The sequence below is a fragment of the Elgaria multicarinata genome, chromosome 18 (genome assembly GCF_023053635.1).
Source record: "Elgaria multicarinata webbii isolate HBS135686 ecotype San Diego chromosome 18, rElgMul1.1.pri, whole genome shotgun sequence".
NCBI classification, from domain to species: Eukaryota; Metazoa; Chordata; class Lepidosauria; order Squamata; family Anguidae; genus Elgaria; species Elgaria multicarinata.
The window spans coordinates 18799060-18920955 of NC_086188.1; the positions used below are offsets into that span (position 1 = coordinate 18799060).

The 121896-nt window shown below is 48.7% G+C and overlaps 2 protein-coding genes and 1 non-coding gene across 3 annotated transcripts in view; 2 read left to right on the top strand and 1 right to left on the bottom strand.

Annotated features, from left to right (window-relative positions):
• Positions 1-6092, bottom strand: part of NEFH (neurofilament heavy chain) — a 17215-nt gene extending 11123 nt beyond the window's left edge. Inside the window, exon 1 of the mRNA XM_063143929.1 lies at positions 5153-6092. Within this exon, the coding sequence (XP_062999999.1) occupies positions 5153-6092 (940 nt within the window). The remainder of the gene's footprint in view (positions 1-5152) is intronic.
• Positions 6093-49099: 43007 nt separating this feature from the next.
• AP1B1 (adaptor related protein complex 1 subunit beta 1) lies at positions 49100-119528 on the top strand. The gene is made up of 21 exons (XM_063143975.1): positions 49100-49238; positions 64432-64493; positions 66893-66998; positions 72031-72166; positions 77053-77298; positions 80799-80989; positions 83958-84179; positions 84998-85118; positions 87166-87261; positions 89695-89810; positions 90626-90791; positions 91381-91479; positions 93258-93517; positions 96550-96751; positions 100318-100458; positions 102827-102972; positions 106518-106647; positions 108216-108300; positions 109970-110056; positions 113942-114096; positions 118943-119528. The coding sequence occupies exons 2-21, from the start codon at positions 64457-64459 to the stop codon at positions 119015-119017; spliced, it is 2817 nt and encodes a 938-aa protein (XP_063000045.1). The 5' UTR covers positions 49100-49238; positions 64432-64456; the 3' UTR covers positions 119018-119528.
• On the top strand, positions 103090-103189 carry LOC134410918 (small nucleolar RNA SNORD125). The gene has a single exon (XR_010026305.1). It is a non-coding gene; the product is annotated as a small nucleolar RNA SNORD125 (small nucleolar RNA).
• Positions 119529-121896: the final 2368 nt, after the last annotated feature.

Consider the following 121896-nt stretch of genomic DNA (forward strand, 5'->3'; position numbering starts at 1 on the left):
GAGATGCTTGTAGGAGTCAATCGGCTCTCCCTTTTCCAGGTACCAGGCAGACTTCGCTGCCCCGTCCCTGGCAGAAGCTATGTTGCGGCCTGACTCAGCAACTGCAAGCAGAAAGTGAGTGGCGGGTGATATCCTTTTCTGTCCCTGCAGAACAGCCATCCACAGAGATGACTTTCCTCCTCTCCCCCACCTCCGTCTGGCCGAGTCTGCTGTCCCGGGTGCAGCACTAGATGCTGAAGTGCTCCCTCCAGCCAAGGTCAACACAGGATATTTGATCATTCAAAGATAGGTAGAGGCAAGCGGAAAGAAGTCCTCAACCCCTAACAGGAGTGTTCCTGTTCAGGGTTACAGCCAGCCAGCCAGCCAGCTACGCCCTCCTCTAGGGTGTGCTAAAGTGTCAGGGGTTCAGAAAGGCCGTTCCACTCTCCCACCCCCTCCCTGGTTTTTGCATGCTCACCATAACTGACGCTGAAATGTTCTGTGATTCCTGGAGGCCATACATTTGGGCTGGTTTGGAGGGTGTGTGTGGAAAGTTTCCCTCTTTTGGATTGCCTTAAACTGTTTTGTACTCCTGCATCCTTCAAGAGTCCCCCGGGCAGGTTGATTCTTTTTCGCTGGCCCTGTTTGCTCTCCAATGCTGTCAGCACTCAACTACCTGAGTTCACTATTAGAGGGAACAGGTGGAACCCTGCAACAAAACGCTGGTTTTGTGAGTGCATGTGCGGAGTCTTCGAAGCTTCCTGTCCTCAGGTGGGAAAGCAGCCCGGAGTGGGAAAGACCCCCTGTCTGAGAAAGGGGGACTTCTAAAAGAGCAGTTCAGGTCAACCAGCCTGATCCATCCTTCAAAGTTCCCATTTCTCAGGTGTAGAGAAGGGGGAACTCTGAAGGTGTAAAATTGAGCTGGATAACAAATGACCTGATCTGTGCCTTCAAAGATGACCCTCCTCCGACAGAAGGCTGCTCCAGCTCTGGACACCTGCGACTTTTGAGACCAAGTTTCTAATCTCAGCTGAAGCCATGTCTGAATATAGCTTTCTCATCTTCAGCATGGGTGGGAACTACAGTGATTTGCCTTGCAGGGCAACAGAGGCGGTCGACCGCATCTCAGCACCCCATGCCCTATTTACCTGTGCAGTTTGCAAAACATAACTTGAGAGCAGAGCTAACAAAAAAGCAGGCATAAAAGAGCTTGCAGAGGAGATAATTCCAGAAGTTGGGTGTGTGTGTTTTTGTATGCACAAGCGAGCTAAAGATGTATGCTAACCTGCACATTTTAAAATGCTATATAAAACTGTAATGTGTATTATTATTAGTAGTAGTATGATTAGGATAATGATACTATTTATTTATTTATTGCATTTTTATACCGCCCAACAGCTGAAGCTCCCTGGGCAGTTCACAAAAACTAAAACCATTCAAAGTATAAAACACAGTATAAAAACATGATATAAAATACACATTAAAAACTGATTAAAAACAAACCATACATGATTAAAACATCTTTAAAACATCCTGAAAACATCCTAAAATTTCAACGGCTAGGCCTGCCGAAACTGCTAATAGTCTGGTGTTCGTACATAGCTACATTTTAAGTTTTATTCAGATTACGTCCTCAGCAACTGGGCAGCCCCAGACTCCAGAACTCTGCCAACCATTATGAAAGATGCAGGGGGGGGGGGGAGAGAGATAGGGGGAGGAGTAGCATTTGTAGGCACCAAACAGGAATAAAACAAGGGAACTCATGGCCCAGTGTGGCACTTGATTGATTTTGGCCTGCAGTGATAACTGTGATTTTCCATCTGTGAGAGGGAAAGAAATGCTCCTTCCACTGACTTCTGCTAACATAAGTATGGTGCACATTGAGAGAAAGACCCTGCCCATCCCAGAAACAAATGGTGCTGGTGTGCTCAAGGACTCCAGATACCCTTGTAATGCTCCACACCAGTCATGAGGAGCAAGGCAAGAATACTCCGACACAGCCAAAAGCAGGGGGAGGCAAAAGACAGATTGGGATTCGCTGATAGATCTGTGTGTGATTTGCAGCAGGTCAGCGAGGGTTGCTGACTCAGAATTGTTTAACAATAGCAACAAATTCCTATGCATCTGACGAAGCAGACAGTGTCCATAAAAAATTATGCCGGAATCAATTTCTTTGTCTTTCAAGTGCCATAGACTCTTTGTTGTTCTGGCTGCAACAGACTAAACACGCCTTTCCCTCTGGGAATGAATGCCTGGTCTCAGAAAGCGCTCAGAGGTGTCCTGCTCTTTAATTCTAAGAGTAGATCTTTTGCACCTGGCTCTGGCTGGCGGATTGAGCCAGCCTGAAGCCGGACTAATTTGAGATCAGCACCCTGGACAGCATCACAGCGCCTCCTTGCCAGAGTTTTTATTTATTTTCAGCCAGCCCTGGGAAAAGCAGAGGGGACACTTGCAGCATTTACTTTGTGTTTTTCTTGAAACCCCAAGACCCACCAGTTCAGGGCCGGTGAAAATGACAGAACTGAAGAACTCTAAAAACAAAAGCCTAGGATTTTGTTTCTAGAACCAGAACTGAGCTGAGCTCACAGTCCCTTCTCACATATATGCCCACACCAGGTTACCCAAGCAGTTTCGGCAGTAAAATTTAGGCTGGAGGGTCATTTTATTGCTGCTATTGTTAAATAATTGGGAGTCAGGAATCCTTGCCGATCTACTGCAAATCACCCAGAGATCTCGGAGTAGATCTTGATCTATCTTCTGACCAGTCCTGTTCTACACCTGGGGTATGTGTGTGAATGCAGGCCAGGAGTCACACGGTTGGGGAGAAAGAAAGGGGGAAAATGGAAAGGGAAGAAGGGCCCTACCCCCTTGATCTGTGTGGATGTCAGGTTGATTCCGGGATGTGCTTTATTGCTGCAGTCCCTGGCAGTCGCCCATGATGGTGGCCGGGTGGGGCTCTAGGAAGCCCTTTCCGTTCAGTGGTCCTCTTACTTTCCAAAGTTGGGTCCTTACTTGATTCCGCTGGGGATTCAAGGCATCCCTCTGAGGACCCTCCCCCTTTTTGAGAGAACATGTCCCTCCCCTCCCAGTCACTCTCAGCTGTCTTCGGAAGCCCTCCACCCCACCCCACCCCTCACTTTTCTTTAACTGCTGGACGTCTGGCAGCTCAGCTCAGCCTCGGGTATCCAGGAGAGAGAATTGCTGCAGGGGCGATGGAGAAGGGGGAGTTTTGAGTGGCAGCTTCCTCCTGGCTTATGGGGAAGGGGCTACAAAAGGTGCCCTCCCCCAAGTCCCCAGGAAGGCAGGATGAGCACGACTCCCCTTCCTTCCCTGCGTGCACCCACCCACTGCAACGCTAGAGCCTGCATCATGGGTGGACGAATGGATCCTAAGGGGGGGGGCATTACTGAGAAGGTTGCCTGGGAGGATCGCAGCCTGGGGGTCGAGGGGAGGGAAGCCAGTCTCACTGCGCCAGCCTGGCACTTCTTTAATCCCCGCCCTCTCCGTCTCCAGACTGCCTGCAGCCGCTGACTTTGGCCGCGAGTTGCTGCAGGATGCAATCCCTGACTCAGCAGAGACTGCGGAGCGGCACCACGTGCTCCTCTGCCGGCGCCTAGACAGACACCCCCACCCCCACTCACACGCTTCCCATCAGCAACCTCACCCCCCTTTGGGGGCATTTCTGCAGCACGGAGGGATCAGGCGACTTCTTTCGCCTCCCCTCCCTCACTTTGCCCCATATCCCCTTCCAGAAACCCAAGAATTCCGACTTCCCCACCCCCACCCCCCACCCCCTTTTGGCCTCCTTTCACATTATTGGGGAAATCTGTGATTTCGTCTTTTCTCCCCTCCTTGTGGAAATCCCTCCCCAACAAAGGACACAAGAAGTGGCCCTGCTGGATCCGACCAAGGGTCCATCTAGCCAGGCCCTCTGTTCACACAGGAGGGGAGATGCCCTCATTCTTCCCCAGCCCCAGGAAAGACACTGCAGGGCCGGCCTGCCCACAACCCTGGAGCAGAGACCCTCCCCTATCTCTTTTATGGGGCAACCCCCCCTCCCCAATCATGTCCTGAAGTGCAGTCATTTACTCTCCGGTCTCCCCAGGTGCATCATTGTCACCCCCCTCATTTTGATCACCCTCCCCAGCTAATCAAAAGCAGGCGCCTTCCTGGCCACACCCCCTTTGTGGTTTTCTTCCTTTCCTTGCTTTGCTATTGGAAAAAAGACCCTCAGCCCTACAGCCTTCCTTAAAGACAGAGGGGGGTCTTCCTCAATATCTCCCCAATTTTGACAACTCATTAGGGAGGTGGCCCAGATACCCCCCCACACACCTCTGCTGAAGAATCAAATACTCACACACCTGGGGGCGCCACCTCCTCTGTATTCTCCATTGGCTCCTATCCCATTTATCTGCTCCACTTACCTATACTTTCTTGGGGCTGTGGGGTTTTTTGCCTTACCCCTAAGTGGTGGTGGGAGATTATTTAGAGCAGCCTTCCTCAACCTGGGGCACTCCAGATGTGTTGGACTGCATATCCCAGAATGCCCCAGCCAGCTGGGGGCATTATGGGTGTTGTAGTCCAACACATCTGGAGCACCCCAGGTTGAGAAAGGCTGATTTAGAGGGATGAGGAAGATGTAATGATAGTTCACACACACACACACACCATGAAAAGTCCTTCTTTCGTGGGGAGCTCCCCTCATAGCAAACTCCCCATCTCCAGTTTACAAGCGTGCTAGTTATTTTGTATGTGTCCAAAAAAGCAACTAATTCTTTCCTAGCATAGGCACTATCAGGTGCCCAAGGGCACAATCCTAGGGAAAGGTCCTACAACTCCCAGCATGATTGGCTTGGGGAATGCTGGGAGCTGTAAGACTTTTTTTCCATAGGCTTGCGGCCGAAAGGCAGCGGAGGCTGGTGGCTCCGGTTTTGGCGGGGCTGTAAATCCATTCTGGGTCCCCGGCTAGAACCAGCGAGGATTCCAGAGGGTGCTGTCCAGGGTGCGGGACCCATCTGGGGGGGGGGGGCTAGGGCGCCGCCCCTTGGCGAGCTGCTTCCGAGTCCTGCCTGAGCCCCAGAGTGGATCCCCCCACCCGCCGGACGCGGAGCCGCCAGCCTCCCGCCGTGGGCGCGCCGAGCGCGCAGGTCCCCGCCCCGCGCCGCCCTCTCACCTCGGAACCACTCCTCGGACTGGACGGCGCTCTTGACGGCGTGGCCCTCGAGCTGGGCGCGGATCTCCTTGAGCGCCGCGGTGACGTCGGCGCGCTGGGCGGCGTCGCGGGCCTCGAAGGCGCCCTGGGCGGCGTCGCGCGCGGCCTGCCCGCTGCCCTGCACGCGCTGCAGCAGCTCGGCCACCTCGTCGGCGTGGCTGCGGCGCAGGCAGAGGCCCTCGTCGGCCAGCGCCTGCAGCTTCCTCTCCAGCTCGCCCTTGGCCAGCTGCGCGTCGTCGGCGAAGCGGGCCAGCGCGCGGGCGGCGGCCTGGGCCTCGTCGCGCTGCCGGGCCTCGTCGTCCAGGCGCTGCTGCAGGCGGCCCAGGTCCTCCTCCAGGCGCTCGTGCTCCAGCTGCAGCTGCCCCTTCTCGGCGCCCAGCTGCACCAGCGCGCCGCGCATGTCGCGGATCTCGCGCTCGTACAGCTCGCCGATGGCCGAGCGGCCCGCCTGCTGCTGGCGCAGCGCCGCCGCCTCGGCCTCCAGCTGCCGGTTCTGCACCTCCAGCTGGCGCACCTTGTCGATGTAGCCCGCGAAGCGGTCGTTGAGCGCCTGCAGCACCTCCTTCTCGTTGCGGCCGCGCGGCTCCCCGCCGGCGCCCCCGCCCCCGCCGTTGAACGACGACTCCAGGCTCTCGCTCGACGCGCCCAGCTGGCTCAGCGCGCTCGCCTGCAGCAGCGACGCCGACGACGACGACGCCACGCGCCGGTAGCCCGACGACGACGCCGTCGAGCCCCGCGACCACGGCTGCGAGTGGAAGCCGCTCGACGCCAGCGAGGAGCCGCCGCCGCCGCTGCCCGCGCGGGACGCCGAGTAATAGCGCCCGCCGCCGCCGCCGCCGCCGGGCTCCTTGCGGAACGCGGGGCCGCTGCCCAAGAGCGCGTCCAGGCCGTAGCTCATCATGGTGCCGCCGGAGAGGAAGGGCACTGCGGCACGCGCGGCCGCCTCTTATATACCCGGCGGCCGGCAAACGTCCCAGCAGGGCCGCCCCTTCTGCGAGCGGGGGGAGGGAGGAGGAGATGGAGATGGAGACTCCCCCCCCCACACAGCCACACCCCTTTCCTTTCCCCACCTCGCCACCCCACCCACCCCAGCCTAGCAGCCGGCCCAAGACAGCTTCCGTGTCGTTTCGTCCCAAGTGTCCCGGGGTTCGTGTGTGTCGCTTCTTCCCACACCCCTGCCGCTGAAATACGCGGAAGTTTCAATGGTTTAAACGATGCCGGAGTTTTAAATGCTCCCCCCACCCACCCGCACATCCAACATGTTATGGGTTCGAGTGGTTAACACATTACCTGGGGGGCGCATCTGAAACCCCTCTGGAGGTTCAGCTTTTTTTCAGGGGAGGCAGGCGGCTCCGATTTCGGTGGGTCTGTGAATCCATTCAGGGTTTCAGACAGAACTCTGAAGGAGCTATCCGAGGGGCGGACGCCAGCCCCCAAACGGGGTTCAGCACCTCGGATAGCTCCTTCTGCGCTCTGGCTGCCGCTGGCTGAAACCCTGGATGGCATCACAGCCCCACCAATATCAGAGCCACCAGCCTCCACTGGTTGTTTTAAAAGGTACTGGGGCTCATGCACACACAGCCGACTGGGAAATGGGCAGGCTCCTGTGGCAGAACCCGTGATATTCACAGCAGGTTCTTGGTCCGACTGAGCTCAAATTCACACCCACACACACACATCCCACCCTATGCTGGGAAGCAGTTGCAGCCAGTTGGCATCACCCGAATAAGCAGCAAGGGCAACCTTCCCCAAGCTTATGGGTGCTGACTGGGGGATTATGGGAGTTGTAGTCAAACATATCTGGAGGGGGGAGGCTGCTATAGAGTACCATCAAGGTACACTTTAAGGGCTCAGGTATTCGAGGCAGTAAGCCTATATGCACCAGATGCTGGGGAACATGGGTGGGAGGGTTGAAGGGCTTTTTCCTCTCTAAACATGAATAGGATTACACCCTAAATTATCCTTTGATAAAGCCAGAGACCATATTTAGTCAACTACCTTTAATAGGACCTACCAAAAATATCACAAAGTTATGAACAAACTTTTGAATTCTACAGCATTGTTCGTCTGGATGGATGATAAACAAAATAGCTGGGGGGGGAGATGGAGGGGAGGAAAACTAGGCATGGGATGGCATCATGCTCACTTCCCCCTCTGTCTCTCTTCCCCCCTCCCATCATTTTATTGGTAACCTCCCTAGTGTCAAGATGGCAGTGACACCGAATAAGTCACAGATTGTAACCCCTCTTGCAAAATCCTGATTCAATGGCAATAAGAAAGCAGTTTTTTACCTGCGTTTCCCTTCCCAGAGGGCGTAGCCATCATGTTAGCCTACTCTGCTGGAGTAAAACCCTTGTGGAACCTTAAATCTAAATCAATGTGTTGTGGTGTAAGCTTGCATGGACTGCAGTCCACTTCTTCTGATGCGTGGCGTGTTAGGATAACAGCCTGGCAACTTCGGATGGTATATGAGACAACTATGTGAGTTATATACCCCCGCCTGCTAACTTAGGACAACTCTTCACATGGTTGATGAAATAGACTCTAGCTCACGAGAGCTTATTATGCCGTAATACATTGGTCGAACTTTAAGGTGCCTCCAGACTCCGGTGTTTTTATTTCAATTTTATCTCTTGTGTGTGAATGAGTTACAAGCGGCCTGGCATTGCAGCAAGCCAGGAACTGCTCCATTTAAATTTCACCTGGTCCACCAACTCCCTAGATGTCTTTAACTGATTTTCTCTCATCCCTAGCCCTCAATACTGTTGTGACGACTGCTCACAAAATATACCTGAAGTGCTTTAAACAGGAAGCACGCTTGATACGAATGTGAAGTGTGATTCTTGGGCATTTATAGAAATAACATCAATATGGTCCAGCTAAGACTTTGCAGAAATAGTGGGGAGTGGGGGGACGTTGAGCACTCATCTGCAGAAGTTCAGTTTGGTGGAAGACACACACCCCCTCCCCGATATGATGGGAGGGGCTGTAACTCACTAGTAGAACTTCTGCTTCATATTCATCCAAGGTCTCGAGTTCAGTCCCCGGGTTCTCCGGGTATGGCTAAGAAAGAATTCTGCCTGAAATCCTGGAGAACTATTGCTGCCAGTCCGTGTCGACCATACAGGGTTAGATGGACCAAAGGCCTGATTCGGTGTACAGCTTCCTATGTCTTTCCACCCCTTCCTCCCTGTTGGAGGCTGGTGTTTCCACTTTCCATGGAGCTGTGAATCCATTCTGGGTTTTCATCAGAACCAGCCTGCATAGCTCCATCCAAGGTGCTGGCCCTAGCCTCGAACCTTGGGTTCAGCACCTTGGACAGCTCCATTAGAGTTTGGGCTGGTTCGCACTGAAACCCTGAATGGATTCACAGCCCCACTGAAATGGGGGCAAACCGTCTCCACGGCTTCTTCACCTCCCCCTAATTCGTTTAATAGATGAGACAGTTAACAGATGAGACAGTGCACAGTCCTGCACTGTGGCTACCAGGAAACTCCCTTTAAAAAAAAATAGAAAAAGTGTCATTTTAAAGTAGAGAAAGCCTATGTGTGTTTGTTTAAAATGATATATTTGTCCACTAAAGTCGATTTAAAAATGGAGACCTGTTCAGTTTTTAAAAAGGGAGTCTTTAGAAATACAACCCGCTTTGGAATCGGGGTGTGCGTGTGTCTTTATCAAGCGAAAATATACCTAGTTAGAACGCCACGTTTGGAAGACATCTCTCTCGTGCGCGCGCGCGCACAGACGCGCTCTGGAACGCCCTGCGTATTCTTGGGGAATGACTTGCAGGAAGAGAACAGTCCCTTCTCCTGGGGAGAGCCAAGATGCAGTGGAGGCTGGTGGCTCCGATTTCAGTGGGGCTGGGATTCCATTCTGGGTTTGAGTCAGAACCAGACAGAATAGGTTCAAGGTGCTGAACCTATTTTGGGGCTAGGGTTCAGCACCTTAGACAGCGCCTTTAGAGTTCTGGGTGGTACCGACTAAAACTCAGAACAGAATCACAGTCCCACCGAAATCGGAGCCACCAGCCTCCACTGGTAAAATACTTGGTTTCCCCCCGCCCCGCGGCCCCAATTCCAGTCGGATTCCCACCCCACCCCACCCCAGCTGTCGATCACCTCCCCCAGGATCCGTGCATCGCCTGGTTTTGCAAAGCGAGACACGCGACACACGTGGCTGGGACGCCCCCCACCCCCCGAGCTGTGGAGCAGAGGGGCGGGCGGCGCACCTGGCTGGGCTGGTGATGCAGCGAGCCCCTCCCCAGCCACGGAGCGCCTGCCTGCCTGCCGCAATCCTGCAAGGGAGGGGGCGGCGCCGGCGGGTTGCTGCTGCAGAGGGTCAGGTCACGCCAGTCCGGGCCTATTTCTGGCTCGATTCATACGTGCGGCTGGGCAGATCCGCATGTCACGCAAGGGAAGCAGGAAAGGTTGCGGGGGGGGGGGGGTGAGGGGAGCTGCAGTCACCCAGGTCGGGAGAAAGGCGGCTCTGACTCAAAAGGAGGCGGAAGGAGACAGGACAAGGCTGCAATCCCGTCTATTTCCCTGAACGATGGGAGTTGTAGTCCGCACGTCGGGGGGGGGGGACCAGCTTGGGGAAGGCTGGTCTATCCAAAGCGTCCATATGCTTTCCCGCCTTCCCCATCCTGTGTTGGACTACAATTCCCAGAATCCCCAGCCAGCATAGGTGGAGGGGTCCTGGAGTAATGGGAATTGTAGGCCAACACACCTGGAGGGCGCTGGGTTGACTGATCTATCCAAAGTGTCCTTGTACTTTAGCACATTCCTCATCCTGGTGCCCTCTATTTATTATTTATTCATTTATTTATTGCACTTATATACCGCCCCCATAGCCAGAGCTCTCTGGGCGTTTTACAGAAATTCTAAAATTGAGATAAAAACAAGTATACAAAATTTAAAATTCTAAAACACAGAACATACACACATAAAGTGTTAAAAACCGTTAAAAAAAACTAAACATGTGGGTGATTAAGATGTGCTGCCATATGCCTGGGCAAAGAGGAAAGTCTTTGCTGGAAAGATAGCAGCGTTGGCGCCAGGCGAGCCTCGTCAGGGAGATCGTTCCACAGTCTGGGGGCCACCACCAAAAAGGCCCTGTCCCTCGTTGTCACACTCCGAGCCTCTTGGAGTAGGCACCCGGAGAAGGGCCTTAGATGCTAGGACTACAATTCCTAGCATCCCCAATCATGAGGGTTATAGGAGTTGTAGTCCATCAAAAATGATGAGCACCAGGTTGGGGAAGGTTGTCTTAAAGAGCAACACACTGAAGCAAAAGCTTTCATGTCTGCTTCTCCATCCTGACAGCCATTGCCATGCTGGCTGGGGATACTGGCCGTTGTAGTACCACACACACCTGGATAGCACCAGTTTGACTCTGCGGCTACCCCTATATCTAACTATCTTACCTATCTATCTGCCCATCTTCTTTTTAAAACTTTCTATGTCGCAGTTTGCCAAGGTAATAAATATTGTATATCTGACAACATTTTAAAAATGGAGACAGTTTCAGGTCAGAAAAGAGGTAATTTAGAAGCAAACCATTCACAGCTGCAGAGAAAATTCAGAATTAAAACCCAGATATGGAATACCAACCCTCCACCCAAACACAAGTGAAAGTACCAGGATAAAAGATATACCGGAAAATAAATCATGTTAGTAATAATCTATTACTAATAGGTACTACTATTGTATATATTTATTATTATTATTATTATTATTATTATTATTATTATTATTATATTTGCATTTATATCGTGCCTTTTTTCTTCCAATGAACCCAAACTGGCATACATAATCCTCCTCCGCTCCATTCGATCCTCACAACAACAACCCTGTGAGGTAGGCTGGGCTGAGAGTTTGTGACTGACCCAAGGACCCAGTGGGTTTCCATGGCTGAGTGGGGACTCGAAACAGTCTCTCCCGGCTCCCAGTCCAACACTTTAGCCACTACACCACACTATGTCATCCTATTGAAGTCTATTCAGTCCTCCTTGCTTATGTGGCACACACGCAGAAGAAAGAGGCATCAGCAGGTGTGATGGACACCCCCCCCCCCAAGATCAGCAGAAGTACAAAAAATATGTAAAATTACTGCTTTGTTTGCATGTTTGGGTTTTTATAATACACATATATAAATTTGTATAATTCCATAGTAATGAATACATACAAAACACACACACACACACACACACGAAAGTAGAACTTTCTAGCACGTATACATAGGTTTCAGCAAAAGCAGACCACATATCCCAATAAACATCCATTTGATGATGGCATCTCTGTGCCACCTGTTCAAGGTGGGCGGGGCTAAATAGGCTACTGAATACTGAACATGCTCAGTGGCAATGGAATGCTGACTGACAAATGGAGGGAATGGAATAGAGTCATTTGGGAAAGGGATATGGTTGAAACCCAAAATGGAAACACTCTCCACTGCAACATTTTATTGCAGGTCTAGCTTCTTCTAATGCTCATATGCATTTATTTAGACTGGGAACTATACGGATTCTCTGCCCTGCTCTGCAACAGCGATGCTCCTGTCCAGGGCTCCAGCTAGTCAGCCTGGCCCTCCTTGAGGATAATAAGTGTTGGACTACAATTCCCATCATCCTCAGCCAGGGGGATGGTGGGAAATGCAGTTCCATGAAGTCTGGAGGGCACCAGATGGGAGAAGGCTGGAATATATCCATTCTAAAAGGACGCTGAAGGGACCCTCAGTAATTTGCTCGGTCATCGTAGGACATTTCTAAAAGGCAAAGGCTCTCTGACCCTCAGAATGATTGGAGAAACCTACTTCTCAGGGCATCAGGAAAGCATGGGAGACTGAACATGATGGAGCATTTTTCCCCCTCTTAAAGGCACAGTCATTTATTGGTTAGACCTGGCTGGGAGGCTGCTGTTTGCAGAGAGATAGATATACAAGAGAGATAAATATACACACATTCACAAGTGCTGAGCACTCCATCTTTTAGTGGAAGCCAATGAGAGCTAACCTGCCTCAGCACATCTGGGAATCTGCCCCCTCCACCTCCACCCCAATACGAGAAGACAAAATGCTGGTGTGTGCTTTGACCTCATCAACAATCGTGGGGAAATGCTGACGTCTTGGCAGGAAGCCGGGGTAGGGAAGAGAGAGCAGTGTGACATTGAAAGATGTGGCGTTAGGGGGGCGGATGGTCTCTTAGAGCCCTGTGTAGGCACTGGGACCTGGTGTAAATAGATAGGGGATACCAATCAGTTGGAAACTATGGACCATTTTCAAACTGGATGATGATGATGATGATGATGATGATGATGATGATGATGATGATGATGATGATAATGATTTTGTAACGAAAATGCTGCTCTGTAATGTCAAGCGAAAAGATAAAGCTCTCTAGGCAACATCGCTCTCACTAAAAGTAAACCCAGGTGGTGAGTGTGGGCAGAAATTGAGCCAAATAGGGAGCACTGAAAAACACAAGGGTGTGTGTGTGTGTGTGTGTATAAAAAGAGAGGGGGGGGGCAATTTCTGCTCTTTGCTTTTGGGGGAGAGAAAGCTGCCTTAAAGGCTACCACACTCCAATTCTATATTTGTTCCCTGCGCTCTGTGTATATATTCATAAATCAATACATATTGCAAATATAATGGAAACCTAACCACTGCTCTCGCCTTGCAAGGAAACGGAGTCTGTGCAAACTTGGGCTCCTGGACCTTCTTACTGCTGAGTGGATGTCTTCTCCCACAGATGAGCACATGGGAGACAGTGGAAGGGATTTTTTTTTTTTTAAAAAAAGGAAAAATATTAAGGCAGCAACCTTTAACTGGAAGATTAAAATCACATCCACTGCAATTCTATACATGTCTACTCGGAAGTCAGCCCCATTGAGTTCCATGGGATGTACTTGGTATGTGAGCCTTTCCCAATTGGTGCCCTCTCCGTATGTTTTGGATTACAAGTCCTATCAGCCACAGCCAACAATGCCAATTCTTAGATTACGGGAGTTGCCGTCCAAAACCTCTGGAGGGCACAAGGTTGGGGAAGGCTGAGGTAAGTGAATAAAGGATTGCAACTTTAAGCTACGAATCTTCCTAGGTGTTTGAGCTTAACTAGGGTGACCATATGAAAAGGAGGACTGGGCTCCTGTATCTTTAACAGTTGTATTGAAAAGGGAATTTCAGCAGGTGTCCTTTGTGTGCATGCAGCACCTGGTGAAATTCCCTCTTCGTCACCACAGTTAAAGCTGCAGGAGTACTGCTCCCTTGACCAGATACAAAAGAGGGCAGGGCTCCTGCAGCTTTAACTGTTATGATAAAGAGGGAATTTCACCAGGTGCTGCATTCATACAAATGACACCTGCTGAAATTCCCTTTTCTATGCAACTGTTAAAGATTCAGGAGCCCAGTCCTCCTTTTCCACAAAGTCACTCTACCTTAACTTCACCCCTCAGGGACTAGCACCTTAATATCTTTGTTTGTTTGCTACAGATGGCCAAGTGCAGAGAGTATCAAGCAGACCTGGGCCCAGAAAAGCGCCTCTCTGAATACACATGCGCAGCGATTTGGAGTGATGAGATGATCTTTCTGTGGTGCAGAAAGTATTATGGAAAGGATAAATAAGAGCTAATCAAATTATGCATCTATTAGCATTAGCAATTTAATGGGCCCTGCCAATTTCTTTTGTGCCGTGCAGATGCCGGCTGTCCTTCGCAGTGCCGGCTGGATGCTTCTAAAAGGCAGTTGGCTGCATTTCATTAGCCTCTGGTCCTCATTCATTAGCCCACGTTGTAACTGCTCCTCCTAAGTGAGGCAGTAATGGGCATGATGAAATTAATAGGCAGGCAGTTTAAATCAAAACCCTTCTCTGTGCTGCATGTAGCTGCATAAAGGGATCTGCTCTGGAGGCAGGAATATACAGTAAAGGGAAGCAGCAGCATTGTTTATTAGCATAACAATCTGCAGCAAGTTCTTCATATTTAAAGCCTATTGAAATGCAGCTAATATGGGAGCCCAGATAAGAACGTAAAAGGGCCATGCTGGATCACACCAAAGGCCCGTTTAGTCATGCAGCAGCCTCTGAGAAGGCTACAAGAACCCTTCCTCCTTGTGCTCCCCAGCAACTGGTATTCAGAGGCATTCTGCCTAATGCCAGGAGGGGTCCCCAAACTTTTCAGGTCGGTGGTCACATTTGGAATTTTGAGAGCATGTTGTGGGCGCTCTCACAAAATGGCTGCCATGGGTGGGCTTGCTCATTCATAAAATGGCTGCCATGGAGGGCACGGCTGGCCGCAAAACACTCATTTCCCAGAAACCAAATTGGCGAGGCTACAAGAAAAGCCACTCGCCCAATTACTGAAGGAGAAAGCAGAGCTGGGGTCGGAGCTGCAAAACCCAAAGCCCCTCTCTTTTGAACCCAAACAAAGATGGCGCTGGAGGAGGGCACTTTGCTTCGCAGTACGCTGGCCTCCCAGTTAATAAGTAAGTGGGCACATAAGAACACAAGACGTGCCCTGCTGGATCAGACCAAGAGTCCATCTAGGCCAGCACTCTGTTCCCACAGTGGCCAACCAGCTGTCGGCCAGGGATCAACAAAGCAGGACACGGTGCAACAGCACCCTCCCACCCATGTTCCCCAGCAACTGGTGTATAGAGGCTTACTGCCTCTGATACTGGAGGTTGCGCTTAGCCATCAGGGCTAGTAGCCATTGATAGCCTTCTCCTCCAGGAATTGATCCAACCCCCTTTTAGAGCCATCCAAATTGGTGGCCATCGCCACGTCTTGTGGCAGTGAATTCCATAGTTTAACTCTGCACTGTGTGAAGAAATCCTTCCTTTTATCCTTCATGAATCTCCCACCCATTCAGCTTCAAGGGATGACCCCATTGGGTTCTAGTATTATGGGAGAGGAAGAAAAATGTCTCCCTGTCCACATTCTCCACACCAGGCATAATTTTGTACACTTCTAACTTGCCGGGGTGGAATTGTCCGACATGGGAGATGCCAGCCTTTTTCACACCCCTGTCGGACAATTTCACCCTGGCAAATTAGGCCTGAGCAGATAAGAAAGGCAGGAAAACAAAACTACTTTTGACGTGGCAAGAGGAAGAACTTGCAAATATGACTCATTGGCATGGTTGATGATGTTTAAAAACTTTGGGGGAACATAGATCAAGCGAGGGCCAAATGCAAGATGGTTGAGCAGATGTGTGGCATGCAAAAGGGCTCAGGTTCTGTCCTTGCTATCTTCCATGTAAGAGCATCAGGTAGCAGCTGGTGGTAGCAGAGAATGACCCTTCTTTGCCTGAGAGGCTGGAAAGGCCGTGGCTGGGTTCACACAACACGCTAACCCACACTCAATGGTGAAGTGTGGGTTGTTGATGAACCATGGTTTGCTTGTTGAACCATGGGTTAGTGTGTTGTCTGAACCCAGGACATTTTCAACCATGTGGCATGGCTCGTTAAGCACCCGGAACAACCCAACAGCGGGTTCTCAGGGTTGCTTGTTTGAGAAAAATAAGCCACACTGCATGTTTAAGCAGCGTGGTGCAGTGGCTAGAGTGCAGTGTGGCGTAACGGCTACAGTGTTGGACTGGGAGTCAGGAGATCTGGGTTCTAATCTCCATTCGGCCATGGAAGCTCACTGGGTGACTTTGAGCCGGTCTCAGCCCAACCTACCTCACAGGGTGGTTGTTGTGAGGATAAAATGGAGAGGAGGAGTTTATGTATGCCGCTTTGACTTCCTCGGATTAAAAGAGGTGGGATATAAACGTAACAAATAAATAAACAAGCCACCTTGCAGAAAATGTCCTGGGTTCGGGCAACACACTAACCCACAGTTCAACAATAACTCACACTCAACCACTGAGTGTGGGTTAGCATGTTGTGTGAACCCAGCCTCTGCAGAATAGGCAATACCGGGCTGGATGGATGAAACTCCCTATAAATCAGCTTAAGGCGCAATCCCATGCATGCTTAAAAGGAAAGAAGTCCTACAACTCCCAGCATAGCCCAACCAGCATGCATAGGATGGCACCCTGAATATGATAACCCAGCGCAGCCTGACTCAGGGCCCTCCAGATGTGTTGTATTACAAGTCCCATCATCCCCAACCAGCATAGTTCCTGACTATTTTATTCTGCTTCACCTGTTTTCATTCTCTTGCTTAAATTTGTTGTCCTCTCATGTGTTTTCCAGTTTCTCACTGAATTGTATTTTTCACATCTGACATTAAGCTGCTTGAAAGACAGCCTTGTCAGAAGACAGGGTAGAAATATTCTAAACAGCCGAGTGAATAAATACATAAAATAAGCATATATTTCACAGGGCCTGAGCTGTGGCACATCCCTACCAACAACGTGAGCCGCTTTTATTAGGCTGGAGCATCTCTTCGATGAGGAAAGGTTACAACAGCTGGGATTGTTTGGCTTAGAGAAAAGGAGGATAAGGGGAGACGTGAGAGAGGTGTACAAAATTATGCCCGGTATGGAGAATGTGGATAGGGAGACATTTTTCTCCCTCTCCCATAATACTAGAACCCAATGGAGTCGTCCCATGAAGCTGATGGGTGGGAGATTCAGGACAGATCAAAGGAAGGACTTCTTCACACAGTGCAGAGTTAAACTGTGGAACTCACTGCCACAAGATGTAGTGATGGCCACCCATTTGGATGGCTTTAAAAGTGAGTTGGATAAATTCCTGGAGGGGAAGGCTATATCAATGGCTCCTTGTCGTGATGGCTATGCGCTACCTCCAGTATCAGAGGCAGTATGCCTATGTACACCTGGGGAACATGGGCGGGAGGGTGCAGTTGCATCCCTGTCCTTCTCGTGAGTTTCCCATTGATGAACAGAATGCTGGACTGGGTGGACCCCTGGCCATTAACAATGAGCCTCTGGCCCCACCCAGCACATGAAGATGATGAAATATGATGTTCAGGAAAACTTTAGGCCAGGTGTCCTCCGGAGGTGTTGGACTCCAGCTCTCATCCCCAATGGTGGTGCTGTCTGGGCAGGATGGGTGTTGTAGTACAGCACATCTGGAGGGTGCCAGGTTGGGAAAGGGGGCAGTAGACGATAAATCACCTATGCGATTAACGGCCACCCCATGGAGATGTTATAGGTTTTCCGGCTGGAGAGAAATTGGGCTCGGGTTGGCGTTGGGAGGCACATGGCAAGTGCTACCTTTCTAATGCCTCAGCAAGGCCTTCTTGGACTCCCAGTGCAACGCATTCCTGACTAGCGCCCAAGTGCCAATTACTGGCACCTCTTTTCTCTCCACGCTGCCTATTGGCAGAGGTGTCCCCCCCCCCCCCGCCGCCGCCGCCACCGCCGCCTTTCCTGCCTGACTACGGCAAACTGGGCTGGAAACTGCAGGAAAGAGAGAACCTTTTCTTTTGGCTGCATCAGCAGCAATGAACCGCAGCGCTGAGCGTTAGGAGAGGCACAATTGCCGCCTGCCCTGAGATGATCTGGAAAAATGGAACAGCAGCAGCTTTGCTCAGAAAAGAGGGGAAGGAGGCGAATCTCTCGGGGGGGGGGGGGGGAGGTGGCAACGAGGCCCTCGGGCGGGAGGGGAAGTTGTGATCTTCTTAGGAGAAAGGGGCGCTGGGCATGTGGGATGGGTTCCTGCGACCGGCCTGCCATGCCTTTGCTGCACAGGAGGAGAGCGGGCTTGCCTCTTAAGGAAGAACCAGTTTTCTGAACGTCTGTTACATATCGTCCCGGGGGGCACATAAACACTCTGAGCTGTAGGATGGATCCTCCATGAACATCAGCCTCGGGCGTGCACAGCACATTTCATTAGGGTGTGCACCCAGGAAATGTTATTTATTTAGTTATCTATTAAAGATGAACAGTTATTGAATACTCGGATCGTAAAGGACGTTATTTTTATTCATTTATTTATTGAACACTGTAGACACCGATTCTCTACTCCGCGTTCAGCTTGCCTGACCACGGGAGGGCTGTTGCAGGTGAGTGGGGGAGATGTTTCTCAAACCCCAGCACTGGTGGGCCTTTGTGGTGACACTGGATGGAGGAGGGTCTTATGAGGCAATGTTAGCCTTTGGGGGCCCTTCTCCTGGCCTCTTTGGAACACAGCTTCCGGCAGAGCAATTCCTTTTCACTCCTGCTGCCAGGAGCAATAGTGTACTTTCAGAGGCAAAGATTCTTCAGCATGGCAGCGGAGCAGCCAGAGAACAATGTGTCTGGATCTCCCTATGGTCCCTACTCAATGCCCTCCTCAATTCAGTGCTTATTGCTTGAGACATTAGGGTGTGCCTGGGCACACCCGGCACACCCCTTGCGCACACCTAAGTCAGAAACTGGTTTATACAGAGTGAGACCTTCAGTCCACTTACCACATCAGCCTTCCCCAGAGACCTCCAACTCCTCAACTTCTAGAAGTTCTGGCCAGCATGTCCAATGGTCAGAAATGTTGGGAGTTGTCATCCAAATCTAGGGCCGGGAACCCTTTGTTTTCAGAGGGCATCAGGTTGTCCTACACTGACTGGCAGCTGATCTCTGTAGTTTCACAGCTTTTCTAGACAAGGCTTTTATTGTGCACTTGTCATTCCTTATTCATGGTTGTTTACGGGTGCTTTAAATGGTAATAATGGCCGGGGAAGGCAATGGCAAACCACCCCACTATAAGGCCTGCCAAGAAAACGTCAGCGAAAGCTGGCGTCCCTCCAAGAGTCAGTAATGACTCAGTGCTTGCACGAGAGGTTCCTTTCCTTTTTCCCATTCCTTATTCATGGTTGTTTACGGGTGCTTTAAATGTCATTGCCACCGTCTATTTTCACTTCCACTTTTTAAAAGCAATTTTGCAGGGGGTGGTTTGGAGCTGGGGAAAATCCTTTTTTTCCCCTGTGAAAGCGAAACAAAGTGCTAGTCCCCACTAATGTGGCTGCATTGTTCCACAGCACCACCTAGAGGTAATGTAACATAAAGGCAGGGAAAGAAAACAATCCCTATAGAGCTCCAATCTTAATTCTGCAATGAGACCCGAAGTAGAAACAGTGGGAAAGCTCTCCAACAGTAGTCTCAAGGAAGGAGTCAGCCAGGAGATTCCCCGTCTCACATCCACACTGATCTGAATTCGCTCCCACAGCAAACATTAAACACATGCAGTATGGTCATTTTCAGTGTCATGCAGTGCTGAGTAGTTGAAAATAAAAATTGCATCCAGGTATTGATTGGACATGTGAACTGAAATTGCTACACACTCCCCAAGCTGGCTCTGAATGATGGGAGTTGCAGTCAAAAACATGTGGAGACTTGGGAAAAGCTGCTCTGAACCAACGGGACAGCCTACAGGTGAAGGGAGGGTGGGTTTAAAGTTTGTTGCTCCACAGCACCACCCTGAGAGTGGCAGGAAGAGAGATTGCAGCTGGTCAGCTCAGATTAATCAGGTGATCCAAGGAACCAATAGGAGTCCTGAACTAGGTTTGCCTGAAGAGTCACACAGGCTTCTGTGCTGAACTTGACCACCTGTTTGTCTTGGACCACATGACTGGTCTCTGGTTCTTGTGGGTTGCCACTTTTGGACTTGACTCATGCCTGCCCTTGACTGCTCTAGTTGGCCTACCGGGACATCATTTCCCAGGATTTCCTGGGAGGCAGTGAAGGTTAAATCTGCACTTCGTAGTGTAGCTATATCTCTACACGTTGATGTGACCCTTCCAAACTCTAGGAAGCTACCCTGTCAGTGACGGGGTGTTCTCTTTTTTTGTAGTGCTGAGCCAGCTCCACCCCGAAAACAAAGGGTTCCTAGCCCCCATGTTATCTTCAAAATGTAAATGGGGCAGGGTGTGCATGTATGCATGCGTGCTTAACTAGGCTGACCCTATGGAAAGGAGGACCGGGCTCCTGTATCTTTCACAGTTGTAGAGAAAAGGGGATTTTATTTATTTATTATTTATTTATTTATTTATTACATTTTTATACCACCCAATAGCCGAAGCTCTCTGGGCGGTTCACAAAAATTAAAACCATAATAAAACAACCAACAGGTTAAAAGCACAAATACAAAATACAGTATAAAACGCACAACCAGGATAAAACCACGCAGCAAAATTGATGTAAGATTAAAATACAGAGTTAGAACAGTAAAATTTAAATTTAAGTTAAAATTGTTAAAATACTGAGAGAATAAAAAGGTCTTCAGCTGGCTTTCAGTTCTTTCAGTCTCTCTTCATAAGGCTTTGTTTCCAGACCCCTGATATTGTTGTATTTGCAAATTTAAAAATAAAAATAAATGAATATCATTTTAAAATTTGGAAACAAAAATTTGACAGCAATCCTATATGCTCTTACCTGGGAGTAGACCCCATTGAGCTCAATGGTCCTGTTCAGACGACACACTAACCCTTTTGCAGCAAATGGTTAGTGAGCATGTTTAAACTATGGTTATGTAGCCAGCATGGTTCACACGACACACTAAGTCATGGTTCAGATGACACGCTAAGCCATAATGTTTAGTTCAAAATGCTTAATCACCGCGGTTTAGCGTGTCATCTGAACAGGGTCTATGGGCCTTACTTCTCTGCAGCCATAACCAGGGGACGTCTTTCGCCCCAGGGTGTCTTGGAATCTGTACGGCGTCAGATGACGCAGCTGCAGATTCAAAGCCTTCCGGGGGCAAAGAGCCGAAGATGCGCGGCTTAAAAGTTGGGGACTTAACCCGACTTTTTCAGCCAGAGCGAGGGCAGCGCGGCTCTTCTGCTGGTCTGTCCTCACTCCGGATCCGCTCCAGGGGTGTTCCTGGTGGATAGCGACCCCTAATTGGTTGCTGTCAGCCCAGGCAGAGGGCAGGGGGTAGGCCAGTGAGTGGAATGGATGCCAGAATGCCCTTCTCTACCTTGCCATGGGGAGAAGAGTTTACCTTCTTCCCCTGAGCTGCTGCCACCTCTTCCTCCTAAAATATTTTCCCCCAAGCTTCTGCTGCCCCTGCCTCCTCCTCCTCCTCCTCCCCCCCCTAGTCTCAGGGAAGTAGGGGGGAGGGGCAGATGACCACCATAACCAGGGCCGGTGCTACCATAGAGGCCACTCAGGCGGCCGCCTAGAGCGCCAAGCTAAGAGGGGCGCCGATCACAGCGCAGCACTCAGGCGCGTTGGCTGTGAACCGGCCCGGCCCGAGGATTCAGCTGGGCCTGGGCGGGCGAGATGGCGCTCTGCACCCGCCCAGCTGAAGCGAAGCCAGGGACGCTGGGGTGGGGGTGGGGCGGCTCCACGTTCGGACTTCCGGAACACGCCCGGAAGAGAGAGAGAGACAGAGAATGTCTGGGTGAATGGGGTGCATGGGGTCTTTGAGTGAATGCATGTGTTCATGCGTGTGCTTTTTTTGGAGTGAGTGATGCTGAGTGTGTGTGTGTGCACGTGTGTGAGTTGGGGGGGGATGATTTGGAGGTGATATTCTTATTAAATAATGCATTTTAGACCCATAGACGTTCCTCTCCAATTTGTTTGCTATAATTGGCACAACGTATTTCTTGCACTTTAAAATACATTTAGCAGTTTCAAGTTTTGTGCTTCTTATTTATTCCAGGAAACATATGTTCTTAAAAATCAAAGTTGGCATTTTGGGTGTGTGTGTGTGTGTGTGTGTGTGTGTGTGTGTGTGTGTGTGTGAAAGTAGCTCACCTTGCCTAGGGCGCAAAATAGCCTGGCACCGGCCCCTGACCCTAACCCCTGCACTTGCTCCTTGCCATGGGGATTATCTGGCGCAACCCTGCAGAAGTGAAACAGTGGGGGTTTGTGGGGAATGCGGCACCAACTCAGCGCTGTGTAGATGGGCCCCAGGATTGTGCCGTTTTTGATCACCAGACCATCCAAGAAAGAGGAGAGTTGGCCACGGGTTCAAAGAGGCTCAAAGGACATGGGGCCAACTGGAGACCCTCAAAGGGGGCCCTGGGATCCCAGGTGGGACCAATTTGGCCCTTTGGCTTGAGAGCTGGATGTTATTTAGGCCTTGTTTTAATAATTGTCCTGGGGTTAATTATTGCTCTTCTCCTGAATCGTCGTCACAGCGTTATTTTTGGATTATGGAAATTATAGTTCCTGCCTGCCGAAAAGTGAAGGGCATCCAGAAAAAGCCTGCCATTTAAATAAAATCCGTACTGTTGCTCCCCTTTGAAAAGATTCTTCTGCCCCCATTGATTTTGCAGGATGAGATTAGCTTATCTGGACATGAAACAATTATACAGTGGCTGGGGCCGATTCCCCAACGCCAATCAGCCTCCGCTCGGAGAACAATAAGCAGAAATGTACCATTCTCGCCCTCTCCACGAAACTCAGCCCTGGCGTTTCAGGGCACGGAGGGTCAGGTTCTGAGAGTGTGATTCAATTTGCACCCATTCCCAAACACGCCACGCTTTCACACTGGAGCTTCTCAGCTATTTTGTGCTGCAGAGGAGGAAAAGAAGGAAAATACAGGAGCAATATGTTTTACACTTGGCAGTGAAGAGGCCTTATGACCTTCAAAGAGGTGAGGGAGAGAGGAGGAGGGAGCAAAAGATGCAGCGTGGAGATGGTGCCAGACAGAGGCGAGGGATGGCATGGAATCCCTTTCTTTGCACCAGAAGGTTTTGCTGGAGCAAGGACTGCATCCGTTCTGTTCTGCTAGAACCCCAGAGTTAGGGATATATGAGAAATTTGTTTTTTTAGGTTAGGATTTACCCACTTTGTACCTTCTGGATGCAATCTGTGGTTGAAGTTTGTAGTTTTCAAGTTTGCACTGTGATTTGCAACCCCCCCCACACACACACCCAAGCACGTTAAGCAGCATGTGTAAATGCACAGAAACACGCTTTAATCCATGGGAGAAGAAGGCGTACATTTCAAAGATGTGTGCACATGGCCGGTGCACTCAGGTCACTCAGGCGGCCGCCCAGGGCGCCAAGCTAAGAGGGACGCCGGCCGCAGTACAGCACTCACGTGCATTGGCTGTGAGCCGGCCCGGCCCAAGGATTCAGCTGGGCCTGGGCGGGCAAGATGGCACCCCACGCCCACCCAGCCAAAGCGAAGTCAGGGACGCTGGGGTGGGCGTGGGGCGGCTCCACGTTCAGACTTCCATAACGCGCCCGGAAGAAAGAGAGAATGTATGGGTAAATGGGGCGCATGGGGTCTTTGAGTGAATGCATGTGTTCATGCGTGTGTTTGTTTGGAGTGAGTGATGCTGAGTGTGTGTGCGTGTGCGTGTGAGTTGGGGGGGGTGATTTGGAGGTGATATTTCTATTAAATAATGCATTTTAGACCCATAGACGTTCCTTTCCAATTTGTTTGCTATAATTGGCATGATGTATTTCTTGCACTTTAAAATAAATTTAGCAGTTTCAAGTTTTGTGCTTCTTATTTTTTCCAGGAAACATATGTTCTTAAAAATCAGAGTTGGCATTTTTTGGGTGTGTGTGTGTGTGAAAGTAGCTCACCTTGCCTAGGGCGCAAAATAGTCTGGCACCGGCCCTGTGTGTGCAATTGATGCTTAGATTTGGGGATCAGCGCATGAAAATCCACACGGATTTTCATGCAAAATGGAAAACAAAATACAAAGCTCAAAATCTGATACGGACTTGAGTCCGAAGGGATGGAATTCAGGGAATTTCCACAGGCTTGTCAAGTTTCCGGGTCCCTCGGGCAATCACGCATTCTGGCAAACTGACCCCCAAATCAGAGAGACTTCTTTACTGCAGGAAATCCCATAGCAAAAGCTTCATGATTACATGCTTCAGAAATCATGTAGCTGATGGCCAGTAGCTCTAGGCTCCAAGAAATTCCAGAACAGTCAACAGCTAATCACTACTACTGTGAAGAGATCCCCATCAACGTGGCTTCGCTGTTGATATCTCCTTGGTTCCGAACACAGGAGAAGGGTAAACTCATACATGGGTTCTAAACCCGGGCAAGAAAGTGGAATGATTCCTGGCATGGCTCTGCTGATTCGCACATGCCTACTCAGAGTAGACAGTGGAATCAGGAACGGATCCCACAGAGATGTCACAGCGTTGCAGGGAGAACCAGCCAGGGTGTAAATGGTTCAGCTAGGGTGACCCTATGGAAAGGAGGACCGGGCTCCTGTATCTTAAACAGTTGTAGAGAAAAGGGAATTACAGCAGGTGTCCTTTTGTATGCATGCAGCACCTGGTGCAATTCCCTCTTCATCACTACAGTTAAAGTTGCAGGAGCCCTGCCCTCTTTTGTATCTGGTCAAGAGGACAGGGCTCCTGCAGATTTAACCGTTGTGATGAAGAGGGAATTTCACCAGGTGCTGCATGTATACAAAGGACACCACCTGAAATCCTGGTGTTGACATTTAAATCCTGGTATTGAAATCCTGGTATTGATATTTAAAGCCCTAAACGGTTTGGGGCCAGGTTATTTGAAGGAACGCCTTCTCCCATATGTACCTGCCCAGACCTTAAGATCGTCTACAGGGGCCCTTCTCCGTGAGCCCCTGCCAAAGGAAGTGAGGCAAGTGGCTGCTAGAAGGAGGGCTTTCTCCGCTGTGGCACCCCGGCTGTGGAACGAGCTCCCCAGAGAGGTCCGCCTGGCGCCTACACTGTACTCCTTCAGCTTTAACTGTTGTGACAAAGAGGGAATGTCACCAGGTGCTGCATGCATGCAAATGACCCCTGCTGAAATTCCCTTTTCTATACAACTGTTAAAGATACAGGAGCCCCGTCCTCCTTTCCATAGGGTCACCCTACCTCATCGAGGTATCATACGCTCATATGGATTTTGGAATTGCTCTTACGGCCTTTGTTTTTGGTTTGTCGCTCCAGACAGCAGCCACATGGGTCAAATGCATTCAGCAGAAGCAACTGACGCTGCAGCATTGCAGCAAACAACTTGCACGCACGTAGGCTGTCATCTGCACCCTGGGGACAAGCCCATCTGCAGCCAGCGACTTTTCTACAAAGCGCAGATGCGCCGTAGCGTGGCATTTCTTCCCGGCTGCCCCTCCCATGCTCTGGCCACCCGACGTGCTGGTCGGGACCCGTCCTCGTTGCTTCCGTCCCGCCGGTCATTAGCCATGCGAGGCCCCCTTGGCTTTTAACAGCATCGGTGTGGCGGAGGTGACCTCAAAGATTGATTGTCCCGGGGTGTGGGTCGCCTTCTCTGCATTCAGATGGCTCGGGTGTCATGCCAGGGTGTGCGTGAGCGTGTGTGTGTGTGTTTGTAGGGCCCTGCATTGTTCTCTACGTCTCCTTCAGACGCCGGAGTGCTGAATCATGAGCTATTAAAAATAAATATATTGTATATCCTGGCTTGGAGAGGCAGGCCCATTTGCCTGGGCAGGCTGAGCTCAGACAGGGAAGCTGAGTTGGGCCACAGGGCTGGCAACTTCACCGTTAGAGCCAAGTGGCTAACTACATCAGGACCAATTTTAGGGTGACCACATGGAAAGGAGGGCGGGGCTCCTGTATCTTCAACAGTTGCATAGAAAAGGGCATTTCAGCAGGTGTCCTTCGTAGGCCTGCAGCACCTGGTGAAACCCCCTCTCCATCACTACAGTCAAAGTTGCAGGAGCCCTGCCCTCTTTATACCAATTTTCTGGTCTTTTCAACCTTTTAGAATGGGGAGGAAGTGTTGAGAAACATGTCTGTGAGGATAAAAGAAAATTATTATAAGATTATATGGAAGTGTTATCTGACCCCGGTGAGATTAAATAAAATAAATAAGCTGAACTCAGCAAATTGTTGGAGAGGTTGTCAAAAAAAAGAAAGAAACGTATTTACATATGTGGTGGGAATGTGAATTTGTACAAAAATGGTGGAAAATGGTGTTTAATGAGATAAAAGAAATTTGAGGAATGGAGATTGGAGAGACACCTATAGTGGCATTGTTCTCATTATATGGAGAATTAAATTGTAATAAAGAGACAAAAGAATTGATAACGAATTTGCTAACAGCAGCAAGGTATATCTAGGAACTGGAAGGTTCAAGGGGATTACCATATAGAAGATTGGTATAAAGAGATTTGGGATATTGCTATTAATGATAAATTAACATGTAATATAAAAGTGAGACGAGGAATAACAAAAACGAATGATTTTGAGGGAATATGGAAACAGTTCCTAGAATTTGTTTTATCTAAGGCAGCCGTCCTCAACCTGGGGCACTCCAGATGTGTTGGACTACAACTCCCAGAATGCCCCAGCCAGCTCGCTGGCTGGGGCATTCTGGGAGATGCGGTCCAACACATCTGGAGCGCCCCAGGTTGAGGAAGGCTGAATTCTAAGGGGAGTGGGAAACCACCTCTAGAAGAAACAATGAGATTTTGGAAAGAGGAATAAGATCCCGTAGTGGGGGGTGCACTTTTATGTTAAGTATGATTATGTTAACAGATTAAGCTAGAATATATGTTATTAAGGTTATCTAACATTTATGTATTATGCTGTTTTCTTTTATTGTATGAGTATGTTTAAGTATTGGAAAATAAAAATTAAAAAAAAAAGAATGGGGAGGAGGAGGGAAGCGCACAAAAGCAGGTTGGGGAAAAGGAGGTGGAGCCAGGGAAAGAGGCGGAGTCAGGGAAAGGAGGTGGGGCCTTCTGGGAATCCGAGAGGGCCACACTTGAACCCCAGGAGGGCCGGATTGGGACCCTGGGCTTGAGGTCCGCCTGTCCCCACACCTCACCCAAGCATTTGAGATAGGAGCACAGCTATGCAGATTTGCAGCTTTTGTGTGGGGAAGAAGGTCTCTATTCTATTCCTTCACCTGCTGTCTTTCCCTCCTTATTATTATTATTTATTTATATAGCACCATCAATGTACATGGTGCTGTACAGAGTAAAACAGTAAATAGCAAGACCCTGCCGCATAGGCTTACATTCTAATATCCTGCCGACTGTCCTGGGCTGCTTGTTATGGAGGGAACCAGAGTGCCATCTCCTGGTCTAGACAGGAAGCATCACTTTGTATACTTTTCTCCTCTGGCTTCCCCACTTCATTCGGTTTTTTGGTTTTAAGTTCACAGCAATCAGGAGGGACAAAGCCATTGATTTCCATGTTTTGGAAGGAGGAAATGGGCTGTATCGCTAGCAAAAATTGCATAAGAACATCAGAAGAGCCCTGCTGGATCAGACCAAGGGTCCATCTAGTCCAGCACTCTGTTCACACCGTGGCCAGCCAGCTGTCAAGCAGGAATTCACAAGCAAGACAATCCTCCTACCCATGTTCCCCTGCAACTGGTGAACACAGGCTTGCTGCTTCTGATTACTGGAGGGAGCTTACAGCCATCAGGACTAGTAGCCATGGATAGTCTTCTCCTCCAGGAATTTATCCAGCCCCCTTTTAAAGCCATCCAAATTAGTGGCCATCACTACTTTTGTGGAAGTGAATTCCATAGGCTAACTGCACACAGTGTGAAGAAGACCTTCCTTGGATCTGTCCTGAGTCTCCCACCAATCAGCTTCATGGAATCACCCCTGAAAGTCTATGGGGGAGGGAGGTGCAGAGGAAGAAAACCACTGATTGACTGCTTGATTTTGCTGCCTGTTTAAAGTACCGCTGGCCTCAATGGGATGCACTCCCAGGTAAATGTGCACAGCTTTCTCCCTGAATGCTCGTGATTCCGCCTTTAAACCCTTCTTCTCAACCAGAGGGAGCAACATCTGTTGGATGAGCAGCCTGGGGGTGTTCCTGAACATTCACCTTGCTGGCTGGAGCTGAACAGATAAAGTCCAAAACATCTGAAGGTCACCGTGTTGGGGAATTCTGCTCTAAAAGCTCATAGAAGAGCCCAGTATGCAGTGGGTGCAAATCCTGGTTGATCCTGAGAAACCACTGGAAATGCATAAAGGAGTCCCCGTCATAGCTGAATTCTCTGAATACTAGAACCCAATAGCGTCACCCCCATGAAGCTGATTCTGGGGAGATTCAGGACTGATCAAAGGAAGGACTTCTTCACACAGCGCAGAAGTTAAACTATGGAATTCACTTCCACAAGATGTAGTGGCGGCCACCCATTTGGATGGCTTTAAAAGGGGGTTGGATAAATTCCTGAAGAAGGCTCTCAGCGGCTACTAGTCTTGATGTGCTATGTGCTACCTCCAGCATCAGAGGCAGTAAGCCTGTATACACCAGTTGCCGGGGAACATGGGCAGGAGAGTGCTATTGTACCTGTGTCCTGCTTATGGGCCCATGGTCTACAGTAGGTGTGAACAGAGTGCTGGATTATATGGACCCTTGGTCTGATCCAGCAGGGCTCTTCTGATGTTCTAAATTAGCCCTGCCCAGAGGAAATGCTAGGCTTGGCTATACGCTTTGGGGCCACTGGCCTTTGGAAGAGAACGCAGCCTTCCTCTTTCTGTAGCTAGCCTCCCGGAACCGGTGCCGGATTGGGAGCTATGCCTGCCATCTCTCTCCCAAACCGAGACAATGGAGGGGTCAGCTCAGCTGTTTTATGGCCTCATAAAATCCACCTCTGCAGCGTTCCGGGGGCGGCTGGATTGAATCTCCGGGAAACGCTACACTTTCTTGTAGGCCGATCTATATAACTGGTGTAACATCGCCCTCATATGCAGAACGGCCCCATCCTGGTGCTATGTGCATTCTTCCCATGAATTGAGAAGGGCAAAGGGATCTTTCCCCCCCACACCCGTTCCCCTTGCTAAGGGCTTTGCGGCAGTGGGGGAAACACTCCCGCACGCTTGCGCTGTCACCAGAAAACGTCTGCAGCTTCCAGTCTCTGCAGGGGAGTGAACTCAGGGCGGGCAGGCAGGCAGGGGGGTGGCCCAGATTGCTTTTGGGGTACATTTTACGCAGCACCTGCCTGGTGGCAGCACTTTCCTATAAACCAAGCCAAGGGGGGGGGGGAGGGGGAGAAAAAAAAAACCCAAACCAGCCAGTCGAAAATCCACATTCTGCCAGTGCAGAAAAAAGTGGCTGATGAAATTAACGCGCTGTTCTTCTGTAGAACCCATTCCACGTAAAGAGAAGCCGTGGATAAAGTGGTAAGCTGCTTTGAGTGCAATCCTATGCACGTTTCGGCAGGAAAAAAGTCCTTTTCTGCATGCTGAGGGGGGGGAGGGGGATATATTTATTTATTGCATTTATATCCCGCCCTTTTTCCTCCTTATGGATCTCAAGGCGGCGTGCGTAATCCTCCTCTGCTCCTTTTTATCCTCACAACAACCCTGTGAGGTAGGTTGGGCTGAGAGTCGGTGACCGGCCCAAAATCACTCAATGAGCTTCATGTGGAATGAGCTCCCTAGAGAGGTTCGCCTGGCACCTACCTACGTTATACTCTTTTCGATGCCGAGTGAAGACCTTTTCATTTTCTCAGTATTTTAACAGTTTGTCATCTTTGTTTTTTAACTTTGCTGTTTTAAATTTGTATTTTAAATCTGCATCAATCTCTGCATTGCTGCTTGTTTTTATCCTGATTGTGCTTTTATATTGTACTTTTATACTGTGTTTTTATACTGCTGTTTGTTTTATATTTATTTCATTTATATCCCACCTTTTTTCCTCCAAGGAACCCAAGGCGGCGTACATAATCCCCCTACTCTCCATTTTATCCTCACAGCAACAACCCTGTGAGGTAGGTTGAGCTGAGAGTCTGTGACTGGCCCAAAGTCACCCAGTGGGTTTCCATGGCCAAGTGGGGACTAGAACCCAGATCTCCCGACTCCCAGTCCGACACTCTAACCACTACACACGCTGGCTTTTTGTAGGCCTTTTTTTCTGTCTAAACATGCATAGGATTGGATCCTTGACTTCCGAGGGGTGTATGTTGATTCCAAGGCCCAAACATCTTTTTGTAAAACCGCCCAGAGAGCTTCGGCTATTGGGCGGTATAAAAATGCAATAAATAAATAAATCTTTTTTATAATCCCCTTACAAACTTCTAATACACATACCTCGGTTCTATTACATAACTACAATCTCAATCTTTTCTATTTAAATTCTAAAGATACCTCCTTTAAATTCTGAAGATACCACCCTAAACCATCTGTCAGGGATGCTTTAGGGTGGATTCCTGCATTGAGCAGGGGGTTGGACTTGATGGCTTTGTAGTTCCCTTGCAACTCTGCTATTCTATGATTCTATTTCATTTTATGAACATATGACTATATGGCCTTTAAATCAATACACTCTCAAGGGTGGTGTGCAAGACATTAAAAAACACATACACTAAAGACAATTGAAAACAACATCTGAAACCAGAAAAAATTAAAATAAAACTTAAAACAGAGCAAAGCAAATACAAGGCAGCAGGGCTTTTATTGCCAACGTAGGAATTGTAGGCATGTTTTTTGTCTAAGCGTGTGTTGGATCGCGCCTTGAGTTTACAATGCAAAAGGGCCCGGGCCACGTATTTTAATTTTCAAATCAGGGTTAGCAAAGAGCTTTGTTGTTGTTTGTGTATATTAATTTTTCATTTAACATAACATCCGACTTGGTAGGTCTTGAGCATCCCTATGTCTCATAGCGCAGCAAAACAAACACACAAACCAACGCTTACATGTTGAAAAGGACGGGGCCTTTTCGGTGGTGGCCCCAGACTATGGAATGATCTCCCTGACGAGGCTCGCCTGGCGCCAACGCTGCTATCTTTCCGGCGCCAGGTTAAGACTTTACTCTTTGCCCAGGCATATGGCGGCACATCTTAATCACCCACATGTTTAGTTTTTTTAACGGTTTTTAATGCTTTATGTGTGTATGTTCTGTGTTTTAAAATTTAAAATTTTGTATACTTGTTTTTATCTCAATTTTAGAATTTCTGTAAACCGCCCAGAGAGTTTATGGCTATGGGGGTGGTATATAAGTGTAATAAATAAAATAAGAATGTCCTCCTCTAACTGCACGAGCAAACCATTTAAATTCAAAATATTGCTTGCAATATTCTAACCGCTGCTCCTCTCTTTGCTTCCTGCAAATCTCACAAGATCTGGGCAATAGGTGCATAAATCCAGGAAAGGGAGTTCCCATAAATCAAACATCATCCACTGGAATTTTAGGATGTTTTCACAATGTATATGATGTTTTAATTCAGTTTTATGTATTTCATTTTTTTTTATTTATTTATTTATTACATTTTAATATCGCGCAATAGCCGAAGCTCTCTGGGCGGTTCACATATTTGCTGTTGTTCCCCGCCTCGATCAGAATGGAGAGGCGGGTAAGAAATAAATTATTATCTGCAGTTTAGCCTCCATGTTTATCCCCATGCAGTCTGGGCCAGAGCAACTCTCCCCAGTAAAAGTAAAATGCGACCCCGCCCCATGCTTGGACTCCTGGGCCCCGGACATCATCTGCAAAGCAAACATACACAATAACCGCCTCTCTCGGGATGCCAAGGATAAAATCCAACACAAGTCCTACCTAGATCCATTGAAAGGCGTGGGATTTGAATTAGCCATGACTAACTGAGGTCCCCATTCATCGCAAAGGGGTTCCTCTAAGCAGGATTTCTGTTGGAGTTTACCCCGAGTCTGTGCAATCCTCTACCATCAGCCGGGGACTTATTCATTGCTGAGGAAGGACAGGATCGCCCTGTCTGCACGAGTTGCTAAATGCACATCAGCATCGCAGCGTTGGAAGGGGCCTACAAGGCCATCGAGTCCAACCCCCCTGCTCAGAATGCCTGGCCTGCAAGTAGAATCCCCGGGGAGGAGGGTATTCATCCTCCCGAGAGCCAGACCCCTTGCAAACAGAAGTTTGACCTCAAGGGGTCTTCTCTAAGGAGGGCTAAATCCGGATCCACCACTCCCATTCCTTTCCTTGCTCGATGCAAAGGTCTCCCGCGCGCAGGGTGGGTGGACCGGTGAGCGGGTGGGTGGGCGATCCTGCACGGGGCGAGGGTGGGTGGGGCTGAAGGGGGGTACTTAAGGCCAGGATCCGGCCCCGCCCTCCTCTGTCGGCGGCTCCAGCAAGGGAGTAGGTGCTGCTGCTTCGTTGAAGAAGCGGAGGGAGGCGCCGCCACGTGCGCGGACCGGCGGCGGAGAAGTCCAGCTCCGGCCGGCCCCGATCCAGGGGCTTCGAAGGCAGCAGTTGGTGCAACCGCGGCGGCAGCCCCGGAGCCGGCAACGGACGCCGGGTTTGGAAGTGGGATCGCGCAGCCGTGTGAAAGTAATAAAGCGGCGTCAAACCGCCGCGCGGCGTCCACACGCGGCTGCAGCAGGACGCGGTCGTGCGTGGGACCCGGACTGACCCGCACCCCAGGCAGGCAGAGGCGCAATCGCGCGCGAGGAGCTGAAGGTCGCTCGTGGGAGAGCGCAGGGCTATCCCATGGGGCCCAAGAAAGCCACCCAAAAGAAAGGTGGGGCGGTAAAGCGGCCGCCCCCCAAGCGGGCCGACCCGTCCTCGTCGGAGGAGGACGAGGGCTGGGACTTGGTGCTGGCCCGGCTGGAGTCTTTGGAGGAGGCGCTGTGCCCCGCGCGTGCCAAAAAGGCGCCCCTGGAGGCGGCTACGGGCATGGCGTGTGTCACCAGGGCTGCCCAAAGGGCCCAAATGTCTGATATTTCAGCACGGATCCAAGCCCTGGAGGAGAAGAATGACGGGGAGCTGCCAGGAACCTCCGGAACTGCGCGGACCCAGGTGCCAGCCGCCGTGGCGGAGCGCAGCCCTGTCCTGGCAAAGCCCAGCCATGGGTCGGATGCGGGTGCTGCGGGTGAGGGACCGGGGCAGAGCGCAAACCCAGGCGCCCCCAGAAACCAACCCAGTGGCGGGGGGATTTTGCAGCCCCTCAATATAGGGTGTGGGCCCTGGGGAGCGATGCGTCAGAGCATGGGCCCTTTCTTGGGAGAGTCTCAGCCCCCACCCCAATATCCTTTGCAACAAGCCTTGGGGTGGGGAAACCAAGGCACGTCCGCCACCCTTGGAAACCACCCCGCGGGCCCGGTTCAGGACGCTGGCTCTGTCCCCCGTGGGGAACCTGGCCTCCCGTTGGGGTTCTATTTGCTCCCGGCCACAAAAGAGAAAATCTGGCGGGGAGAATTTATCGATCTGTTTTCCCTCCTCTTCCGAGATCCAGAGGACAGCGACAGAGTGGATCGGAACTGGGAAAACTGGCTGGCGGGCTATATTATTTACATGGGGGTGCTTTTACAAGCCCAGCCCTGGAAGGCCACGGCCCTGCTGAAATACTTAGATATCATCTACCGCGCTTCTTTGAACTACCTGGAGGCTGCGTGGCTCAGCTATGACGAGAGTTTTAGAATGCAGGCAGCCTTGGATCCCGCGTTGGCATGGGATGCCCTGCACCAGGATTTGTGGCTACAGTACTTCACAGCAGCCACGGGAGCGACAGGCGATCATGCAAACAGCGGCCACCTACTTAAGTGTAACGCGACAGGCCTGGACAGGCCTGAGCCGACGGGGGGGACGTGGGTTCAATCCCCCCTGCTGTGCTGGTTCTTCAATTCCCCCGGTGGCTGCACCAGAATGCCGTGCCGATTTTTGCACAATTGCTCCGTGTGTGGAGGGAAGCACCCCTCGGTCAGCTGCCCTGGGCACACAGTGAAGAGGCAGGGCGGTAGACGAAACCGTGGCAAGAAGTGGCGGGCAGGGTCCCCCCCCAATTAAGCAGCCCAATTAAAGTGGATAAATAAACTGGCCTCTTGTGGGACTGTCCCAACCGGAAGCTGCAGTACACCTGCAGTATAGTTTTTAATGTTTTTAAAGACGGTCTCCCGGAGCGTGGGATGTCCCAACAAACTTACATTAGAGCCAAATTTCCTGTTATGCTAACCAGTATAGTGTGTAGCTCATCTTTTCTTTTAACTTTAATGTAAGCATGCATGGCCCTGATCTAGATCAAGACCACTGCACTCCAGGAGGGGAGAATTAAACTTCCTACCCCCATTTTCCCCTCCTCAAATCTGCCCCCCCCCTCACATGCCATCAATGGAAGTGTTTGTTTTTTAAAATCTTAACAAAACAGGGTGCCAATGGATGTTTTTGTCCCTTTTTCGTTAACCGCCCTGGGAAAAGTTTGATCTTCCCCTCCTGGGCTGTAGTGGTCCTGATCTGAATTGGGCCTGCGCGTGCTTACACTGGAGTAAAAAGAAAGCAAAAAGAGATGAGCCTCAGTTATTCGGTTAGCGTAACGAGAAGTTTGGTTCTCAGTTATGGGCCTTAAGGTGATGGAGAAGACGGGAGAGTTGGCTGTTCAAAGCCGCGTTTCATCTCCCGTTTTTCAGCAACCAGCCTCTTGCCCTTGGTACAGTGTGGGATGTTTCTGGTCGCCCAATATTTTGGGGCCGCGTAGGAATTTTTCCCCTCATGGCCCATATTGGCCTGGGGCCTGAGAGGGTTTTTTCGGCTACGTCACACTGGCCGGGGTGGGAGGAATTAGGTAGGTAGGTTTTAATGAATAGGGAGAGGCAGGTTCGGGGTGGGAAGAAAAAACTGGAGAGCATTTTGAGCCATCCTTAGGAGAGGAGGGTAGTTCCCTAGACCTATCTGCCACGGCAGTGGGGCTTGGGGAAGGAAAGGAGTCCTCTTGAGGCCTGTCTGGCTCCCCCACTCAAAACTGCGAGGCTAGAGAGGTGATGAGCCAGGCAGAAACCCCTTGGCAAGAAAGGCTGGAAGCTGGGCTAGGGAACTAGCCCCAAAGGCTTTAGATACAGGAGCATTTCGGATAATTTCAGACCTGCACTGGTGGGAGGCAAGGAGTTGAGAAGTTAGCGTTTTTAGCCTGTTGCTGACCTTTAAAATGAATAAAAGTTACTCTTTATTTGAAACTCGATCAATGCTTCTTTTCATTGCTGCGGTCTGTGTGCAAACTTTTCTGGTCAACCGGTGCATCGGAGACGTCTGTGCAGGGCAAACCTTTGCAGACCAAATGTGAGCGCAGCACAGAGCAGGTGGGGAGAGATGTTCTAGCAATGTGTGACCCTAGACGTAAAAAAAGGATAGAGTGAAGCATCTCATTGTCTAGACCACGGGTAGGCAGGTGGCGCTCCCAATCTTTTGGACCACAACTCCCATCAGCCTGGGGTGATAGGGGTTGTAGTCCAAAACATCTAGATGGCAATTTGGGGAAGGCTGATGTACATAGGTAATTTCCTGGCTCACATCGAGAAGCCCATTTTTAATGTCCTCGCAAGGCGAAAACAAGAGCATTCTATAGAAGGCAGGGTCTTGCTATTTACTGTGTTATCTGTACAGTACCATGTACATTGATGGTGCTATATAAATAAATAATAATAAGAAGAATAAGAATAATAATAAGAAGAAGTTGATGGAGAAATCTCAGATTTTATCATGGCCTTAGTTGGTCACGAGCATATAAATAAATTATAATAATAACAAGAGGCGTTCCTGCTCTTTCTAACTTAGGTCTGATTTTGTGTGGGGACATAACTTCTGATCATGTTTAGGGGTGCAGGTCACCCCATCCGAAAGGTGGATTTAATTATATTTATTTGTTACATTTATATCCACTTCCTTGAAGGAACCCAAGGCGGCTCACATGATCTCACATGTCGCCCCAGATTGTGCAACAGCCTGCCGGAGGAGATTCGTAAAATTAACTCTCTGTGATTTTAAGGCAGCTTTGAAGACTAGCCTTTTCCGGCAGGCCTATCCAGATCAATGTTAAATCAAGACTTTTTAAGATGTATTGATTCCTGTTCTAATGCTGTTCCCCGCCTCGATCCAAAGAGAGAGGCGGGTAAGAAATTATTATTATTATTATTATTATTATTATTATTATTATTATTATTATTATTATTATTATTCTCTCCATTTTAACCTCACAACATCCCTGTGAGGTGGTTTGGGCTGAGAGTCAGTGACTGGCCCAAAGTCACCCAGTGAGCATCACGGCTAAGTGGAGACTAGAACCTTGATCTCTGCATCCCAGATTTAACACTCTACTGCAGCATGCTGGATAATTTTCACACCCACTTTTTTTTAAAATTCCAATCTCAAGGTGACATGTGGCAGGGTGATCTATAGTAAGTCAGCGAGGGTTTCTAACTCCCAGGGCATGTCTACACCAGCCCTATATTCCAGGATCGTTCCTGTGCATCCAAATGCCACACACGGTATCCCGGGAGCAGGCAGTGAAAATTATCCATTTTCCTGGGATAATCCTTAGGTGTAGAAAGGGCCCCAGTTTAACAATGGCAGCAACAGAATGACACCATTGTCAGTGATATTGCTGAAATGAAGAATGTTTGGGGCAAAAGCAAGAGTAGGTTTTTGTGTGAAAGGACGGTGAATGCCTTTAAGTTCTGGTTCTCAAAACAATTTTTCTTGGCTCACAATTCTTTCATTCTAAGTATATGGCCCGGTTCAGACAACACGCTAAACCATGCTGCTTAACCACAAAATGGTTAACGGAATGCATTATGCATTCCATTAACCATTTTGTGGTTAAGCAACATGTGGTGAACATATGGCCATAGCTAGACCTAAGGTTTATCCCTGGATCATCCAGGGGTCAAACCTGTCCGTCTAGGTGACACACATGGGATCCAGTGCTCAGGCGGGGGCGAACCTTGGATGATCCCAGGATAAACCTTAGGTCTAGCTGTGGCCTATGTCTATCCAGGCTCTGGTTGACAAATCTCTAAATTCTAGTAAAAACTGAAATAGATCCCACATGCCCACCCCAGTTTACATATAATAAGATACGTTTCTATTCAGGCAGCCCTTTGGCATGTAAACTGTCCCTGTTGCCGATGGGGGAGTGGGTGGGGGGGCTTAATTTGAAACAAAACAGGGATGTTGTGTTTTAATTTGCGTTTTAATTCTGTATTTTAATACGTTAATTTGGATTTTACTGTTGGCTGCCTGGAGTGCAGGATCGAAATGAAATACTGAATTAAGGGCACAATCCTATGCATTTTTAGATGCAAGAAAACTCCTACTACGTTAAATGCAAAAAAAAAAAAAAGTCCCACTTTTTTAGATGCAAAGTCCTACAACCCAGCTTTTCCCAGCTATGCTGGCTGGGGAAAGGTGGAAGTTGTAGGACTTTTTTTCACTGTAAAGATTGATAGGATTGTGCCCTAAATGAATCAAATGTAAGAAGGTGAGAAACACCCCCTGCCTGTGACTGGCCACAGGGGGGAGATAAATACACAGAACAACAGAGGCTGGTTCTTCAATTCCACTTTCATCGGTCTCCAACTTAGTTACCATTATTCACATTGATCTTGGGCCAGGGTCCCCAAAAATGAGACTGCAGGCAATTGTGCCCCCACTCTGTTGTCCTAGAAGAAATGTTTCTTTCCATTTGAAAAAGCATAAGAAAATCCCTGCTGGATCAGACCGAGGGTCCATCTAGTCCAGCATTCTGTTCACACCACCAGCTGTTGACCAGGGACCAACAAAGCAGGACATGGTGCAATAGCACCCTCCCACCCATGTTCCCCAGCAACTGGTGCACCCAGGCTTTCTGCCTCTGATACTGGAGGTAGCACAGAACCATCAGGGCTAGTAGCCGTGGTTAGCCTCCAGGAATTTATCCACCCCCCTTTTAAAGCCCTCCAGATTGGTGGCCATCGCTACAGCTTTTGGAAGACCCATCTTCATCCCATCCCTTTGCCTTAAGTGAAAAAGGAGTTCACAAAATGACCCTTTTCCACAGGGTCCTTTACTGACTAGTGTTTGAAATGTTTATACATTGTCCCGTAAAACTAATTTTGGACATGATTTTTGGAATCCTACAAGGAACGCGTCTCACCCACACCCCATGTACACAGGCAATGTACTTTAGTCTCCCAGATACCGTGGCCAAACAAAATGATTTCTGCTCTGCTTGTTAGTTTCCAAAGGCACCTGGTTGTTTTAACCCTGAGTTGCTCTACAAGCAGTATGAGGACACAAACTTGCGCACATTTAGACAGAAAAAGTGTCCTACAACTCCCAGCATTCCCCAGGAATTGTAGGACAGTTTTTTTGTCTAAACGTGCACAAGGTTAGGTTCCAACATGGAAGGGCCTAGGAAGCCATTTTACCCCACACTCCAGGGGAAAGACTGGTTTCGGCATTTGATGTCTTCATTGCTTCCATGGGGATGAAGCCGCAAATGTCATTACACTGGAATTGGCTTAGGGAACGCCTGAAATCTGTTCCCAGCTGAATTGCTAGCACAGCTGTTTGAAGAATTCTCCCGTGTGTCGATTGACCATATGGAAAGGAGGACAGGGCTCCTGTATCTTCAAAAGTTGTATTAAAAAGGGAATTTCAGGTGTCATTTGTATGCATGCAGCACCCTCTTCCACACGACAGTGGCAGGAGCCATGCCCTCTTTTGTATCTGGTCACACTAGGCAGAGCTCCTGCAGCTTTCACTGTGGTGATGAAGACACCAAAATTCCCCTTTCAATACAATTGTTAAAGATACAGCAGCCCTGTCCTCATTTTCATATGGTCACCCTACCCACGTGCATGGAGCCAAGGTCATCTGGAGATTGCAAGGCTGTTTGCATTCTCATATGTATGTGTGTGCAAATACAAGAATGTGGGGTGAAGAAAGGGGCTGGCTGGGTACTTTTGTCCTCGCTTTTGGGGAGGTCCTGGTTTGATGGCCACCAATTTGGATGGCTTTAAAAGGGGGGTGGATAAATTCCTGGAGGAGAAGGCTATCAAGGGCTACTAGTCCAGATGGCTATGTCTACTGTCTCGGAATTTTAGCTGGTTCTTTTACTATGCCCATAGGTATAAGAAAATGGCCTATCATCCTTAGCTATAGTTCATAAAGTTCATGGCTTCCTGTTCCTTTAAACCTTGTTTTTAATGCTGCAATTGCTTTTGCTTTTAGATTTAAGTTGATGCTGAAACTATGTGACAACATCGGCGTTGTCCACCCCGGCAGTCAGAGGGTGGAGGATGTCTGCAAGGAAAGATAACCAAGAAAATAACAGATAGAGATGTTTTGCTGTTTTTCTGTAACTGATATCTTCTAGTCAGAGAAGCACTCAAACTCTGTACGTGCCTAAATGCTTGGCTTCTTTTTGGTTGTTGCATTTTCAGAACTGTATTATGATTGGTGGGAAAGTTCTGCCATGGTATCTAAGGGGAACTGACTCTATAAATATGCTGACATTTCCTGAAATTATTGGGCAGTTTCCTCAGACTGCCACCTTGCAGCGCTGCTCGTAATAAACCTTCTAAGGAGAGAGAAATTGTGTCTTGAGAGTCTTTGACTCTCGAACCACACAGGAACCCGTGGTTTCGGGTTACACCACACTACCTATCAGAAGCAGTAAGCCTATATACACCAGTTGCTGGGGAACATGGGTGGGAGGGTGCTGTTGCACCTGTGTCTTTGTTGATCCCTGGTTGACAGCTGTTGGCCATTGTGTGAACAGATTGTTGGACTAGATGGACCCTTGGTCTGATCCAGCAGAGCTCTTCAGATGTAGAGATGACCACCAAGAACATCTTGTGGTAGTGAATTCCATAATGTAACCGATATATGAAGAAGTCCTTCCTTTTATTTGTCCTGAATCTCCCACCAATCAGCTTCATTATATAGATAGCAAGCTGAATAACAAGCTGAATATGAGCCAACAGTGTGATATGGCTGCAGGAAAGGCAAATGCTATTTTGGGCTGCATTAATAGAAGTATAGCTTCCAAATCACGTGAGGTCCTGGTTCCTCTCTATTCGGCTTCATCTAGAGTATTGCGTCCAGTTCTGGGCACCACATTTCAAGAAGAATGCAGACAAGCTGGAGCGTGGTCAGAGGAGGGCAACCAGGATGATCAGGGGTCTGGAAACAAAGCCCTTTGAAGAGAGACTGAAAACTGGGCATGTTTAGCCTGGAGAAGAGAAGATTGAGGGGAGACATGATAGCACTCTTCAAAGACTTAAAAGGTTGTCACACAGAGGAGGGCCAGGATCTCTTCTCAATCCTCCCAGAGTGCAGGACACGGAATAACGGGCTCAAGTAAAGGAAGCCAGATTCCAGCTGGACATCAGGAAAAACTTCCTGACTGTTAGAGCAGTACAACAATGGAATCAGTGACCTAGGGAGGTTGTGGGCTCTCCCCCACTAGAGGCCTTCAAGAGGCAGCTGGACAGCCATCTGTCAGGGATGCTTTAGGGTGGATTCCTGCATTGAGCAGGGGGTTAGACTCGATGGCCTTGTAGGCCCCTTCCAACTCTGCTGTTCTATGATTGTATGTGACCCCATTGGGTTCTAGTATTATGGCAGAGGGAGAAAAAGGTCTCCCTGTCCACATTCTCTCCACTATGCATAATTTTGCACATCTCCATCATGTCTCCCCTTTCTCCAGCTGTTGTAACCTCCCCTCATAGGGGAGAGGCCTTCTCTGGGATGTCCACTTATCTTGCATAAATATACTGCAAAAGCCAGCTGCTGCTGTCATCCTTTATTTCTTTACCCCACCCCTTGGCCAAGGACCTTGGAGCAACGGAGAGGTCAATGGGCAGAGGGAGTGGACATTTCCTGGCAAAATCAGCACTAAAAAGCTGTGTCAACAACCACCCCTGCAGCGGACTTTCTAATCACTCGCAGGAAGCAGCTGTCAAAAAATGTACTGTCACCTCCGTCGTAATCTCTCTGCTTTGGAGATCAACATGTCCATTCAGAGCAAATTCAAGAAGGCATTTTGCAATTTATTCAAAGCCGTGATGGCGTCTAGCAGCTTGGTGAAGTCTTGATCAACGTGGAGCGGAGGTAGGCTGGTGGTGGAATCCTTCGTGCCTGTGAATGTGATAGAAGAAGGAACACGGGTGTCTTTCTGTCTTCCAAAGACAGGCTGCTGCTTCCTCTGAGGCCTTTGGCCTCCCAGCATGCCTCCTCCTTCCCCCAGCACTCCCCCTGAGCCCTGGGCGTCACCTCACCTGAACCCTCCACTCCAGCCTTCCTGTCCATCGCCAGGGCCTCCAGCCTCCGGCGCAGGGAGCAGGTGTCCAGGGCCACCCCCTGCTCCGAAGGGTTCAGCCCCAGCGGATGGACTCGGCTCTTCCAGCACCAGCAGCAGCAGGGCCACCGGAAGGGCTTTGCGGGGGCTGCAGGCGTCACAGACCCTCCAACAGGATGGACCTTGTCCGACCGGAACACAGCTTGCAGCTTCCTCAGCCTAAAAGAGAGAAGGGGGAAAGTGAGAAACGGGCCTGTGCAGGTCCGTCCCACGCTATACTATGCACTGAGCTTCGGCCACCAGAAATCTCTATGACTGGCATGTAGCTGGTGGCATGAGCATCCTGGGGTCCGTGCTTGACCATTGAGAAGGATGGCCGTCCTGCATCTCGGGCTATTGCTCCAATGGAAAGTCCTCCTTCCCACCCAGCTTGACTATCAAAACACCAAACATGGCTTCTAGTCCTAGATTTATTTATTTATTACATTGATATACCGCCCCATAGCCGAAGCTCTCTGGGCGGCTTACAAAAGTTAAAACCAGTAAACATTTAAAAAGTATGGGATAGTATGGGTGGGATAGCTAATACCCTGGAAGACAGAAACAAAGACAGAAACAGGACCTTAGATGTTGAGTGCAGTGTACGGGTAGGTTCATGTCGGGAGCCAAACCTTTGTGCCTCCTGGTTCGTGTCCTGCAATTCGTGCTGCCGTGGAGCAGGCTCCTTCTCAGTCATGTATCGGACGTCTTTTGTTCATCTTTAGTCCTGTTTCCGGGCCCTTGGTTCTTAAGAGCATACTGATATTTTTGCCCCTCCAAAAGGCCCAAGTGGTGGCCAGTCCTAGTTCTCGAGAGAAACAGTTCCACAAGCTGGGAGCAGCCCAGGAGAAAACACCTCTGCACTTGCCTGGCCAAGAGGCCTCTGTGGGAAATGCCACCCCCGAAATGGACTCTTCTGCATGGCCTCTTCCCCAGGCAGGTTCATGGTAAAACAGGTAGCCCAGACAGATGGCAGAACTCCAGCTATTTTGGACGTCAGCTCCCAGAAGCCCCTGCCAGCATGGCTAATGGTCAAGAAAGCTGTGAGTTGAAGCCGAAAGATCTGGAGATTATTTTTTTCTACCCCTGCCTGCATTTCCTGATCTAAGAAGCCCTAGGAGAGGAATCAATTCCTCTGGGTGGGAAATGTGGGAAGCCAGGGAGGCTACAGGCTGTCAGAGAGAGGATTCCATCATGAAAGACAGGACCCTCCTCAGCCATCTCATAAGTAAAGGAAGCACATGGGACCCACAGCACCCTCCTGCTGCCGTTTCCCAGCTCCTTCTATTGAGAGATCTACTGCCTCCAGTCCACAAAACAAGATAGCAACTCTGCAGCGCTTTACCTTCCAAAACTGGGTTTAAAAAAACATGGCCACAGGCATCATTGGAAGACTGCAGCACTCAGGAGAGCAGATAACTGTCATTGGCTGGGCTAAAAAGGACCATTTCATACCCTTTCGGAAAGTTGGAAGTTTATCCATTGGTTAGCAATGATACTATTTTTTGTTGTTTTTCTTCGTTATTGTTGTAGTTTTAAATAACCTTCCCCATCCTGATGCCCTCCAGATATTTTGGCCCAGAACTACTGAATCCTGGGTATTGGCCATGCTGGCAGGGGCTGATGGGAGTTGAAGTCCAAAATATTTGGCGGACACCAGTGTTTAAGATGTCTCTGGCTATATGGCTTGTGTGCTCAAGGCTGGATGGCTGACAGTGGGTACCCGGGGCACTACGGTAGGATTTTTTTAAAAAACCCTTCCAGCCCCACCCTGGGTCAGATGCAGGAGTTCTGCAACAGAGCCAGGGCGGGGGGACAGCACTTTGACCACAAGCCCTTATAATTCTAGATATAGATATATAGATATATACATAAATATACACACACATGGAAGTCTAGATCTCAGCCTGGCCATGGGAGAGGAGGGAAAGTCTGATTAGGCTGAGAAGCAGTATATAAAAATCATACTCACATTTTGAAGGATGCAATTTTTCTTCCAACCCCTAACTAAAACTAACAAACAACACACTCCAACTCTCTCTAATTCTCAAACTCACTCTGTCTCACTAATAACTCTCACTCTCACTCTCACTCTCTCTCTCTCTCTCTCTCTCCTCTCTCTCGCTCTCTGTCTATCTCTCTATCTCTGTGTCTGTCTGTCTATCTCTCTGCCTCTCTCTGTCTCTCCTCTCTCTCTCCTTACTACCCCACAAAGACCAGCTTTCACCAGAGACCTCTTAAGGCCATCCAGTAGGGGCACCTGTCACAATGGAGGACATGTCCCTGTTGCTTAGCAACCTTCCTCAGCCAGGGGCATTGGTGGTTTATTTGGTGTGTGTGTGATGATTTCACAAGAGTGCACAATATTTGGCTGGCCTCCTTAGCCGGGCCTGTTTTGGGGCCTTGTGGACTACTGGGCATGTTGTCTGCTCAGAGGGAGCTTCTCCAAGTGAAGCTCTCCAACCAGCTGTGGAGCTGACTGGGTGCCTTCCTTGCAGGGCAGGTGGTCATGTGGCTTTTGGGACTCACCTGACTCTCCTGGGATGAATTTGACAACCTCTTCCTTAGAGGTCTGAGGTTCAGAACTTCTTAACAGTATCAGCTGCAGCAAGGCTCTGTCTTCACTCTCCTGCCTCCCAGTTTCTTTCAGTCCTTCCAAGCTGCCATCTAGCACTTTTGAAAACCCCAAATAAATAGTAGTTTTCCCTGAAGGACAAAAGATTCCTTCCTTGAATTAACTTGCTTCATAGTACATGTTGTCTCTAGTGCTGGTGCCCATGTCCTGCTTAGGAGGTTGCTCGAAAGACTGCCTTCACCCGTATCAACCTGCTCACCTGTTATGATCAGCAAGAGAGGCCTTATCCTTGGCCCACCTGTGGAAGTACTTGAGCGGAAGTGGGAGGCCTGCTCTGCAGTGGCCCCACATCTCTGGAATTCCCCCCTTTTTGTGTGTGAATATCAACAAAACAACAAAATACATCATGAAAATGGGGCGGGGGTGGACACCCCTTCATTATGTATATAGGATTATCACCATTTTCCATCATGTGTACCATTCATTAAAAAAAGGGATGGGGAGTTATGCAAAGGTTTCAAGAAAAGCAGACCAGATATCCATGTATTTATCCACTTGCAAGTTGTGTCTATTTAACACCCCTTCAAAAATTGATAGTTATTAGGTCCTTGTTCCATTGCATGATGGGAGGTGTGGATTTGTCCTTCCAATGTGATAAGTCTTTTGGCTCTGAAGATCCATCTGTGCTGACTGAGTGTTAACTTCCAAGAAGCCAGTAGGTAATTTAGGAGGACCTGCACATTGTTCTGTATTATAGAGTGTTTCAGTACAAAGTTCATCCTTATTATAACCTCCTCCCAAAAAGGGGCAACTATGGGGCGTTTCCAACCCATATGAGTTATAGAAGCATTAGATGCATTAAATCTCCAACGATTGTGCAAATTAGACAAACCCTTATTGAAAAGGCGTTGTGGAGTCCAATAAACCTGAAACAAAATGTTTTGCTGAATAAGACGTAACCTGAGATCCACAGAAGCTTCAGATACAGATGCTAGGGCAACTGTCCACTGATTAGGCAAGATATGTTGGGAACCTCAATGTAGCAGAGTTTAGAAAAACCTTGTTCCAAGAAATACTCACACCAGAGTCTCACTTCAGTACAGAATTTTACTGGGATATAAAACAGCGTTTTCCAGTACATTCAGTTTCTTCATACACAACACAGCTTATCACGACACGTACATCTCCAAGTTCAGACATGATTAAAATTACAATATCTTGTAATTGTAAAATTACAATATCTTGTAATTGTATTTATTGTAATTGTAAATTACAATTACAATAAAATTTTCATATCTACATGACTCATGCAATTGTCCAGTTATTCAATTAGCTGAATCTTCACTTCTTATCTGTGACCTTTCCAGATTCTTCATGAGTCACCAGCACCTTTCATGGCTTTATGCCCAAGTCCAAGTCCACCAGGGCTATAACTAATCTGTGGATAAATTTTGTACCTCAACAAGATAGAGCACTCCAATTCTCTATTCCAATCCAGTCTTAAACAATGGGTATCATATTTACTTATTGCTACTAAATACTTACATATGGGTTGTACATTGATGTGTCAGTTCAGCTGTTATAAGTATTTCTAACAGTGTTGGAGGCTCTGAAGCTGTAAAAGCAACTGGACCAAACCTAGATTCCAGCAGGTGTTGCAATTGCAAGTATTGCTATTGAGCCGTAGCAGGTGAATTATTTCGAACACACAAGTCTGAAAAGGACAAAAGCCCGTCATCTGAGCCTATGAATTGATCCAAAGTAAAAGTCATCTTATCCGTCCATGTGCTCCACAGAAATGCTTTCCTTCCCATTCTTAAATCTGGGTTTCCCCATATAGTCAATTTTGCATGAGAGAATTGATCAAACTGTACTTGACATGATATTATATGCCATGTCTCTCTAGGCGCCAAAATTGTAAGGGGTGTGTGTCACTTATTCTGAAATGACGAGAAACGAGTGCTATCCATTTGGGAAGAAGTTCTAACCCTAAGGCTTCCAGAACTGGCCATGGTGGTAGTTCCGGGGGAGCAGAAGAATTATACAAGCCAATAGGCACATTCTACAAGCTAATAGGGAAGCCCGATGATACAAAGGTAGGTCTGGAAAGCCAAGCCCACTTTCCTTAATTGGAAGCTGCATCCGTTTCAAAGATATTCGTGGTGGGGAAGAATAAATTGCCATCTGGTGCTCCTCCATGCCCCCCCCCTGGTCACGTCAGGCTTTTAGGAAAGCTTTGGAAACCTCTGCCTGGAACCTAATGCCACCCATTTAGAGAGAGGAACCAGACAAGGAGATTACCAAACTGAAGGTGGAAGATCCAGTGTAGGCAGGAAAGACCCAAATGCCCTGGATCCATCCATCAGTCAAGGGAACCTCATGCAAGCAAGAACCCCAGCAGGGGAAATCAGCCGGGCCCAAACTGCACCTGAATGCCCACTTACAGCTAGGGTGACCATATGACAGGGAAAACCTGGATTTGTCAGGATTTTTGGTAACAAATCTGGGAAGGCTGGGAAATTAGAAAATCTGAAGAAAAATCCGGATTTTTCCCATCTTCCACAGCCAAAGGGCAGCTCTACTTTAATGGGAATTAACAAAAATACTTATAACTCCATCATTTTTAAAGATAAAGGCATGAAACTTGGCATAATTGTAGCTCTTAGCCAGTGCTTTAAGCATACCAAATTTGAAACAGATCTATTGAGCTGTTGATTTTTTAGGAATTTTTTAAAAATTTGAGGTTTTAAAATTATTTTTAAAACCATTTTTAAAGATAAAGAGATGAAACTTGGCACCATGATAGCGTTTATGTAGGGCTTTAGCCATACTAAATTTGAAACAAATCCATTGTTCCATTGATTTTTTAAGGAATTTTTTAAAATGAGGTTTTAAAATTATTATTTTTTAAAACCATCATTTTTAAAGATAAAGAGATGAAAGTTGGCACCATGATAGCGTTTAGGCAGGGCTTTAGCAATACCAAATTTAAAACAGACCTGTTGATCCGTTGATTTTTTAGGATTCTTTTAAAAATTGAGGTTTTAAAATTATTTTTAAAACCATTTTTAAAGATAAAGAGATGAAACTTGGCACCATTATAGCTTTTAGGAAGGGGTTTAGCCATACCAAATTTGAAACAGATCTGTTGATTTTTAAAGATTTTTTTAAAAATTGAGTTTTTAAAATTATTATTTTTAAAACCGTCATTTTTAAAGATAAAGAGATGCAACCGCTTCCCTTCCACTTCACTTTGTACACTTGTGAGCTAGGCTCTGTCTGCACTGCTGGGATGCAATGCAGAACATTTGAAGTTCATGTCAGTGAAAAATAGATAGATTGCAGTTTTGGCTGGCTGTCATATCTCTTAGAGACAGAGTTGGACTGAAGACACAACTCAGAGATGGCTGTAGCTGAGCCCTGAGAGGCTGCTGTGCCACACAGAGTCTTTTTAAGAGTGTCTCAGAGTCCAGTGTTGGTGCAGGCAGAGGTGGCTGGCGTTGGAGTTTTTTTAAAAAAACAAGAGTCACCGGATGCGACCAAGCTATAAGCTGTCACCCTACCCCCAGCCACAGGGTACAAGTGCACAGCCTGGCTGGACCGTTGGGAGACTTTGGCAGAGAGAGGGGGTGGGGGATTATTTCAAGCTGGAGATGTTGGCTGGTTGGCATAAAGCAGAGAGAGGCTGAAGGCAATCCAGATGCACCTATAGCTTGGCTCTGAGGCTGGCTTGCCACCCAGAGTGTTTTAAGAGTGCATCAGAGTTGAGTGGTTGTGCAAGAGGAGAGGAGGTGCAGGTGGCTGGTGGCAGAAGTTTTTAAGGTATTGGGCAAAATGTGGGATGATGATGATGATGATGATGATGATGATGATGATGATAATAATAATAATAATAATAATAATAATAATAATAATAGTCACCAGACATGACCAAGCAATAACCTGCAATAAGCAATGTCCCAAGCCACAAGTGTGCAGCCTTGCTGGACCATTGGGAGACTTTGGCAGAGAGAGAGAATCAGACAGACAGAGAGATTGTTTGAGGCTGGAGGCTTTGGTTTGTCTGCAATGACTTAGAGTGAGAGACAACACAGGCTGCACAGACAACCCAGAGTCGTCTCTTGTAACTTAGCCCCATGGTGCTGGCATGCAACGCAGGGCATTAGAAAGAGAGTCTCGGAGTCACATGTTTGTGCAGGAAGTAGACAGGAGTTTGAAGTCTGGATGTGCGAAGTGGTGCCAACGCACAAGCCTTGACAAGCTAATGTATGTAAGTGAGAGTGTGAATGGGCAAAGTAGTGTTCACTGCCACAACACCCACCCTAATGTTAGAGTAGAGAAACTTGTGACAATCATACACAAGTTTTTCTTTAAAAAAAATGAAATTTGAAAATAAAAAAGCCAGCTATCTGGCCGACCTGTAGCCAACCCCGTTAACAACAGCAGCAGCTTGCAACGAGTGAGGATATAGTCAGAAAAGATATTTGAGGGAAGGGGAGAATGTATCACACAGAGTATCGCAAAAGCTTCAAAGTACAGCAAAAGCTACAAAAGTAGGAGTGAGTGAAGTTAATTTCAGATACATTAAATGTCTCACCTGTTCTTTATTTCAGTGATTTTAACATTAAGATGTAGAACAGATTTGTCTTTAATATGTGCTGTAAAATCAGACATGTGACCAAGGCTATGTTCGGGTGGGCACGCCCCCTTGGGGGCTGACCATGTTGTCCTCCTTTTTGGTTTCCAAAATAGGGTCACCCTATTTAGGACACAATCCTATGCAGGTTTAGACAGAAAAAAGGTCCTACAATTCCCCAGTATCCCTTGTTTTTTTTCTGTCTAAACAAGCGTAGGGTTGTCTTCCAATAAATTCAATGATAATAATAATAATTTATTAGAGGACAACCTTACCCACGTTTAGACAGAAAAACAAGTCATGCAACTCCCAGCATTACACAGCCATTATTATTGATGATGATGATGATGATGATGATGATGATGCAAAACTGGGGCTAGCCCCCTGGAGTGATCGCTGTCAGCCTTCAGCTTGGCACCGCAAGCTCCTCGGGGCGGGGACCTGCGTTGGCAGCCTGCAGTGCACCCTATGTAGGACTAACCCACGGTGAGTGTCCCATAGGCGGAGTTCGGACGACACGCTAATCAACTGGGGTGGCGGTGGGGTAATAGGAACAGACTGGGAAACAACCCTTGATTGGCGTGTCGTCTGAACTCAGCCATGGAGCAGACCCATTGCAATGAATGGGGCGCAGGCGAGTCAATGACTAACATTAGTCCCATGCATTTCAGTGGGTCTACTCTTCGTAGGGCAAGACATTGGAGTCTACGGGAAAAGAGCAATAATATATTACAATTAAAAATGTGTGTGTGAGAGAGAGAGGTGGGGGGGCTGTTGTTGTTGTTATTGTTGTTGATTGCAACCCCCCCGTCCTTCCGGTTCCCTCCTCCCGCCCCGGTAGTGCTTGTGCGTGGCGTTTTTCTGCCCCCGCCCCACTTCCGCTGGGGCCGGAGCCAAGGGAGGGCGAAGCAAGCGGCTGCAGCCGGAGAGGAGCTCAGCACCAGCGGCGGAGGAAGACGACGACGAAGCAGCGGCAGCAGCATTAAGCCTCCCACCCCCCACCTCAAGGTAGGAAGCGCTTCGTCTGCCTGTTCATCTTTTGGGGGAGGGGGCAATAGGAGACCCGCTGCCTTTTGGGGTGGTAGTGGTAGACCCTTTCCCCAGCGTTTTTTTTTGGGGGGGGGGAGGAGGAGGGGGGACTGTACGGCGCCCTCCCCCCCGTTTGCCGTTGGGGGTGTCAGTAGGAGACCCCCCTGCTTTTGGGGGAGGGGGAGTCACAGGAGATGTCCCCCCTCCTCAGCTGCCTGCTTCTGAGGAGGGGAGGAGGGTAAGGGGAGATGTCCCCCTCCTCAGCTGCCTGCTTCTGGGGAGGGGGTAAGGGGAGATGCCCCCCTCGAGGAAAGGGGGGGTAAGAGGAGATGTCCCCCCTCCCCAGCTGCCTGCTTCCGAGGAGGGGAGGGGAGTAAGGGGAGATGTCCCCCCTCCCCAGCTGCCTGCTTCCGAGGAGGGGAGGGGAGTAAGGGGAGATGTCCCCCCTCCCCAGCTGCCTGCTTCCGAGGAGGGGAGGGGGGTAAGGGGAGATGTCCCCCCTCCCCAGCTGCCTGCTTCTGAGGAGGGGAGGGGGGTAAGGGGAGATGTTCCCCCTCCCCAGCTGCCTGCTTCTGAGGAGGGGAGGGGGTAAGGGGAGATGCCCCCCTCGAGGAAAGGGGGGTAAGGGGAGATGTCCCCCCTCCTCAGCTGCCTTCTTCCGAGGAGGGGAGGGGGGTAAGGGGAGATGTCCCACCTCCCCAGCTGCCTGCTTCTGAGGGGAGGGGGAGTAAGAGAAGTCTCTTCCCCCTCCTCTGGCCTGCCTGCTTTGGGGTGGATGGTTGCACTAGATCTTCGCCTGGCTTTTGGGGGGACAGAGAGTAGTCAGAGACTCCCCTCTCCAGCCTTTTGGGGTGTCAGTAGGACCCCCCTGCTTTTGGGGGGAAGGTGGGCAGGAGGAGACACCTACCTGCCTGTCCGTTTCTGGGGGGAGGGAGTGTAAGAGGAGGGGGCAATGCAAAATGTCACCTTCCCTGCCTGCCTGCATTCTGGGGTGGTAGTGGTGGACCTTGTCCCCTGTTGTGTTTTTGCTATCTCCTGCCTTCTGGGGTGTCAGTTGGCGAACCTCCTGTTTGGGGGGATAGCTGGGCGTAATAGATGCCCCTCCTCGTATGCCTGCCTGCTTTTGGAGTCCCCCTCCAATTTCTCCAGTCCACCTCTCCCGCCCCACCTGCAGTGCAGGTCTCAACCCTTCCCAGTAAAAGCCTTTAAATAGCCTGGGTTTGTGTGCTCTGCAGGAGCAATTTGGTGTGTGTGTAAATGGTTGTGTATTTTTAAAAAACTTTGGCAGCTCTGAAATAAGAACAAAGGTTGGACGCAGTCTCTTGAGCATATTTAGAGAGCGTTTTCGTCTCCCCTGGGCAAAAGGACGTTCCCCACACATTGAGGAAAGGGATCCAAGATCTTGCAGGGTGGGTGGGTGGGTTATCTGTTTGCAGTCAGGCATGAGTTGGCCTCTTCAACCCCCCCCTTCCCCAATCACTTGCTGGAGGGGGCTGGTTTAGTAAGCTTTGGTACGGGGCACAGCGAGGGGTTTTCTGGTGTCCAAGACCAGCACACTCCCTTCCAGGCCTCAAATATGTCACTGGAGTAAGGAGATATGCTTCCTATTCAAGCATTCAAGGTTGCATAATGTGAATCGGTGCTGGTGCAGCGCTGTGGCGAAGGGTCACTTCGCACATCATGTGTGTTTAATATTCATTAGAGGTTTTGTGTTTTTTTGCAAGGCCACAGCCAAGATATAATGCGTGAACGAGACACGTGAGGTGCGCTCGGTTGAGAACTTCAGTCGCTTGCCCTGCAGTTGTGTGCCGTCTGGGGGACGATGGGAATTGTAATCCCACACATTTTGAGGGCACCATTTTGGGGAAGGACAGACCTAAAGACTGCAGGCAAGGAAGTCCCTGATTCAAATCTCACCTCTGCCAGGTGGCCTTTGGCAACTCATTATTCTCTCAGCCTCTGTCTCTCCCCTCCCCCCCCCCTCAGTCATCTGCAATATGGAGATATTTCTTGCCTACCTTACAGGGTTGTTGATAAGGATTACTGAGTTGGTGTGGGTTAGTTCGCAGTCCGTAGTGTTCTTTAGAGCTCAATCTTTTCAACATATTTACCTGAACTCTCTTGGTTTTGCATTGGATGTAGCTCATGGGTGGTCAGCTGCTGGCCCGCCAGATGCTTTAGCCTGCAGCTCCTGTCAGCTTTAGCTGGCATAGCCAATGGTAAGGAATGCTGGGAGTTGTAAGCCAAAACATCAGAAGGACCACAAGTTGCTAGCCCCTGATGTAGGTGAAAGGAATAAGGAAAGGTATGCATTTCCCCCACCTCTTCAGTTGCATGCAAAGAGATCAAAGTTGGGCTTCTACTGTTAATGACTCAGGTTATGAGGTTGAATTGGTTGTTACTTGAATGTGATCTTGTGTAGCTGGTTTACTTCTGAGAAACTCACGTCTAGTTCCCATGTTGGTCTTCTCGCCAGGCAGCTTACTTGGACCACACCTGCTGAGCTTCACTAGGAAAACTGTTGTGGTGGGTCTTCCAAGTCATCACTAACTCTTTCTGTGGCTTCCCTTAAATTTGGTTTCCACCCCCAAGCTGTTGATACTGTGGTGCTTGGGTGATGTTGTTTTGGCTACGTAACCAAATGCACTCACCTGTGAGCAGTGGAAATAAATGGAAAGGCAGCCAAATGCTTTGTTAGTAGAATTCACGTTTATTATTTAAAGGATATGTGAATAGCTGCTCACCTGTGATGAGTAAAGAATCGCCTCCAGGTGAATAGGCTGCAGAGTCTTTCTTGATTTTTACCTCTCCACCTTTCCCCCTGCTTAAGTAACAAATAACTAATGAGTATATGTGAGTAAGCAAATGTTATGGACTTACCTGCAAGGTCTCGTAAATATTTTTCTCTTCCTGTGTTTTGCTCAGTTTCTTGTCTAGAATACTGTATGCTCCTCCTTAGATGGAAGGATCATACACACCTTCCAGTTAAACACATTCTTCACTACACACCTTACTCCAGGGATAGGTAACTATTTAGATCTTTCAGGCTACAACTCCCACAAACAACCACTGACTATGCTGGCTGGGGCTTATGAGAGTTGTAGTCCAGAGCATCCTGGTGTACATCATAGAGGTACTTAGGCTGCAATCCTGTGCCCGCTCATTTGGGAGTATGCCCCATTGAAAACAGTGGGACTTACTTCCAAGTAAACACACATAGGATTGTGCTGTTAGTCCGCAGTCCTGTGAATGCTGACATGGATGCAAGTTCTGGAAACGGGGGTCTGGAAACGGGGCCCTGTGGGGGGAGACTGAAAGAGCTGGGCGTGTTTGGCCTGGAGAAGAGAGGATTGAGGGGAGACATGATAGCACTCTTCAAATACTTAAAAGGTTGTCACACAGAGGAGGGCCAGGATCTCTTCTTGATCCTCCCAGAGTGCAGGACACGGAATAACGGGCTCAAGTTAAAGGAAGCCAGATTCCGGCTGGACATCAGGAAAAACTTCCTGACTGTTAGAGCAGTGCGACAATGGAATCAGCTACCTAGGGAGGTTGTGGGCTCTCCCACACTAGAGGCCTTCAAGAGGCAGCTGGACAACCATCTGTCAGGGATGCTTTAGGGTGGATTCCTGCATTGAGCAGGGGGTTGGACTCGATGGCCTTGTAGGCCCCTTCCAACTCTGCTATTCTATGATTCTATGATTCTATTCTGCTCAGTGTAACTTGCTCTTAAGTAAACATACAAAAGTTTGTGAAGTTCATTATGATATTAGTATACTCCCGTGTTTGCAAAAAGCTGTCCTGTGCAAGAAATATCTATCCTGTGTATTCCATTTTTTTAAAAAAAATTCAGACATCAATGCTCTGCCTGTTTTAGGGGTCATTGATCTCTATTAAGCATGTAGATTTAGCTAGTGGACTTTCACCCCCACTCACATAGGCCTCCTAATTCCTGCTCTGTAGCGAAATATATAATAACAGTTTCTGCACCAGAAATAGGCAAAGGCAACAGACCTGTCGGTTCAGTTCTACCTACTTCTAAAGATGGTACACCTCTGGATCACTCCCTTCTTCATCTTCACAAGAGCCCTGTGAGGCCTAACAAATATTTGATTTCCATCTGTTTGTGATGTTTACAGTTGTGCAGTTGGTTGAAATACATCCATGTACTACAGGACAGCATTGGGAGGCTTGGGAGAACACCAATGTTTGCAGAAGTAAATAATTTTTTAAAAAGAGGGAAAAAGCTCCAAAAAAGAGGACGATCCAGACTGCTAGGTAGAGTTCCCTTTTTACAAGTAGAAAGCAAGCACAACAGGGTGCAGGATATGCTAGTTTTCTAACGGCAGGGAATTCCACCCCACCCCCAAATTGACGAGCATTAAAACATGTGATTCCCCACCTGCAGTCTGAAGTGGTATAGTCCCACTTTGTCATCTCAGGGCTCTGCCATTACTGTGTGTATATAGTAGGCTTGGAGAATTTCAAGGGAAAGCCACATTTGGGTTTCCCCACACTCCTGGCTTGGCTTTGCAGCAGGGTTTGTCGGCTACTTGGAGGAAATGAGGCTGCTTGCCTATTTCCGGACGTCTAGGAAGTCTTCTTTCCTCCCGTTTTCTCTGGAAATATGGCTTCTGCAAGGCAGTTTTCAGAAGGTTCTGTTTTCTGTGTCAGCGTGGGTTTGCTTCTATATAATTACAACCTCGCACTGCCACCACATGATGGTTGCTGCTCTCCCAGCACTAAACTTAGCTAGAAGTCAAAAGTCCTCCATTTTATGAAGTTAACTCTCTTGATGTCTCCCAATTCTCTGTCGGGGTGAAAGTTGGCAACGCAGGCAGACAAGACCGTGCTATGAAGCTCCCTCGACAGTACTGGACGGTTAGGGCCTGTTCAGACAACACGCTTAGCCATGGTTCGGCCGCTGACCCTTTTGCAGCAAACGGTTAGTGAGCGTGTTTAAACCGTGGTTATGTAGCCACCATGGTTAGGAATCAAAAATATTTCATTAACAAAACTAACACGTTTCGGAATGAATCGTACAAACCGGAATTCTAGGAACCCAGTAAGCCAGCTTCCAAAGATGGTGGCGATCTCTCTCGCACCACCAGGACTATCTCACCCGTCCCTAAAATTTGGGTTTGTAAGATTGTCCCCGACAAAGGAGCTCTTCGTTATGAAATGCACTGGGTTCATTAATAAACTATTTTGCATGTGCACCTTTGAGAACTGCTTTCTGTTTTTGCATTCCATCATTCTCACATCTTCCCTTGCCCCGGCTTGTGGCACATCTGTTTGTTGTAGAGACTAGAAGAAGTCTCCTTGCTGTTATGGAAAAACTTGGCTCTGAATCTAGAAAGCAAGAGCTGGAGTGGAGACACATGGGGGATAAGTACTTGGCTGTAGCCAGTACATCTAAGTCTCTTTCAGGGAACAGATTTTTTTCAATGAGGTCACTACTCCAATAGGAGCCTTAAAATGCATTGTGGATTTTTCATCTATGAAGGATTAAGATGTTGAACAAATATGGGCTCTCTTTTCTCTTTTCTTTTTTTACCAACACCCTCACCCCATGGAATATAAATATGCTGATTTAGTCCTCTGAGATCGCAGAGCCCAGCTGTGTTCTGCTAAGTTGCGAAAGAGGGAACTGAAAGTAATAAGGGAGGATGGCTTTGGATCAAACCGGGCATCTGCCGTTCCACGCGCAAGGCGGGATGGGCCTGTGCAGTTGAAATACCGATCTGAAGTCCTTGAGAGGTCTTTGCTAACATGCTTGTTTCTTTCATGAAAAGACCTAGTGGGGATAAGCAGATTTCATGGTTTTTTATCTTTATGCCCTACGTTAGGTGGTAGTTTCTATAGTGCTATCAGTGTACATGGCGCTTCGGAGCTTCAGAAGCAAACAAGGAGCTTACAATCTAGGCTTTGACCATGAGGAAGACAGCAGAAGGAATGGAATAAGCAGGGGTAGTGGGGAATGAAACCTATGTACACCAGTTACTGGGGAACATGGGTGGGAGGGCGCTGTTGCACTCACGTCCTGTTTGTGGGCAGCTTGTGTGAACAGAATTCTGGACTAGATCAGGGTTGGCCCTATGATTAGGCAAGGTGAGGCAGTCGCCTCAGGCGGCAGGTGCTGGAGGCAGCAGCAAGGTGTTCAAACAGTGTATTCTGTGCCGTGCAGCCTCTTCCGCACCACTTAACTTAGCCCGCTGCCTTCAAGTTCAGTGCAGAACGTTCTGCCGTTAGTATTGAAGATAGATGAGTCAGTCCAGTCAGTCTTTGTGCCTGGATTAGGAGGGGGCGCCATCTTGTCCTTTGCCTCAGGCAACACAATGTCTTGTGCCGGCCCTGGACTAGATGGACCATGGTCTTATGAATGTCGGCAGATTCAGTTTTATGCACACGCTCACCCCAATACCATACGAGTACGTTTGTTATCGTAAGTTTTACGAAGAACAGGCTTGACAGATCCCTTTCCCAGGGAGCGTACAATCTAAAAATAGAGCCCGGGGAAGCAACAGTGGAGGGAAATGTCGGCAGGGGGTAAGCAGGGGCAGAATATGTGATTATTTTAATTACACTTTAGTTTAGCTAGAATCATAGAATAGCAGAGTTGGAAGGGGCCTACAAGGCCATCGAGTCCAACCCCCTGCTCAAGGCAGGAATCCACCCTAAAGCATCCCTGACAGATGGTTGTCCAGCTGCCTCTTGAAGGCCTCTAGTGTGGGACAGCCCACAACCTCCCTAGGTCATTGGTTCCATTGTTGTACTGCTCTAACAGTCAGGAAGTTTTTCCTGATGTCCAGCTGGAATCTGCCTTCTTGACACTTGAACCCATTATTGCAATTTAGGGGATTATTCCACAGGTTTCCCGGAACATGTAAGTTTTGAGGAAGGACTTAAAGCAATGGAGATCGTTGCAAGGAGGCAGTGGCAGGTATAAGGGGCAGCAAGGGAGAAAGGACTGAGATGAAGGAGCAGGAGACTTTTGGGTCGCTGAAGATGGTGGAGCTGCCCAATAAAAGCTCACCATCTATTTTTTTTTAGCACTTTTCTCTATGCAGTCCATCTTCTGAGTTTCTGTACAGCCGTTTTAACTCCTATACAGTATATCTAAGGTTGTCAGCTCTCCAGGACTACGTCTGTTCTGTTGATTAATGTACAAAACCCCATTGTTTTGAAAGGAAAGGTCTGAAGGAAGTTCATCTTTCCATCCCATAGCAACTTATAACTTGCTGTGTTTTTTTCAACAGCATAGCAGTCCAGATCTTTTTTTTCCATTGTGCAATAGACGGAATACAGTTTGCTTGCCAGTCCACAGAAAGACTCTTGAAAATAAATCCCTTTGCCAGAGTCAAGCAGCACCTTCCAAGCCTGTGCAAACAACACTTTTATCAGAGAGGCAAAAATCCCCCATAATAATAGACCCGGTTGGGTGAGTTGCAGTCTTTCCAAAGTTTCCCAAACGGGCTATGCATCCTGTCGCCTGCTAAAGGAAGTAGACCAAAGGTCCATCTAGTCCAGCATTCTGTTCACACAGTGGCCAACCACAGACCCACAAGCAGGACATGGCACAACAACACCCTCTGCCCATGTTCCCCAACAATTGGTTTATACAGGCTTCCTATCTCTAATACGTAGGACCTAGCCATCAAGACTAGTAGCCATGGATAGCCTTCTCCTCCAGGAATTTATCCAACCCGCTTTTACAGCCATCCAAATTGGTGGCTCTCTCCACATCTTGTTGGCTATCACTAGGTCGGTAGACCCCACTCGGACTGGGAGGGAGATGCCAAGTGCCCATCTAGCCCCAGGGAACGCAGGCCCCTAAAGGTTCAGGCTTGGCTGGCTGCCAGACACCGCAGTGGAATAAGGACTCCTCGGGAGCTCTACTCATGAGTAGACCATTCCTCCAGTGGCACCAACAGCGGGGCCCCGAAGGCTCAAGATTGAAAGCCTTCAGTTCTAGGCACAGAGTGCTGGAACAGCGTTTGTCCAAATTCTGCCTTGCATTTCACTGATACAGAGGAAGGGCCATTGTTGAAGCTGCAGACAACACTTTGCCCTCCTTTGTAAACCAGGATTGGCAATGATGGCTTGATCCTGGTTCCTAATCCTGGGTTTGCTGAGGAAGCAGTGGAAGTCATACTTCACTGCAGAAGGGCCATATCTCTGGGGCAGAGCTCCTGCTTTGTATGCAGAAGCTGCCAAGGTCAACCCTACATCTTCAAGTAGGGCTGGGGAAACTCCTGCCTGAAACTCCAGCGTGCCATTGCTGCCGGTCAGTGTTAACAGCACTGGGGTAGATCGACCAAAAGTATAAGGCAGCTTCCTAGGTTCCCCTCTGTTCGGCTCTGGTCAGGCCTCATCTTGAGTATTGCGTCCAGTTCTGGGCTCCACACTTTAACTAGGATGCAGACAAGCTGGAGGGGGTTCAGGGGAGAGCAACGAGGATGATAAGGGATCTGGAAATGAGAGACTGAAGGAACTGGGCATATTTAGCCTGGAGAAGAGAAGATTGAGGGGAGACATGATGACACTCTTCAAGTACTTGAAATGTTGTCACGTATCAGTCAGGGATGCTTTAAGGTGGATTCCTGCATGGAGTAGGGGGTTGGACTTGATGGCCTTATAGGCCCCTTCCGACTCAACTATGATTCTATGTTTCTAATGCTAGCTTTTCTCTGGAACTCTCTGTGTTTGAACTTTGGATGGCCTACTAGCCTTGCCTTTGATAATGACCCTGACTGGGCATTCAGGCTTGTTCACATGTCATGCCTTCCCATAGTTTGATGCTATGTGAATAACTCTGAGGAAGCCCTAGGCCTGGCCTTGCTGACCCCACGTCGCGGTTCCCATCCTGGTTTGCTGCCTTGGCCAAACCAGCAAACTATGGGTTGTGCTGCTTGCTCTGCAAACTCAGGATTGCAGACTGCGATCAAGCCAAAGTTGCCAACCCTGGTTTGTAGGAATATGCAAGGCATTATTTGCTGTTTTAGAAAGCACAGCAAAGCTGTGGTTTGCCCCAAGTCAGGAAAAGAGGGACACAGTGGGATGTGTGTGTGTGAGGAGAGACAGTGCACATGGGCTAAAGGACTTCTTGAAGGGTTGTTCTTGTAGCACCAAACCATAAGTTGTCCTTAACATCTGAGCCATCCCTTAGTATCAGCAATAGGGATGGGCAAAGGTGTCTGAAATCTATTCCCTCCCACTTTTGTATGTGCCCCAAACCAAGGCATGTGGACTGTGAGCTCCCTGGGGCAGAGAACTAGGGTTATTTTTTGTGCTTTCTACTTCATGAAGCCAGAGGTAGGCAACGTGGCACCTGTGGACACAGGTGTACCTGTCAGATACCTTTCTCGGTGTCCTGTCTCACCTACCTTTTTTTTAAAAAAAGAATTAATAAAATGACACTTTACGATGGAGGTAAGCAACCTTTTTGAGTCCATGGGCCCATTGGCCCATTTGAAAAGCTGTCCTGAGCATTGTCACAAAATGAAATCATCGGCCTGCGGACACCTGCCATCTCCCTTTCCTAAGGCTGTCTCTGAGTGTCACGTGTGGCCCAGAGGCATTCGTGCGAAAAGAAGATGGGCGCAGGTAGAAGAAACTCTTGCTTTGCTTTGAAGCAATCCCAGCTGCCAGTAAGAAATTCTGTTAATAATTTGTTTTTGAAAAGGCAGAAGGGCTAGGGCACCAGGAAAGGCATCCTATGGACACGACAGTCCCCGTGGATCCCACGTTGCCTACCTCTGGCTTCATGAAATAGCAAGTGTAAAAGAAAACCTCCATCGTTCTCTGCCCCAGGGAGCAAACAGTCCACATCCCAAGAGTGGGACAGCTGACCAAGAAGAGGGAGAAGAGACCAGACCAGACAAAGGTCACGGAAGATTTATTTATTTATTTATTAAATTGATATACCGCCCCATAGCCGAAGGTCTCTGGGCGGTTTGCAAAAGTTAAAAACAGTGAACATTAAAAAGTATACAAAATTTAAAACCATCAAAATATGTATTTATTTATTTTTATTTATTACATTTCTATACCGCCCAATAGCCGGAGCTCTCTGGGCGGTTCACAAAAATTAAAACCATTCAAAGTAGAAAACAACAGTATAAAACCATAATATAAAATGCAATATGAAAGCTCAACCAGATAAAAACAGCAGCAATGCAAAATTACGAATTTAAAACACTGAGTTAAAATTTATTTATAGACTGTTAAAATGCTGGGGGAATAAAAAGGTCTTCACCTGGCGTCTAAAGGGATATAATGTAGGTGCCAAGCGAGCCTCCTTCAGGAGCTCATTCCACAGCCGGGGTGCCACAGCAGAGAAGGCTCTCCTCCTGGTAGCCACCTGCCTCACTTCCTTTGGCAGGGGCTCGCGGAGAAGGACCCCTGAGGATGACCTTAGGGTCCGGGCAGGTACATATAAAAACAACAGTATAAAACAACAGTATTCATTTAAACAACAGCAGTTCAGGGGTCTATTAAAAAACAAACAAACTTAGCATATGTTGTTAAATGCCTGGGAAAAGAGAAAAGTCTTGACCTGGCGCTGAAAAAATAACAATGCTGGTACCAGGCGAGCCTCGTCGGGGAGATCATTCCATAATTGGGGGGGGGGGCACCACTGAAAAGGCCCTCTCCCTTGTTGCCAGTTGATTCAAGGCTGTTTCCTTACTGCTGGATTTTTAAAACAACCCACGTTGGCTTTGATGATCCCTTTTCAGCTTGCAATTGTACTGATGATAACAAGTTTCCTGCAGCCAAAGTTACGCCTGTTAACTGATAATGCTGAAAAGGGAGGTCTACGTACGCCTGATAAATGGTTAATGAGAAAGGGCAGTGTGTTGCACTCTGTTACAGAGGTGTTTTGTCTGCTCCTGCAAAGCTGTCCTCTCTGGAGCCTCTTTTGCCAAATGAATAGCTGGTATATGTCCCTCTCCTCCTGCTCCGTGAGGATGTAGAGATTTCAGTAAGAGATCCCATGCTCCTCACGTCAAACTGCAGCACCCTCCTGACCATGTTCCCCAGGAACTGGTGTACAACTTCTGATACTGGAGGTAGCACATAACCATCAGAGCTAGTACCCATTGACACCCTTCTCCTCCAGGAATTTATCCACGCGCCCCCCCCCCCTTTTAAAGCCATCCAAGTTGGTGGCCATCACCACATCTTGTGGCAGTGAATTCCATAGTTTAACTGTGCGCTGTGTGAAGAAGGCCTTTTATTGACTTCCTGACTAAAAGGAATCTCCCACCAATCAGCTTCAGGGGATGACCCCATTGGGTTCTAGAATTTTGAGAGAGGGAGAAAAATGTGTCCTTATCCACATTCTCCACGCCATGCACATTTTTGTACCCCTCTATCATGTCTCCCCTTAGCCTCCTCCTTTCCAAGCTAAACAATCCCAGTTGGTGTAACCTTCCCTCCTAGGGGAGATGCTCCAGCCCCTTAACCATTTTAGTTGCCCTTTTCCGCACTTTTTCCAGCTCTATGATATATTTTTTTAGGTGTGGTGACCATAGATTTGTATAAATGCAGCATCATACTGGCGCTACCGTAGTGGTCTTTTGAGAGTAGATACTGTTCTTTTGAGAGTAGCGTACAGTTTCTGCTTCAAAGTGTGGTGGGCTTTTAATATTCTACACCGAGAGGCCTTAAACTAAATAAAGCCGTTGAATCTTGGCGAGGAATTTCCCCCGCCTCCTGTCACATTATATAATGCATTATATAAAAGGTGGTCAGCGTTATGCTGGATCAGAGGCTTCTCGTCTGTCCAACGTGGGCTCCGGTGGGCTCTGCACACTCTGCTCCCGGCCAACTGGTTCAATGCAGTGAGACAATGGCAGCAATTTGCCGCATGGAGCTGATGGTCCTTCGTAGAACTGTGCAGCGCACTGCTGCAGTTCAGATGGGAAGTGAGTTTGCTTCGGCCGTAGCGGGCTGCTTTCAGAACCAGCCCTGGAGTGCCAAATTTGCCGTTGCAAGTGTATCGGAGTGAAGTGTGGGGAAGGATAAATTTAGGCCGGCTGATGCCCTGCAGATGTGCTGTAACCCAAGACATCTGGAGGGCCCCCAGTTAGGGAAGGCTGGTGGAGGCAGTAAACTCGGTAGCTGTTAGTACTCGTTTCTCCTTTGCCTTGCTGCTCTTGGGGTGCTTTTTAAAAAGGGGGTGTTGAATATTTATTTATTTACGGTATTTATATACCGCTCCCCATTGAAAATTTTGGAGCACTGTACAAGATAAAATAAAATAAAAACGGAATAAAACACCTTAAAACGGGTTTTAAAAGAAGCAAACTGTACAGTAAACCGTGGCTGGTCATTAAGGAAAGGCTTCCTGGAATAATGACGTTTTCAGGAGGCGCCAAAAGGAATACAAAGTTGACGCCTGCCTGACCTCCAGAGGCAGGGAATTCCATAGGAGGGGGGCCACCACGCTGAAGGCTCTTCCCCTAGTGGACTCCAATCGGAGGATGGATCTATGTGGGACCACCAGGAGCATGGGATGCACCTTCCTAATGCACAGGCTGGGTTCACCCATCACGCTAACCCATGGTGGGTGGCGAGCTGTGCTGGCTAGGTGGTTATGCAAACAGCCTTCGGTGCTCCCGTCAAACAATCACGCAAACAAGCCACACGGAGTAGTTTATTTCACACGCTCACCCTCACCCCCTTTTTCTGTAGTCCTCCCACCCAGCTGAGCAGGTATCCCAGCTTCCTTTGCGGTAGAAGTAGAGATCTTTTGAGAAGAGCAGAGAGGCAGCAGTGTTTTTGGGCACTCTGGCCAAACAGCTCTGTAGGCGATCTCCATAATCTACGCTGCATGGCTTACCACATGCTAACCCATCATAGGTAAAACGACCCTTACTGCAGGCTCTGAGTTCTCTGGATAGCTTATTTGGGCAAATAGCCCACCATGTGGAGAGTGGAGGACATCCCACAAACAGCATGCCACACCATCATGGCTTGTTCTGGGAAATAAACCTAAAGGATCGGGTCCGTAGTTTGGGGGTGCTCTTCGATCCAGAACTGTCACTTGAGGCACAGGTGAACTCAGTGGCAAAGAGCACCTTTTATCAGCTTAGGCTGATATACCAACTGCGCCCTTATCTGGACAGTGATAGCCTAGCTACAGTTATCCATGCTCTGATAACCTCTCGTTTGGATTACTGCAATGCGTTATACGTGGGGCTGCCTTTGAAAACGGTCCGGAAGCTTCAGCTGGTACAAAACAGGGCAGCCCATTTACTAACAGGGACTGGCTGGCGAGATCACATTACGCCAGTCCTTTTACAACTTCATTGGCTGCCAGTCCAGGTCCAGGCCCGATTCAAAGTGCTGGTATTGACATTTAAAGCCCTAAACGGTTTGGGGCCAGGTTATTTGAAGGAACGCCTCCTCCCATATGTACCTACCTGGACCTTAAGATCATCTACAGGGGCCCTTCTCCATGAGCCCCTGCCAAAGGAAGTGAGGCAGGTGGCTACTAGGAGGAGGGCTTTCTCCGCTGTAGCACCCCGGTTGTGGAACGAGCTCCCCAGAGAGGTCCGCCTGGCTCCTACACTGTACTCCTTTCGTCGCCAGTTGAAGACCTTTTTATTCACTCAGTATTTTAACACTTAATTTTAACTCAAATTTAAATTATACTGTTTTAACTCTGTATTTCAACCTTATATCAATTGTGCTGCGTGGTTTTATCCTGGTTGTGCTTTTTATATTGTATTTTGTATTTGTATTTTTAACTTGTTGGTTGTTTTATGATGGTTTTAATTTTTGTGAACCGCCCAGAGAGCTTCGGCTATTGGGCGGTATAAAAATGCAATAAATAAATAAATAAATCATGGGTTAGCGTGTTGTGTGAACCCAGCCATAAACAGCTGCCTTGTACTGTGTTACACGGCCCATCTTGTCTAACCGTCTTTGCTCTGGCTCTACATGCACCCAAGCGAGGCTCCTCCTGAGCCCTGCTCTCTGAGAAGTCTTCGCTGTTGATGGCGGGGATTGAACGTGTGACTTCCTCCTTGCCTGCCAGGCACGAAGTGTTCTATCCTTGAACCTTGGCCTTTTCTTCCTCTGTTATCGACCGACCGGAAATTCTCTACTCTGCTATCGTGGGACAGCAAAGTGCAATGGGGATTCATGCTCCACTGCGGACTGATAACACTTGCCTCTCTTCTTCTTGGAGAGCAGTCTTCAACATAAACCATGGACAACACTGGGAGGTTGTGTGTGTGTGTGGGAGGGGGGCGACTAGCTTCAAATACCCAGCTGTTGCACCCGTGTCCTGCTTGGGCGGTCCCTGGTCGACAGCCGGTTGGCTACTGTGTGAACAGAGTGTTGGACTAGAGCAGTGGTTCCCAAAGGGGGTGGTGGGGTTGCAGGGGGGGGGGGGCGTTAAGAGGCATGGGGCAAGCAGGGGGCGCTAAGAGGCAAAGGAGCGGCATTGGGGCACTCGAGGTGGTCTTTTCTGAGAAGCGCCTCTCCAGAAGGTCTTAAAACCCAGGGACATTTTTATGGGAGAAGGTAGTTCGGTCCCAGGCCATATAGGGGAAGAATCCACACACGTATTAATACCGTTTAAGAAGAGTCCTTTTAACGGTGAATTGAAATGTTTCAAAAGCACCAAAACGCTAATGAAGAGACATACCCTGCTTGGTGTGCCCCGCCACGCTGGCTGCAAAACAGAGGCGTTTGCTCTCTTTCCCCTCCCTCCCTTGGCAAGCCTGCGGCGGGTGCTTCGGATTTTGAATAAATATTCAATTAATTGTTACTGTTTTGAATTTTATTATTATCTTCCTTAGTGGGTCGTTGAAAACCGCTATTCTGAATAATGATTTTTACAGTGTAGGGTAGGGGGGCACTGGGCATGAGTTTGTGGAGCCAAGGGGGCGGTGACCTGGAAAAGTTTGGGAACCACTGGACTAGAGGGACCCTTGGTCTGATCCCACAGGGCTCTTCTGATTTTAGTTTTCTTTCTCTGCTGCCTTTCCTTTCTCTCTTCTCGCCTCCCTCCCTCCTTGCTTTCTAGTTCTGCCCTACAGGGAGAACTCGATATGTCCTTTCTCCCTTTTGTCTTCTCCTTCCTCTGCTGATCCTTCAAGGCTATCTGGATGCTAAACCTCCTGCCTGACGTGTCTTGTTTTGGTCTTTTTCAGAGGTAGCACAGCCAACCGGAAACCAAAATGTCGGACTCAAAGTACTTCACCACCACCAAGAAAGGTAACGCTGTACATGGTCTTGCTTTTTATTCTTACTGGACATGGCATGGGTAGAGTCCTAGCTTGCACAAGGTGGGGTGATAAAATAGTTCCTAGACTGTACCGCTGCAGGTAGGCGTTACCTATCTGCATGCTCTCTAACAATAATAAATAATCATAGTAATTCCCTACACATAGAAAACCAGCACGTCAGGGGAAAATGTCTACTCTAGCTTTCTGCATGCAGGAATTCCCAAGAAAAAAACCAGTCCCCTCCAGAGGTCACCTAACTGAGATATGGGCTGCTAGGTGGGATTCCAGCGCCCTCCTTGATGTATTTAGAGATGAACGGCTGTATCGTCCATTGATAATGCTGTTGGAGAACGTACATCAGCCCTCCAGTTGTGTTGGACTTCAAACTCCATCATCCCCTGCCAGCAGAAAGGCTGAGGATGATGGAAGTTGTAATCCAATGCTGACGGAACTGATCGAGGATGCAGCTGATAGACCGCCATCCGTTAAACCCCTAAGAACGCCGGCTCCAAGATATTGGGCGAAACACCTTCTGCTGCCGTGTGTTTTCCCCCTCGCCCCGTGTAAGAAAGAAACTAATTTATTTACCCTGGTACCTAATGGTGGCTGATAAACATACATCAGAAGCAATCGTAAAAAAATCAGTTTTTAAAAACCGTGGCTTGGAGCATAAGGTTCCTTCTCTGTATGGAACAGAGTTTGCGGAATCATAGAATCATAGAATAGCAGAGCTGGAAGGGGCCTACAAGGCCATCAAGTCCAACCCCCTGCTCAGTGCAGGAATCCACCCTAAAGCATCCCTGACAGATGGTTGTCCAGCCGTCCCTGACAGATGGATGCTGCAGATGGAGGAGGAAGTTGATGGAACTGGTCTCCTGCGTTACCTGAATGTGGCTTCATGGGGTGAGGGCAGCCAGAGACAGTGAGGTCTGCGAAGGGCCCCTTCTTTTACAAAACCCTCTTGCTCCAGCTTTTTCTTTTGACTTAACGGTGTTTGGGTTTTTTTTGTCTAGGTTCTCACAGGGGAGGGTGGTAGTAGTGATGGCTTTTTTATATGATTATTTTTTTTATTGTAAAATTTCAACATAACAAAAAGAAAAACCAAAGCAGAGAAAATGAAGGGGGAAAATGTAGCGTATTGGCATTTTATCAATTTCAACGCGTCCGTATGAAGTATATGTGTGCGGATGAAAATACGGCTTTCTAAGAATTTCTACTTTGACTTCTGCAAACTCCGACCAAATATCCATATAAATACCCCACTTACAAGTGCAGTCTAGATATCACCCATTCAGTGTTGAAAGCGCTGTTGAGCCCTTACGGGAGGTCAGGATTTGCCCCTCTTCGGTTTTGCTTTGCTTACAACGATGGCATAAGCCGTTTTGAGAGGGCGATGAGAGGGGTCTCCGTTTCCTCATTGCCTTGCACTTCCTTGCCAAAGCAACCACTGAAAACCTGAATGATAGAGCCAGAACGCATCATCAAAACACTGCTTGGGCCCTGGGCTCAACAGGTGTGAGGGGAGCCAGTGTCAGGTAGCGGTTAGAGTGTGGTGTGGTGATCGAAGTGTTGGACTGGGAGCCGGGAGAGCCGGGTTCGAGTCCCCACTCACCCATGGAAACCTACTGGGTGACTTTGGGCCAGTCACGGACTCTCAGCCCAGCCTACCTCACAGGGTTGTTGTTGTGAGGATAACATGGAGAGGAGGAGGATTATGCACCCCCCCTTTGGGTTCCTTGGAGGAAACAAGGCAGGATGTAAATGCAATAACAAATAATAAATTACATACTGTACATTACAGTTGGGGAACCACTGGCTGAGGCCAAATCCTGCCTTCTGGGTGGGGCATATGGCCCCGCCCCTTCCTTTGGCCCCGCCCCCTGCTCGCTAACCACCAAGTGTGTGATGGTTTCCTGGCTTTTGTACAAAGGCTTTTTTGCTTGCTGTAGACCACAATATGCTACTATTTCTGTATTTTTGCACCCTGCTCCTTTTGCATTCAGCCCCATGCCCTGCTGGGATGTGGGCCACCCAAAAGCTTCTCCAAATCTGAATTTTGCCCTCAGGCTGGAAGAAGTTCCCACCTCTGCAGTATATCTACTGTGTGTTTTACTACCTGGAGGAGGGCCTTGGAAGCATGACATCAGGTTCTGGTCCTCACTTAGCCATGGAAGCTCACTGGGTGACTTTGGGCCTGTCTCAGACTCTCAGCCCAGCCTACCTCACCGGGTTGTTGTTGTGAGGATAACATGGAGAGGAGGAGGATTATGTACGCTGCCTTGGGTTCCTTGGAAGAAAAAATGCGGGATATAAATGCAATAAATGCAATAAGACAGAGCTGGAGTGTGGCCACGTCTTACGTTCTACATCTCCTGATTCCCTCTCCAGGGGAGATATTTGAACTGAAGGCTGAACTGAACAGCGATAAGAAAGAGAAGAAGAAAGAAGCCGTGAAGAAGGTGATTGCGTCCATGACGGTGGGCAAAGATGTCAGGTATGTGACCTTTGGGGGGATTGTGGCGTCAGGGTGGGGACATCTAAGCTGCGCTCAATTCTTGTGCGCGGGAGGCTGCCGTGTCCTTGCCCCGACTTCGTCCATCACGTGTGATATGATCTCCTGTGACTGACAGCGCCTCTCCACAGCCTCCGGCGGAGAAAGCTCCATCCCATGACCGGCTACCTGATCCTTTGGTCTGGAGGTGTCAGGAATCGAGCCTGGGAACTTCTATTTTCTACTGAATTTTACTTTCTTTCGAAATAAAGTTAACAAACTAAAGGCCACAAAAAGAAGAACTTACGTAATAATAACTCGAAATCACTTAGAAACATACATAAATTTACCAATTATAAATCTTAGTCTATAAATGATATGCTTATGGAACATCTGTAGTAAAACAGCCTAATTAGGAGCGCCATGCTTAAAGAAACTAAAAATACAAATTATGCAACCTATAAAAGGAGTGTGTGTGTGTGTGTGTGTGTGTGTGTGTGTGTTAGAAAAATACAGGCAACTGTACTGGATTGGAATTTTATAAAAAGTTTGACGAGCTTCAACATAGGAAATTAATGGAAACCTTGGTGCCATAATCTCATTCTTTGAGTTAGGGTTTCTTGCTTGCTGCTGGCTGTAGCGTGCTATAAGTGCAGGATTTTTCTCTGTCTAAGCATTCGTAGGATTGCGCCGTAAGATGCATTAACGTTACAAAACACCTGCTCCTGGTGGAGATTTAAACTGCTGGAGCTGATTTGCCGGTTCAACGCAGCATTTTTGGATTCAGTGGCTCCGGGGACGGTCAAGATGAGCTCTGGCCCTTCCAAATTTACCACTCCGCCATTGCGAATTGGTCTGCGACAGCCGTTGTATAAAGTTGCCTGATTCCCCCCACCCCCTTTTAAAAACCTTGGGACCGCCTTCTGCAAAGTGGTGCCCACTAGATGTGTTGACCACTGGCCAGGCTGACTGGGGGATGATGGGAATGTAGTCCAACCCATCAAGAGACCAGGTGGGGGACGGCTACCTTAGAATATGTCCTAGAACCTTCTCCAGTGCCTGATGCTTCCTTGGCAGGCAGGCTGACGTGGAAGGAGACCCTTAAAAGGTAGGAAGCTTGGACAGCCGTTGTCCTGTTGCCAGGATTGAACCATTCCTTTTGTTGGTGTCGGCAGAGACCTGGCTGCAGGGGCTTCTGTGCAAGGCGGCCTCCCCCCCCCCTTTTTTTAAATTGTGGATATCAACAAACAGAACAGAAAATACATCGTGAAAACGGGGGGGGGGGGGGGGAAACACCCATACATTGTATATATAGAATTATCATTTCCATCATATTGAGCAGCCGGGCTTGTTTCCAGTTAATAATAGGTGAAGGCGGATTAGGCTGGGTTCCAGGAGTCTCTGTTTGGATTAAGGAGAGCGTCGTCGTCGTCCTTGACCTTCAGGAAGCTGGGCTCTTGGTCCAAGCCAAGTACCTTTTGTTCTGAAGCAGGATGAGGCCTGTCTCCTAAGCTCAGAAAAACTAGTCGGGCTGTGAAAGAGAAATCTACATGAACCTGCTACCTGTACTCTGCACTCAGCATCTAAGGCCCTCCTCCAGGTGCCTCCGCCAAGCGATATTCAGAAGCAGCAACAAGGGAGAGGGCCTTCTCAGTGTTGGTCCCCCAGTTGTGGAATGATCTTCCCGACAAGGCCAACCTGGCACCAACATTGCCGTCTTTTCAGGCCCTTCTCTTTCGTCAGGCATTTGGCAGCATTAGGATGGGTTTTTAAATCGGTTCTTCAGGATTTGTCTTACGGTTATGGTTGATGGCTCAAAGTGGTTTTTAGATATACCGTATTTCTTCGATTCTAAGACACACTTCCCCCCCATATAAACATCTCTAAAAATAGGGTGCGTCTTAGAATCGCAGGTGTGTTTATTATTCTTAGAATCAAAGCTTTTTTTCTTTTGGTGGTACTGAAATTAGTTTGCGTCTTACAATCGATGGCGTCTTAGAATCGAAGAAATACGGTATGTTGTCCTTGTGTGTACTGTCTGTAGGAGTGTATTTTATCTAAATGATTCTTAAGCTCCGTATACTGTAATTTAATGATTTTTAATTTTTGTAACTCACCCAGAGAGCTTCGGCGATGAGGTGGTACAGAAATGTAATAAACAAATAAATCTGAAAGCCTTCTGGTGCACTTCTGAACTGGCTTCCCAGTAGAGCCAGCTTTGCAGCCTAAGAGGCTGAGCCTTTCCACCTGTTAACCCTCCTATTTATTAGCCGGTGATAAAATTGGTGGGGACCTTGGAGGTCACCTAGCCCACCCCCCTGCTCAATGCAGGATGCACCCCTGACAAATGGCCTTCCAGCTTCTGCTTAAGTATCTCCAGCAAAGGAGAACCCATCACTTCCCAAGGGAGTCTGTTCTGCCATGAGAAAGCTCTTAATGACGAGGAAGTTTCTCCTAATGTTTAGCCAAAATCTGCTTCCCTACAATTCCTAGTTCTAGCCCTGCTTTCTGGAGCAACAGAAAAAAACTCTGCTCCATCTTCTGAAGAACCCTTCAGATATTTCAAGATCGCTATCATCCGCGGTGGGTGGGTTGTGGGGGCGGTTAAGCAGCTCATGTTTGGCTTGAATCCATTAAGACGCTTAGATCCTTCTCACATGTACTGCTGCCAACCCAGCTTCTCCCATCCTAATCATGCTTTTGATTTTTGCACTTAAATGCAGGAACTTTACATTTATCTCCATTGCCTTTCACCTTGTTTGGTTTCAGTCCAGTGTTCCAATCTGTCAAGATCGTTTAGAATCCGGCCTTGGTCTTCCATGGCATTAGCGACGTCTCTCAGCTCCATGTCATCTGGAAATGTGATAAGCATCCTAGTCATTTATAAAAATGTCGGACGGCACACGGCCTTCTGCTTTCAGCCTCCCTCCAGACTGACCCAGAGCTGTTACTGAAGCCCTTGCAGGGCACGGCTGCCCAACCAGCTGCAACTCTACCTTTTTTATAACCTGTGGAAAAGGAAAGGAAAGAAACCTCTCGTGCAAGCACTGACTCTTGGAGGGACGCCAGCTTTCGCTGACGTTTTCTTGGCAGGCCTTATAGCGGGGTGGTTTGCCGTTGCCTTCCCCGGCCGTTATTCCCTTTCCCCCAGCTAACTGGGTACTCATTTTACCGACCTCGGGAGGATGGAAGGCTGAGTCGACCCGAGCCGGCTGCCTGAAACCAGCTTCCGCTGGGATCGAACTCAGGCCGTGGGGAGAGTTTCAGCTGCAGAAACTGCTGCTTCACTTTAGCTGTTTTTATAGTACTTTATTGTATTTATTTATTTATTTATTTATTGCATTTTTATACTGCCCAATAGCCAAAGCTCCCTGGGAGGTTCACAAAAATTAAAACCATTCAAAGTATAAAATGAACAGTATAAAGACATGATATAAAATACAATATAAAAGCACATCCAGGATCAAATCAGCAGTAGTGCAGAAATGCAAACTTAAAATACAAATTTAAAACAGCAAAGTTAAAATTGAATTTATAGACTGTTAAAATGCTGAGAGAATAAAAAGGTCTTCACCTGGCGTCTGAAAGAATATAGTGTCGGTGCCAGGCGAACCTCCTTAGGGAACTCATTCCACAGCCGGGGTGCCACAGCAGAGAAGGCCCTCCTCCTGGTAGCCACCTGCCTCACTTCCTTTGGCAGGGGCTCGCGGAGAAGGACCCCTGAAGATGACCTTAGGGTCCGGGCAGGTACATATGGGAGGAGGCGCTCCTTCAGATAATCTGGCCCCAAGCCTTTTAGGGCTTTAAAATGTTAATATATTTATATATTTATAGTAATATAATTATTTATTGCCTCTTTGTATTATGCATTTGTATTGTTTTAATCTTGCACAACGCCTTGAGAGGGTTCTATGTTTGAAGGCATCCTAAAAATTATTTGAAATGAATAAAGTAAATACTTAACAGTAGTGTCTTTCAGACCACGTTAATAGCAGCTTGTCCACAAAGATATCCTGGGAGGCGTTTGCACAGTTGGCCAGACTTGTAACTCTATCAATAAAATAAAAGAGCTGAGCTTGGGCATACCGATGGGGAAGCAACCCAAACCTGGTGGGTGTTTAATAATAATAATAATAATAATAATAATAATAATAATAATAATAATAATTTCTTACCCGCCTCTCCATTTGGATCAAGGCAGGGAACAACAATAAATATAAAATACAGAAAACTGAATTTAAAACATAGTATACGTTATTAAAACATCCTAAAATTCCACTAGGATAGGCCTGCTGGAAGAGGTCAGTCTTTATAGCTTTCTTAAACGCTAAAAGACTGTTAAGTTGCTGAGTCTCCTCTGGCAGGCCATTCCACAGTCTGGGAGCAGCAGAAGGGAATATTTGTAATACTCGTCAGCCTAGTTTTGGCTGATTGGAGTAAATTCTTCCCAGAGGACCTGAGTGTGTGGGGTGGATTGTACGGGAGAAGGCGATCCCACAGGTAGTCTGAACCCAAACCATGTAGGGCTTTAAAGGTGATCACCAACACTTTATACTTCGCCCGGAAACCACCGAAGGACACTGCAGGCTAAACCTGCCCTGCAGCGCTCTTGCTAAATTGATTTTTTGGGCGTATGTTTCTCCCGCCTGTCAAGCCTCTGCTATAAAGCGGCGCTGCCTGAGGTGGCGGTGAGCGGCATCTCAGTCTTACCCTGCGGGGAAGAAGAAGGAGCTGTTGGTTTGCCCCTCCATTGGGAGATGAGAGGACGGAGCAAGGCCTTCCCACCAGCCTAAACAGTCTCCTTAATTTCTTCTTATTTTCTCCCTCTTCCCTCCCCATCCACTTTTCCTTGTGTGTCGTGTCTTTTTTAGAATGTAAGCCTGAGGAAAGGGACTGTCTTCTTTATTGATACATTGTAAGCCGCTCCGAGAGCCTTTTGGCTGAGGTGCGGGATAAAAATACTCGAAATAAAATAAAATAAATAAATAAATAAATACCTGGTTCCCTTATGCCTTTTCCTTTTTTTGCCTTTCAGCGCCCTCTTCCCGGATGTCGTGAACTGCATGCAGACTGACAACCTGGAGCTGAAGAAGCTGGTTTACCTGTACCTGATGAACTACGCCAAGAGCCAGCCGGACATGGCCATCATGGCTGTCAACACGTTCGTCAAGGTGTGTGCCTTTTGCGGAGCAGGTGTTGAGGGGAGACGTGGCCGGGCACCTGCCGAGGGACCACACCTCAGCAGGGTCCCAGTGTCGAAAGCCCCCTGGAGTTGCTCCTCCTTTTCCCCACTGCAACCTGTTCATTCGCCTGCCTCCCGCTCTGGCCCAGGTAACGGTGGCAGTGAGAAGGGGGTACAGGAGGCGCCCCGGCCTCCTTGCTGCCTGGCTCTCTCCGCCTGCCAAGCTAGCAAGCGGTGGAAATGATGAGGAAGAGAAGGAGGAACAATGTCAGCTGGTGACGTTGGGCCCGTTCAGAAGACACCTTAAACCACGGCTTTAACCACCAGGCTGTGTTCAGAAGACACCTTAAACCACGGCTTTAACCACCAGGCTGTGTTCAGAAGACACCTTAAACCACGGCTTTAAACCACCAGGCTGTGTTCAGAAGACACCTTAAACCACGGCTTTAACCACCAGGCTGTGTTCAGAAGACACCTTAAACCACGGCTTTAAACCACCAGGCTGTGTTCAGAAGACACCTTAAACCACGGCTTTAACCACCAGGCTGTGTTCAGAAGACACCTTAAACCACGGCTTTAACCACCAGGCTGTGTTCAGAAGACACCTTAAACCACGGCTTTAACCACCAGGCTGTGTTCAGAAGACACCTTAAACCACGGCTTTAAACCACCAGGCTGTGTTCAGAAGACACCTTAAACCACGGCTTTAACCACCAGGCTGTGTTCAGAAGACACCTTAAACCACGGCTTTAACCACCAGGCTGTGTTCAGAAGACACCTTAAACCAGGGCTTTAACCACCAGGCTGTGTTCAGAAGACACCTTAAACCACGGCTTTAACCACCAGGCTGTGTTCAGAAGACACCTTAAACCACGGCTTTAACCACCAGGCTGTGTTCAGAAGACACCTTAAACCACGGCTTTAACCACCAGGCTATGTTCAGAAGACACGTTAAACCACGGCTTTAACCACCAGGCTGTGTTCAGAAGACACCTTAAACCATGGCTTTAACCACCAGGCTGTGTTCAGAAGACACCTTAAACCACGGCTTTAACCACCAGGCTATGTTCAGAAGACACCTTAAACCACGGCTTTAACCACTAGGCTATGTTCAGAAGACACCTTAAACCACGGCTTTAACCACCAGGCTGTGTTCAGAAGACACCTTAAACCAGGGCTTTAACCACCAGGCTGTGTTCAGAAGACACCTTAAACCAGGGCTTTAACCACCAGGCTGTGTTCAGAAGACACCTTAAACCAGGGCTTTAACCACGGTGAATAAGGCTTTTTGCTTTATTTGCCATGGTTAAAGTTGTAGTATAAGGTGTCTTCTGAACACAGCCTGGTGGTTAAAGCCGTGGTTTAAGGTGTCTTCTGAACGGGGCCGTTGGCAAGGAGAGGGCAGACTCACCGTGTGTGTGTGTGTCTTGCCAAAGTCTTCCCCCACCCCCAAACCTGGAGCTGCCCCTGACCTTTTAGCTGTTCCACTGGTGCATAGGCAGACCCAGACCATAAAGAGAAAGGCCTTGGCTCCAATGACAGACGATTCTCTTTCTTTTGTGTGTGTGTTATTTTTCCATAGCACTTATAACGATTTCAAATGGAAGCAAACAGAAATAAAATGCAACCCCAAATAAAAGCTTAACATTCCAGCAGCAGATAGCAGTAAACCTACCTAGTACGTGGAACAGTGTTTTGCATTCCTTTGGGAAGTTGGGGGCTGTACAAACCTCTTCCAAAAGGGGGGGGGGGACACCCAGAGGGGCCTGCTCCCATTGGAGGCTAGCTTCTCCTTCCTGTAAGATAGAATCCAGAGCCTCATCGAAAGATCTTAAATGCTGGGAGGGTTTTTTCTTTTTTGGAAGGAGATGTTCCTGGATATTTCTGTAAACTGCCCAGAGAGCCCTGGCCATGGGAGCGGTATATAAGTGCAATAAATAAATAAATAAAAAATATCATTGAGACCCAACTCATCTAAGATTTTCATTTTGGCCTGAAACAAACTTTCTAACCATGCAGGTGCTTCAAAAATAGGTAATATGCGGGAACCATCAGTCTGTCACCATATTCTGCAACAGCTGAGATTTCTGTATTGCCTTCAAGGGAAGTCCCACATAGAACCTGTTGCAGTAGTCTAATCTGAAAATCAGTGAATAGTGGTGTTCCACATCTTACATGAAGACCAAGGCCTAATTCATACTATCTTCGAACAGAGGCAGGGAAGACCGTAAGCTCCATGGAATGAGGGAGGGAAAATACTTGCTGGTTTATTCTAAATGGATTGATGAACTCGGCTTGGGGTTTGTTTTCAGTAATGATGAACTCTTACTTATAGAGCTGCAAAGTTCACTTGGTAGAATAATCAGTTTGTTCTTGGGATCTTTCTCTGGCTTGTCGCAGGAAGGACAAGCAAGGTTAGGCCTCATCTAGAGTATTGTGTCCAGTTCTGGGCTCCACAATTCAAGAAGGATGCAGACAAGCTGGAGCGTGTTCAGAAGAGGGCAACCAGGATGATCAGGGGTCTAGAAACAAAGCCCTATGAAGAGAGACTGAAAGAACTGGGCATGTTTAGCGTGGAGAAGAGAAGATTGAGGGGAGACATGAGAGCACTCTTCAAATACTTAAAAGGTTGTCACACAGAGGAGGGCCAGGATCTCTTCTCGGTCCTCCCAGAGTGCAGGACACGGAATAACGGGCTCAAGTTAAAGGAAGCCAGATTCCGGCTGGACATCAGGAAAAATTTCCTGACTGTTAGAGCAGTGCGACGGTGGAATCAGCTACCTAGGGAGGTTGTGGGCTCTCCCACACTAGAGGCCTTCAAGAGGCAGCTGGACAACCATCTGTCAGGGATTCTTTAGGGTGGATTCCTGCACTGAGCAGGGGGTTGGACTAGATGGCCTTGTAGGCCCCTTCCAACTCTGCTATTCTATGATCTATGAGTGTCCTGTCTTCCATTGTACAATCTTCTCTCTGACAGCCTGTGGACTCCTTGGCTTCCCACACTTCCTGCCCAGGGAAAGACAGCATGAATTTTATTCCTCCCATCCTAGGCGTGCGCAAAGGGTGTGCTGGGTGTGCCCAGGCACACCCTAATGTCTCAAGCAATAAGTACCAAATTGAGGGGGCCATTGAGTAGGGATTCTATGAAGTGTTCCGGATCACATGTAACACTAACACAACCTTGGTTTGTGTGGTTCGTTTCTGCTTGCAGCAGGTGCCTCGTTCATGATAACCCAGAATGTTTTTAAAATTCTGGATTATCTTGACATTCAGACTGGTTCACTGAATGGACTGTGTACCTTTATGGTTGCTAACCATACAAAAGAAGTGCCCTGATGGATCAGAACCAGGGTCCATCTAGTTCAGCACACAGTGGCCAACCAGCTGTTGACCAGGCATCAACAAAGCAGGGCATGGTGCAACAGCACCCTCCCGTCCATGTTCCCCAGCAACTGGTGCACACAGGCTTACTGCCTCGGATACTGGAGGTAGCATATAGTCTTCAGGACGAGAAGCCATTGATATCCTTCTCCTCCAGGAAATTATCCTAACCCCCTTTTAAAGCCATCCAAAAGGGTGGCCATCGCTACCTCTTGCGGGAGTGAACTCCATAATTTAACTATGCAGTGTGTGATGGAAGTCCCTTTATTTATCCTGAATTTCATTAGCTTCATAGTAGAATCATAGAATTCTATTAATGAGCCGTTGGAAGGGGCCTACAAGGCCATCGAGTCCAACCCCCTGCTCAGTGCAGGAATCCACCCTAAAGCATCCCTGACAGATGGTTGTCCAGCTGCCTCTTGAAGGCCTCTAGTGTGGGAGAGCCCACCACCTCCCTAGGTAACTGATTCCATTGTTGTACTGCTCTAACAGTCAGGAAGTTTTACCTGATGTCCAACTGGAATCTGGCTTCCTTTAACTTGAGCCGTTATTCCGTGTCTTGCACTCTGGGACGATCGAGAAGAGATCCTGGCCCTCCTCTGTGTGACAACCTTTTAAGTATTTGAAGAGTGCTATCATGTCTCCCCTCCATCTTCTCTTCTCCAGGCTAAACATGCCCAGTTCTTTCAGTCTCTCTTCATAGGGCTTTGTTTCCAGATCCCTGATCATCCTGGTTGCCCTCCTCTGAACACGCTCCAGCTTGTCTGCCTCCTTCTTGAATTGTGGAGCCCAGAACTGGACGCAATACTCTAGATGAGGCCTAACCAGGGCCGAATAAAGAGGAACCAGTAGCTCACGTGATTTGGAAACTATACTTCCATTAATGCAGCCCAAAATAGCATTTGCCTTTCTTGCAGCCATATCGCACTGTTGGCTCCTATTCTGCTTGTGATCTACAACAATTCCCAGATCCTTTGTAGTATTGCTGAGCCAAGTATCCCCCATCTTGTAACTGTGCATTTGGTTTCTATTTCCTAAATGTAGAACTTGGCATTTATACTTTGAGAGGGGAAGAAAAATGTCTCCCTATACCCCAAATGTCTCCCTATATCGTAAATGTGTACTGTACTATGCAGATTTATTTCATCTGTTCAGCTGGCTCAGGGGAAGATGTCTTAAGTAATGTAATTGACTTGCTAATAATTGTCATGTCTAGTAACCAGCTCTTTTGGAGACGGGGTTTAAATCCCTCAGTTGAGTATTGAAATGGACTCAAAACATGTGAGTGAAAAATGCCAAATTTGCATGTTTGAAGGAGCAGAAATATCCCCCCCCCCGAATAGCCTTTCCCTTGGGAAAGGCTTTAGATCATTCAGTTTTGGTGCCATTTAAAAAAGAAAACACACATAACAAATTGAGAGAAACGTGGAACTTGAGCCTCGTCTGCCCATCCGAGAGGATAAAACCCTGACCGGCTTGTCTCTTATTCCACAGGACTGTGAAGATCCGAACCCTCTCATCCGGGCCCTGGCCGTGCGTACGATGGGTTGTATCCGAGTCGATAAGATCACAGAGTATCTCTGTGAGCCGTTAAGGAAGTGCCTGAAGGACGAGGACCCCTACGTGCGCAAGACGGCTGCCGTCTGCGTGGCGAAGCTTCACGACATCAATGCGCAGCTGGTGGAGGACCAAGGATTTCTGGATACCTTGAAGGACCTCATCTCAGACTCCAACCCTATGGTGATTCACCTCTCTTGCATGGGGCGTAGTAGTGTAAGGGTTATTACTCAAGATCTACCAGGCCGATTTTGCTCGTTTTTGTTTTAAACCGAAGCTTGAGCAGGGTAGACGGGTGGAAAATTCTGAAAGTTCGAAAACGTTCAGAGGTAATTAATTTCCTCAAGGCCAAATAGGCAGGGGACGCCCCTCCACCAGCAGGATGACGTACAGCCCTGCTCAGCCAATCATTACGGCTCAAAGGCAGGCCCCAGGCATAACCACATAGTTAGGCTGTTGCCACAAGCGGAGAGGGAGGAAGGGACTGAGGTGGCCAATCGGGGTGAGGGAGGGGGCAGGGCCACACCGCCACATGCAAATTTTGGAGGGGGGATTTACTATGCGTAGTTGCATTATTCATGAGGCCCTCTGTGGGGAGAGGATTGAGAAGCAAAGGAATCATAGAATCATAGAATAGCAGAGTTGGAAGGGGCCTACAAGGCCATCGAGTCCAACCCCCAGCTCAGTGCAGGAATCCACCCTAAAGCATCCCTGACAGATGGTTGTCCAGCTGCCTCTTGAAGGCCTCTAGTGTGGGAGAGCCCACAACCTCCCTAGGTAACTGATTCCATTGCCGTACTGCTCTAACAGTCAGGCAGTTTTTCCTGATGTCCAGCTGGAATCTGGCTTCCTTTAACTTGAGCGCGTTATTCCGTGTCCTGCACTCTGGGAGGATCGAGAAGCGATCCTGGCCCTCCTCTGTGTGACAACCTTTTAAGTATTTGAAGAGTGCCATCATGTCTCTTGTAGGAGAGCAAGAGTAGGAAAGGAGCATGACTGCCAGCACCCATGGGCGACACGGGCTGCACACTAGTTAATTAGATTCCTTTGTCTTTCTCAAAAGAGAGAAAGACAAACTTTGAAATGTCTAAAAAAAACCAAAAAAAAAAATAATCCACTAAAATACTGCCACTCCGTAAAACTACAGCAGTCTCTGTGACAACCGTAAACAATTCAGCTGAGAACAGAGGAAACGCTTGAGCCGGTGTGCTGAAAAGAGGACTATTTTGGTGCCAGGCAGGTCTCACTGGGGAGGGCGTTCCATAATCTGGGCGTGACGAGGTGAAGTGGGGGGTCACCACCGAAAAGGCTCTCTTCCCTTGTTGCCCTTCTGCAACCCTCTCTCAGAGGAGGCGGTCAGGGGAAGGCCTCAGATGTGGGTCGCTATGATTCCCTGTCGAGATGGCTTCCTCTTTCTCCGTGCTCTACTATAAAGGCTTTGGGGACTTTGCTAAAGGCTTTGGTCCCCAATAGCCAGAGGAAGGGGCTGCTTCTTTATCCATTTCAGCACCTTGCTTCTCTTCAATGCCTGCTCCAGAGGTGGGGGGGGGATCTTGGGCCCCCTGGGGCCCCCTTTCCCTGGTCTTGTTCTCTTCCCCCTAACCACCGATCGTTTGGTTGTTTCCCATCTTTTGTACACCGCCCCCCCCCATTCTAAGAGGTTCGTAATGCCTCTCCCAAGCCTTATTTCCTGCCAATAAGAGTTGCAAGCTAAAATATGCATGTGTTTTTTGCATCTTCACTCTGCCCCTTTTTGCCTTTGACTCCGCCCACCACAGGGGTGCAGCTCCTGAGAGTTTTTCCAAATTGGATTTGGCCCTTGGACTTGAAGGGATTCCCCATCCCCACCCTATGCCCTTGCCCAACGGATGTCTTGTGAATCTAAATGCTAAGGAGCTCATCTGCTTTCTGCCTGTTTGATGGGGCGATGGGTTGTGTCCTGATCCGGGGATGAGGCAGGCAGGCGGAGAGTTCTTGGTCCAGGAAGGCTGTGATTCTCCCTCTTCAGTCTGGAGGTCCAGTTTATACGTGTAGCAGAATAGAGGGGCGCTTCCTTGGGACTGTACCACTGCAGGTGATTTGCGTATATATCTCAGCATGCTCTTCCAGTAGAACAGCCCCTCCCAAATCCCCGCACCTAGAAAAATACCATGTCAGGAAAACGTCTCCCTGACATGCTATTTTTCTGTGTGCGAGGATGTTTTGTGTATATTTATCATTTGCATGCTTCCCATAATATATAAGCGTATGTGCGCACATACACACCACTTGCAGTGATATATTCCAGAAAAGCTCTGCCCTGTGCGACAAGAGAGTTAGAGTTTAGACTTAACTCTAAATCCCTATTAATCACAGAATGACCAGCTGGCTGTAGGCCAAACTGCATCTGTGAAATGGGAATAGCGATGGAGTCATTCTCTGCCAAATGCTGCTCTCTTTGCCCCTTCTGTATTTTTAAAAGGCAGGTAACTGGAGAGACTTCTCTGCACACAAGTCCAAATGAATTTTTAATTTAGACCAGTGGCCTATAAAATGCCTAAGAGAAGAGCAGGCTGGCTTTGTGAAAGGAAATGTATTATTTATTATTTATTTAGAATATTTTTATCCTGCACCTCAGCCAAAAAGGCTCCCGGAGCGGCTTACAATAAATCAGTAAAGAACTGTGTCTCAAGTGACAGTTCTGGATCCAAGATCACCCCCAAACCATGAACCTGATCCTTTAGGGGGAGTGCAACCCTGTCCAGAACGGGGTGAACATCACCTCACCAGACAGGCGAATCACCCGCTAACAGTACCTCCGTCTTGCCTAGTTTCATAACTTGTTACGCATGCATACAGAGGAGGGCCAGGATCTCTTCTCGGTCCTCCCAGAGTGCAGGACACGGAATAACGCGCTCAAGTTAAAGGAAGCCAGATTCCAGCTGGACATCAGGAAAAACTTCCTGACTGTTAGAGCAGTACGACAATGGAACCAGCTACCTAGGGAGGTTGTGGGCTCTCCCACCCTAGAGGCCTTCAAGAGGCAGCTGGACACCCATCTGTCAGGGATGCTTTAGGGTGGATTCCTGCATTGAGCAGGGGGCTGGACTCGATGGCCTTGTAGGTCCCTTCCAACTCTGCTATTCTACGATTCTATAACTTGTTAATTATTTTAATGATGGTGCCGTCGCCTTTTTTTTTTAGCTAAAACGCTATCAAGGCGGTGTGCGGAATTGTAAGCTATAAAACCTTAAAGCAACAAATGTCTGCCACAAAGTTGGGAAACCGTCAAATAATTGGTGGTTGGAGGAAAGGGGTGGGTGGGGCCAGAGGAAGGGGTGGGGCCACCTGGGGAACCATGGAGGGCCGCATTTGGCCCCCGGGCCTGAGGTTCCCCACCATGGGTCTAAATAAACAAAATTACCTTGTTCTTATATGAACCTTTAGGACGCAATCCTAGGCACGTTTAGACAGAGGGAAGTCCTACAAGTCCCAGCTGTGCTGGCTGGGGAATGCTGGGACTTGTAGGACATTTTTCTGTCTGAATGTGCATAGGGTTGCACCCTTTATTAGTTTATTTCTGATGGCACCTTGGTAGTTCTGTTGCAGCATCCTGGGGATTAATGGATAATGAGGCTGTGGTTCTCCTTTCCTGTTTTCATGGCTGGTTTCTTTTTTCCTCGCCTTTCCTTCCCGTCGGCTAGGTGGTCGCCAACGCAGTAGCCGCCCTCTCGGAGATAGCCGAGTCCCACCCGAGCAGCAACCTGCTGGACTTGAACCCGCAGTCGATCAACAAGCTGCTGACTGCCCTGAACGAGTGCACGGAGTGGGGCCAGATCTTCATCCTGGACTGCCTGGCCAACTACATGCCCAAGGACGACCGCGAGGCCCAGAGGTGAGAGGCGTGGCGTGGCTCGCTTGCTCGAGCCTGTCTTTGAGCGAAGCGCCGTGATGCGCTGCGCCCGCTCCTTGCTCGCAGGGCCTGCTGTGTGGGCTTCAGCCGATAAGGTTTTAAATCCCGCCTCTCCGGCCAGGTCCAGGTGTTTAAAAATCAGCGCTGCGGATATTGCAATAAAAATACGTATTTCATTTTGTTCGTTACATTTTCATGCTGCCCAAGATCCGAGGCGGTTCACAATTAAAATCATAAACGTAACGGGATATAAAACTTCTGAAAGTTTAAAATAGGGTGACTGCCACGACACAGGCTCTGAACACCAGACCTCACGTCTGCCACCACTCCTTATGGGGCGACACAGGCTCTGAACACCAGACCCGGCCGAGGCTACTCCCTGCTCAAGCCAAGCACCACCGCTTGATACGCCTGAGGCAAGGGATAAAGCCCACCTTCCTCCAAACTATGTGGAGAAAGGGGTTCAAAATGGAGAAGGATTTTAATATATATAATAATGCGCTGTGAGTTATATCTGCTTAGGTGAATGATTGTCAGAGTGGGTGCTGAATGTGTAAACTTAAGATGATAAATGCCAAACAGGCACGTGGGACTTTTGTGGTAGTTTAAAAACAAAACAATCAAAATTTATTTTTAAAAGTTCATAAGCTTTGTTTCAAATAACAACATTTAAAAACCTTTTTGAAACCTTCCATACAATCCGGTCACTCATTCACATTCGCGCTTTCCTTTCTCTCACACAATCACTCTTGAACTTTCTTTATTCTCAGTATTGATGAATATACTTCCACTACGTGCACACCACACCCTAAAGACACCACTCACTACACTGACTCTCAAATTTCCCAGAACTTTAGTACCATAAACACAGAGAGCACTACAGACTCTAAGAGGACCTAACAAGTCTCCCTGAAAAGGTTCCCTGAAAAGGATCTCTCGATCCCCTCAGTCCTTCCCTTATATATGACTCCTCCCCCCTCCCAAGACATTCTAACTCTGCCCACTCAGGCCAACATTCTAAAAACCACAGACTTACACACTGCAGACATACATTTGGAATTGACTTGTGGGGTGTAACGCCACAGTGACCCTATGGAAAGGAGGACTGTACCTTTAATAGTTGCATAGAAAAGGGGATTTCAGGTTCCTTCGTATGCATGGAGCACCTGGTGAAATTCCCGCTTCATCACAACAGTTACAGCTGCAGGAGCCCTGCCTAGCGTGACCAGATACAAAAGAGGGCAGGGCTCCTGCAGCTTTAATGTCACCAGGTGCTGCATGCATACAAATGACACCTGCTGAAATTCCCTTTTCTATGCAACTGTTGAAGATACGGGAGTCCGGCCCTGCTTTTCTTATGGTCACCCTATTTAAAAGTACCACATCAAACCAAAGTAAAATCCAGCAGCAGTTACAGCCCAGGGAAAGACTTCTTGAAAAGGTGTGCTATCAGGCAGTGCTTAAAAGATTTTACGTTTTCTATCTCCCGAATTGCATGAGGGAGGGTTTTCCAGAGGGTGGGTGCCGCCACCGAGAAAAATAGAATCTTGCGCTGATTGTGATCGGAGTGCACAGATTGTTTTGCAAAATGCAGGAGCCAGGAGGGAGAGAGAAAGAGAGAGGGACCTGAATGTGCCAGAGAGAGGATGGGGATTGTGTTTAGACCAGTGCAATCTGATCTCTCTAAGCCTCCTTCCCACCTCTGAGGCTATGTTTAGAATCATAGAATCATAGAATAGCAGAAGGGGCCTACAAGGCCATCGAGTCCAACCCCCTGTGCAATGCAGGAATCCTCCCTAAAGCATCCCTGACGTATGGTTGTCCAGCTGCCTCTTGAATGCCTCTAGTGTGGGAGAGCCCACAACCTCCCTAGGTCATTGGTTCCATTGTCGTACTGCTCTAACAGTTAGGAAGTTTTTCCTGATGTCCAGCCGGAATCTGGCTTCCTTTAACTTGAGCCCGTTATTCCGTGTCCTGCACTCTGGGAGGATCGAGAAGAGATCCTGGCCCTCCTCTGTGTGACAACCTTTTAAGTCTTTGAAGAGTGCTATCATGTCTCCCCTCAATCTTCTCTTCTCCAGGCTAAACATGCCCAGTTTCCTTCATAGGGCTTTGTTTCCAGACCCCTGATCCTCCTGGCTGCCCTCCTCTGAACACGCTCCAGCTTGTCTGCATCCTTCTTGTGGAGCCTAGAACTGGATGCAATACTCTAGATGAGGCCTAACCAGGGCCGAATAGAGAGGAACCAGGACCTTACGCGATTTGGAAGCTATACTTCTATTAATGCAGCCCAAAACAGCATTTGCCTTTCTTGCAGCCACATTGCACTGTTGGCTCCTATTCCGCTTGTGATCTACAATTCCAAGATCTTTCTCGTTTGTAGTATTGCTGAGCCAAGTGTCCCCCATCTTTTAACTGTGCCTTTGGTTTCTATTCCTTAAATGTAGAACTTGGCATTTATCCCTATTAAATTTCATAGGGAGGTGCGTCATGTTCGGACAATGAGCGGGGGGATCTGTTTTCCCTGCCCACCCCCATGTCCTTTGATCTCTGCGCCCCCAGCTCCGCTGCTCTCCGCCTTCCAAACATAGGCATGCATACAGGGTGTGCCGGTTGTGCCCAGGCACACCCTAATCTCTCCGGAGCCTCTGAAAAGTGTGTATTTCTCCTCGCCATGCTAATGGAGGGCGCCATTAGCATGGAGGGGGGGGATACACAATTTCCGGTGGCTCCAGGAAGCCTGCTTTTGTGCCTGCTCACTGCTTCAATCGGAGCCTTAAAAATAAAAGAATAAAATTTCCTAATGAAACGTGCTGCACATGCCTATGCTTCCAAGTGTTTCCCTGCTCCCGCAATCGCTCTGCCCTTTCTCCACTGTTGCCCCTTAACCTGGCGCCGCGGGCCCATCACCCCCCGTCACCCCCTTTCCCTTCTTCCCCTTTCCCTGCAGCATCTGCGAGCGGGTGACGCCCCGGCTGTCTCACGCCAACTCCGCCGTGGTCCTTTCGGCCGTGAAAGTGCTGATGAAGTTCATGGAGATGCTCTCGAAGGACCTGGACTATTACGGCACCTTGCTGAAGAAACTGGCGCCCCCGCTTGTCACCCTGCTGTCGGCGGAGCCTGAGCTGCAGTACGTGGCACTCCGGAACATCAACCTTATCGTGCAGAAAAGGTGATTCCTCGTTGGGCGGGAATGGGAATCTGGGAGGCAGGGGTGTGTGTGTGTGTGTCTGCGCCCACTGGTTCAGGGGGAGGCTCTCTGTCTGCGCGAGCGTGCCGTTTGAGCTCACCCAAACATCAGCCGACGGGGCAGGGCACACCTCGCTCCCTCCCTCGCTGCTGCAGAGGCAGCCAACTAAGGAGCCAACACATAGAAAGTGAAGAACTATTTATTTTATTTATTATTGCATTTATATCCCGCCTTTTTTCCTCCAAGGAACCCAAGGCGGCGTACATAATCCTCCTCTCCATTTTATCCTCACAACAACCCTGTGAGGTGGGTTGGGCTGAGAGGCTGTGACCGGCCCAAAGTCATCCAGCGGGTTTCCACGGCCGAGTGGGGACTCGAACCCGGATCTCCCGGCTCCCAGTCCAACACTTTAGCCACTACACCACACTGGCTCCAATAAAGAATGGCTTTTCGGGTGGCCCTTTTCTGCCTCTGTGAGAGCCAAGAGGAGTCGTCATCGAGAGCAAGAGAGCTCTCCAGCCTCCCTGGTTCTGCTTCATATATAACCTAAACTGTCCGTTCTCCAATGCAGGCTGGTGACGCCGGGGCGGCAAATCCACTCTGGGTTTCCATCAGAACCAGCCAGAACTCAGCTTTGCACCTTGGAGGGCTCCTTTAGACTCCTGTCCGGTTCTGATGGAAGCCCGGAGCGGATTGTCCGCCCCACTGACCTCGGAGCCACCAGCCTCCGCTGCCGTTCTCCACCTTAGTGAGTTCCTGGTTCCATCTTAGAAACCCGCCCACGTCTTTCCCTGCTGCAGGCCAGAAATCCTCAAGCACGAGATGAAAGTCTTCTTTGTGAAGTACAACGACCCCATTTACGTCAAGCTGGAAAAACTGGATATCATGATCCGCCTGGCTTCCCAAGCCAATATTGCGCAGGTAAACACTCCAGATTTCACCCTCTCTTCTCTTCCACACCCCCTTTGGTTTAGAGCATCCTTCACACACACACACACACACACCCCGCCAAGTCCAGCAGATGTGCGAGGCTGCAGCTCCCAGTATCCCCAGTTAGCTGGAATCCCTGCAGTGGTGTGGCTGCAAGGTATGGAGAGGGCAACCAGGATGATCGGGGGTCTGGAAACAAAGCCCTGTGAGGAGAGACGGAAAGAACTGGGCATGTTTAGCCTGGAGAAGAGAAGATTGAGGGGAGACACGATAGCCCTCTTCAAATACTTAAAAAGTTGTCACACAGAGGAGGGCCAGGATCTCTTCTCCATCCTCCCAGAGTGCAGGACACGGAATAACGGGCTCAAGTTAAAGGAAGCGAGATTCCAGCTGGACATCAGGAAAAACTTCCTGACTGTTAGAGCAGTGCGACAATGGAATCAGCTACCTAGGGAGGTGGTGGGCTCTCCCACACTAGAGGCCTTCAAGAGGCAGCTGGACAAGCATCTGTCAGGGATGCTTTAGGGTGGATTCCTGGGGGTTGGACTCGACGGCCTTGTAGGCCCCTTCCAACTCCGCTATTCTATGATTCTATGACCCACGGATATTGCCCGCATGCTGTTTTTAACTGGCAAAGACGGGGTCAAAACCAATGGAGGGAATTCACCCTTAGCAGCAAGGTGAGGAAGTCCTGCAGCATCTGAGGAACCCGGATATTCCAGTTCGGATGGAACAAGTGGGACCGGCAGCAACATGGCGCAGCGGATCCTTGCCTCATAACGGGAGCGCTCTTGTTCAGGTTCCCATAAGAATATAAGAAGCGCCCTGCTGGGTCAGACCGAGGGTCCATCTAGTCCAGCACTCTGTTCATACAGTGGCCAAACAGCCAGGGACCCACAAGCAGGACACGGTGCAACAGCACCCTCCCACCCATGTTCCCCAGCAACTGATGCACACAGGCTTCCTACCTTGAATACTGGAGACAGCACCCAACCATCAGGGCTGGTAGCCATGGATAGCCTTCTCCTCCAGGAATTTATCCAACCCCCTTTTAAAGCCATCCAAATTGGTGGCCATCACCACATCCTGTGGTAGTGAGTTTCATACTTGAACTGTGCGCTGTGTGAAGAAGGTCCTTCCTTTTATTCGTCCAATCAACTTCATGGAAAATTACCTTGGGTTTTAGTATTTTGAGAGAGGGAGAAAAATGTCTCCCTACCCACATTCTCCACACCAGGCATCATTTTGTACACCTCTATCATATCTCCCCTCAGCCTCCTTTTTTTCCAAGCTAAACAATCCCAGTTGATGTAACCTTCCCTCATAGGGGAGATGCTCCAGCCTCTTAATGACCCCTGACCCACTCCCTCCAAACAGAAGGTTCCTTGCTTCTTTTCTCTGCCCCCCCCATTTCCTATGTATTTTGTCCCCACCTGACATGCAATATTCTGTGGCTACTGAGCCTGCTATTTTGGGGGTGGCAGCGTGGTCTCTGCAAGCTTTTTGAAAGGTTCCCCCCCCCTTTTTTTTACTTCTGCAAACCCCGGGTTGCCACAGAGCACCCATGTTCCTCCATCTTGTTTCCCACTGGCCCTGGTTTGGCTCAGGTTTTTGTCAGGTGCAGGAAGAGAAGAGAAACCCCGTGAGGAAGTGAAAAAACAGGCTGAAGGCAGGGGCGGAACCAAGAATAATCTTTGCAAAATATTGTTTGTATGAAACAGGTTTAATGAAGGTGCCTACACGTTTCGGACAAAAAACATCCTTCCTCAGGGCTTATTCAACAAGGCTTTTACAGTAGTTTGCTCAATGAAATCATAGGCTTGTTGAATAAGCCCTGAGGAAGGACATTTTTTGTCCGAAACGTGTTTATCCAAAGATTATCCTTGGTTCCGCCCCTGCCATCAGCTTGCTTTTTCACTCCCTCAGTTTTTGTCAGCCCTGAACACTTGCGTTTACTGTTGGAGGGGAGTTATCGCAGCAATCGAACGCAGGCCTTGCCTGTCTGCTCTTTCTCCCTCCCATCCCCATCTCACGGCAGGTGCTTGCGGAGTTAAAGGAGTACGCGACGGAAGTGGACGTGGACTTCGTGAGGAAAGCCGTCCGAGCCATTGGCCGCTGCGCCATTAAGGTGGAGGTGAGTCCGGGCTTCCGGGCCGAGGCGGGTCAGAAACGGCTGTTCCCCGGAAAGGCCGCGCGGTGTGACAAAACATCCATGTCGTCGGAGGGAGCGTAGCAGATACCCGCCTTTCCTCGGCATCGTGCCTGGCGGTCGAGAAACCACGGCGCTTCTCCCCAGCGCTTGCTGGAACCATTTTGGCTTTACCTCGGGGGGGGGGGGGGCGCAGCTCAGCAGCTGTTCACTTTGCCTGCGGAAGGCGCCAGGTTCAATTCCCAGTGTAAAAAAAAAATGAATAGAAAGTACAGGGATAGTCAGACTAGGGGTCTGACTCAGTATAAATCGGCTTCTGATGTATATAAGAACATCAGAAGAGCCCTGAGGTTGGATCAGACCGAAGGACCATCTAGGCCAGCACTCTGTTCACACAGTGGCACACCAGCTGTCAGTCAGGGACCAACAAAGCAGGACATGGTGCAACAGCACCCTCCCGCCCATGTTCCCCAGCAACTGGTGCACACAGGCTTACTGCCTCTGATCCTGGCGGTACCACGTGGCCACCAGAGCTAGTAGCCGTGGATACTAGCACGGTTACTAACAGGAACTGGCCGATGAGACCACATCACGCCAGTCCTTTTCCAGCTTCATTGGCTGCCAGTCCAGGTTCGGGCCCGATTCAAAGTGCTGGTATTAACACTTAAAGCTCTAAACGGCTTGGAGCCAGGTTATCTGAAGGAACGCCTCCTCCCATATGTACCTGCCCGGACCCTAAGGTCATCCTCAGGGGTCCTTCTCCGCGAGCCCCTGCCAAAGGAGGTGAGGCAGGTGGCTACCAGGAGCAGAGCCTTCTCTGCTGTGGCACCCCAGCCGTGGAATGAGCTCCCTAAGGAGGTTCACTTGGCACCTACATTATATGCTTTTAGACACCAGGTGAAGACCTTTTATTCTCCCAGCATTTGAACAGTCTATAAATAAATTTTAACTTGGTGTTTTTAATTTGTAATTTTGCATTGCTGCTGTTTTTATCTGGTTGAGCTGTTATATTGTATTTTATATGATGGTTTTATACTGTTGTTTTCTACTTTGAATGGTTTTAATTTTTGTGAACCGCCCAGAGAGCTCCGGCTATTGGGCGGTATAGAAATGCAATAAATAAATAAATAAATAAATAAATAAGCCTTCTCCAGCAATTGATCCAACCTCCTTTGAAAGCCATCGAAATGGGTGGCCACCACCATATCTTGTGGTAGTGACGGCTACCAGTTTGGTGACCATCACTACCACAAACCCGGGAGTGCCGCGAACAGGTGAACGCAGGTGCGGCTGGTCCTTATGTGGGTTGTGGAACTCTGTCAACTGGGGAGGAGGAAGGCATTTGCCAGGCGATGACTTTCTACCGCAGCCTTCCCCAACCCGGCGCCCTCCAGTCCTGTTGGACTACAGTCCGACGGGAAGGCCATTGTCCCGCCTTCATGCCCTAGAAGGGAAATTGGCAGCCTTCATGGGAGGACCCTGGTGTGTTAAGTCGTGTTCTAGTTCGGTCAGATCCCAAGTCATCAATCCGGTTCTTTTGGTTATCGAGGTGAAAGAAGCCACTTGTGCAAAAAAGATGACTGTTTATTGATAGAAAGTGGATGCAGAATATATGCATGCAAAGGAAGTTTGCACCTCCTTCCGGCTAATGAAGCTTTCATAGCTGGGTGTCTATCGGGGGGTGGAGCATGTTAGATGGAAGCCGTCCCTTTGAGCCTGAGCTGGTTCTCCAGGCTGGTAGCGAGCGCAGTTCCTCCTGAAGCGAAGCTGAAGCATGAAGCCTGTGTATTGGAACTCATAGGCTCCTCTGCTCTGGAGCTGACAGGCTGCATCCCTCCCCCCTCTCAGAAGGAGCAGGCGGGGGGGGCGGGGAGCTCCCTCCTGCAGGGTCCCAAAGCGTCTCAGCTTTGGAAATTAATTGGCTTGGTTAGGTGTGAAATCCTCCCAGCTCATCCCGAGGTAAGACTCTATGAGAAAAGGGTGACATAACTACGAGATGCCCATCCAGGGAATGAGGCCTGTTCTTGTCAGCTGAAGCTTGCTAAAACCTACTTGCTGTGTTAGGCTACACAGGTGTCTTAGCAGCAGTTTGGAACTCTGTGAAGTCTGTATTTCTGCTGACTCGCACACCTACTACACCTGGCTTTTAAATACTCGCCTAGGAGGTGTTGTGTACCAAAGGGGGACGGTGGGTTTATCCTGTCCCCCTGCTCTCCCCACCTCCGAATTGGTCTTCTGCGGTGTGCATAAGGCCGTGGTTCTCTCTCCCGTGCTTCCATCCCTCGTGTGACGGCCAGGAAACCCTTGGCTTTTCCTGTTGCCGGCTGCGAGGGAGCCCCCGGGCGCTCCTGGACTTCGCCCCTGCTGTCACTGTCCTGAGCCGCTTGGCTGAACCCGGTGCTCCGTCTTCCCACCCAGCAATCCGCGGAGCGCTGCGTGAGCACCCTGCTGGACCTCATCCAGACCAAGGTCAACTACGTGGTGCAGGAAGCGATCGTGGTCATCAAGGACATTTTCCGCAAGTACCCCAACAAGTACGGGGACTTATTTCTGTCGGGGTTCGGGTGGGCGAGCTCTGGCCGAGCAAGGGAGCACCCCCCCCCCGATTTGAATCTTGCCTTGGCTGTGAACTCAACTCGGGTGGCCTCCCCCAACCGGCTGCCCTCCCAATTGGGTTGGACTGCAACTCCCATCCTCCCCCAGCCAGCATGAACACGGGCGCGAGGGGATGAGCCCTCTCCCTTAAACGCTACTCCAAGCTGACGCCCTCCTGATGTGTCGAATCGTCCAACTTGGCTGGGGGATGATGGGAGTTGTAGTCCAGTTGGGGAAGGCTGCATCGAGGGCTTTAAGCAAACTGTTGTTCCCTCTGCTGATCCCCACTCAGTGGAGGCTAATAGGGTGATGAATCCGCTCCGGGTTTCAGCCAAAACTCTGAAGGAGCTAACCGAGGGGAGTAGCACCTCGGACAGCTCCTTTAGAGTTCTGAGGGAAACCCGGGGCGGATTCCCTGCCCCACTGGCACCGGAGCCAGTAGCCGCCACTGACCCCAGCCCCTCTGCGCTACACGGCAATCAGAGGGCAAGATGGTTATGAAGCAGCCAGGGTGGGCAGACGCCAGTCGCACGGGAGGTGCTCTGTTTTCCCTCTACAACCCTGAGCTGCTCCAGCTCGCGCCTGGCGCCAGAGACATTTGCGTTGACCTCAAGAGTTCTCAGCCCAGGAATTCGGATCGGAGCTCCTTGGTCCTTCCTCGCCCACATCTCTTTCCTGGGTTCAGGCTCCACTGGGCTGCTTCTGCCTCCCTCCTCTCTCACACGCACGTGCCCCCCCCTGCCCTGATGCCTAGGTACGAGAGTGTGATTGCCACCCTGTGTGAGAACCTGGACTCCCTGGACGAGCCCGAGGCCCGCGCCGCCATGATCTGGATCGTAGGCGAATACGCCGAGCGCATCGACAACGCAGACGAGCTGCTCGAGAGCTTCCTGGAGGGCTTCCATGACGAAAGTACCCAGGTGACGGAGCAGAGCCGAGGGGGTGGGGCAGCTGAAGGGGTCGGGGCCACGTGGGGAACTCCGGAGGGGTGGATTTGGGAGTGGGGAGGGGGAGGGATGCCATCTGGAAGACCACCTGGGCTGCAAGGCCTCTTTCCTTCCCCCCCTCCGACGCCTGGGGTCTGCCCGGCCTCATCTCCGCCCGCGTCTTCTTTCTGCTGCCTTTTTGCCCAAGCACCGAAGGAAAGGAAAGGAAAGGAACCTCTCATACAAGCACTGAGTCATTACTGACTCTTGGAGGGACGCCAGCTTTCACTGACGTTTTCTTGGCAGGCCTTATAGCGGGGTGGTTTGCCATTGCCTTCCCCGGCCGTTATTCCCTTTATCCCAGCTAGCTGGGTACTCATTTTACGGACCTCGGGAGGATGGAAGGCTGAGTCGACCCGAGCCGGCTGCCTGAAACCAGCTTCCACTGGGATCAAACTCAGGCCGTGGGGAGAGTTTCAGCTGCAGAAACTGCTGCTTTACCGCTCTGCGCCACATGAGGCTGGAGAACAAGCCCTTAATCTCCCCCCTTTCTCTCCCCCCCCCCGCCCCCCGGCCTGTGCAGGTGCAGCTCCAGTTGCTGACGGCCATCGTGAAGCTCTTCCTTAAGAAGCCCACCGAGACCCAGGAGCTCGTGCAGCAGGTGCTCAGCTTGGCTACGCAGGTACGGCCGAGCCCCCGGCGGCTTCTTCGCCAGCTCCCCTTCCCAGCTCCTGAACACCCAGTGGAGGCTGGTGGCTCCGATGTCGGTGGGTGGCTCCGCTCGGGGCTTCAGCCCGAACTCTAAAGGAGCTCTCCAAGGTGCACCTTTAGTGTGCAGGAGCGGATTGGCAGTGATCTTATTTCCTCAATCCAGCATGGGTGGGTGGGTCACCCCTTCCCCCAAATTTGGACAGCAGCTTTTGAGGCTGTCACCGCATCCTGACTACTTGGGCTTGCTCTAAGATTGGTGGTTTTCAGGCTTGTTTTTTGGCTGCCATCAAGGCTAGAAACCTGGATTGGGTTTTCTTTTTCGATGAGAAGTGAGTTTGCCAGGATGCCGTCCTCTTCGCCAAATGCCGTGCACGCAGACGACTTTAGCGAAGCGCCCGTATGAACGCTAGTAGTCCAACAGCCCATGTCGCCTCCCCACTTGGATCAATACCTTCTTTTTTATTATTATTATTTCTTTTATTTGAATTTTATAACACATACAATAATCACACTACATCAACTCGATATACCACAATAATGTAATTAAAAAACGTATTAAACTAATATAGTAATATCTCGTGCTCCCCACCTGCCAGGACCCTTATTCTCCGTTCCAAAATTGTAATGTATCCTGCGACGGTTTACTCCCTTTTCCTTTTCCTAATACAAATTTGACAAATGGTCTCCAAATCTCATCAAAGTCATTTCGCTTCCGCACTCCTCTCTTAACTTTAATACTACTCGTGAGTCTGTCATTAATGTCTATATCCCAGACTTCTTTATATCATTCTTCTATTTGATAATCCCTTTGTTCCTTCCAATTCCTGGCAATTATTAATCTAGCTGCAGTTAATAAGTTGTTTATTAATTCTTTACTATTTTGCATACATTTAACCCTTCATGTATTGATAACAGTGCTGTCCTTGGCCCTAACTTAACCTTCCATCCCATTATATCATTTATCTCTTTAAGTACTATTTGCCAAAACTTCTGAATAGCTTCACAAGTCCACCACATATGGAAATATGTACCTTTTTCCTGACATCCTCTCCAACATCTTGCAGAATACTTTTTATCCATTTGATGTAGTCTTACTGGTGTTAAATACCACCTCCATATCAATTTATAATAGTTTTCCTTTATTCTTACTGACCTAGTCTTTAATAAACGTTGGTTCCGTATCTTTCCCCACTCTTGACTACTCAGCTGTCTTTCCATATCTTGATCCCATGTGATTTTATAACATTCATGCTGCTTTCTCATTCCCAACAATATCTTATATAAAGCACTCATTATACCCTTACTATCTTTCCACCTTCCTCTTAATAATAATAATAATAATAATAATAATAATAATAATAATAAATTCATTTCTTACCTGCCTCTTCCCTTTGTGTAATCAGCTTTTCAATCTCCATACACTCCCTGCACTCTAAATTCTCCTTTTTCCACTTTTTTGTCCATTGTTCTTGCTGTAACGCCTCCATCCAGGAATTTTTTCTCTCCCTTACTAACTCCTCTATTTTCTCTTTATTATCCATCCTTTTCATCCAACCTTTTAATTTAATTACTTCTCTTTCCCTTAAACCTTTTTCCAACTCTTTCTTTAGATTCTCTGGGAAATTCTGCACCATTACTACTGGAGTTAGGGGGGAGATCTTTGGCATTAATACCTTCTTGACTCACAGGCGCGTGCCCCCCCCCCTCGTGTCAGCCTCACCTGCTCCTCTTTCCCTTCCGGCCTCGTAGGATTCAGATAACCCCGACTTGAGGGACCGGGGTTACATCTACTGGCGCCTGCTTTCCACTGATCCGGTGGCGGCCAAGGAGGTGGTTCTGGCGGAGAAGCCGCTGATCTCCGAGGAGACCGACCTGATCGAGCCCACCCTGCTGGATGAGTTGATCTGCTACATCGGCACGCTGGCCTCTGTCTACCACAAGCCCCCCAGCGCCTTCGTGGAGGGCAGCCGGGGCATCGTTCACAAAAGCCTCCCGCCACGGACGGGCTCGTAAGTACTCGGGTGTGTGGGTGGGTGTCCTTGAACCCCACCGATGGTGCTGTTGAGGCCACGGGGCATGGGGGATCCATGCTGCGCCACGGTTTTGTGTGTCCAACCCAAAAAGTGGTTGTGGCAACAAATGAGACCTGGATGTATTATTATTATTATTATTATTATTATTATTATTATTATTATTATTATTCACCACCATTAGATATTGTTGTTGTTATTATTATTTTATGATATACTCTAGATGATAGTATTATTATTATTATTATTATTATTATTACCCTATTTCTTCAATTCTAAGACACACTTTTTCCCCCATATAAACATCTCTAAAAATGGGGTGCGTCTTAGAATCGCGGGTGTGTCTTAGGTTTTTTTTTTCTATTGGTGGTACTGAAATTAGTGTGCGTCTTACAATCGATGGCCTCTTACAATTGAAGAAATGTGGTGGTGGTATTATTATTATTATTATTATTATTATTATTATTATTATTATTATTATTATTTGGAGCACCAGTGTGGTGAGTGCTTAGAGTGTCGGACTGGGAGTCGGGAGATCTGGGTTCTAGTCCCCACTCAGCCACGGAAACCCACTGGCTGACTTTGGACCAGTCAGATTCTCAGCCCCAACCTACCTCACAGGGTTGTTGTTGTTGCGAGGATAAAATGGAAGAGAGGAGCATAGAATTTCTTAAGGATGAAGAAAGGGTAAAATATAAATGTAATAAATAAATACATAATAGCATACCAGAATACAGGGTAGAAGCTTCCATTTAATAATTGTTTCCTTTTTTTTTTTTTTTGTCCAAAGTCGGAAACTATGGATATCTGTGGCATAAGGCAGCTTTGGAACAAGCCAGGACCTTAAACCAGCTTCAAGACACTGGGCTTGTTCAGACAACACGCTAAGCCAGAGCTTTCCAAACTTTTCATGTTGGTGACACACTTTTTAGACATGCATCATTTCGCGACACAGTAACTAGCAATAGTTAACCGAAGGTTAAACTAACCCCTTATTAGAGATACGGACACATACATAAATTGTAATAACAAAATGTATGGGGACACAACATATCTCATGAAAACCTTTCATTTATATTTTTAAAAATATATGATTTGCAAGATAATAACATACATTTCCAAGACTTTTCACATTGAACCAATTTTGTCGAGCTGCGATCGAGCGGCGGTTGAGACGGTGGCCTATCAAAAGACCGGGCCCATGGAATTTCTCGAATGCGTCACTTCAGGTGCAGCCGCGTCACCGGAAGTGACGCGGAATCAGCTGTTTCGACCCGATTATGCATACTGCGCATGCACAGTACCTGTATGATCACTTGACTGTGGTGTGCATACACGGATACGACAGAAGGGGAATATACTAGCGCACCATACTAATTGGCATCTTAAAATGCATGCAAGTTGGTATTGCTTATTTCACAGAGACTCAGAGGTTTCTTGTTACATTCGCGTGACACACCTATACACTGCAGCTGACACACTAACGTGTCACGACACACAGTATGGAAAGCTCTGTGCTAAGCCATGGTTAACAGCTAACCCTTTTGCAGCAAAGGGTTAGTGAGCATGTTTAAACCGTGGTTATGTAGCCACCACGGTTAGGAATGGTTCGCACCACATGCTATGTCATGGTACACATGACACGCTAAGCCATAACGTTTAGCTCAAAATGCTTAACCACCGTGGCTTAGCTTGTCATCTGAACAGGGTCACTCTTTAACTGTACTTTTAAACCACCCAATCACCAAAGTTCTACATTTAAAAACATACAGTACAAATATTAAAACCAAACAAAAAATAAAAACAGAGAATGAAACCAAGTTAAAACCAGCAGCAAAGAATAAAAGCATTACATTGTCATAAAACCAGATAAAAACCAACAGCAGAACAGAATATCTTCAATATCTTGGAAGAATAAAGAGACGGTCGCTTGGCACCGAAAACAGCATAGTGTAGGTGCCAGGCGATCCTCTCTGGGGAGAGCATTCCACAAACGGGGTGCCTCTACTGAGAAGGCCCTCTTTCTACTATAACTCTTCTGCTCCTTTGGACTTGGGCTAGGAGGCCCAGCTGGTATGAGGTTTTTATTTCGTTACTTAATAGATTTCTCTACCGCTCAGTAAGAAGAACGAATGAGCTGTGACACTTCAACAGAGAACACATTTGGTGGGTTTCTGCCCCAAGAAGCTTACAGTCTAAAAGCAGACAGAAGGAAGCAATAGAGGCAGGGTTTAAACAGAGGAAGAACATGCCATTATTTCAGTTACACACCTACAGTGGCTTAGGTACAATAGGACAGCCTTCCCCAATGCGTCTGGAGGAAATGAAGGGAAACGATTGTCCATCACGTGTGAAGAACATGCGTTAGGGAAGGCTGCGCTAGGCTATTAGGGGGTTATGACGAAGGCTTCGTGACACAAGGAAAAGGAATTGGGAGGGAGGAGGAAAATGGCATGGGGGATGAAATGGAGGCTGGTGACTCCGATGTCAGTGGGGCGGTGGATCTGCTCTGGGTTTCAGTCGAAACCACTCAGAACTCTAAAGGATTCTAACTTTGGATAGGTCCTTTAGAGTTCTGACTGAAACCTGGAGGGGATTCACCGCCCCACTGATATCGTTGCCACCAGCCTCCACTGTCTCAAAGGTTTACTAGGAAAAGGTGAGTTTGGAGGAGGGATGTAAAAGGCGAACCTGTGGGTCCCACTTCTGTTGACAAGAAACGTGCTGCCCCTGTGGATTTGTATCTTGTCTTCCCTTCAAGGTATTTGGTGTAGCATACAGAGTCTTTCCTCCCCCTCCGTCCTCACAACGACCCTGTGAGGTAGGTTAGGCAGAGCCTGTATGACTGGCCCCAGGTGACCCCATGAGCTTCATGGCCGAGAGAAGGCATTTGAACCCAGATCTCTAGGTCCAGGTCTGCGAGAAACACTCTTGGAGGCTGGAACAAATTGGCAATTTAATCGTTGCACCTTGTCCCGTTTCACCTTCTCCCCCCCCCCCCGCCCACTCAGGAGCGAAAGTGCAGAGAGCCCGGACGTGGCTCCAGCCGGGGCTCCCCCCTCCGAGCAGACGGCCGTCATCCCCACGCAGGGTGACCTCCTGGGCGACCTCCTGAACCTTGACCTCGGACCGCCTGTGAGTGGCCCTCCGATCGCCACATCATCCGTGCAGATGGGAGGTGTGGATCTTCTCGGCGGAGGCCTGGATAGCCTGGTAAGTCTCCGCCTCTGTGTGTATGTGTGAATGTGTCATCATACGATCCCTTTCCCTGGGACAGTGGCCTTCAAGTGCTAAAAAGTGTTGCATTTTTTAAAAAAAATAACAATCCAGAAAGGTAGGACTGCAGGTTCCTTTCAATTCTAGTAGATTTTATTTTTATTTATTTATGTATTACATTTATACACCGCCCCATAGCCAAAGCTCTCTGGGCGGTTTACAAAGATTAAAACAGTGAACATTAAAAGCAAATATACAACATTGGTTTTATTTTAGTTTTGCTGCCTGCCTGGAACTACAAACACAGGAAACTCAGCAATAGGCATCTGCCAGGTCACAATTGGTCACAAATTTCATAATTAGTAGGCTCCTTGATCAAAACCCGTCTGTTTATAATGCTGACCTTTGTAGCGAGCCTGGATCAGTGTATTACGGATTTGCTACTAAGTTTGAAATTGCATGCAAGCTTTGGGACACATGCAGTAAAATAGTACACGGATGTTTCCACCACCACCAAAAAACCCTCAGTTGTCTGACCACCTAGAACCCCTCCACCCGAAAATACCCTTACATGAAGCCAATGGAGGCTTTCAGCCTTCCCCGCCTTGGCAGCCTGCGGATGTGTTTGGCATTCTGGGGGGTTGTAGTCCAATACGTCGGCTCAAGGGCGGGACGACGACCCATTGCTGGGCTGACTATTTCATTCCGCACTCCTGAAGGGTTGCAATGTGCCGTGTTGCTGAAAAGCTCTTGCCGTGTACGTGCGGTACTTTGAATACACAGAAACACCTCTAGAAATGTTGCTGCTTCTACCACTGCAATCTGTGCCTGTTGCTTTTAGTTATTCGTCTGTCTCTCTCTGTGTGCGTGATGCGGTCCGTGTTTTTAAGGCACTCTACATCTGGGGAATGTTTAATAGAAAGGCAGCTAAGGAGTTATACAGGTTTTTCTTTTCAGGACACATGGTTAGGTATTTGTAGGGTGTGGGTGTGGGTGTATGTAGCTACTGCAAGGTGGGCAGATGTACACTTGAAGGACTGATCGGAGTTGATAAAACATGCTTAGAACGGACGTTCCCCTTTGTAGCTTCAAATAAGCAGGGGAGAAGGCTCGCTAATTCTTCTCTCCTGGGGGGCTGCCTCTACAGTCGTAACACGATAGCTAGCATCTATTTGTGTTTATTGTCTGAGTGACTAACCTCTCTCTTTCATCCCTCCCTTTCTGTTTGTCTCTTACTCTCCCCTCCCTGGCCTGTGTGTGTTTCTCTCTCTCTCTCTTTCTTTGCATGTGGCTGGCTCCTCTCTCCACCTTGCCTGCTTCTGCTTGGAGATGGGGGAAGATGCTGAAGGGGTATGGTTCAGCCCTCTTACTAGCTTTTGAGAATGTGCCTTCCCGTCAGTGAGCTGCCTCCCCCCCATTCCCCTCCCTCCTTACTCTCTCTCGTTGTGGAAAACGAGGGGGGGAGGGATGCAGGTTGGATGCTGGAGTCATCCGCTTTCCTTCCCAGCCGCGAGAAAGCCAGTTCAGAGGGAGGCCATTTCCCCCTCTCTCGTAATACTCTTTCTCACCAATCAGCCATAGGTTCAGATCAGAATGTGCAGCACATCGTTTCGTTAATGGAACTCACTGCCACAAGATGTAGCAGTGTCCATTATTTCCAGATGGCTTTAAAAGGGGGTTGGACAAATCCACAGAGGAGTTGGGGAGGTTTATCAGTAGCTAGATGGAAACGCCAAGATCCAGATCCACAGCGTCTGGAGGCCTCTGGGTATGTCGAAGCTCCTCCTTTTGAGGGCTGGAGGGGAGTGTCAAAACTGAAGGATCCAGAGCTTCATAGGAACGTAAGAAGAGCCCTACTGGATCGGACCAAGGTCCAGCTAGTCTAGTGTTCTGTTCACGAGAAACCCACAAGCAGGACGTGAGTGCGTCAGCACCCTCCTGCCCATCTTCCCCAGCAACTGGTGTGCATAGGCATACCACCTTCGATCCTGGCAGTAGCATATCGCCATCAGGACTCGTAAGCCACAGATAACCTTCTCCTCCAGGGATTTATCCAACCCCCTGCCACGACACAGGCTCTGAACAACAGGCCCGGCCGCAGCTACTCCCTGCTCAAGCCAAGCCCCACCGCTTGATACGCCTGAGGCGAGGGATTAAAAACCACCTTCCTCCAAACTATGTGGAGAAAGGGGTTTAAATGGAGACGGATTTCAATATATAAAATAAAACACTGTGAGTTATATGTGCTGAGGTGAATTATTGTCAAGAGTGGGTGCTAAATGTGTAAACTTCAGATGATAAATGCCAAACAGACGCGTGGGGTTTTTGTGGTAGTTAAAAACAAAATAATTAAAATTTATTTTTAAAAGTTCACAAGCTTTGTTTCAAATAAAACATTTAAAACCCTTTTTGAAACCTTTCATCCAATCCTTACACTCATTCACATATGCGCTTTCCTTTCTCTCACACAATCACTCTTGAGCTTTCTTTATTATCTGTATTAATATACATCAACTATGTGCACACCACACTCCAAAGACACCACTCTCTACGCTGAACCTCCAATTTCCCAGAACTTAAGTACTCTAAACACAGAGAGCTAAAAACTCTAAGAGTACCTAAAAAGTCTCTCACAATCCCCTCCGTCATTCCCTTATATATCACTTTTTCCCCCTCCTCAGACATTCTAACTCCGCCCACTCAGGCCAACATTCCAAAAACCACAGACTTACAAACTTCAGGCATACATTTGGGAACTGACTTGTGGGGTGTAACGCCACACCCCCTTTTAAAGCCATCCAAACTGCTGGCCGTCGCTACATCTTGTGGTAGTGAGTTCCGCAGTTCAACTCTGCACCCCGTGAGGAAGTCTTTCCTTTTTATCGGTCTTGAATCTCCCACCAACCAGCTTCCCGGGAAGGTTGTCAGTGGCTCCTCGATTGAGAGGATCAGCTGCGAGAGACGACCCTCTCTGGAAAAAAAAGAGCAGGCCACCATGTTCCCCACCTCTAAGCAGCTTGGTGCAGAGCATGTTTGGAATTGCAGGCTCGGGTTGCGTGAGGCTCCAAAGTCAGGCAGGAGCTCCGTACAGAGATCCTCAGGCATAGTCTAGGGCAGCTTTTCCCCAACGTGGTGCCCTCCAGTTGCGTTGGACCAGCCTTTCTCAACCTGAGGCGCTCCAGATGTGTTGGACTACAACTCCCAGAATGCCCCAGCCAGCTCTGCTGGCTGGGGCATTCTGGGAGATGCAGTCCAACACATCTGGAGCGCCCCAGGTTGAGAAAGGCTGCGTTGGACTGTAACTCCCAGCGTCGCTAGACTGTGCCCAAGGATCTTTTGCATTGCAGGGGACTCCAATGAAGAAAGCGTTCTCCAAAGATCAAACGCTTCTGCGTTTGGCCCAAGGGGGTATTAGCAGCTGCTGCTGCTGCTCCCCAAAATGTCTCCCATTTCTTGTTCCTCTGCCCCGCAACCCCCAGACCACTGCTAGGCCACGTGGCTTCACCCTTCCCCTTTCAGCTGTCTCCGTTCCTTTTGTAACTCAATGTCCTTGTCTCCTGCAGATGGCCGGACCCAGCTTCACGGCGCCCAGCGCAGTCATGCCCAGCAACCTGGGGGCGCCCCTTGGTGGGGGCTTGGGGGACCTCTTCGATCTGGCTGGCGGCGTGGGGGGCCTGTCCGGATCCTACGTCGCGCCCAAAACGGTGAGTATTCTGAGGATCGCTGGGGAACGGCGGCTACAGTTCACAGCGGCCACCGCTCTTTATTTATTATTATTATTATTTATTTATTGCACTTATATGCCGCTCCCATAGCCAGGGCGTTCTGGACGGTTTACAGAAATTCTAAAATTGAGATTAAAAACGAGTATACAAAATTTAAAATTCTAAAAAACAAAACATACACACATAAAGCATTAAAAACCGTTAAAAAACGAAACATGTGGGTGATTAAGATGTGCCGCCATATGCCTGGGCAAAGAGAAAAGTCTTAACCTGGCACTGGAAAGATAGCAGCGTTGGTGCCAGGCGAGCCTCATTAGGGAGATCATTCCATAATCTGGGGGCCACCACCGAAAAGGCCCTGCCCGTCGTTGCCACACTCCGAGCCTCTCTCGAAGTAGGCACCTGGAGGAGGACCTTAGATGTTGAACGTAGTGACTGGATATATTCACGTCGGAATCTTTAGAGTCCAGTTCTGACACACCCCAGCGGGTGACCGAGCCAGGTCCAAACAGGCAAACATCGCCTCCGCGGACTCAAAAGTCGACGGAAACGCAGTTAAGGCTTTTACTGAGCTCCAACCATTCCAGTCCGAATTCGCTATCTGCAGTTTGAAGCAGCCTCTTGGCTCTTCCGTTGGCAAAATCGTTAAGCCCTTTCAGTGCCGGATCAAAACCTGGACCTGTTCCCCTTTCGGCGGCTGCAATGCCGCGTTCCGGTGGGGGCTAGGGGCATCTTCTCTCGGCTAGACGTTGGGTTAGCCCAGGGTTGCTGTGGCTTCTCTCTCCACCAGTAAAACGGCCAGCTGCAGGGCTGTGTGGGGGTAAATAACACTGATAATAACTAAAATAAAGCCTAATAATAAGAATAAATAACATAATGCATCCTCTACCTGTCTAAAAGCAGCCCGTATTGCTGCTTACATGCTGGTAATGGTGGTGTGAAATTTGCGATGCCCACTGGACCAGGGGGAGGTGGCGATCCCTGCGCAACACCCCCGTAGCAACTTCCCTCCCAGCAATCTTGTGTCCGTGTGCAGGTGTCCCAGAGAATCTACAGAGCCCCACGAATGCCTTCCTGTGGACTTTTCCCTCTTCCTGAATCCCTTCATTCTGCGTCTGCGTGGGGCTCCCAGTGGTCTCCCACGCCGGCCACAGGCTAACGGACTAGGCTGGCCCCTGCTTGGCCCTTCTTCCAAGTAGGGGCCCTTCTACTTTGAGGCCAATCCCTGATCCAAACTTTCCTGAACAAGAAAAGCGTGTAAGTTTGCTCGTGTGCCCTTCCGGGCAGAGTGGACAACTTGCACTCCTGATTTGGATTACCGGGAACGTTCTAAAGCTTGCTTAAACTCCCAGCAATCTGGGGCGTCCCAGCACAACAGAATTCCTACTTTAAACCCCCTGGGTGGTGTTCTCTTCTCCCCCGCCACCCATAGCTGGGATTCCCTAATGCAGGGCACTGTGAAACTGAATTAGTTCCATGCATTCTGTGTCTCTAGCTCTTAGTGACGACTTAGGCTCTGTTCCGACAACACGTTTCTTAACGGTGGTTTTAGAACTCCACGGTGGAGTTTTTACACCACCTTTGAGGAATGTTTTGTCTGGCGGGAAAACCCCACCCCACAGTGAACGTTTTGGGGGAAAACTCCACGTTGAATATCCACGCTGTGCAGAGGAGTGTTCCTGCACAACCGTTATGTTGTGTGTTTTGTGGAGGGCTCTGTGGAGTTTTCCATTGCGTTGACTTTTCCCACTGGCTACAGAGTTCCTTGGCAAGAGCGGCGAAAGGAGTGAGTGCCGCTCTAGGAGAGCCGCCGGGATTGTTTTTTTGTGGCAATGGCTGATGGGATACCATCGGGAGGACCAAGGGAGGAGAGAGGGTGGAGGAACTGTCAATCAAACATCACGATGGATTTTACTCCGCTCCAGGGGAGCCCGCAGTCACACAATGGTGGAGTTAGAACATGTGTGGGGAGGACCCCCTGAAAACTCAACCGTTGAGTGGAGTTTTCACACGGCGTTGACTAACGCGTTGTCTGAGCTGAGCCTTAGTCAGCCCCCCCCCTCCCCCAGCACCCATATCCTGCTGCACCTTCCCCAAACTTTTGCCTTCCAGATGTGTGGGACCCAGTTGCCGTCCAGCACATCTGGAGGGCACAAGATTGGCAAAGGCTTCCCTGCCGCAACAAAACCGTGTAACAAACCGAAGTTACAGTCCGCTGCAGAGAATAGCATATTCTACCCTTTTTCGCCCTGTTTGTTAGCTCCTTGGGGCAGGGACCTGCCTTCTCCTGCCCCGTAAAGCGCGCAATTCCTGAATCATGTGTCGTCTTCCTCTTGCCCCATGTTAGATCTGGCTCCCAGCTGTGAAAGCCAAAGGCCTGGAGATCTCTGGAACTTTCAGCCGCCAGGTGGGAACCATCTCTATGGACCTGGTGCTGTCGAACAAGGCCCTGCAAGTCATGTCTGACTTTGCCATCCAATTCAACCGGAACAGGTAACGACGACGCCCACCTGCCCGCATCTTTGTTGTTGTTCGGGGGGGGGCGTTGTTTGGCCATGCTGTGTTTCCATGGTTCCTGTCCTCAAGAAGCCCTCCCCTTTGGGGAAGGAGTAGATAGACAGCCTCTCGTGATGATGCTCAGCTCCCTGAATGGCTGATTTGATGAGCTCACGTAACCCTCTAAGAAGTTGACTGAAGAGGCTGATCAGAAACGGGAATAGGGCTGCTTTTAACAGCCTGCTTTGATTCGGGGAACTGGGTTTGCCGCGGGACGTAAAAGCCCAGCTTTGAGCGGAGCCGCACTAGATCTGCTCTAGATTCAAGATTAGGGGCCTTGCTAGACCTACCTGATAATCCGGCCGGGAGTCGGGGTGACGGCGCGCTGCAACTAGTGCACGCCCTCGCCCTTTTCCACACATAAGTCGCGACGGGGCAAGGGGAAGCCCCGTCGCGTCCGCCACTTCTTTTAAGCCTTAAAGGGCCATGTGCGCAGGAGCGCACCGCTGGACAAGGTAAGTCTTTTTAAAAATAAATATAGGGTCCCCGCTTCCCCTGCCCCCCCGCACACAATGCCTGATGCCCCCCCTGCCCGTTCGCTCGCCCGTCCTCCCCCCATCTGCCGTGTCTTGTCCCCCGTCCTTCTTCCCCCCCCCCCCGATGCCTGTGCCCGTCCTTATTCCCCCCTTTAGAAAAGCCAGGCCATAAGCGAATCCGCTTATCCCGGGTTAAGGGAGGTCTTAGCCCGGCCTGACCCCGGAACCCCCTGTGCGTCATCTGGATGCACAGGAGGGAGACCGGGCCTCACACCGTGCTAAGACCTTGTCTAGCAACGGCCAAAGTCAAGCTTATTGTAATTTGCAACCAGCCATTTTACAGTTTCCGCATAGCTGTGTTACATTCATTCACCCGCTTGGCCTTTGTGTGCAAGAGCAGGGCTGTTGCAAGAAATTGAGCGGTTCTTTTTTTTTTTAATATAATTTTAATTTTTCTAAACTTACAAACAATACAGTATAAAACACTACCCCACAATACATAATACATAATAATACATACTAAACAAATTAATAAACATATATTTTAACTTAATTCCATTTGATATAATCATTGATTAACATTAACGTCCTCCCCCAACCCCGGGATCTTATTCTGATTTCCAAAATCTCATTACTTCCTCTGGAGGTGTTTTCCCTCTCCCCTTTAATAATACAAAGTCTAAAAACTGTTTCCATATTACTTCAAAATCGTTCGTTTTTATCATTCTTCTTCTGACTCTCATGTTACATGTTACTTTATCGTTAATTGCAATATCCCATATTTCTTTGTACCAATCTTCTATATGATAAACCCCTTGAACCTTCCAGTTCCTGGATATCATTAATCTTGCAGCTGTTAACAAATTCGTTATCAATTCTTTTATCTTTTGGTTACAATTCAATTCTCCATACACTGATAACAATGCCACAGTGGGTGTCTCTTCTATCTCCATTCCTATAATTTCTTTTATTTTATTAAACACCATTTTCCATAATTTTTGTACAAATTCACATTCCCACCACATGTGTAAATACGATCCTTTCTCTTGACAACCTCTCCAACATAATGCTGATTTCATCTTATTTATCATATTTAATTTCACTGGGGTTAGGTACCACCTCCAGACAAGCTTGTAATAATTTTCTTTTATCCTCACGGACATGTTTCTCAACACTCGTTGTTTCCACATCCCTTCCCAACTCTGTTGCCCTATTTGTTCCTTCAAATCCCTTTCCCACTAGTATTCTATATATTTCACTCATTAAACCTTTTATTGGTTTATTTACTCTTATCTCATTTTCTTTTTTAAAAATCAACTCCTCAAATGTGTAATTCCTCTACACTCTCCATTATCTTTTAACCATTTCTTCGTCCATTGTTCTAATTGAATACAACTTAACCATGATATATTTTCCTCTTTTAATCTCTCCTTTATTTCTTCCCTAGTTTTCATCCTTTCTAACCAGTCTCTTAACTTCATTACCGTTCCTTCTTTTAAACTTTTTCCCAACCCTTTTTTAAAAATTTTCTGGAAAGTTCCTCATTATTATCACTGGTGTTATTGGAGATATAAATTGAGCGGTTCTAAATGTTACGTATTTATTAAAATGGTTCAATAAAAAGCGCAGTTTTTCGACGGATGACCTTGCTTTCATCCAATAAAGGAAGGATATAAATTTTCCTAATGTCAGAGCAGATTCTGCATTCCAAAATAAAGTGAGTGATAGCTCCTAAAACTAAAAGGTTGCAAGGACAACCTCTGGCTTCCTTGGGGATACCCTGGAGGCGCCCTGCACAATCAGCCAAGGCGTGTGAAAGCCCAGTTTTGAGTAGAACTGTGCTAGATCTGCTCTGGTTTCAGTTTTCAGGGACAAACTAGCCATTTCAATGGGGTGGGGCAGCTTTTCCCAACCTGGTATCCTCCAGATATTTTTTACTTCAACTCCCATCAGCCCCAGCCAGCATGACCAATGGTCCAAGATCCCAAACATCTGCAGTCCAAAACACCTGGAGTGCACCAGCTGAGGAAAGGTCGCAAATATGCACCTTGTCAATATTCAACTTGTTTGACTCCTTTTCCTCTTAGGTTTCTGCTGCTTCCTGGTTCCTAGATTAGCCACAGGGGTGATCCCAGCGCATGGAAATCACGCAGAGCATAGGCTGACATCACAACACTACACAGCCAATCAGATTTGGCTTAGTGATGACACCTTTGAGTGGAAGTCTGGCCAGTACAAGCCAATCAGGGCCAAACCAGTTGAGATGTGATGTAACTGTGGGATTTTGGGGGTGTGTGTAAAGTGAATACCTGGTGGCCCGCTTCCCTCCCTCCCGATTAGGACTATGGCTTGCGGTGGAGAGGGCTTTGACCCTTTACTCTCTCCGTGGTTCTGGGACTGCAGGGGCTGCTGTTGGCATCAGGGAAGAAACGGCCAGTTTTGGCAAAGGGACCCGTCCCTTTCCATGCAAATAGCAGCCCCATGGGGCTTTGATCTGGATTGGGACCATGGCAGGGGCAAAGCATTAAAGCTCCCTGACCCCAAGCCTCAGTCCTGGTATGTCAACTATGTGCACACCACACTCCAAAGACACCACTCTCTACACTGAACCTCCAATTTCCCAGAACTTAAGTACTCTAAACACAGAGAGCACTAAAGATTCTAAGAGGACCTAAAAGGTCCCCCTAAATCCCCTCCGTCCTTCCCTTATATATCCCTCCTCCCCCTCCCAAGACCTTCTAACTCCGCCCACTCAGGCCAACATTCTAAACTCACCACAGACTTACAAACTTCAGACATACATTTGGGAACTGACTTGTGGGGTGTAACGCCACAAGCTCCCATATGAAGGCTTCTATGGCTGGGGGGTACAGCAAGGCAGGTGAAGACAGACAAGCCCCGATGGCATGCATGGAGTCTCTCTCTCTCTCTCTCTCTCCGCTCACACCCTGCCCATCCTTGCAACTAACCAGGGCCCCGCCCTTCTCACTGGGCCTTTCTCTCCAGCTTCGGCCTGGCTCCCGCGGCACCCCTGCAGGTCCATGCCCCCCTGGCTCCGAACCAGAGCGTGGAGATCTCCCTCCCCCTCAACACCGTCGGGTCGGTCATGAAGATGGACCCCCTGAACAACCTCCAGGTGAGCCCAGGTGTCGTCGCAGTAGCTTGTGGTGAATTCCAGAGGAGGGGGGAAGGGACGGGACACCAGCTCGGCTTGCAGAAGGTCTTTTCGCAGATCGAAGGATTTCAGGAAGCAGCTGATGCGAGAGGCCCGCAGCCGGTCGGAGCCAGCAAGTCTCCAAAGGTGCAGCCTTGTGCACTTTTGGACAGAAAGAAGTCCTGTAACTCCCAGCATGCCCCAGTCAGCCATGCTAGCCTGGGGCATGCTGGGAATTGTGGGCGTCTTCTATCTAAACATGCATAGGGTTGTTCTCTGGAGGCGACTTTCTAGGCTCCCATGTCTATTGCAGAGGCTCTGGGACAGGGCTGTAGATGCTTCATTCTTTTTTTTAAAAAAAAAAAGATATGTGCTGGAAAATCATTTCTGTGCCACAAAAGGCAGATTAGAATAATTCAGTTACACTTTTCTTTTTTGGGGGGGTGGGGGGGGAATACAATTTTATTTATTTATTTATTTATTTATTACATTTTTATGCCGCCCAATAGCCAAAGCTCTCTGGGTGGTTCCCAAGAATTAAAACCATAATAAAACAACAGATTAAAAGCACAAATACAAAATACAGTATAAAAAGCACAACCAGGATAAAAACCACGCAGCAAAATTGATATAAAATTAAAATACAGAGTTAGAACAGTAGAATTTAAATTTAAGTTAAAATTAAGTGTTAAAATACTGAGAGAATAAAAAGGTCTTCAGCTGGCGACGAAAGGAGTACAGTGTAGGCGCCAGGCGGACCTCTCTGGGGAGCTCGTTCCACAGCTGGGGTGCCACAGCGGAGAAGGCCGTCCTCCTAGTAGCCACTTGCCTCACTTCCTTTGGCAAGGGCTCACAGAGAAGGGCCCCTGAGGATGACCTTAGGGTCCAGGCAGGTACATATGGGAAGAGGTGTTCCTTCAAATAACCTGGCCCCAAACCGTTTAAGGCTTTAAATGTCAATACCAGCACTTTGAATCGGGCCCGGACCTGGACTGGCAGCCAATGAAGTTGTAAAAGGACTGGCATAATGTGATCTCGCCGGCCTGTCCCTGTTAGTAAACGGGCTGCCCTGTTTTGTACCAGCTGAAGCTTCCGGACCGTTTTCTGGCTTTATTAGTCATAGGGAGAGGACAGGAGCTTTTCAAGGCACGCAGTTCCACTGCTTAGAAACCTTTATTTATTTGTTTGACTTGTAATAATGCAACTTTCTCTTAAAAATGACACACTCAAGGGAGCTTACAATTGCTAATGCAGCCTGATAAAAGCAATAATAAGACATTAAACCTTCTCCAGGTCTCCCCCTGGCTTGGCTTTCAACAGACTCTCTCCATATGTTTGGAAGCCTAACTTTACAGCCATAGGGACTAGAAACGTGGTTTTTATTGTAACCCCAAATCCTGTGCCCGATACGATATCCTCCTCTCCTGCAGAATCGCAGCACGTCTTGCACACGGAATTCTGTGCTAAAATAGCTGCTGGCGGGTCCCAATCTGTCTCCTTTTGCCTCTGCTCCCCACGCCCCCCCTCCCCGGCTTCTCCTTTGGCTCCAGGTGGCAGTGAAAAACAACATAGATGTGTTCTACTTCAGCACCCTCTACCCTCTGCACATACTCTTCGTGGAAGATGGGAAAATGGGTAAGTCTGGGGGGGTGGGTCTGCTTAAGGCATGTGTCCTTCAAGAGAAGCCCTTTACTCTCTAGCTACCCCAGGTGGTAGGTTAGGCTAACCTTCCTAGATCCGTTTAATGAGTTCCATCATAGGGCGGTGATTGTAACTTGAGATTCTGGGCATCGGGCCCCATCCTGGTGGTCCCCCAAGAGAAGCTGACGTGTGTCCTGCACAATTTAAGCCTCTGCCACGTTGCATGCATCCTCCCTTGGAGTGGCAGGAGAGGGGGGCGTTGGCAGAAGTGCCACAGTTGAGTGACGGAGCACATGCTTTGCACGCAGCAGGGCGCAGGTTGGATCCCTGTATCTCCAGGAGAAGGGCAGGGGAGGCCTCTCCCAGGTAGAGCAGATGGTACAAGCTGGAGCTTAGGCCATCCTATTAGGTGGTCTGTTTGTACATTTATTTATTTATTAGATTTGTAACAATGGCAACAACAAAATAACCTGATTATAGAAATGGAATACATGAAATAATAATAATAATAATAATAATAGCAAAAAAACAAACTGTCAGAGCAATTGGACCATGGAAAACACTACCCAGAGTGGTCTCCTTTGTTGGAGCCCTTCAAGGAGACCCTGAAAAAGCCACCAGTCAGCAATTCAGGGAGTTGGACAGAGAGTTACACAGCTGCAGTGGAGGCTAGTGACTCTGATGTCAGTGGGACGGCGAATCCACTCCAGGTTTTAGTCAGAACCAGACAGAGCACTGAAGTTGGCTCATATTCAACTTGCAATCTACAACAATTCCAAGATCCTTCTCAGCAATACTACAATAGAGAAGGATCTTGGAATTGTTGTATATTGCAAGTTGAATATGAGCCAACAGTGCGATATGGCTGCAAGAAAGGCCAATGCAATTTTGGGCTGCATTAATAGAAGTATAGCTTCCAAATCATGTGAGGTACTGGTTCTTCTCTATTCGGCCCTGGTTAGGCCTCATCTAGAGTATTGCGTCCAGTTCTGGGCTCCACAATTCAAGAAGGACGCAGACAAGCTGGAGCGTATTCAGAGGAGGGCAACCAGGATGATCAGGGGTCTGGAAACAAAGCCCTATGAGGAGAGACTGAAAGAACTGGGCATGTTTAGCCTGGAGAAGCGAAGAATGAGGGGAGACATGAGAGCACTCTTCAAATACTTCAAATGTTGTCACACAGAGGAGGGCCAGGATCTCTTCTCGATCCTCCCAGAGTGCAGGATGCAGAATAACGGGCTCAAGTTAAAGGAAGCCAGATTCCAGCTGGACATCAGGAAAAACTTCCTGACTGTTAGAGCAGTACGACAATGGAACCCATGACCTAGGGAGGTTGTGGGCTCTCCCACCCTAAAGGCATTCAAGCGACAGCTGGACAGCCATCTGTCAGGGATGCTTTAAGGTGGATTCCCGCATTGAGCAGGAGGCTGGACTAGATGGCCTTAGAGGCCCCTTCCAACTCTACTAATCTATGATTCCACTAGACTGCGCACCTCATCCTGAGTGCTGGCACAGCTTTTTTTTTGCGGGGGTGGGGGGCAACGTCCTAGCAGAGGGACAGTTTGTGGCTAGAGGCAAGTGCGTCTTGCGTCTTCTAGGAGCGTCGTGATGCGCCCCCCCCCCCAAGCCCTTGTGTTCAATCCCTCTCTCCTCCTCCTCCCAGAGCGACAGATGTTCCTGGCCACCTGGAAGGACATCCCCAACGAGAATGAAGCTCAGTTCCAGATCAAAGACTGTCCTCTCAGCTCAGGTGAAAAGAGAGACCCTCTTCTCATCCAGCATGACAAAAGCTGCCGTTGATGAGCGCACGGATCCCCTGCGGTTCTGCAAAGTTCTCGGAGCAGTTAGCTTGCGGTCGCCAGGGAATCTCTCACCCCTGTGAGGTTACAGGACCAACTCTACAGGAGGACAAGGCCTTTATTACCACCAACCCAAATGTCACGAAATAGCGCGCAAGCTTCTGAGTTCTCCAGAGCTCTTCATCAGGCTGGATATTTACCAAGGGGCAGAGGGAGGGGGAAAACAACCTAGTTTTATATTAAAGCTGTCAAGTCTGCATTGGTCACAGACAGAGGTGTTGGGTTGAGGAAGAAGTTGCAGACTTCAGTGCATTAGATGCCATACAGGTTACACCAGAGCCTTAGGCGACTGGGGTACCAATCAGGCCCTTTGTTTGTTCCCCAGAAGCCCATGTCCCCATCTTCTGACCCTGCCCATCCCTATCTGTGAGGACACACAGACTTGATGCTTTCACCTTCAAGAGGCAGCTGGACAACCATCTGTCAGGGATGCTTTAGGGTGGATTCCTGCATTGAGCAGGGGGCTGGACTCGATGGCCTTGTAGGTCCCTTCCAACTCTGCTATTCTATGATTCTCCCTTTATTACCTCCTCCTTACACAGCCACAAGCGGGAAGCGTAGGATTTCATAAACAAAGACGGCTTTATTAATTAGAACAAGAAGCTGTTGAATAATAAGCAAGCAACTCTATCCATGTATGTTCTTTCGTCCACAGTACTCCAAAACCAATCTCTCAAACAATCCCTGCACAATCACCAAAGACACCTCTCTCTCTCTTTCTCTTTCTCCTTCTCTCTGTCATAAAATCCTAACTCTGATCTAAACCCTATCTCAGCATTTCCCGATCTGCCTCAAGCAGGCCCAGTACCCGGTTTATATAGCATACACACAGTTCAGCTCTTCCTTCTCACTCACTCACACATGCAAGTCCACCACCTCCCTAGAGATACTTGCCAAGCTACAGTTTATTACCAGAAATACACAGTTATAAACGTGAACTCGGTATGTATAGATGTCTGTCGTCACAATATTGCCCAGGCCTTGCTTGCAGAAGGTCCCAGCTTCACTCCCCAAAATGTCCCGTTGAAAAGCTTCTCGGATGGCATTAGGGCCTGTTGAGAAGACACCGTAAACCCTTTCGGTTAAGCAGCGGGGATTAAGGCGTCTCATGCGACGCGTTTTGCTAAACCCTGGTCACTTTCTAACCCCGGTCGGACCGTCTGCAGCAGGGTTCGCGGCTCTAACCGCGGCTTAAAGCGTTGCATGCGGCAGCACGGCTTGTGGTTAGCGCTAACCCCAGAGAACCCCCGTTTCGCTAACCACAGTCCCTGAAGCATCGTCCGAACAGGCCTGGAAAAGCCTTCTCTCTGGCTCGAATTCTAGAGATCTGCTCCCTGTCAAAATAGATGGGCCTTCCCCTAGTCGGAGTCCCTCCAGACGGGCTGGATTATGGCTCCCTCGACGCTCAGCCAGCATGGCCAGGTGTAGTCCAAGACATTTGGAGGTTACTAAATTGGGGACAGCTGCTTTAGAATCCAACGCCGTTCCCCAACCCCGTTCAAGCACAGCCGATTGAACATGTGTCCCCCTGGAAGGATTCCGCTAGCGCAAAATACTCCGTTCAGGCCGCTGTGCCAGCCCCCTGTTCCTGCATTTTGTGCGCGGAGAGAAGCTGCTGTGGTGGGACCTTTTCCACGCCCTCCTTAATTCCCCCCACCCCACCCTCGAGGGCGACATGACATTCAAGCCAGATGGATTTGCAAGTGGGGAAGCGCCCTGCGGAGACTCAGCTACCTCTGTGCTTTTTTCTCTGTCTCTCTCTCTGGCATAACGCTTCCGTCGGGTCTCCCTCGCTTTTGGTAGTCCAGCTTTTCAACAAAAAAAACACACAACCCGCAGTAGAGGGGGAAAATCAAAGCGGGGAGGGGGCGCGTGCCGTTTTCGTAGCATGACGGCTCGCTGCGGGAGTTAACGCAGAAGGAAATTCAAGGCGACAAGCTAGCTTCAGAACAGAGATCCCTTTTTGAGGTGGGGAACCTCATGGCCGGGGGGCCGAATTCGGCCCTCCTGCGGCCCTGACCCCGCTCCCCGGTATTCCCTAGTCGGCCTTCCTCTCTTTCCCCCAACTACCTATTGCTTGCTTCGTTAATATATTTATTTAAAACATTTCTTGGCCGCCATCCAGGACAGAAGCCCTCCCGAGGTGGCTCAGAGCAATGAAACACCTAAAACCAGTTAAAATAGTAAAATCATAAAAAGCAAAAAAATAGCAATATATTTTATGTCACCACGATGCCCCACCAATTCTGGGACTTGAGGAGTGTTCCCTCATCTCCCCCCTCCCATCAACTGCAATGTTCAGACAAGGGTTTAATAAATAAATGAATACAAATAATGTCTTTTACGATTGTGTATTCAACCAATGTCCGCCTTTTAGAAGAACCCTGGGTGCACCCCGTAATGAACTGGAGCTGCGCCCGCCTGTGCCCCGTCACTCCTGAGAATCCCATCTGAGATTGTGCCTAGCCCTGCTTAGGTATGCTCAGAATTTCCTCTTAGGTCCATAAGGACTAGAAACTTCTATTTTTGCTATTTTTAAAAAAAAAGGTTTTAATGAAAGGCACGGTTATCAAACGGTGAATTCCATAACCCTGATACTAGAAAATGTTTGTTCATCCTCATTTGCTTTTCAGAGAGAACCAAGCATCTGTTGGACAAGCATCTGTTGCGGATGCTTTAGGGTGGATTCCTGCATTGAGCAGGGGGTTGGACTCGATGGCCTTGTAGGCCCCTTCCAACTCTGCTATTCTATGATTCTATGATTCAACCGCCTTTTCTTTTAAACAGCCCTTTTTAATCTCGGTATTCCGCTGCTGTAGATCCAGCCTTGACTTGGTAAATTGCGGGGGCTTGTTCTGTATCGTGAGCAGGGGCGGGGGCTTAACCTTTTTAGGCGTCCCGTTCTAATTGCTGGACCTCGCCTGGTTTTATAGAGGGCAGCAAAATAGAGCTGTGCTAAATGCCATCGCGTTCCTTGCCTGCATTACAGATGAGCAGAACCGATACAGCCCTTATACGAATGCAGCTCCTTATAACTGGGCGCGGTGTCTGTTCCGTGCTCAGGGGAAGCTGCATTTTTGTTTTGCGAAGCTGAATTCTGTGGCCTGTATTCGTTACGTGCGTCTGCATACCTTGGCATAGTTTCGTCCTGTTTATGCTTGTCATAGGGCGGGCAGGCAAAGGGGGTTGAAAGCTTTCCCTCTGCCATCCCTCAGGGTTTCGAAGGCGGCGCTAGGCAGAGCCCGCATTTATTTATTTACTTTATTTATTTATTTTATTTATTGCATTTATTTACCGCTCCCACAGCCAGGGCTCTCTGGGCGGTTTACAGAAATTGTAAAATTGAGATTAAAACGAGTATACAAAATTTAAAATTCTAAAACACAGAACATACACACATAAAGCATTAAAAACCGTTAAAAAAAACTAAACATGTGGGTGATTAAGATGTGCCGCCATATGTTTGGGAAAAGAGGAAAGTCTTAACCTGGCGCCGGAAAGATAGCAGCGTTGGCACCAGGCGAGCCTCGTCAGGGAGATCGTTCCACAGTCTGGGGGCCACCACCGAAAAGGCCCTGTCCCTCGTTGCCACCCTCCGAGCCTCTTTCTGGAATCCTGAGGGCTAGTAACTTTTCCTCCCCACCACGTTTTAACCGGAAGCTGGATTCTCGGGCAGCCGAGCTTTGCACCCCATTCCCCCAGGTTGTGCTGCAGCAGCATCGGCGCCGGACACCTCGAGCTGGGACTAAGCCCGTGCTGTTTGCTTGTCCCCACAGATGCCGTTAGCAGCAAGCTTCAAGGCAGCAACATCTTCACCATCGCAAAGCGGAACGTTGAAAGCCAAGACATGCTGTACCAGTCGCTCAAGCTGACCAACGGCATTTGGGTCTTGGCGGAGCTGCGGATCCAGCCAGGGAATCCCAACTTCACGGTATGGTCCTCTTTGCCCGTTTTGCCTGTGTGGTGGGACCCGAAAGGGGTGATGGCCTCCGGTTTGGACGGCTTTAAAAGAGGGTTGGGTAAATTCCTGGAGGAGAAGTCTATCCATGGCTACTAGCCCTGATGACTATGTGCTACCTCCACTATCCAAGGCAGTAAGCCTATAAGCACCACTTGCTGGGGAACATGGGTGGGAGGGTGCTGTTGCACCGTGTCCTGCTTTGATGGTCCCGGCTTTGTAGGTCCCTCATTCACTTCAATAGGTCTACTCTGTGCAGGGATCAGGTAAGTGTGGTGGGACCCGAAAGGGCGGGTCCCCGTGGTTCGCTGAGTGGTGGTCACAGACTCTCAAGACACAATTTCTCTCTCTTTAGAAGGTTTATTATGAGCAGCGCTGCAAAGTGACAGTCTTAGAAGACCTGAGGAACTGCTCAATAATTTCAGGAAAGGCTAACATATTTATAGGGTCAGTTCTTCTCAGATACAATGGTAGAACCTTCTCACTAATCATAATGCAGTTCTGCAATACATTGTTGTTGTTGTTGTTGTTGTTGTTGTTGTTGTTGTTGTTGTTGTTATTATTATTATTATTATTATTATTATTTGTATCCCGCCTTTTGCCCAATACTGGGCCTCAAGGCAGCCTTACAAAGTTTAAAATATACATGGGGAGGGGGGGGAACAAAACCATAAACATTTAAAATACACAACAAAATTATAAGACATTAACATAGATGGAGGGCCAGATTATTCTCCAAAGGCCTGCTGGAACAAACAAGTTTTAGCCTGCTTCCGAAAGCCCATCAAGGAGGGAGCCAGCCTAGCTTCCCCGGGAAGAGAGTTCTGGAGCAGCCACCGAGAAGGCCCTCTCCCATGTTCCCACCAAGCACGCCTGTGAAGATGGTGGGACTGAAAGAAGGGCTTCTCCAGAAGATCTCAAAGCATGGGCAGGCTCATAAGGGAGAATACGTTCTTTCAAATAACCTGGACCCGAACCATATAGGGCTTAACAATAACCAATGAGAAGCAAGGCATTTAGTCATGTACAGAGTGTAAGTACTTCTCTGACTAGAAAAACAATACATAAATGGGTATTGCAATAGTTACAGCAACCAAATCTCCATCTGTTTCTTTTTGCGGTTAGCTTGCTTTGAAAACATCTTATTCTACCCTCTAGCTGCCTGTGTTGACACCGACATGATTTCAACATCAGCTCTGAGTTGTGAAAGTAGTTGCAGTCTTAAAAAAATGTTTTGGTTACACAGGAAGCCATGAATCTTATGATTATGATTTATAGAGCTAAGGATTTATAGAGCCATTTTCCTATACCTGCAGGCATAGATAAAAGAACCACCCAGCTTGATTTCCTCGACAGTCTGCTTTTCGAGAATGACCCAGTTCACTCATCACAGCTACCCAGGGTAGCAATGAACGAGCAAGCAAGCACTCTGGTCTCTGAGCACCAGCCTGCTGCTGCTGAGCTAAACAGCCTGGGGATGTTTCATCCCTGGCTTGTTTCTTGTGAATCTGGGAGGTTGTTTGGGGAAAGAACAACCCAGACTTGTAACCCATAGTTCGCTCTTCGGTTTTGAGTCTGGGTTGTTCCTCCTGCAACAATCTACAATTCTGGGTTTGGACGTCATGCTAAAAGTCGCAGGGAGGGAGCCTTCCTGGGTTGTTCAGCTCAGCGGGAGCAAGCCGGCTCCCACTTCAGCTTCAGCAATCCACGGTGAATAAACTGTGGGTTGTTGCAAAGTGCGAAGCAGGCCACTGTTTCTAGTTCTTTTATGCATAAGTGAATTGTGTTTATTGATCAGTGCTGAAATCGCTAGGCACTGTGGAAAGCCTAGCCCTTAGCTAGACCGAAGGTTTATCCCGGGGTCATCCCTGTTCATGTAAATGACACGCAGGATATCCCGGGAGCAGGCAGGCAGGGACGACCCCGGGACGATCCCAGGATAAACCTTCGGTCTAGCTAAGGCCCTAGAAAGAACACAGGCCTTGCCTCTCCGGGTTAAAGTTGAAAGATAAAGATGTGATTTGCTGAAGGAGGGGCTGGAAAGAAAACCAGGGGGAATTGTCATTGCAGCAGGCTAAAAGAGAGAACACTGGTCTTTCCTTAAGAACATAAGAACCTCAGAAGTGCCCTGATGCTGGATCGGACCGAGGGTCCATCTAGTCCAGCACTCTGTTCCCACAGTGGCCAAACAGCCGTCGACCAGGGACCCACAAGCAGGATACGGGTGCAACCTATTGAAGAAATAGGTCCTGCAGGTTTGGGAATCCCTGTGAAATCCTGTGAAACCTGTTTGATCAGACAAAAGAAAGGTGGTCATTTGCCAGGAGTAGGGAAACATTTTCCTATGGACAGATGCATCACATCAGGGTAACTTGTCATAAGAACATCAGAAGAGCCCTGATGCTGGATCGGACCGAGGGTCCATCTAGTCCAGCACTCTGTTCCCACAGTGGCCAAACAGCCGTCGACCAGGGACCCACAAGCAGGACACGGGTGCAACATCACCCTCCCACCCATGTTCCCCAACAAGTAGTGTATACAGGCTTTACTCCCTCTGATAGTGATACCTTCTCTACCTGTCCCCGCGTAGAGTGACGGGCTTCTGCCAGAGTCCCTAGTGGACTTGGGGTCAGGCGGGACTGGGACCAGGCAGCCAGCAGAAAGAAAGCGCTTGTGGTCTCTCTGCTAAGCTGCAGAACAAGGCAAATCAGCAAGATGTCCTGGGAAGAGCCCTCCCGCTTTAGGAACGGCTCGCCCTCTTCCCTTCCAACCCCCGGTGTTAAGCAGGCAAAATTCAAAGATGGCTTTGGGATGCAAAGACAAGTGACTTGAAGAGGATTTCATTTTTATCCACTTTAGAGATTGATTTCTCCCCCCCTCCCCCCTTCCTTTCAAAAAGCTCCCAGGCTGGCCTACAAAGAAGTTCGGTTTTTTAAAAAATTACAGTAAAAATAATAATAATTAAGTCCTTAATGCACCACAATTTGAAACAGCAGCCTGAAAGCAGGCTGCAGAAGCCTGGCCAGAGATTAAAAGGTGAGCTTCCCTGGGGGGAGCATTTCACGGCTGCGGTGCCACCGCCACCCAGGCCCTGCCAGTAGCCATCCCCTGTACACCGGGTAGTGGGGCATCCAAAGAAGGGCCTCCTCTGACCCCCCCCCCCCACTCCGCCTTGTCTACCTTGCACGGTACATCTGAAATGAGATTGGATTACCGAAACCCCTCCCCTCCCCCCCCCCCCCGGTCCTCTCTCCCGGTCACTGGATGCTGTGGGCGTCCCCTTCTTCTCTTTCCCTTTTGGTGACAATTTACTCCTTTATTCTTTTGTTTTGTTTTGTGTTGCTGCGTGACCATCTGCCCCCACCCTCACGGGCCTGCCCCTCCGGCCTTGCAGGATTTAGAGGTTAGCGGAATGCGTTTGCTTCTTTTTTAAAAACACACACACACGCACCAGCCACCACCACCAAAACGACCCAGCTCTTCTAAACCCGGCTTCCTACTCACCACTTCGCCTCTTGCGTTTTGTTCCACCCCACCCCACCCCACCCCACCGCCCGGCTTGCTTCTGATGCTCTGTTCAGCAACGCTCAAACCCCTCCGCTGACACAAGCTAACAAATAACTCATTCCATTGCACGGCAGGCAGGATCTGTGTGGGGGGGTGTAGGGGGAGAGAAATCGAAGAGAGCAGATGAACCTTTTTTCCTTTTACGACAAAGTCCTCCATCCCTCCCTGTACACTGCGTGGCAAGGCCGGCCGGCCCACTGGGTACCTTTTACGGAAGTCTTAACATCAGCTGACCGGTGCCGACTCTAACTCGGGGGTGAGGATGGTATAGTGCTTAGAGCGTTGGAGTAACACCGGAAAGACGCAGGTTCAAATCCCCAGTCAGCCAGAAAGCACTCACTGGGGTGACCTGGGGCCAGAATTTCTCCCAGCCCAAATCTACTTCACAGGGTTGTTGTGAGAATAAAAAGCTGGTGGGGGGGGGGGGGAGAGAGAGAGAGACCCTTGGGTAAGGTGAGATTTTTAAAAATGCGCTTTGACTTTTCACAATAACCGACTGGGCTCCTTGGAGAATCTGCAGCCCTGTCCACGCTGACGTGGGAGCAAGCCTCACTGCATTTAGGATGAACACCTGAGTGGACGTGCCTAGGATCGGGCTGCATATGTGATTTGTGGTCTTGGGGTGTTTTACACGGCAACCCTAACGTGGCCTTTAACCAGGCGTGTCCCCAGACGAAAGTCAGAGCCGGTGTGGTGTGGCGGCTAAAGTGTTGGACCGGGAATCTGGAGATCCGGGTTCCAGTCCTCACTCGGCCATGGAGACCTACTGGGTGACTTTGGGCCAGTCACAGACTCTCAGCCCGGCCTACCACACAGGGTTGTTGTTGTGAGGATCAAAATGGAGAGGAGGAGGAGTAGGTACACCCCCTTGGGTTCCTTGGAGGAAAAAAGGTGGCATATAATAAATAAAAATAAATAAAAAATAAACCTCTTCCAAGTCTGGAGTTGACATCTGTGCCTTCAGCCGAGGACGGCGTCCGCCTGCGCGTAGGGGGCTTGGGTTGTGGGGCGCTATGGGGAGGGGGGAACTTCATTCGGAGAGAATGTTCAGCCGCCTGGAGAGCGAAGCTAGCGAAAGCTGTGGCTGGCCCTCTTTCTTCCGCTCTTTGGCTTCACTGCCTTCCTTCCGACGTCTTCGCATGCCTCCGTTTTTGCTTTTCGGCCTCCTCCTGGGCAGCGTTTGCTCCAGTTTACCAGCGCGGCTTCGGCCTCACCTGCATTCAGTCCCTTTTCTCCTCCTCTTCCCATGCAGCTGTCCCTGAAGTGCCGCGCCCCCGAAGTTGCTCAGCACGTGTTCCAAGCCTACGAAACCATCCTGAAGAATTGAGGCCTCCGGGCACCGCCACCCGCCCTCTCCCCCCTCCCTCTCCCCCCCCCCTCTCCCAGAAGATTTTTATTGGGACCAAGAACCCTCCGGTCCTGCCTCCTCTTGCCTGCGGAAGGAATAAACCTGAGATGCGAGATGGAACACCGCCGTTTGGGAGGCCACCGGACGACTCAAACTTAACGGAGTCGAGAGCGGCCAGGCTTTGGGGAACGGAGAGGTGCCAGAGAGGACGGGAGATCTTGCTGCATATCTCTGCGTGTGTGTGCGTGTGCATGTGCGTGCGTGTAAAAGTCATGCCATGTCCCTCTGCTGATGTTACCCCTTTCTCAATTTTTGGCCCTTTGTACATGTACAGAAGTTGACGGTGTGAGTGTGAGCGTGTGTGCGTGTGCGTGCACCATGCTGCAGCTGCACGAGGAGAAGTCCTGTGCACCTTTTTAGCGTCACCTCGTGATCTTGCTAGCCTCCCAACCAAATAAACAATCAATGCTCTTGAGTGCTGGAAAAGGAACATGGTTTGTGTTTTATTGCTCAGCCTAAGAAATCTCTGGCCTTGTTCAGAAGACAAACCATGGCGGTTAAGGCATTTTCGTTAACAAAAAAAGCCTTCGCCACCATGGTTTAAGGTGTCTTCTGTCTCTGTGTGTGTTTGGGGCAGGGAGAGCGGGTTGGGTCTCTAAAGCTTGCTGCTAAAAGCACCTCTTTTGATGGCCTAGCTGCACTGTTCTGCTTTCCCAGGACACAGGGAGGGGGGCATTCATAACCAAACTTTTTTCACACAGCAGGACTTCTCCCTGACACAGCCAGCCGTCCATTTACAGGGTGGAGAGTGACCAGGTGCTTGAAAATGCAGGCAAAGGTCATTCCTCCGGCTGGATCACCCTGCATGAAGCATGCTGGCAGGGGCTTCTTGGCCGGCTGACAATCTTTTCTGCATTGATGCTGACGACGACGACGAATTTAAAGCATTGATAACTCTTCCTTCAGCTGGAGGGGCTGCTGAAGCGGCTTACAGATGAATATAAAGGAGGCCGCCCTTGGCCTTCCGGTCTCGACTGTAGTGGAATTGCTCTGTTTGGCTTAGCAATTCCCCAGCCGGAGAAGGGGGGGGTCCGACTCAGCCAGCCCAGACACACGCCCCTTCGCTGTTAACCCTTTACAGCCTCGGTTCTCAAGGAAACCACGCCACACTCCAGAATTGGGAAGCAAACGCTTTTATTCTTTACAAACCTATACACTACCACAAGGGTCCACACGTTAAGGTTAACACTTAAGAGGTTTGGGGGATGAACACGGACAAAGGAATGCCACACTTAAACAGCAGGGACTGACACTTCACCCTTCCCTCTCACACGCTCAAGCCTAACAGGATTCACACTCGCTCCCCGCTTAACCACCCCCACCAGCCGTTACTCCGGCGAGGTCCCTTGCCCCAATGGGACCCAAACCTAGTCTAAAACAAAATAAACACCTAATTCTGCGACTCGACCTTGGTTGCTCTCCCCGACTTGGCTTTACGCCACTCGAGCTAAACTCCTTTCCTCAACGGCCGCGTGGAGCCTCCGCCATCCAGTTGGTCCGGCCTGGATGCCCTGACTCGCCACACACACGCTGGCCTCCTAACACCCACAGGAAAGAGGTGCCTAAGCCTTTTATCCCTTTCTGGGACCTCCTTGTCACCAGACCCACCTTGACCAAGAGAAACCCCATAGCAACCCACACCTCTCCTGAAGGGAGCGGGGAATGCTCCCAGACATTGCACAGCTGCAACGTGTTACTCTCCCCCCCCCCCCCGGTTCCAGCCCGGGGAGGTGTTATCAGATGCCAGGCTCTTCTCGCTCAGTAAGGCCTTGGCATTTGGACTTGCTACTCCCTTTTCAGACACAAGAAACCCCTCTCCCTCTCCCTGGGGTGAAGCAAAAGATGTTCTCTTAAAGGGACCATGGGCGGAGCCCATGACAACAACAGCAAAGGAAAAAGGGACAGGGAGAGAAAAGGAAAAGGAAATCTCTCGCACCATTTCTCAATGTTCTTGTCCCAGCCAGCTCTGAAGGGAACAAGGTTTTTTGAATTCCATAACCAGTAGTGTATGTGTGTGTGTGTGTGTGTATATATATATATATATATATATATATATATATATATATATATATCTTTTCCTCTCTTATTATGTTTCTATACCACCAATAGACAAAGCTCTCTGGGCAGTTCACAAAAAATCAAAACCTTACAAATGCAATGTAAGATGCTACTCTACCATTTTTGGTGTACAAAACAATTTAAAACAGGACTGGTTAGAATCTTATCATATGCCATCAAATATGGCATACATCTTAACCTAGATGACAAGGTTGGCACCAAGCAGTTCTCCTAGGGGGTGAGCATTCCATAATTGGGGGGAGGGGGCCACCACTGGAAAAGGCCCTCTCCCTTGTTCTCCGAAAATAGAGACCAGCTCTGGTGCTGGTGAGAATTCTTATCTTTAATAATTCCTTCGATAGGCTCCACATCTCGGATAAAAATCCTTCCTCAAGAGCTACAAGAACAAATTAAATACAGCTTAAACATAAAATGAAAGGCAACACCCGTGCCAAAAGAATTGTGCATACTTTAGAAAAACGATTAATACATTGAACATTACAATCAATAAGAAAAACATTGAACATACTTTCTTAAAAAGAACGAATTGGTAACACTGATCACTGTGACCAACAAAGAAATCCCAATATCTTAATAAATTGACTAACCTGAAGAGAAATGTGAGCTAGTGTAATATACACTAACAAAAATAATAGTTAAAAAGTCCTCCGCCTTTTCTTTCTCTTTTGGGCATCCCCGCCAAGAGCTGTGTTATCTGAGAAAATTCCTGCTCATACTGA

What these genes read in the sequence shown, in the direction of transcription:
- AP1B1 (XM_063143975.1), top strand. Translation starts at nt 64,457, where the DNA reads ATGTCGGACTCAAAGTACTTCACCACCACCAAGAAAG. An exon ending in TTCCGCAAGTACCCCAACAA is followed by an intron (nt 89,811 to 90,625) that starts GTACGGGGACTT and finishes CCTGATGCCTAG; the next exon opens with GTACGAGAGTGTGATTGCCA. An exon ending in CGTGGAAGATGGGAAAATGG is followed by an intron (nt 108,301 to 109,969) that starts GTAAGTCTGGGG and finishes TCCTCCTCCCAG; the next exon opens with AGCGACAGATGTTCCTGGCC.